Source organism: Marmota flaviventris, chromosome 3 (assembly GCF_047511675.1).
Source record: "Marmota flaviventris isolate mMarFla1 chromosome 3, mMarFla1.hap1, whole genome shotgun sequence".
NCBI classification, from domain to species: domain Eukaryota; kingdom Metazoa; phylum Chordata; class Mammalia; order Rodentia; family Sciuridae; genus Marmota; species Marmota flaviventris.
In genome coordinates, this window is record NC_092500.1 from 143,822,570 (window position 1) to 143,966,748 (window position 144,179).

Here is a 144,179-nt window from a genome sequence, read left to right on the forward strand (position 1 = left end):
GAGGGCCAGAACGGAATATAAAGACAAAGAAGGGTAAATTCCTTTTCTCTGCCCAATTTAGGACATTTATCTTTTCTTGCTCTGGGCATCAGTGATCCTAGTTCTTGAGCCTTTAGAATCAGACTAGGACTTACGTAATCATCTTGCCAATTTCTCAGGCCTTTAAATTTGGACTGATTTATACCATTGGCTTTCCTTGTAGACTTCAGATGGTGGGACTTCTTGGCCTCAATAATCACATGAGCTAATACCTGTAATAAATCTCTCTTTCTCTCTGTATATATGTGTGTATATATGTTTCTATATACACATATATAGTATTAGAGTATGAATATATACAATTGATTCATTTTTGTTGGGCCAAGTGAAATAGCTAAATTTTTTTCTATGGTTTTAAGTTTTAGCAAGATGTCAAAATCACTGAACTGATTGCTGCTCTGGAAACAGATTTAGTACCCCCGATCCACTGCCTTAGGTTTATTTGTACAAACAGCACAGAAATACACAACTCCAGGTAGAGGGCAGCCCAGGGGTCACACCAGACATTCTGTCCTCACATTGACAGACAGAAGCCTTTACTATGAAGCCATCATGGGGACCTTGGCACCTTTCAAAGCCTGAGCCAGAGCAGAACAGGAGCTGGGCTATAGGCACATACTACCAAGCATCTGGGTAAAATAGTGTTTTGGTACACAGGTGTTCTGCCTGCATGACCACAAGCTAAACATCTGGATATTTTCTTTAGTTTTCACCAAATATTTGCTATTATAGAATAGACACAGCCATGTTGTTAAAGCAATCTGTGAGGGAAATGTTGCATTAACAAATGACTTGAGGCTCTTTGGTTCATCCTGAATGTGACAATGACAGTCCACCACTGCCGTCATCTCAGCCTGTCTACTAAGAAATGCCCTAAGAGGGTCCAGGGAGTTCCTGTCTGCAGGCACTCATCTGCTGACTGTAAGGTTACTGTTTCATTCCTCAGGAATCAGTTCAAGTGTCACAAGAAACAGTTTTCAGTCTATAGTTTCAGAGTCTGAAGAACTGTTTTGAGAGCTGATTAAATGTGCGTATTTCTTCCACATGTTGGTTCTAGCATTTCCCAGTCACAACCTCAATTTTTAGTTGAAAAAACTAGCTTTATAACTCAACCAATACCTGGAATGTATAATTTAACAAAATCCCTTTGATCTACACAGAACTGGATTAGACTATAGGACAAGTGAATTCATCAGATTGGTGCTTTCTGTGGGATGAGTGGATGTTTAAGTCTGAAAGCTTCTATGGAGGCTTTTAAAGACTAAATATTAATAATTGATAATCTACACATATAAATCTATTTTTAATCCCTCTATTTATTTTTAACCTATTCCTAAAAGCAGAGCTCAAATCCTACTACCTCCTAGAAGCCTTCTAAGATTTTTCCTTTAGCAGTCTTTGGTATGTGTCATGTTTTTTTGTTTATTTGTTCTCATTTTATTAGTGCATTTATCTCTAATATATTTTGAGGTTTGGTATTGTGATGTGTGTCATTGTTTACTATCTGTATTAATATGTTTTTTTGATATTGTTAACAGAATACCTGATACTAGGTACTTTATAAAGAAAACAGGTCTATTTAGCTCACAGTTTGGGACATTCAAAGCATGACACCAGCATCTGCTTGGTTTTGGTGAGGGCCTTTTGGCTATATAACAATATGGTAGACGGCATCATGATGGGAACACATGTAAGAGGGAGAGATCACATGGCAAGAGAGGAAACCAGATGGATTCAGGAACCAGACTTATGATTTTTTAAATGACAACCCCCTCCTTGCTTTTTTTATTTTTTAACAACAACCTTGTTTTGTTGTGGGGAACTAACCAGGGTCCCAAGAAACTATAGGAACCCCTTCTGAAGGTGGCACGCCCAAGGACCTAGTCACCTTCTACAAGACTCCACCACCTCAAAACTGCCACACTGGAGACCATGAACCCTTGGGGGCCACAAACCAGAACACTATCTGGAATTGTCTAGTTTTGTGTGTGACTGACGAGTGCCATGTTGATGCAATGTATGTCCATCCTGGTGAATAACTGTTCGGGAGAGGTGTAGAGGAAACTGGATGAAAGCATCCACTTTCCCCAGTGCCTCCAAACCAGTGCTGTGGATTTACAAGTAGTGTTGGGAAGAGATACACTCAGCACTTTGTGGTCAAAGTGGGCTCATGGACTGGACCCCATCAACAGCTTGCTTCCTTCCAGTGAGTACATCAGGGTGCCCAGAAGGAAGCCATGATGGTCCTTCAAGGCCATGTAGGAGAGCTCATTAGTACTGGAAGAGAACCTTTAGAGTGGGGACAGGACTCAGGCTGGCATGAAGGGAATAAGCTTTAACCCTCATTGTTTTTAGTTTAGGAAACTCGTATCCCTTGGGCTGGGGAGATATGAGCAAAGGGCTAAGATGGGCCCTTCCCCAGGGACAGCAGGCAGCTCTCATATGGAACTGAAATAGCTGCCTATTTAAAAGTGGCCAGGTGAGTTTCTTGGGTGACTTTGGGTTGAAGGACTCCTGCCAGAAGGTCCCGGAAGTGATATAAATGTATTGGGTAATCAAGAAATACGTATTTATAATGAATTACCCAGAGGAAGCTCACACACACACACACACACACACACACACACACACACACAGATTTCCTAATACAATAAAACAGAAATCAGAAATGAAAGTGGTTCTTATTTTTCTTTTTAATTCTTTGCCTTTCCATATCCTCATTTTGTTTTAAAATCATCATTCTTTTCTCAAAACACACAGGTAAATCAATGTTAACAGCTTGGTATGCATACTCTTATCCTTTTAAATTCAAACTTTTTTGGGCAAGTCACTGTTGTGTTTGCATAAAAGATCATGATATGAAAATGTCTTTGTATCTTGATTTTCATTTTTTATCATACATCCTGTGTGTGCACCATCCTTTCCAGATGAACAAATACTTTCATTTGTTCTTTTTTTTTGACAGCTATTAATATCCCACAGAATACATCAACCACAGTTTATTCACTCCTTCAGTACTGATAGAAATTTGGGTTGTTTTGAGTAATTTTGTTTCTATGGATAAGTCTGTAGTGTTCTAATGTTCTGCTGTAATCATGCATTATTAATTTTAGAAAAATATCATCTAAATTATACAAAACAGAATAAAAAACACAGACAAGAGACAGACAAATGAGCAGATGAATACATGAAAGTATTACCTGGGAGTGGGGCTCCACACCATTTCTCTCTTGCGGTAACCATCTTTCATGATGGATTCTGTCTCCCAATGTACTCTTGTAAGTGCCTTGAGATTAGGAATCAGAAGACGTCCCCCCCTTTCTTTTCTCCAAAATTATGAGCATAGCCCTGCTAGGGGCAGCAGCCTCATGCCCATGCTTTCAGTTTCTTCTGAAAATAACTGTTTAGATGGGGAATGAAAATTTACCATGTACACAATGTAATAAAATGGTGTATTTCCAGTTCAGCCCACAAGTTTTTATTTTTGATCCAGAATGAAAAACTATATACTGTTGAGAGCCACAGCCGAAGGGGCCCCAGCAAACTTCCAGCTGCCAGCAATCCAGCTGCCGGCTGATGATTGGCTCACAGCGGCCCCAGCAACATCTAGCTGATTGGCTCCTCGGCCCCAGCAACATCTAGCTGATTGGCTCCTCTGCGGTGATGCTCATTGGACTGTTTCCCTGCCCTTTCAGACCACGGAGCTGCTCATTGGGGGACTTTTTGGCTCTGCCCACGTGACCCAGCCAATCGGCCTCAAGAGCAGGAGGATTGTGGGAGGTGGAGAGAAGCTTGTGGGGGGAGAGACAGGCTTGTGAAAAGCCGGTGGTGGCAGTTGAGGCTCTGAGGGGTTTTTCCTGAGAGGCTGTTTGTTTGGCGTGTTTGGTTCTAAAAATAAAGTTAGTTTCTTTTGACAAGTGGCTCCTGATTGTGCCCAGCCAGACTGCGGCATTTGGTGGCCCGTACGGGGAGCGACTGAGGGTAAGTGAAACTGCTCGCCCCTGAGGGCAGGGCGAGAGGATGGGTAGCCATTTTAAGATTCTTCTTTTGTTATTTTGTTTCACTTTTGTTTTAAGTTGCCTGTCCCTGGAGATGAGTGAGACGGAAGAAAAACCGCTCACATCTGAGGAAAAACTGTTTACGTCTGAGGAACAGATAGGGAGAAAGGACGGATGCACATGTCAGGAGGATAGAAAGGCTATAATGACTTTTTGTTGTTCCCTTTTTATTTCATTCTGTCTCGGTTTTGTTTGGTGTCATCTTGTTGGGTTGTATTATAGTAGAAATATGGGATCAGAAATTAGTAAAAAACAAACTGAAAGAGTGTTAAGTAAATTGTTAGAGGAAGGAGGCATCCCAGTAAAATCAATAGCAGTCAGGGCATACGTTGATACAATACAAAAATGTAGCCCATGGCTTTTTAAGGAGGAGTTGTTAAATATATCACAATGGAACCATCATGGTGAAGATTTAAAAAGAATAGAAAAGAAAAGCCCAGGGACTCTGCCAGTTGGCACATTGCCATTGTGGACGTTCGTATCTTGTTTGCTTAGTCCAAAGCCTTCAGTTCAGACAATGGTAGAGGAAGGAGAAGACATAATGATTCAAGTAAAAGAGAAGGTCTCTCAAGTTAGTCAGACAGAGGAAAAGATTCAAGTAAAAAAGAAGGTCTCTCAAGTTAGTCAGACAGAGGAAAAGATTCAAGTAAAAGAGAAGGCCTCTCAAGTTAGTCAGACAGAGAAAGAAAGTGTAAAACAGAAAAAGCCATCAGGGGGAAAGTTACAACAGGAGATTGCTACTAACACCTTTCTATCACCAGAGGGTGTAAGTGTCCAACCAACAGCACCACCTCTACAGGAGACTGCTACTAACACCTTTCTATCACCAGAGGACGTAAGTGTCCAACTAACAAGGCCACCTCCATATGCTGGGAGGTCCCCAACCCCCGCAGTTGATAGTTGGGATCCTGAGACAAGATCTCAAATATTAACATGCCCTGTATTTGAGGCAGGAGGGCAGCGATTTTACCAAGTTTTAAATTTCAAAACAGTGAAGCAGCTAAAAGAGGCTGTAACAACCTATGGTCCTCAAGCACCCTTCACTGTAAGCAATATACTTATTCTTAGTGTTTCTTATTATTTCTGTAAAACAAAAAATGTCCTGAATTTCAAATGAGGATCTGGGTACAGGAAACCCTCCTCTAGGGTATATGTGTGTTTGCATTGTATTTGTATGAGTGTACATGTGGGGGAGGGAAAGGGGGGGAAAGGGAGAGAGGGAAAGAGGGAGGGAGAAAGAGAGATAAGAGACAAACAGAGGAAGGGAGGGAAACCCTTGTCCTAATTGCCCTCAAGTGAGATGTTATTCTCTTTCTTTCTACTAATCTGGTCATATATGGAAACTGAATGTGCAATATGATGATTAACTATGAAAATTCCAGAAAGAAAGCAAAAATAATGAGTTTAACATAAAGGTTTATATTTTTTTCTGAGTCCTCATTCATGTTTGATGTCTAAGAACTTGAATTTGTCATTAATAATATGGGCACTGAAATTTGCATATAAGCAAGATGAAATTTACAATTAGAAAAGATTCATAGTTGTTCCAGATTTCTTTGATTTCTTAATCTTTTTCGACTATTTTGGAGCTCTGAATGACAGAAATCTCATTCTTGTATGTTATATGTCCTTTTGGAGAGATTATATTTGAACTGTTATGATAAGACCAAATCCTTTGGAAAAATAAGTGTTTTGATAAAAGACTAGGAGAAACTGTGTAGCATTTATAAGGAAAAATTATCTTCTATGTAACTTGAAGATATAGAAATTTTAAATTCTTCAGACTATGGTTTAAAATATCTTGGATATGGAATTCAGTGCTTTCTTTTTTGAAACACTGTGGAAAAACCAGGTAAAAGTTCCAATCAGTTTACATAAAAATCATAAGGTAAGTATGTTTCTGAGCCCACCTATAAAATTATCTAAAATTTCACACTGATAAAAATAAAAGCCATTCTCAAAACTGTTAATTTTTCAATAGGGGGAAAAAACAACAACAAACAAACAAAAACCCATCATCATAGTCCTATCACTCAAAGACAACCACTGTTTTTATTTTGATGTACTTCCTTTTAGTTTTATGTGTGATCATCTTTGCGGTGCGCACACTGTACATAGTAAATTTTATTTTTTGCTGGGCATCGTGGCACATGCCTGTAATTCCAGTAGCTAGGGAGGCCGAGACAGGAGGATGGCTCAGCAATGGTGAGGTCCTAAGTAACTCAGTGAGACCCTGTCTCTAAATATGGGGAAGTGGCTCAGTGGTTGAGTGCCCCTGAGTTTAATCCCCAGTACAAAAAAAAAAAAATTATTTTTCTTTTATCCTCTAAGCATAAGTGTTTCCCACTCTCATATTTAGGTTCATAATAAGCAAAAATACCCACAAATATGAAGTATAGATGTGATCAGTTATAAACATAAACAAGCATTGTGAGAGGTAACAGGATTAGAGATAGTGTTTCTCCAGCTTCTCAATCAGGGAAAAAAGTTTGTCAGAAAGGGTCAAAAGGGCTGAACATTAACTGCATACATTATGAAATGCATAGCCACAGCTCTGGTTTTACATCACCGAAAAGATGAAAAGTTCTCAAGATAGGAAGTAAAAATGAGAAACATGGAGACAATTTGTGCATTGATGATGGGCCCAAAAGGCAGGCATCTCTGATGCGGCTGATTGGGCTGCCTAGCTCACCCAATGTGAACTTGTTCACCTGCAGATGCTTGCATAACCTGGGGTTGCCTGATCTACACATTTTCTTCTCTGAATTGTTATTATTATTATTTTGGTACCGGGGATTGAACCCAGGGGCTCTCAGTCACGAGCTACATCCTCAGCCCTTCTTTGGATTTTATTTAGAGACAGGGTCTCACTGAGTTGCTAAATGCCTGGCTTTTTCTGAGGCTGGCTTTGAACTCATGATCCTCCTGTCTCAGCCTCTCCAGCCTCTGGGATTACAGGTGTGCGCCACTCAGCCCAGCCCTCTGAGTTCTTATGATGTTTGAAGCATGGCCGTTTGTGTTTTCTTTGTCTCCAATGATCTGAAATTAAAGTAAAACTAATGGTATTAGTGGCTTTGATCTTTTTTTCTGTTTTTTTATTTTAATTTTTAAGTAACGGATTATTTTCTCCCAAATGACATCTCTTACTCAGAACTTCACTATTTAAAAGAGAAAAAAGTGGATCGTCTTTGTTTGGAAAGGAGCAAAGCCTGAAGCCAAGCCAGAGTTTGAAGTTGAAAAAGTACGTGACAGGCTATTTAAACTAATATTTACTTTCAAATTACAGAACATTTAGGCACATCGCGAAATTTTACTTTTACTTATTGGCCAACAAAAAGTCAGTTTTAGAGAACTATCACATAAGAAGTTTCTTCCAGTGAAAAATAATCTGAAAATTTTAGAAGCAAAAAAGTGACGGCGCTGGGTTTTGGCTCAGTGGTAGAGCGCTCGTCTTGCATGTGCAAGGCCCTGGGTTTGACCCTCAGCACCACATAAAAAAATAAATAAATAAAATAAAGGTATAAAAAAACTTAAAAAAACAAAAAGTGAAATGTATTTGAAATTATAATTTTGGAACAAATGTTGGTTTTGTGGTTATACAATTTCTGAAAATCATCACTGTTCACCCAAAACAGTGTGAAGAAAATAGTGTGTGTCTGAAATTCACAGCTGAATATATCTTCTTTCTTTTAAAGGGTAAGTGTCTTTTCTTTTAAAGGGATATAAAAAGACATTAATTAAATCGATTAACTTGATGTATTTGTAGAGACAGAAATCAGAGATAAAGGAGAATGAATATTTTGACTTAAGAATTCAAAAATAGAATAAAAAAGACTGAATGTAAAAACTGCTCTGTTTCTTGGCAAATTCATAATATAATGAATGGAGAGAAAGTGAATAAACAGTTACAAATTCCTCTAAAAAAGTCAACAAACTATGAAATACTTGCATTTCGTTGATGTTGAGGAGACAGCTGGGGAAATTTATAGTGTGATCATTTAAAACCACAGGTGGGTCCTGTTAGAACCCTTCACAATCTTCCCACTCCTTGTAGAACAAAATTCAAACTCTTTGCTTTAACCCCTGCCCACCTGTCCCCCACATTCCATGTCTTCCTTACCCTCACACTCAGTTCTGAAGTCACACTTGCTTTCTGTCAGTTCCCAGATTACGCCCAGACACTTTTGCTTTTTAGGGTATCCGTTCCCACTCTTTCCTCTCTTGGATATTGCATTGTATACTGGGTACTGATTATGGGTTAAACTGTATTCCCCTCCCCAAAATTCATATGTTGAAGCCCTAACTTCCAAGACCTTAGAATGTGACCTTATTGGGGAAACAAAAAGTCAGTGTAGATGTGCTGAGTTAAGATGAGGTCATACCATACGGGAGTTGGGTGAGCTCCTAATTCAAGGTGACCATTATAGTACCTGTTCTTAAAAATGGGAGGGGATATTTGGACAGGCACAACATATAGGGAGAACACTCTGTGGACATCAAGGCAAGATAGAAAGTGATGGATGTGGAAGCCAGAGAACACCCAAGCAAATCAGCAGAAGTCAGGAGGCACAAAACAGATTCTCCCCTTCAGCTTGCTGGACAACTTGGGCCTCTACTTCTACCCTCTGATAACTGTGAGATAGTACATTTCTGCTAATTTAAGCCACTCAGTTTGTGGAACTTTGTGATAGCAGCCTTGGAAACTAATTCCAAACTTCTCTTCCTCAAGTTGTGGCTTAAAACACTTCTTTAGAGGAACCCTCGATTGCCCAGTATCAGAACTCAAATACAAATCTGTAATTATTTTATTGGTTTGCTTGTTATCACCCCCACTAGATAAAAGCTGCAGGAGAATCGGAGGTCCTGTCTTGTTTTTGCCTCTGGTCTCATAGCTGCTCTCAGGGTATCTGCATGCATCATGGTGGGAAAGGATGTGCAAAGAGACATCAAGGATGAATGGCAGCTCTGAGCACAGTGTGTAAATTGTCATGCACATTTGGGATTTAGTTGGAGACACTTTGAGGATGCAAGAGAACTTAAAAATATTCTCAGTCCTTTGTTTTATGCCACATCTGCCTTGCTGACTGGCAAATTTTTTTAATATTTGTAAAGAGAATAAAGATGTACTATTCAAAATGCTACAAAGTTTGGGGAAGAAGAAAACAGCAAAAGCCTCAAGCTTCCTAAGCTGTGGCTGGAAAGCTCACAAATTCTTCAAATATATGGCGACCAGTGAATCAAGTGGTTTGCTTGAATTTAGGTTTATATATTTGAAATTTGTATCTCTAATAGTTGAAAGCATTTTCTCAAGTCCTATAAGTCCTTACTCAAGAACTTCAAGAGAAAGTGATAGACACTTTCTCCATTTATCTTTAAAGGTAAAAGCAATACTTTATAGTTTGTCACTACAGAGAAAAGGACTGTTTTATAGCCACTTGGGAAATTACGCCAAAAAACAATTCATGAAGCTTTCCAAGTAGAAAGTCTTCCCCTCGGACCGGAAAAAACGATCATATCCCCCCTTCCCCCTGCCCACCACCACAACCACATGCAGACATACCACAGATAAATAATGAAATCTTGGCAATTTTAGAGTGTGTGTTTTTCTTTCCTGCAGGAGAACAGGACAAAATGAATATTTATTACTAAGGATTGAGTAATATATTACTCAATTTTAAAGTCATGATTTTCAGAGAATAATTGCATCAAAATAATCCTCATTTCAAGTTCCTAGTAAAATGGAAGGAACCATTAAATGAAGTAGTGGTCAAACATGCTCAAGAATTTCTGCAACTTGATGCCAGTGATCCTTGAACTTTGACTAAAGGCTTTTTCAACTTCACAATTCTACTGCCTCAATTAGAATTTAACTTGGCTCTATTTTTTATTCAAATTTGGATTTCACAATAATGTTCCTTGCAATGCAGGACTATTACCTGTGATTCTCTATTGGTCAACTGCTCTGATACAGTGTGAAAAACACATTTTCCATGATCTTATGGTCCTGAGAAATATAGCACCATGGAGTAGAGCCCCAGTGGCAAGGACAGTGGCGAGGTACCAGTGGTATCACAGGGAAAATTGGAGCAGCAGCTGACAGACTAATATGGGTCCCTGATTTAATCACAGCTGTAAATACTGGCACTTCAGTATTGTGCCATCATATTACACCTTCTTGACTTTAATGTACAGTTCCAAAGGCTATGATTTTAAGTGGAGGTGATGTCTGGGCCACTCCTGGGATGATACAATGGAGGTTAACATGTCAATTGACTAGACTGTAAAAAAAACCTCTTGGAAGGCAGCAATTTTTCATGGGCACACAGCAAATGTTTGCTACTTGAATGATTCTTTTATTTAACTATTATTATTAGAAAAATAAAAATTTTAAAGCCCATTTTTAAAGTTCACTGAGTTTATCTTTACATTTCTTCATTTTAAGATCCACTCATGAGAGAGATATCACTACCCTGTTCAAGTGATCATAGTTCTTACCCAACTTCCCTGAAAAGAAATTAGTCTTAACATATCCAGGTAGGTCTCTTAGAATGTTCCATTTCACAGGTGAGATATAACATGCTGTACTCTTGAGAGCATTCTAATTTCACTATATAAGACTGCTCAAATGACAGTGTTTATATTATAAGGACTAAGGTGCTTGTTAATACATTCTTGAGGGACAAATGTGCTTTCCCCCCTATACTTCAGAAGTTTATATTTTGAACTTTTTACCATAGACATTTAGGACTCTGTGCATCTCATCAAAGAGCTAAGAAATACTTCTTTATTATATATATCAATACCATGTGGATGTTTGGGGTCATATTTACACCTTTGGTTTGCGGTGACATGTCATCAAGGGTATAAGAACAGAATGAAATTCATTTTATTTTTATGAGTTTAGGGGCCTAGGAAATTGCAAGCAATACCCATACCTCAGGGAGCTCCAGGGGCTTGGGAAGCAAGGAGTCTGTGAAATCTCCCAGTTTCCTGGCTAGTTAGCGAAGTGACAAAAATAAGGTTATGGGGAAAGATGTTATGAATTTAGTTTTAGACATGTATAATTTTTTGCACCTGAGAAATGTCTAGGGAGTACTGTGTGTCCAGAACTCAGAACTCAGAACAAGATTTTAGCCAGGCAAAGTGGCACATGGCTTGTAATCCCAGGTAGTTGGGAGGCTGAGGCAGGAGGATTTTCAGCTCAAGGCCAGCCTGGACAATTTAGCGAGAACCTCTCTCAAAATAAAAAACAAGAAAAGGACTTGGGGATAAAACTTGGTGATACAACACTGCTGGGTTCAATTGCTAGTATCGCAAAACAAAAAATCCACCAGATTTTGGAGTCATCTCCAAATACTCCATACTCCATACTCCTTGACTTATGATGGGGTTATGTCCTGATAAACTTATGGGTTGAAAATACTGTATATTGAAAATGCTTTTGATACACCTAACCTATGGAAACTTAGTAGCTTAACAATCAGTACACTGAAGGGAATTGACCCTTTCCCTTTGTGACTTTGTGGTTGACTGGGATTTCGGGCTGGCTGACAGCAGCATACCACATATTGCTAGTCCGGGAAAAGATCAACATTCAGCATTTGAAGCTTGGTTTTCCTGAATGCTTATCATTTTCTTGCCATCATATGGTTGAAAAATCGTAAGTAGAATGATTTTAAGTTGGGGACAGTTGGTAGTTACATTTGAAGCTTTGGGCGTGTATGAGAGTGCCCAAAGAGAAAGCATGTGGAATGAGAAAATAAGAGGGTTGGGGATAGAATGCTTGGAAACACCATAATTTAGGGGGCTGGCAGCAAAAGAGGAGCCAGCCAAGAAACAGGACAGAAGGATGTCACATAAGCATTGCGGAGAATAAGAAGCACAATCAGCATTATTAAATGATGCTGAGAGACTGAGCAGATGAGAATAGGAAATGGCCCTTTAGAAAAATTACTAGTAGGAAATGTGTACAAATATCAATAGATTTATTCCCAATTGGCGAGATCTTAGATGGCTTATCTTCTTCTTACAATTTCTCTAAAATTTTCTGAATTCTATACAATAAATACCAGTTCCATTCCTGTTAAAAAGTTATTAAAATATAAAACAAATTCTCAGATAAAGCCTAAAATATTTAATGAAAACGTGAAGAAAAGAGCAAGTAATTATTTACTCTCTAGAATTTGAGTGCCTATGTGCCGGGTCCCAAGCTAAAGACAAAACAAAGAATGGAGAATGGCTCTGCTCTTTCACAAACAGGAAAGCAGCTGGTTTGGCAAGTGAGGGGTTTGCACAGGGTTCAATGGCAGGGGATGAGACTGCAGAAGTCGTCTGCCACCAGATTACAATGGACTTTATGTGTCTTATCAAATAATACTGCTTTATTCTGAGAGCTGCTGAGAGGTTTTTAAGGGGCAAAGAGAAGGCTGGAATTGGGCTTTACCTAAGTTTATCTTCCTTTCTTTCTCCTTCTCTTCCTTCCTTCCTCCTCATTTTTTTTTTTTCAACAGTCAAAGAGGTAGGATTTATTCAAGTGTGAAGAACAGAAACAGAACTCTTGCAGGGGCAAGAGGGTACCCCGTTAAGGGGTGCCCACTGAAGTTGACTTTCTACTTAACTTGGGAAACAGAATGGCTGCAGGCCAGGAGGAGTCCAAGGAGAAAGACAGGAGGCATGGTTCCCAGGAACTGCAACAACTCATGGCAGTTCCTCAGGGGCAGGCCGGGCGTAGAAAAGTGGGCATAGCATCAACAGGTCAATAGGATATGACTGATTGGATGTATATTACGAATACAACTGATTGGATGTATATTATGGGAAGGAAAACATCAAGAACATCTGGTGTGTGTTTGGGGAGTCTGTGAGCAACTTCTTTGTGCTTATCAAGGACCATAAGTAGGGGAGTGCCCTTTACTGAAACAAGGAAAAGATTGTGTTTACAACAGGCACATCTTCTCTTCTTCTCCACTGCCCTTTTCCTCCGGGGAAAACAGGCAATAATTTTGGTACAGAAGAAAAGAAAGAAAAAGAATGACTAATGACTACTAAATGGGTAGTGTTAAGGGTCCTACAGATTACACATAGTTATGGTGATTGATGCATGAACTATGAGAGCAAGTGTTATTATAGAAGGAATAAAGAATAAGTGCCTATGTGAGATCTATTTTTGAGACCATGGCCATAAGATAGACTTTGAAACCTTCAGCTATTTCCTTGCCACACATGCATATTTGGAAACTTTCCTTTTTCCAGTTAGTAGAATTCAGTATTTCTGTGACAAAGAGTGATGGTGGAGTTATTTTTTTTTAGGAAATGTTTACATAGATGGCTGTGACCTCCCAGGAAGGGGCTTTTATAACTAAATGTAAATCCTTTAAAGTAAGTCACTAAAAAGGGTCCCAAGTGAACTGTACTAGTTTGAGCTAACAGGTGACAGCTGCTGCACCTGTCACAGGCACGTATCTGTATTCTTGCTTTCTGTCTTTTATCTCTAATTGTACAGTATGGAAAGCAGGCGGAAGATGCCCAACTAGTTAAGTTTAGGAAGCCAAATCGGAACTTGGAAGGAAGTGCTACAGTATAAAACTTCCTTCCCGGACCAAAACCAATAAATCAAGGCATCTTGAAGTAAAAGTAAGTCACCCGGGGCCGGACTCATCCAGCACTAATGGAACTTCTGTGGCATAGGGGACCACTCGCCTGCCTGCACAGATGTCACTTACTAGTACAAGGCCTTCAGGATCGTCCTACCTCCCAAACAGAGGTGGTGGCAGAGAGGGCTGGTCCTTAAACCACTTACTCTCTCAATCACTGAAAAAGTTTCCTAAAAGGTAAAGACGCAAGAAACACTCTCTTCAGGGAGGTTCTTCCTTTCATTCCTTTGGGGAGAAACTCAAGATGAGTTTTCATTCACTCCGGACAGCGGTTCTAAACAGCAGTTAAGTACTAACAGGATGGTTAGAGACCCTTGGCTTCCCCAGGTGCCCTCCTCCCCTACCTTCAGGTAACTCTTTAGATGGAGAGCCTGGCACCTCCCTTCCTTCTCTAGTGCCACTGGCTTCTGGCCCGAACCCAAGCCTGCGCCCGCCACCCGGAGCCCTCGCTCGCGGGGTAGTGCGCCCCAGTGCGCGAGCAACAGACTCACGCGCCGCCGCTTGTTGCTCCGGCTGCCGCGCCGTGGGGAAGTGAAAATGAAATTGACTTTTCTGAGAAATGATGAAAGCGGCTCTGCCTGCCAATGAACAGCGGCGGCGAACTTCCGCACCTCGCGGCCAGGCCGCTCGCGCCCTCCCTCTGCCTCCACCTCCCGGTTGCACAAGCTTGAAACAAACACTGGGGAGGAAGGGCGGAGGGAGGAGGGCGGAGGGGGAGGCGAGGCGAGGGAGGGAGCGAGGCAGGGAGGAGGGCGGGGGGTGGGGGGATTTCCAGCCTCAGCTCTTCGCAGTTTCCTCTCCTTGTTTTGCTTTCGATCTGGACTGTTCTCAGGCAAGCCGGGGAGTAACTTTTAGTTTTGCTCCTGCGATTATTCAACTGACGGGCTTTCATTTCCATTTCACACACCCTAGCAACACTTATACCTTGCGGAATTGTATTGGTAGCGTGAAAAAGCACACTGAGAGGTAACATTTTTCAAATAATAGTTGTGACTGTGCGTGTGTTTCTCTCGAGGGCATGTTTATGGGGACTGGAAAGAGCTGTGTGTGTATGCGTGACCTGATGCTTTGACACGATGTTTTGCAGACGGAAAATGCCGAGGTTCATAAATATTAATACCGATTTTTGGAGGAACAGTCGGCGCAATTATGGATCATCTGATTTTAGGGGAAGCAGGTTCTGCTGCTGTTGCTGCTGCTACTGGGGCTGCTGAGGCTGCAAGGAGAAGGAGAAGGAGGAGGAGGTAGAGAGGGAGGAGGAGGAGGAGGAGGAGGTTGGTGGAGGTTTAATTTCACTTTTGGATTTGCAGATGCGGAGAGGTGGCTCCATGGACACAGACCTGCTCTGTGTGATTCTGCGCCCCAGGTGTCATGTGTGTGGGTACATGTCCGCAGGAGTCGGGCCTCATTTAAAACAAAATTGTGTGTGTTTACAGCCACCGCCGCCACCAGATCCCAAGAAGGAGAGCGGGTCCCTCCCGGTGCCCGGCCGCGGCGCCTCTCTCCAGGCAGTCCCCAGCGTCAATAAGCAGGCACCCGCCGCCGCCTGCTGCCCGCGCCGGGGCCGGGAGGAGCGCCTCCCGCCGCGGCCAAAGGAAACTTAATGGGTCGCCTCGAGGCGGTCCCAGGGCTCGCACGCTCGTGGGGCTCAGGGTAGGGTCGCTGGCGTCCGGTGGCAGCTGCTGGAGCCGGCGGGCGGGCTCCGCGCAGGGCTGGGCGCCGGGCCTGGCCGAGGCGCCCGGCTTCCTGGGGGCTGGGCCGCCGCCACTCGGGAGGGACGTCGCGTCCTCCTTCCCGCCGGCCGGCGTCCGGCCTGGCTCTAGGGCTTTGTCATTGCACTTGTCCCGGGGCGCGAGGGGTTCGGGCGGCGCGTCCCGGGAGCGCGCCGCGCCGAGGGGTCATCTGCCCCGGCCGCGGCCTAGCGCCGGGCGCCTCCGGGTCCCCGCAGGCGCCCCCGGGCCGGCCTCGCGCGCTGGGCCTGACCCGCCTCGGCTACGGAGCGGGTGAGGTGGGGGCGGGGAGCCTCGGGGGACCAAGTGGCGCCCTGCGGGCAGGCACGGGGCCAGCGTCCCCTCGGGGTCCTGGGGCGCGGGCGGCGGCGGGGTGGGGACGTGAGTGCCCGCCCCGTGCCCTCCGACCCCCTCTGGGCGCCGGGTGACATTCGCCCGCCGGCCGAACATGGTTGGTCCAAAGCCGCGGCCGCCACTTCCTTTCCGCCTCGCCGGCCGGGCTCGCCCACCGAGCGATGCCGGCCGCGGCCAATCGCGGCGCCCGCCCGCTCCCAGCTGCACGGCCTGGGGGCCGGCACCGGAGAGCCGCTCCGAGAGCCTTTCCAAGTGCGAAGGGTTTGGGTGTAACTCATCCCCTCCCCGGGACGCGGCTGCGTCTCCCGTTGGCCCCAGGTCTTGGTGCGTTTGCCACCCTCACCCTCTCGCCCCTTAGAAGGAGGAAAGGGAAGGAAGGAGGGCTGGCAGCCCGAACCGGGAGCGAGGACTGTGTTCAGGCACCAGGTGAGACGCCCGGGTCAGCCGGTGGAGGCTGGACCCTTGGTGATGGGCTGTAAATTTGACTCCTGGGACTGGCAGTCGAGGTTGCTATATATTAGCCGGGTGGATTTCACTCCTTTCAAACCCAGTAGTGTTTGAAACTTGGGGACATAGTACCCGCTCCCTCCGCCTTCAGCCTCGTTCCAGTGTGGGCACTGGGTAGTGCTCCTTGTCTTTGGTTATGGAATAAAAAAATGCAGCCTCTGTCTAGATGAGGAAAAGTGCTGCTGGCCCTTGGCTTCTGCCACTGGCCTCCCCGTGGCTGTGACTTGGTCTGCTTTTGATGAATGGCTCGTGAGGGTGGAGGATAGTTATATTTCCTGTTGTGAATTTTCAGGAATCACCAAGGTTGCTGTCAAGCCTGCAGTCATTTATTAGTTTCCAAATCGTCTGCAAGTAACATTTGAACGAAGCTGCCTGCACTTTCTGGTGGTTCAGGACAGGTGCAGACAGGGGTCTGGTAACAGATTGCCTGTGAAAGGTGGATGGTCTTCGTGTTACACAGACGCACATTTCCCTGCCTGGGATTCGAGGGTGACCCTGTTTAACTTTCTCTGTTTTTCCTCAACTCCCATTCTTTCTTTTTTAGGGGAAGGGGGTGTGGGTGTGGGGAGAAAGGGAAAAAATAAAAACCTAAAATATCCTGGAAAAACTTGTTTTTTCTAAGGCAACTTCTGCAGATGGAATATTTAGGACTTAAACAGGCATCTCTAGGTGTAACCTTGGAACATCTATTGATTGATGTAGCAAAGTCCAGAATTTCACTGTAATTAGTGAATGATTATAATTTATAACTTTGCCTGTTGTGTAAGAAGTTAGATTTTGGCTTCTTCCATCCAAGAGTTCCTGTCATGATTTGTAACTGCTTCTTAAAATTAAACATCTACATATTTCATTCTCAATGAGTTTTTTTTGTTGACCTTCAAAAGTTAGAAATTCACATATTCCAGACTTACTTACCTGTAAAAATGTCATCATAATAAAAGTAAGGTTTTGTAGTCAAATCTGAAGCAAACTATGGTCAACTAAGAGTTGTAAGTCCTGACAGTTCTATGAACTATAGCCCTATTTTTCTCTTGCCTGCCTTCTGAAATACTCTATTAGGCAAATATTTAACATCCCAGAGCTAGTTAAAGTGATTTGAACTTAGTAGTGGAAAATTTGAAACTTTGGATGTTCGACATTTGATATGTATTGATTTTCTTGTGCTATGAAGGACATTTCATTTTTATTCTCAGCATTATCTAGTAGTATAAGTTATGATGTTTTTAGAGCATTTTCACATAATTGCCTTTTGATAGTGAACGGACCACTAAACTATAAATGTGATATCTGGGTCATGTTCTCTTATCTGCCTTCTACCAAAAAGAGCTTAAAGTAGTCAAGGGATTATTTATACATTTAATAAATATTCATAGAATATTCACTGTGTGCCAGACACAGTACTAGGCTATGCAGATTCAACCGAAAACAAGAAAGCCAGCCACTACACTCTATAGAGATTTCATTCTAGTTGGTGAGCTATCAATCATCAACAGCAACAAAAATAAATACAGTAATTACCTTTTGGAGTTAGTTTTATGAAAGGTAATAATAATACTTAACTGTGTATTTATAGGGTGGCTTTTATAAGCAGTTGAGCTACTGTGTATAAAACAATAGTGCCTAAAGTTATAGCAATCTACAAGTGTGAAGGCATTAACTTTGAGAATTATTAAGGAAAAAAAAAAAAGCCAGGAAATTGTGACTAGATCAGATGTTAACTTTTTCATATAGCATTTCCTACAAAAAGGCATTTTACTTCTTCTGAGAGTATGTAAGTAATGGTAAAGAATTAAACAATAAGATAAATATTATATGTAAAGTACCAGGAAATTATTATAGTGACAAAATATCAGTGAATTTTTTTCCTGGTAGAAGAAAAGTTAGGCTTTATCCCTGGAGATCAGGGAAAAATAACGGTGGTTGGATCTGTACATTTTCCCTCTTTATATCAGGTAAAACATCTTCTCAAGCATCATTGTGCTTTAGTTTGAATTTTCTTCACCATGTTTCTGACTCTTGAATTCATTGTCTGTTAACTACAGTTTCGCACTTAGCTGATTTCAGTAGTTTGCTATACCATATTTAAAGTGACTTGGTTAACTTGCATTTATTGACTTTTTACTTCTGTGCCCAATACCATAATATGTGAAAATAACGTGATAACATGTGAAAAAATATAATAGTGTATTCTTAAAACATGTAATATAAAACACAAAATAATTATAAAAGTAAAAAGCTGTGAAATCTCAATTATTATTAATAATAAAAACCAACTCTTTTCATGTGTATTGGACAATACACATGAGTAGGAGGTCAGGACTTTCCATCTCTCTCTGCCCCATCTCCGCCCTTCTTTTGGCCTGGGTGGATCAATCTTTGGTATAGAATGTCAGCTTAATGCACAGTGGCAGTGTTGAGGAGTTGGCTCTCACATTGGGAGTGGCTGGTGGAAAAGAGGTAAGGAAGTTTGGTTAAACTTTGATTTTTTTTTTTCACAAAGGATGGTGAATTATTGACAGGGTTCAGAGTTAATCTGAAGCCAATATTTTTTATAAAATGCTAAGGGAAATACATAACCCTGAAATCCATCCCTTGGACTGCTAATGCTGGGTAGTAACCTTGTCCTGAGGACTCCTGGCCCTCTCTGGATTCAGGACAGCAGCAGGCCTGTAGGCTCCAGCTTTTTACCTTCTCAAGTCCCTTTAAATTGATTAACCTCTTATGAACTCCGTGTTTTGACAGACTATCCCTGAAAGAAGTTGTGTTTATGTAGGAAGCCTTCATGTGCCCATTTTTGTGACTCAAGAGACACAAATGACTTCTGGTCAGAACTCCTGTTTTGACTTGAGAAAACTAGTATCACAAGTCTCCTTTATCCCATTCCAGCCAAATGTAAAGAGTTGGCATGTCAGATAGTCTGGGCAGATCTGTGCTGGGTAAATTCTGTCCGGTTAGCCTTCCTGAGGTACTGAAACCAGTGGAGGACCTACCTTCAGAATTTTTGAGTTCTGCTGTGGATCCAGGGACACCATGGATTATTTTAAATGAATAATTAACTTGCTAAATGTAGTAATTTAAGCAATCATTTTGTTAAATGAACACATCCATCATGCTGTTATTTCATTTATTTATTAAATATTTGTTGACAGACAGCTGAGTACAAGGCTCTGTACTGGAAGATGCATGAACTTAGAAGCCTGGAGTTGACTTTTTAGCTCTTTTATTAACTACCTAGTCACTTCCTCCTTTGGGACCTTCATTTTTACATTGCAAAATGTGGCCAGAGTCCTGTCATCCTTACAGGACAGTGCCTAATCAAAGTGATTTAGGGGAGGGAGCTTTTAGAAACCACGCAGAACCATAGGGATGTGAGACTGAGTAGAGCCCCTTCCACTCCTTAGGGGCCTTACTTGCCCCCACTATGGACCTTTTCTTCCCCAGTTTATGCCAGATCCCTAAGCACAGTCTCCCTCAGGTTTGTGACCAGAGCAAGGCTGGAGAACCATGGAATCTTTTCCCAGGGCCAAATCTTTGGTCTTTGCATTGATTCAGAGGCCATGCCATGCAGAAAACATGTTTTCGTATTTGAATTAATGTTTTAAACAGGGGACCTGTGGTCACTTTGTATAGGCTCTGCCTATGTTGACCTTGCTTGTACTACAAAAACAGTATTTGTTTTATGGTTGTGATACTTCATGTTTTCCATTTTGAAAAGGCAAGGACTTTGTTTTACAGGTTTGTCTCTTTGTCCAGAAGGCCATAGAGAATTATGTTTGTTTTGATCCTATTCTGGCTTATAGCCCCTTTTAACAGCTTAGTATTCTATTCCATTAGCAAGAAAGAACTAGAGTTGAGCAAAGAATGTCTTCATAGGAGAAACAGGACTTCTGATGGTATGTTCTAAACATTTTTATCTCAAGGACAAGAGCAAATTAGTTCAATGAAAATCTTAATTTAGGATTTTGTGTGATAAAAGCCGGTCCAGTAGTTTTCATTAAACAAACATTTTTGAGAGTTAACTACTTGCTATGTAATTTTCATAAATAATTTCTTTCAAGCATACTTAGCAATCTGTTGCTCTGTGTAACAGCATTTGATACTTGCACACTTAATGTGATCAAAGGAAAATGAGCTTATATTTTAATTTGTCCTTATTGAGCTTATGATTATCAGGTTTTTTTTGGAGGATCCAAAGAAGTGCTTTGTAGATGGAAAATGCTGTCCTGGCCCCATCAGCTCAGAAGCCTATTGACTTTTCCATTTCATGAGGTTGACATTTTGAGTGAGACAAAACTGCATACAAATTGCTTTATTTCAAGCGATATCTAACATATTATTTTTGAAAAGAGTATTTTTCTTCTCTTTACCCTAGATTTATTGAAGAAGATGAGAAAAATTACAGCAGGGAAAAGTGAGTGTCTTAACACCTGGAAATGGTGTTAGTGAGGTGATGGAATAGGATGGGGAGGGTACTGAGAGTTGGGGGATGGGCGATGAAAAAGAAAAGCAGGTTGAGAGCAGAATAAGTAGTAGCTCTGGCTCCTTGAGTGGAAGAGAAGAGGCCACCAGGCAGGTAGATCAGGTAGATTGGCTGTCTCTTCAGGAATGTCATTGAAAGTTTTGGAGGTGAGGAAAGCCAAATTAGTAGTTAATTAATAATAATTCAGGGACTGGTGGAAATACTGGCGGACCCTCTGTTTTTGATTTTGGAGTTGGATCTTCTTTATCCCAAGAATGGGAAAAACATGGGAAAATTGGGAGCAGACTTTATACAAGTAAACACAGAGTTGTGAGTGGTTGTCACTTGGGCATGGTTTAAGTCACCTTAGAGGTACTGGGGGGTGAAGTATTGTTTGGAGATGGAAGAATTGCTACCCATGATGTGAGGCTCCAAACTCCATCTAAAATTGCCCTTGAAGGCAACAATAGGCCCCCAGGGGAAGATCCATGTGAATAAAATTAATCAGAAATATCGTAATAACTCTCTTAGGCCCTCCACCCTTCCCCTTGTTGCTTTTCCTTAGTGCTGTTTTACTTTTGTCAATGGCAGGAGCTATGTAGGAAATTAGGAAAATAAAATGCACTGTGCTTTCCTAATAGATGGCACAGGTTAAGGTTGAACTATGGGTACTGTAATAGGGTACTGCGGGTCACTATCTGGAAGCTTGGTATTCTATACTTGAGATTATACATTGAATTTAACTTAGTGTTATGCATTTAAAGTTTTAATAACATTAAACTCAGTTGCAGTAATTCTGCTTTTAGGACCTTACTTAGTAATTGGAGGTGGGAATAAAAAAATTATACATGAGGATATTTATTGAATGAGGTTTTGTTATATGAAAACTTGGAAACAACCTGAATATCCAACAGTAGGGACTCATGTAATATGGCCCATCCAGAATATAGGGAGTTTATAAAATTAAAAAAAAAATTTTAAATGTTTTCCAACAGCATTTAAAATATGAGGAAATATGTCTGATCTGTGTTGGTGGATGAGGGAAAAAGGATATTAAATTGTGCCTCTAGTTCTGTTTTAAAATCCTATGTGTGTATTGGTGTATACAACATTTTTTAAAATCCTGAAAGAAAACATATCATTTTGATGGTGGGATTGTGGGTGTTTGCCTTTTTTGCGCCTTGTATTTTCCAAATTTAAAACAAACACAGTTAATCTTGTAACCAGAAAAATGTTCTCAAGACAATGCTGAAATATTCTCTCTGACCCCACCTCTGGTAAATGTGAAGAGTAGGAAAAGCAGCTTGGGTGTTGCCTTGCCTTGGACTTAGCCCCTTTCCAGTTCTGTCTGCCTGTGTTCAGATCCAGGCTCTAGGATTCCGACTAGCCAGTGCAGAAGGTACTGCTGTCCCGATGCAGCTCTTGCTACTTGAAGGGTTGGGACAAGCCAAGAACTGTGAAGGTTCCGACTTGTTGCCCCATTTCACAGTAATTATGAATGCTTCAGAAATCCAGAACACCTGGAGGCGGGGAGAAATGAATTCCTTACTGATATTTACAACAAGGTCAACAATCACAGTGACACTGCAGTGTTGATGCCCCACACCTAGATTCTCAGTCAGTGCTGTGAAAACTGATAGACCTTTGGTGTCATTTTCACTGCATAGACTGGGACAAAGCAACTGTCCTTCTCAAGAGGAGAAAGAGATCCTGTACTTTAGCTCTTGAGACAGGTTGGAAAGGATCCAGAGTTCTTTCCCTAACCTTTCAGGATGTATGCCTTTAAAACTCTGGAGAGGTCTCCTAGCTCTAGCCTTCTTCTCTTTTGAAGTATAAATACCTAGGGAGATTGGGATATTCCTAACACCCTGGGACCTTAACCAAGGGACCTAGTCTAGGTTGTAAGTATTTGATCCTTTTGAGGAGATAAGAAATTGTATTATCCTTTTGGATGAAAGCAATTAATTTAGACAAAGGGCTACAGATCTAATTCTCCTGGTATGTGAAGAGCAAAATATTCCTAGCCAGTGTTCACTGTTTCTGCATCCTCTACCTTCTCTGTTTTATATTGTGTCTGTTCCCATGTTGCAGGAGGCTAGGGCATTTCCCCCCACACACCCACCTTTACAGGTCCTCTTAGGAAGACTTAATCAGATTGTGAACTCTGACTTCCCACAACTGAAGAAGAGTCAAATGCCTCATTGTGATCTGAAAAAAAAATATTAGAACACTTTCACTCCCTTTATGAATATGAGATATTTTTGGATTGTTGTGAAACTAAGGTTGGGTGGAACCATTATGAGTTCAGAGACTGAATGCAGAAAGCACAGCCAAAAGAAAAAAAAAAGTATTGATCAGGGTAACACTGACCAATAAGAATACAACGCAAGCCACACAAATATCTAGAAGAGTGAGAAGGCAGGCAAAATTAATTTTAATAGTAATCCCATTGTATCCAAATATTGTCATTTCAATGTCATTAATGTAAAAATGCAAATGAGATATTTTACATTCTTTTTTTCATAATGAATCTTTAATATCCAATGTGTCTTTCACCTGCCACATGTCTTAATTCAGCTTAGCTTCTTTTCAAGTGTTCAGTAGACACATGTGGCCAGTGGCTGCCTTCAGTAGACACATGTGGCCAGTGGCTGCCTAGTGAATGGTGTAGGATTAGCAAATGAAGTAAGATGTGGTGAGAAATCTAGGGGATTCAGTTAGTGGTTGTTCTAGTTATAACTGCATGGGTCTGCTTTGCCCCTCCCTACAAAATCTTACCTGATGTTTTTAGCCTAAAACAATAAAATGCTTGGAATTCCTATAGAAGCAGCACATTGTATAATCTATTCATGTTTCCTAGCCTCTTGGTCTGTTGTGGAAACCTTTGATTTCTTGGAGATTTCCATTTCTGCCACCTACATGGCCAGTGATTTGAGAGCCTGGAGCTGAGTCATCTTTCTTTGCATCCCACACCAGTGCTTGATACCCAGTAAGAACTGGATAAATATTTGTTGCTTTACAATTTTCAGTTGTAAAGCAAAGGTTTGTTTGGAAGGCAGAATTCCAACTCAGGAGGGGTGACACAGATCTGCTTTGTGTTAGAAACCTAATGGAATATGTATTAAGCACATGAACATTGAGATTTGTTGCTTTGCATTAGGATTTGTCATTTTATAAGGGTTCAGCACCCAGAAGGGGAAAAATTGTTTGACTTTTCTCCTGTGTACCCAGGTTTTTAAAATAATTTTACTAGTCCATTCCTCTGACTTTTTAGTCCCAGTGGTGATACTGATGCCTCAGGTACAAATAAATAAGCCATATTTGGTGACAGACTGGAAATACATATTTGAGAGCTGCTAGTTTCTTCATGGCTTCTTTATTAACAGTGGTTTTGTTATTGTTATTAGCAAACACTTTAAGCCCATAATCTATATGCAGTGCAATTCCTTTGAAATCAAACGCCGTATTTTACAGTTCCCTTCATTTGTTCTCCTTGACTATAATGGTTGGGTTGAAGCAACAGACTTATCCATAGAGCCAAGGTAATTTATTTTTACTGAAGCCTACCTAAGAACTGCTTAGGTAGCTTTCCTCTGCAAGATTAAATGCGACCTTCACGGAATCATGTTAGCAGGGCCAGCAGCTAGAAAAATAAAGTCTAAACCAAACCTGCAGCAACGAAATTCCCAGCTGCTCAGTGGGTCAGAGCTTTCCTGATTGCTTTCTTCCAATAAAAACACAGTAGATTAGTTTTAAGTGAATTCTAGTAGGTTTAGGGATTTGCAACTGACAGAAGAACAGAAAAGTATAATCTCACTTTAAAATAATAATCCTAAAGGCAAGTCCTTGTTGATTCTTTCTTAGGATCCTGGGATTTTGTTCATATGGGAAAATTTTAACTCTCATGGAGTGTTTAGCTTACCTTTAAAGGTAAGGAACTTAGGAGGAAGGAGGAACAGGGATAGAGGAGTCAAACATGAGACTCAAGAAGATGTGCTTGGGATGTGGTGGGTTCTGGTACTCCCAGGGACCTGCAATAGTGCTAATGAAGGTGGGAACTTGGTGAGCCTGCAAGGGAGGCCCCCCGGAGTGAACAAAGATGAACCTCTCCCTGTTTTTGGGCATGGGGTCGTACTGCTAATGTGTGAATTCAGGGTAAGTTGACAATATCATAGGAGAGGATTTGCTTCTCTTACAGGTGCTTTGAATGTATCATGGCTTTGTCATTCTTGAAGGTCAGGTGACAATTTGGGAGGTGGGTAGAAGAGGGTGCTCCACTGAAAAATCTATTCTGATTGCGTAGTCACTCGTTCAGTGGGTCTTTCTTCATTGCTAACTGTATGGAGAGGAAGGTAGACAAGAAGAAAAGTAATCAGTGTGGAGTTGAGTTAGCCCGTGGACGATCTCCATTCCTCACAGTTAAGGACCTACATTATTCAGATAGAGAAAACAGAATCAAGCCACTAGGCAACTAAGAGAGAGCTCAAGCAGGGACCGTTGATTTTCTGTGAATCCCCTTCAGAGTCCCTCTCCATGGGCTGCACCAAGTTGTCTCAGACTGTGGGGGAAGAAGCCACAGTGCAAATATGACAGGTTTTTGACCTAGGTTAATAATATATTTTATTTTTGAAAACACAGATTCTTGGTACATTGTAAAATAGGTATAAAACAACATATTTCATTTGTGTTTTCCCACAGTTCTTCCACATTCAGTTTGGTACACAGAAATGCAGAACTGATGTGTCTTTTGTCATTGAGGAAAACTGGTGTGGCTAAGTCTGGATAGTTATCTTCATTACCAAGTTCCCTCTCCCATCCGGTAGACACTGTCACTAGCCCTGCTGCTTAATAAATACTTCTGCCCTAAATTCCTCCCTGGAGGAGGGAGCTGGGAAGTCCTGGTTTTTTTGCATGATTAGTGGAAGCTGAGAAGACACCACCATGAAGGGCAAACTGGCCCTTAGTTAGTTTTAAAAACATATCCTCACTGTGGCAGGTACCTGCGTGTCTCTGTAGCTATATACTTCAAGTCACCTGAATTAAACAATAGAGGACTGAAAGAAGCAGTGACAGCAAGCAGTGAATTCATAAATGCATGTGGGGTCCTTCTTTTTTTTTTATTATGGTAACATTTACATAACATAAAACTTACATAATAATCATCTTTAAGTGTACAATTCAGTGTGTTAAGTACATTTGCAGTGTTCTGAAACTGTCACCACCATCTGTTTCCAGACCTTTGTCATCATCTTAACCAAAATCTCTCTTCACATTGTATAGTAGCTCAGCTTCATTCAGCCCTTGGCAACCCCCTTTCTATTTCTGGCTGAGTGAATTTGACTATTGTAGGTACCTCACAGAAGTGGATCATACAGCATGTGTCCTTTTGTGTCTGACTTATTTCACTTAGCAGAATGTTTTCCAGGTTCATCTGTGTCCTAGCATGTGTCACAACTTCATTCCTTTTTAAGACTGAATAATGTCCCCGTAATCATGTCCCTGTATTTTGTTCATCTATTCATCCAGGGTTGCTATTACCTCTGGCTGTTGTGAATAATTTTACTATGAACATTGGTGTGGAATGTTGGAGTCCCTGCTTGCAATTCTTTCAACTCAGTGAAATTGCTGGGTCCTGTGAGTAATTCTGTTTAACATTTTGAAAAACCACCACAAGTGTTTTCCCTCGTGGCTGTACCATTTTACATCTCCATCAGCAATGACATGGATTTCAGTTTCTTCATCTTTACCAAACATTTGTTATTTTCTTTTTTTTATAAGAGCAATCCTAATGGCTCTGAAGGGTTTCTCATTATGGTTTGATTGGCATTTCCCTAGTAACTAATGAAGTACAGCATCTTTTCATGAGGAGAAATATCTATTTGAGTCCTTCAGCTATTTTTGAATTGTTTGTTTTTTGGTTGTTGAACTTTTTTGGATCGAGTCATTCTTTTTGTGGTTTCCAAAATAACATTTTAGCATGGCCTGAAAAACTAACCAAGATTCTCCCTCGTTATAGTATGTGTAGAATGTGTCACAGTTTCATCATTTTCAAAATTTGAATTTCGACGTTGTGAGGCTGATAAAACACAGGTTGAGGAATTAAGTTATGCTGGAATGAGGTGAATCAGAGTGCACTGGTAAATGGAAAATCAGATAAGAGCACCCAGCCTTCTCATAGAATGCTAAAATTGAAGTTCCCTTAGCGATTACAGTTTGCCCTGCTGAAATCAAGTGCACTGCCTGGGGTTTTGTGGCCAGATTAAGTTCTTAGTACTGTTGAACTAACTTATTTACTAAGTGTCGTAAATAATTTTTATTTTGAATCCTGATATTTCTGGTGAGAGGAAGAACAGCAGAGCTTTGAATATGGAAGAGAATTAATTATAGCAGCTACTTGTAGGGGAAGCTCTGTGTCTAGGGACTCCTGAGAAAGACCCTCAGGGGCTCCTTGCTTCTGTGGTGTCTCAGGGTAAAGGTGAGCAGGGCAGCCTCAGAATAACAATGAGGGGCTTAGGAATTTCAATACAATCCTCTCAGTAATGTTTCAGTACTACTTGAATGGATGGGAGACATTATTACTGTAATAACAGATATGTTAAGTAAAATTATTAAGCATTTGTGTATTTATTGTGAATTATCAGCAGAACGTGAATTCTTTATTCTGACAAGAAATACAGTAGATGAAGAAATTGAGGGAAACATAATTTGTATGGTAGGAAATTTATTGTTGGCTTACTTTGATGTGCTGCTCAAAAGTTTTCATTTCATGCAGTCCTTCTGAAAAGTTGGTCTTTATTGAACAACACAGCCTGGCAAGGTAATATCTGGAATTCGACAGTGAGTTGTTAATATTTGGGAAAAAGATATAATATCTATATGACATAAGGCAGTGTACTAAGAGGAGTTGCAAAATTTTTATTCCCTTAACGTTTGGGACAGAGGTTTAAAAAAGTCCTTAGAATTGTCTGTAAGTACTGTGAAAACAAATGATAGCGAGGAAATTAAATTGAAGACTCTTCTGCAAACAAATACTTTAAATAAAACCCTCAGATGAATTAATTCCTCAACAGACGTTTTTGAACAGCTGTGTGTGAAGCACTGGTCTGTGAAGATGTGAAGTTGAAAATTTCCAATCCTCATTCTCAAAGAGCTTGAAGTTTATTTAGTGAGGCAAGCAGGTAAACAACCAGCTGCAGTAACAAAAATAAGGAAATCCAGGCTTCAGAGAAACACAGCCAGCAAAAGGCTGAGGGAGGGAGGGAAGAGGAGAGCCCATCTCATGGACCAGGGGAAATTGGGGTGCGCTTCACCACTGACTTCTGGATGGAGGGAGGCAGTGGCAGCTGGTGTCTTTTGGGAGAACAAGCCATTTTTGGTTGAAAGAACAGCAAAAAGCAAAAAGGTCGAAAATTCCTTAAACTGCTAGTTCCTGGAGAGCTCCCTGGTGTAGCTGGAACAAATAGATCAGTGGGAAGTGTCAGGGCCCACCTCTGGTGGCTTCCTGTATCTGATTGAGGGCTTGTGTTCCTGTTTCCCAGTAAGGAAAGGTTTTGTTCTGGGGATAAAGCAAGGTGTTTTGGGGGAAGGTTACTGAGCATTTGGAACATTTTCCCCCTTTACATTTCAGAAAATGATAGATAATGACTGTTAGCAGCTGTGTTTGTCACAGCTGTGCACCTGCAGTGTGTAAGAGGATGTGTAAGGGGGTGTGCATTTGGTGTCCATTGACAGGATGGGCATTGCTGAAAGGATCGGATTGTGCTTTTGATAATAACCAGGCCTGGCCTGGCTTGGCTCAGCTTGGCCTCCGCCCTGTCCTCCCCTTCCCTCCCTCCCTCCCACTGGGATGGAACCCAGAGCCTCACACTGCTAGGTAAGCTTTCTACCACCTGGGAAGGTTTCAAACAGGAAGTCATTCCCAGGTACAAAAGCATTTTTTTGGATTTTCTTTGTTTTGATTTGATTTATAAAGGGGATGAAGTAATTATGGATAGGTTTATAGTAAGTGAAGAGGGGAAAGATCAGTAATTTGGATAAAAAACCCAAGTTAGAGAACCAAGAGAATGTAGCAGGGTGGAGGATTTTAGGATTCTCCAGCAAAGGTGCTCTTTTCGATTTTCAGCACTATGGAAGGCTGTGGAAGGGCCTGGTGAATATTTTCTTCTCCTCTCCTTTTTAAAGATAACCGCTGGGAAACTCTGTATCTTTTATTTATTTTGAGGTGCTGACAATCCACCCAGGGCCTGAGGCAGGTTAGATCTACCAATGAGCCATAACCCTGCCCCACCCCCAGCCCACACAGTTTAATTCCAAGCCTAAACCAGAGGGACCTGGAAGACTGGAGGAAGTCCAGGTGTTGGCTGGGCCACGTTGAGGCTTCTTGAGGTCTGCTTCCCCAAGTAAGACCGAGATGGAGATGGTGCTGCCATGGGTGTGGAGCCCTCCCCACAACCTGGGGTTGACTGGCTGCAATGAGAACCATGTATTAGATGTTTTCTGGACTCTTCACATTCCTTTAGGAATCAGGTGTGAAGGTCTTATTCAAAAGTCCCAGATACTTCTGGGGTTTGTTTCAATGTACCACACTCTACACTCCATTGTAAGTAACTGCCTTTTTGAACCAACGATGAGTTTGAGAGTGCAGTGTAGCATTTGGCCCCACAGAGTGACCTCTGTGTGTGCAGTGCTCCATAAATGTTGGTTGCATTCAATTGTAATGGTTGCTTTAGTTCTCCATTTGTTATTTTCCATCCAGAGGCAGACCTGGCTATTAACATCACAAACATCCTGAGCTGTTTTCTAATGAGGGCTGAGGACCAGACAGCATGTGGGAGGCGGGAGGCATATCAGTCATGTTAGGATCCACTCTGTGATGTATTGGGTATCTACCCAGTCAATCAACAGGGACCTTTCCCAGGACAGTTGACTCTCTGTTAATTAGCCAGACTCACTCAAGCCTTCCAGCTGTTTCTCTACCACATCCCTCCATTTTCCCTGTAGCACAGTTTCTCAGTATTAATAATGGTTCAAAGTCTCCTTTAACCCCCCCCCCCCCTTTTATTCTTGTTGTTTCTCTTCCTTTTGTTCAGAATGTTGCTCCTGAGGATCCCTCATCTTCCAGGTTCAGTTCAGATGCCCCTTCTTCTTTGAAGCCTTCCAGAGACTTTCCTTTCTCTAGGGCTTTTACATAATAGAGTAAACTTCCACACGCCTTCCAAACATTTCACCTCTCTAAAATGCAGGGTCACATGACTGCGAGGTGAACCAAATGAGGTGAACCAAATGATGGAGGTGAGTCAGATATAGAGATTGAACCAAAGACCAGCTGTGTTAAATGCCCATGTTTGCTTATCAGGAGATGCATCAGCACCACCTTGGTCATCCTGCCAGCAGCTCTAGAATCACCTTCGTGACATCACGTCTTGTCTTTGTGTTGCCATGCCTGCCTCCATCATTGCAGTGTAAGCTCTTTGAGAGCCGAGATCATGTCTTCATTCCCTGTGTTCTCCACAGAGCTCTTCTTAATGCTTGGCACATGATGCTTTTTACAGTGCTTGGCTTGGTAAGGTTTTTTGAATGAAATGTTGAATAAATCTAAGTCAAAAGTTTGTTAACATACTTAGCTTGATTTCCCTGGAAAATGTCTCAAATATGGTAAAATGATTCTCTTTCAGCTTGCATGCTTTTTTCAGTAATTTTGTTTCCCTCATTTATCTCTTGTTCATAATAAGTTTATCCATTTCAACTTGTAGTTAATGTCCTCTGTCTTTTCTTCCTGTCTCCTGTCCCAAGTGAGATCTCCAGAGATGTGCAAGGTGTTGTGCTTGACAATTTGGAAGGTTCAAAGATGTGCAAGATGGGATTCTTGCTTTAAGAACTTTATACAGAGGGCTGGGGGTATAGATCAGTTGGTAGAGTGCTTGTCTCTCAAGCACAAGGCCCTGGGTTCAATCCCCAGCACCAAAAACAAAAAACTTTGTATAAGCTAGTTTTCAAGTATGTGAGGTTATGAACTTTGGTTTGCATCAGAAGGTGGAAGGAATCAGTGGGAGAAGGGGTTGGAAAGGTGGGATGAAGGTGCATTATGGTGGCCAGGACTCCAGATTGTATTTAATGGGCGTTGTGGAGTCATTGAAGGATTTTGACCAAGTTAATAAGACGTTTGGGAAAATTTATCTGGATACTATTGTTTCAGCTGGGGAATATACTTCTACTCCAGAAAATGGACCATGGATACCCTGTTGCTCTTTGTGGAATATTCTGGCTTTGTCTTCTCTGCTATTAGGCAGAGCCTGGGCCCTCCATATGAAGTTTCTTAGGGGATACCAATGCAATCTCATCTTGTTATTGTCCTTTTAATATAAACTACCTTCTATTTATTTTCTCATAGTAGCTCTGCCAAGTTGCTATTAAGGTCTTTGTTTATAGACCAGGAGACTATGGTTTAGAGAAATTATGGATTGTAAGGGGTAAGATTACCACACCTGAGTTCGAAAATGCCTACCACATATACTCCAACAAGGAGAGGAAAGAAAACTGTTGTGGTTCTGAAAGGGATGGCAGAGAGAAGGAAAGAGAGGACAATGTGACTTCTGACAACCATTTGGAAGTTGTTGTGAGGCAGTAAATATCTTCGAAAAATAATTAGCGACAATCTTATATCTTACAGAGGAGAAATGTATCCCTGCTTCAGAGGTAATTTTTTAAAAATATTTTTTAGTTGTTGATGGACCTTTATTTTATTTATTTGTATGTGGTGCTGAGAATCGAACCCAGTGCCTCATGTTCATGAGGTTCATGAGAATCGAACCCTTGCATGCTGGCAAGCACGTTACCACTGAGCCACAACCCCAGTCCCACAAGTTGTGATTTTGGCTCCCTTTTCCAGTTGGATTCAGTGGTAATCAGGGTGGTTTATCCCAAGAACAGATAGAACTGTTGGTGAAAACTATAGTGCATAAGCTTGTAGTTTGTATATTGGATCCTAACTTGATTGGAACATTACAAGTTGCATTGTATGGAATAATAATAATAATGTAACTTTTATTGCAAGTTTACTGGAAGAAGGACAACTCAAAGGAAATCCTCATAGTAAAACTGGCAGCAAGAAGGAAATGGTCAGGGACAGACTGTGGATGTGGAGTGAGGGAGGCAATTGTTATTCTTTTTCAGAGCAAGTTGTTTTTTGTTTTTTTTTTTCTCCCAGCCAACACTTTGGGGGAAGGCACTGGTTTTTAAAGTGGTGTGCCAGTGACAGGCTTGAATTCAGATGACAGAAAACAATTTTATCATTTCATGCAAATACTTTCCTTTGTTAATCTGCTGGCTCATTGAAGAATCCCTGCTATTTGGCTTTTCAAGCTTAAATCCTGAAAGTATTTCCATCTTCCTTCTCCTTGTGTTCCCTCATCTTTTCTGTATTCTTAGTGAGGTAAAACGTCTCTTGTAGTCTGTCATACGGGAAGTGGAACATAGCTGGGTACATGTACCACTGGCATGATTCAGGTCCTGCCCATTTCCCAACACGCCCCTCCTCTAGCTCTATCTAAATTATCCACTTTGTGTCTACCCTTTTCCCACATGCTCCATCTTATTAAACTTTTCCCACATACAGACTGTCCCTGACTTAGAATGGTTTGACAAGATGATTTTTCAACTTTCTGATGATCTTTTTTGGGGGCTTGAGATCTGCTGCAGGATACTCTGGTGACGCTGAGCAGTGTCAGGAGACACATCCTAGTCAGCCATAGACCAATGTGCTATGTTGCTAGGTCATGAGATACAGTGGATTAGCTGTACTAAATGCATTTTCTTTCTTTTCCTTTTTTTTTTTTTGGTACCAGAGATTGAACCCAAGGGCGAGCCACATCCTCAGCCCATTTTTATATTTTATTTAGAGACAGGGTCTCACTCGGTTGCTTAGGGCCTTGCTAAGTTGCTGAGGCAGGCTTTGAACTTGCAATCCTCCTGCCTCAGTCTCCCAAGCCACTGGGATTACAGTCATGTGCCACCTGCCTGGCCTTAAATACATTTTAAACTTAACATCTTTTCAACTTATTATGGTTTAATCAGGATGTAACTTTGTCACAAATTGAGGAGTACTTTATTGCTATTAACCCAATGTACATGAGGACAAGGAAGTATCTTGTGGGCTTGTGAAGTTTCTGTCTTAGAAGGATGTCTCCTGGACACCAACCTTTCATAAAGAAAAAGGAGGACAATCTTCAAGAGTTCTTAATGAACTCTTTTCTTAACCCCCAAAAGGAGAATCTGTGCCCAGAGGACATGCTGACTAGCGGTGGAAATTGGGTTGCTTCTTTTCCTATTTTCCAAATGGAAAGAAGGTCTGAAAATTCAGAATGAACTTGAGTCCCTATGTTTGGAAATCCTTCTGTGATTCTTGCTTTGATGAATTGCAGAAGATGGTGCCATCTAGATTGAGGGCCAAACACACCCGGTGGCCCTGATGTAATTTTAAATTTTAAATTCCTAAAGGTAACCCACCCTTTTAGGTAGTAAATGTTTTATATGAATTTTTCTAGAAAATACTCTAAAAAGATGATGGATTAAGAAATACTCCTAGATTTTCATAATTTAGATGTATCTGGAGAATAGTCTATCTGTGCGACTTTACATAGCTTTTTTATCATTTTTTTGCAAAAACAGATTATGTTTGTATCTGTCACAGATCATGGTAGATTTATTTATTCATATTTTAAAGAAAGCATGTTTCACACATGAATAAATTACTTGGGAAACATTTCTGGAAGCACGGCTGAATGCAAGGGTGCCATGTAAAATATTTCATACCTATGGCCAAGCTGCTGTCATCCTTCTCTGAGCCCCAGGTATGGATTTGACTTCTTTAACTCTTGTTCTCCATTCATCAGGTAGGATAGGTGTGCCTGGGACAAAATCTGTGCTATTTTCATACTTTACGAAACTATAATTTGGATTTTTTTTTTTTTAAGGAGAAAACAGTGGACACTTTGGAGAGTGAGCCCCTCTGCTCTGTTCTCACCTGCTCCCCCTGCTTTCTTATGCCCCTGGCTTCTGCTGGCTGTACAGAAAGGCAGGAGACTGTGTGAAATATTGTACCCTTAGGACCCGTCTTCCTGTCTCATTCTCCATCACCCAGATGTTGGTGGGACTTGGCTGTGTGCAAGGATGCATGTTGGGGGTCTCGTTGATTCCCTGTGTCACAAAAGAAGGAAAGGCAAATAGAGGTGCCAAGGTTTTCCAGAATGTGCTTAGGTTTAAACCCTGGATTGTCTGCTGCTGGATTTGTTGAGATGGACTGCAAAACAAAAAAAAGTTGTTTTAAAAAATGTGTTTGTTTTTATCAGCATAGCCCTGGGGTCATATAGAGTCAAAAGACTTCCTCTTTTTTAGGAAAAGTCCCAGGCAGCTCACTTATCTTCTTGTTCCATCTTTCTTTGTGGGTGATTTGTATTTTTAATTGTCCTTCACTCGGAACAAAGATTGAATCAAGCAGAAAGTGTTGGGGAATGGCACAATGAACATTCCGGTTTTGTGTTTTCTTTCTGATGTGTGTGGGGGGGAGGGGGACTTTAATGTTTCATGTTCCTGATGTGAGGAAACAACTGCCAAAAAGGTGAGGTGTCCAAGCACACCAGTTTTTTAGGCACATGTAGAAAAAGACTTATTTCCCAGGGGTTTTCTATTACCAAGAAAACCCCTAAAAATTGAAGCTCCATTTTAAATCCTTAGTTCTCATGATAATGGAGCTCAGTGACCAAGAATCAGCTTTGGCATGTGGACATGTGGACACGTGACATTTGGCAGTGTCCTATTTAAGTGAGGGTAGTAATGATACCCATCTCATAGGTACCAATACAAGACCTTCATAGTGGTTACTGTGAAGTCAAATGAGAAAATGTATATAGTTTAATGCCAAGTGCATCTAGATGCTCAGCAGTCATTGTAGTCATGATCACCACTACCACCATCATCCCGTGAGGAATCAGGACTGTTTATTTTGTTCTGTTTTTTTTCTTGGAGGCAAGTTTTGACTTTTGCATGTATATGTTTATAAACAGTTCTATTAAGTATCTGTAAATGTAAGAACCGGTTGAGTATTTTGGCCTTTATAGTAAGAAGTTCTCTGGGAACTCCTTCACCTTGACCCTCTTTAGCCTTTGTAATTTTTTTCGTTATATTGCCAGGAGAAAGTGTGTGTTAAGATCTCTCAACTGAATTTCTATCCAAGTGTCATAGAACCTAAGCGGTTCAGTGCATATCATTCTTCTCATGTTGCAATGATGTATTTGTCCTTTCATTCAAAATTCAATGATAAAAGAAATGGAGGAGGTAAACTTTTCAATTTTTTTGTGTAAATTTGCACTTGAACCACTCGACATATTTAGTCTTATTTCCTGCCATGGCTTTCACAGAGGAGTAGGGACATGGCAATGGTCAGTAGCTTGTGTCCAAAACTCAACAAATGATGTGGATCTCATTCATAGTATGTATGTAAACAAAAAATAAACCTGATTTAATACTTATAATGGTATTCTTTATAATAAATTTAATTTTTGAAATCAAATATTTAAAATGTCAAAGGAGAAAGAACCAATGACATTAAAAATGTCATTGTAAAGGAAACTTAGAGAAGGTATGTTAAAAACATGTTAAATCTTATTTAAATCTTTTCTTGTTTTATTAATACGTATTTTATGTATTAGGTTGGTATAATAGAACACTTAACTCATATTGCTAGGTAGACCTGATTTAAAGGAAATAATAATTTTAAATGGCTACTTAGGATTTCAAATTTTATTAAAAACATTCAGGAAACATATTTTCCCATTTCAGCTTTTCCATTTCAGAACTAAAAAGTGGTATTATTCATTAAATTAAGTGTAGTGTGTGCCAGATTAATTTGTAATGTCACTGCAGTTTAAGGAACAAGATGTTGATTTTCCTGTATGGCATGATAACAATAATATATTCCAAAGATAGAAATAACTTGAAATCTACAGTGGGACCAAAAGCCTTTATATGCAATCCAAAAAGCTCTGAAAACTGAAAGTAATTATCATGACTCATTTGGCCGTATAGTCTGCCCTGAATTGACATGAAGCTGTTCATAGTTTTTATTTATCCCAATCAGTATGCTGTGGAATTATACTGTGTTAGATTAAGAGGTTCTGCCCTAGATACTGCTGGGGCTGTTATATATCATATCTTCTCTCTTAAAATCCAAACACTTTTAAATGCTGAAAAATCCCCTGGTCTAAAGATTTTGAATAAAAGATGGTGGGCCTATTCTGGAGTAGTATCTCCTACAACCAGAGGTCTCTCACCTCTTGGAGGACAGTTTCTCTTTATATCTGTTTCCAAGATAACTATTATAACAAGGCCCTGTTCACACTCATAAGTGTTCCATTTTGGTCAATAAATTATATGGTAGCCATACTAACCAACCTGTGAGTTCTTGATAATAGGCAACAAGGTACTAGTGAACACTGGTAAGTTTCTCATGAATTCCTAAATATGAAACTTTGGATTAAATAAGATTCCATATTATATTTTGCAAACCGAAAATAATTTAAAGCATTTTTTTATAAGAAATAATTTAAAAATATATACATCTCTGTCATTCTAGGCAGAATTAGACACAGCAACATTTATTTTATAGCAATACATCATTTTTTCTCATTACCATCGCATATGTGTGAACCTTTTCTTACTAGGCTGCAAGATTTCTTTCTGTTCTCCCTTTGCTTCTCATGATGACTGATGTATATACAGTAGTCTCCACTTATCCACAGAGGATACTTTCCAAGACTCCCAGTGGATACTTGAAACTGTGGGTAATTGAATTATGTGGATAGCATAATATATTTGTATTTTTTATATACTTTTTTCTTATACATACATACCTATGATAAGTTTAATTAGGCACAATAAGAGATTAACAACAACTATAATAAAATGGGATAATTATAACAATATACTATAGTGAGTTATTTAAACCTTATAAATTGTTTATTTCTGGAACTTCTCATATAATATTTTCAAAACACAATTGATCTTGGATAACTGAAACCATGGAGAGCAAAACTATGGCTAGGGAGATTGCTGGAATGTTGTTATTTAAAATATTTATTGAGCACTGGACTCGGCTGTACTCTAAGCCCTGGGGACAAAGTGATGAACAAAGCAGAATTGACTGTGGTCCTCATGAAGAGTCTCATGCAGTGGGGCGATCAGCTTTGTGGATCTGCCTGGCCAGGCCAGGGGAGACTATGAAGGCTTGTTGAGGAAGTAATTTTGAAGCTAGATCTGGAAAAGGAGGGGAGAATCCCCAGTGAAAGGGGACGCACTTGAGGTTGAGGGACAACAGGTGCAGGGCCTTGGGCAGACCCTCTGGTGGAGGTTTGGGGAGGAAGGAAGCAGAGCTATAAGAATGGGATCCTGTGCATGCGACATCAGTGGGCTTTCAGCCGTCCACTGGTCCACTGTTGAGGTCTTATTTGTACTTTTGAAAGAACACTCTGCTGCAGGACCAGTGCTTGATTCAGGCCTGGAGGTGGTGAGGAGCCTTCAGAATGGCTGCTTGGTACAGCCTTTGTAGGAGGAAGCAGTTGTTCTTGGTCCCCTGGTTTCACTTTCCATTCATACAGTGTCTTAGCTGTTCTCTTGGACAATAGTTCTATGTGCTCCGCTTGGTACTCTGAGGCCAGAGGAGTGACTGCAATGTGCAGCCAGGCTGCAGCAAGTAGAACTGAAGGTTTGTTCAGGCTCCCTCCCATCTTCTGCAAATGGGAAAAGTTGTAAATGAGAAACAAAGAGCAAAACCCTTACTCATGGTGGGCCCTTTTTGAGCCAAGTGCTGAAAGGCCATGGGACTGGGAACTATTGTCATGCTAGAAAGTGAAACTATGCTGAGAATGCCAGTTTTGGGGACTCTGGTGAAAACTTGGAACTGTTCAGAAATGTCCTGCTGAGTATTCAGTGGTGTGGGGGCCTCTGAAGGACAAATATCTAAAATATGCAGCCAGTGTGTGTGTGTGTGGGGTGTTTGTGGTGTTTTCCTCTGTTGCCACTTTAACCTGTGAGGTGGGGCAGTGCTTCTGGGAAACCAGCTTTGTGTTTTAAAATCTAAATAACCTCACTTAAATATTAGTGCAGGGCTGGGACTGTGGCTCAGCCGTAGTGCACTTGCCTGGCATGTGTGAGGCACTGGGTTCAATTTTCAGCACCACGTATAAATAAATAAAATAAAAGATCTATCAACAACTAAGAAAAAAAATTAAAAAATATTAGTGCAGAAGTTTGACTAGAGGTAAATCTTTGATGCCTAAATTTGAGAAACTTCAAAAAAGAATGCAGGCAAGCTGTTTGGTCATCTTATTTTTAGTTTTTTATGTAACCAAACAATTTTAATGAATCATGGACCATCTCTGCCCCTCTTCCCCAGGAAATGAAACTCAGAGGCTCCTTGTTCAGATAATTGTTCCTTGAACGAGTTGCCCCTTATGGATGGGTGGATAAGTGATTGATGTATGTGTTTAATGGAGTCCCGGTGCTGGGATTAAGAATAAACTGCCAGCAGTTTAATTTAAGCACCACAGAGGGACTTTTCTGGAGTTTGTTGTATTTGCAGAAATGCTATCATTTTCATCCCTGTACTGTAAATCACTTACATACTTTGCTGTTGTATTTCTTGCCAAGTCTTTTTCTTTTGAACTAATTTCAGACTTACACTAAGTTACATGAATAGTACAGAGAATTTTTTTTTTTTCTTTTCTGAACCATTGGAGAGTAACTTGCCAACAGTGACATCCTGTCTCTCCTGAATGCTTGGGTGTGACTTTCCTACAGCAAGGATACTCTCCAACACAACCACAGCATGACCATCAGAATCAGGAAATTAACAATGGTGTGTTGGTATTATTAATCCATAGACCCCCATTCAGGTTTGCCAAATGTTTCTATAATGCCCCTCCTGCCAGATATCAATTTAACTGCTATGTCCTTTTGATATATTCTATCATCCTTTGAGGACTTCCTTGCTCTCTGGCCCAAAATTAATAAGCAAGCATTCTTTTTTTTTTATATTTATTTTTTAGTTTTCGGTGAACACAACATCTTCATTTTATTTTTATGTGGTGCTGAGGATCGAACCCAGCGCCCCGCACATGCCAAGGGAGCTTGCTACCGCTTGAGCCACATCCCCTGCCCCAAGCGAGCATTCTTGTTCTGGTTTGTCTTTTGCTTTCCCTGGCCCAGCTTTGGGAACATCCATTTCTTCTAAGACTTTCAAGTTCGTTTTAGTGGAGATGTGTGTTTAGAAATGAAGATTTGGGCACTACATGTTCTTGTTCTATCGTTGTGTTGCTGTTACCAGACCCTCTTAGTGGACAGAGTTAGAGAATCTATTATTATTTATATTTATACTTAATATTTTTACATCTATATTTACTTCTGTATTTATTGAAATAGATGAAAAATCATGAGTTCACACCTGTTCCTACCATCCAATCCAATACCTTGGATTATTCTAGTTTTCTTTCTTTCTATATTTGTTTCTTCCTTCCCCAACAGAGAGAAGCCTGGCTCCCATTACCCCTACTGTGCACATGTTCAATGGCATGTCCCCATCACTGCTCCACCACAATGAGGACACCCTCTGCACTTCACTCCTCTTGTTCTTACTTCCCACACAGGGCGGCTGCCGCCTGCTTAAAGCCCATCACCCTCCTCTGGGTTGCTGTCTCCTTCCTGCATCTGTCCTTGCTGCCCCAGGTGGGTCTCCTTACTCTACACACCAAGATGTTGCCGCCTCCTCCCAGCCTGGTGGATGCCCTCTTTATGCCAATCCCTGGCACTCACTGCTTCTCTGCCTTCTCTCCCACACTGCCTACTGTATTAGTTTCCTATAGCTTCCATGACAAGTGCCCATAGACTAGGTAGCTGCAAACAACACAGATTTATTTGCTCACAGTTCTGGAGGCCAGAAGACTAAAATCCAGGTGTCAGCAGAGTTGGTTCCTTCCTGGAGCTCTGAGGGAGAATCTGGTGCCCTTCTTCCGGCTTCTGGTGGTTGCTGGCATTCCTTGGCACGTAGATGGATCACTCCAAGCCCTATCTCCAGATGTCTTCCTCCTTTCTGTGTGTGTCAGTGTCCAGATTTCTCTCTTTTTTCTTTAATATTTATTTTTTAGTTTTAGGAGGACACAGTATCTCTAATTTTACTTCTATGTGGTGTTGAGGATCGAACTCAGTGCCTCATGCGTGCCAGGTGAGCACTCTACCACTTGAGCCCCAGCCCCAGCCCCCCCAAATTTCCCTCTTAAAAGGATGTAAGTCGTATTGGATTTGGGGCCTGTTGAGGCTAAGGATACACCATTCAAAATCTGAATATAGAAGCTCGAACATGTCACCCTAAAGTACACTTCTTTGGTGTATTTAGAGCAGATCATCTTGAGAAACTGCAGACATAGGAATAGCTCTGGAAAGCTGTGGTTTTGTTAAAAAGAAAAATTTTATTTTTTCATCTATAAAGAAAATCTTCATTAGTAAGAGTATTTGTATCTGGAAGAAGTTTGCTCCAGACAGCTTTTGTTTCCTTAGAGACTTTATCTGCATTATAAGATAAACTTCTCTCGCCATGCATTTCTCACACTTCCATAACTTCTGTGGCCCCCAGCCCCCAGGAGCACCAACCCTTGTTCCTTTTGTAGTTCAGGATGCTGTACAAACTTCAGTCACCAGACTCTTGTAGTCTTGCACTCTGTGGGACTCCCAAGCATATATATGTAATTAAATAGGGGTTTTCTCCTGTCGATCTGTCTTATTATTATTAATATTATTAATTTGTAGCCCAGCCAAAGAACTCAGGGAAACCATTTTTCCTTTCCCTGTAGCTCCATTTAAATCTGGTCTGACCTCATTTTAACTTGATTATATCTGCAGAGACCCTGTTTCTAAATAAGGTCACATTCCAAGGTTCTGGGTAGACATGAATGTTGATGGGGACACTGCTGGACCCAGAACATGTACTTTGGTCTGCCAGATGAGGTCATAAAGGAAGGGCAGGAGGGAGGCAGGGTAGAAGGAAGCTCTGTCTGTTGTTCTGAAAAGAATGTTCTCTATTGCCATATTGTTCTTATTTTCCCATCTAAAATTAGGGCACTGTGCTGACTTCCCGACTCCGGACTTAGTGTGAGCTCAGGCTCATGTTCATTGTGAGGACTTTGGACTTTACCCCTTAGGACACCCCCTGATGTAAAGCATTCCAGCCCCTGATCAATAGCTGATAGTTAATAAAAACTCTAACTATTTTGGAAATATCTACACCTTCTGCACAGATGCTGTAGGGTTAGAGCACACCCCATCCCCATCTCCCTGCTACCAGTTTCCAGGCTAAACAACTGTCCTGGTGCATGTTGGCAGCCAGGTGGGTGCCCTGATGGATAAATGCCACTCTTCTTGAGCACTTGTGGATGGAAGAACTTTCACCAGCACTGCAAAGGAGACAGCTGTGTCACTGTAGGACTCCACTGTCCATGGGGAAGTGGAGGCAAGTGCTAGGCAAGTGATCCCCCCAGCTTGTGCATGGCTCTTTATTATCCTGATTGTTTAAAAACCAATCTTGGCACTTTTATTTTTATTTTTTGCTTTATGTTCTAAGCATTCCCTTATGAATTAAATTTGCTTCTATAATCCTAATATTCTCTTATTTGACTCTACCACATTTTATTTAAACATCATCTTACTGAGTATTTGGGTCAACTTCAATTTTCTTTTAAATCTTTTATTTGTTTTAATTAGTTTACATGACAGTAGAATGCATTTATGTACTTTGATATATCATACATAGAAGGGATATCATTTCTCATTTTTCTGAGTGTACATGTTGCAGAATCATATTAGTCATGCAGTCACATATATAAATAATGCTCTTTAAACATCCTTGACCGTGAATTTTGTGTCTGCAGAAACTGATTATTAACTATCAGCTATTGATCAGATAGTGGGCTAACCACCTATACATGATCTTATTTAAATTTTACCATAAACTCTGAGGAAATCACCCTTATCTTGGGTTCTGCTGCCCTCTGCTTTTGGCCACTGATGCAGTGCCATGGGAAGTGGGTCTGGTTGTTCAGTGAAGTCCCCACAATCCCTGCCAGACCTCAGCTGCTTCTAGGGTTGTAGAGAGGGTGGAGGAAACAAGGGGATCTCTTAAATCTTTAGGGAAGTGACAGGTTGATTTCTCATTTAATGTAACAAGTCCCCAAACCTCATCTCATATAAAGTACAGTGGTAAAAGATGCAGCACTGTCCACAGGCCCATGCTCTGCCCACTTGGGATGGACACAAGCACCTAGGAGGTCTTCCATACCACCCTGCCAAGGGTGCTGTGCTGTCTTGCAGGCATGGTGGCTGTCAGACCTGGAATGCCATCCTGCATCGTGGCTACTATCCTACTCCACAATAAATAAGGACAGTGCTAGACCCCATGGTCATGACATTAAGAAGTTCCACATTGTCAAGTTAATAAAAGAGCCAGACAAGACTGGTTGCAATTAACATCCAAATATTTCTTAGGACTGTCATATAATTAAGAGTCCTATAAGTAGCAGATGAATCTACATTGGTCAGGGAAAGCGTCCGTTTATTTATTTATTTATTTGCTGTAGTTGGACACAATATACCCTTATTTATTTATTTATTTTTATGTGGTGCCGAGGATCGAACCCAGGGCCTCACACATGCTAGGCAAGTGCTCTATCCTTGAGCCACAATCCCAGCCCCAGGGAAAGCGTTCTTGTAAAGGTAGTATTAAAACTGTTCCTTGAAGTACAGGACAGACATTGCTGAAAGATTTAAGTAGGTTGGGGTATAATTTTGGGCCACGGGAGTTTGACACTCCTAAGAGGTCCTGATAATAAAACAGATCCCCTTTGGAGTGGGAAGCAAAATGGCGTCATAGCTCCATGTTTGCTCTTCCTATACACTGAAATAGCAGGAGGTGGGACTGGACAAATACTAAAAGTGCTTAGTCCTTCAGTGGTTTTCAGCACCTTAAATAAATGTTAATGTGAAAGCAACATTAAGGCAGTGGAACATTAGCTTTCAAAGGGATTTATTTGTGCTCCTAAAATAGTTCTGCAGGTTAATTAGTAACAGCCTAGGCAGGGCGCACTTTCTTCCTCCTCTGCTTCAAAAGACCCCTCAAGGACCTGGTAGCCTATGTGTTGGGGCAGGTGACTCTGCTTTTTTGGCAGAAGCAGAAACTAAAATGAAACAACTGGAGAATACACTCAAAGTGATGCAAGAGGAAAAAGTCCCTGCCGGTTCTTTCATGTTGCTTTCTTAAAAGGGGGGAGGGAGGTGGAGGGTGGAGAGCAGGAACATACTTTTATTTGGAGTATGGGTGTGGGGAAATATTGTTTTCTTAGCGCAAGCTACAAAAATAAGACTGTGGTTGGTCAGGATATGCAGTATGTTCTGTTGATTCCCACTTGCCAGGAAGGCACTGAAAGGGGCAGGAAGTGTGGGTGAACAGGGGGGCTGGGTAGGGGGGGTTGGGAAACTGCTTATCAGGCACAGTGCCTGCTGGCCTGTGGCTCTCTGGGCCCTGGCTGGGGGCCCTTCATCACAGGTCTCAGTGCAGATGCCTGAGGAGACCGAGGCATTGGGCCCTCTGTGCCTCTTAATAGAGAGCCCAGTTTGGCTTGCCCATGCGTGCTTCATCCAGAGGCTAAAAAGAGCCACTGATGCCTGCTCAAATCTGAGCTCTGCCACTTGGTAGCTCTGTGAGCATGGACAGGTTATTTAATCTTAAGTACCATGGCTTCTTCATCCATAAAATGGTAGCTTAACAGAACCTACCTTATAGCATTGTGGTGGGTCAGGTGAGCTATTATTCCTGATGTGCTTAGAACTCGCCTCACAAGCACCTAATACTTGTTAGCTAAGGTAAACTCATCATGGTGTAGTGTGGGCACTCTCTTTTCCCACCGCCTTCATGTCTGGTAAAGCCACTCCCCAATCTCCACCTCCTCCAGCCACACCCTACCAGGCATTTATCCCCACAGAAGGTCCCCACTTACCAACAGGTTGTGTTCCAAAGGTGATTAAGCTTGCAGACTGTGAATCAGGCCTTTTAAAACTAAGATTTTCTCAATAGAGTACAGTTTTAATGTCAGGTGGTACCTGGCTCTTTGGCAACTCCACAGGAGTGTTCTCTGCTGATATTTTGTTTCTGCCGGACACCAGACTGTTAACTGAGATTTGGAAAGATTAGAACCGACCTTGAAACTGTGTTTCCATTTTTGGTGACAAGGGTTTCCTCATTCATGCCAGCTACATATGAGGTGTTCAGTGGCCATGTGCAGCCAGCATCTCCCTTGTTGGACTGTGCAGGTAAAGAATAACTCCATTATTGGAGGTGTCTGCTGCATAGAGCTGGTCTGTACTTCCTGAGGGCCTGCCTAGGTTAAAGCACATAAAAATGAAATGAAGACTGGAAGGGGATGTAAGATACATGTTAAATAACTGTTCTAGGTAGTGTGAATTCAAGAGAAAGGGGACTGTACATATCTTGAGTTGGCCAGAATGGGCAATTTTTTTAGTCACCTGTTTCACTGCTGTGACTAAAAGGACCCAACCAGAACAGTTATAGAGAAGGAAAAGTTTTATTTAGGGGCTCACTGTTTCAGAGGTCTTAGTCTATAGAAGGCTGGCTCCATTCCTTGGGGCTCAAGGTGAGGCTTAACATCAAGGCAGGGGAGTATGGCTGACAGGAGCAGCTTACATGATGATCGGGAAGCAGAGAGAGACTCTACTTGCCAGATACAAATATATACTCCAAAGCCATGCCCCAATTCCCACCTCCTCCAGCCACACCCTACCACTTCAGTTACCACTCAGTTAATCCCTATCATGGGATTAAACCGCTGATTTTATTAAGATTTCTACAACCCCATCGTTTCTCCTCTAAACCTTCTTGCATTGTTTCACATGTGAGCTTTTGGGGTATACCACATATAAACCATAATAGGCATTGTAGAAGAAATGGCCTTTGAACAATCTTCAGAGGGATGGTTAGACATTTCCTGTCTGGATCTTTCTCCTGAGCTCTAGCCTCACATATCTAATTGTTTATCTGGTATCTCTTTTTGGATATCTCCAAGATCTAAAACCTACTAGGCCTGAAAGCAATCTCAGTGTCTCCCCTGTTAAGCCTTCTGCATTACCTCCTGCAAAGTGACATGACCTAGTCTGAAAAGAGAAGAAAGGAGGTCACAGACGTCCAGATAAGTTTGAAGAGGAAGGAGAGTTGGAAATTCAGAACGAAGAGCCTCAAGGCTTCTTTCTTTCTTTTTTTGTGTGAAATTAGAGCCAAGATTGTTTGTTGTGATTGATGAAGGTTAAAGTGAGTCAGGGAGTGGGGAGATAGAAAGATCTGATTCTGTGGAGAATGGGAATGGGAGCTGAGGAGGGACAAGCAAGGAGATCTCCAGAGACTTTGAAAACCTCAATGGGGTGGTAGATCATAAATCTGTCATGAGGTTATTTGGCCTATTATGAGCTTTTGCAGCATAATTAATAAAAGAAGAAGGAGATGATGAGACCCATTTGGGTGAAGCGCTAGAGCTATGTTGGGAGGCAGTTTAGGCCAGAGAGCAATGTTCTAGGAGAGGGGACAAAGTCAGGTCCTAAGACACAGAAAGGCAAGTTGGGGAGGTGGCACTTTTTGGGCAGTGATGTAGCGTTCTAGGAGCGCAGAGGTAAGCAAAGGGTATAGAAGAGTATAGGAAGGGCCCTGGAAGGCCATGGTAAGGAGCCAGGGCTTTTCCCTAAGACCACCAGATGGAAAACCTTGAAAGGCTTCTAAGCATGTGAGTTAATGGCACAAATTTGTTTCTGAGATTGCCAAGCAGAACGTGGACATAGACTGCAGGCAGAAGGGTTGAATAAAGGGATGGTGTGGCAAGCAGCACAAGTGAGCAGGGAGGCGCCTGAGACCAGGCTGCACTGGGAGGATGGAGAGAGGTTGTGGGCAATCGGGACAGCAGAGTGGAAGGCAGGCTGCACTGCTTAGTGACCAAAGAAGCAACAGGTGAGAGGGCCAGGGAAATGAGTGAATGTCAAGAAAAGTCCAGAAACAGGTCTGCTGCTTTCCCATCAGTGTACTTTAACCAGATGTCCTAAATTTGCTTAGAGAACTGCCCTAAGCTTGCTGAGGCCTCTCAGGAATGCATACGTCAGCAAGGACACGGCATGTTGCATATATTTTCAAGGCTTTCTCTTAACTCCTGTTCTCATTCAGCTGCACCGAGAACTGTTTTCTGGAATGACCACTGGGTCAACCATGTGGTATGGGTCAACCACCATACCAAGAACCAGAGATAGATTGGTGTTTTCTGAGCACACAGTGCCCTAAGTCAGTTTTTCTGCCTGTTTATGGTTGTGATGAAGCAGTGCATGTTCTTACTGGAGGCTAATTCACACAACATTAGGTATGGTCAGAGGCAAGGTAATTTTTGTGAAGTAGTTACGGACTGTCTTCCAAAAGGATGCACACGCAAAAAACTCTCCTAAGAAGAAATTTATGATAGCATGGCAAATATGCAAAATTATGATCTGAATGATTCTCAGCATGTGAAATTTGTTTTGTAGTAAAGCCATTTAAGAATTTTAATTTCATATGAATTTATTTTGAAATTCACCACTGGCTTCCCCCATTTCCCATGGCTCAGTGGGAGATGCTTGTTAAACATTGAGATCTGGAAGCCCGCTGTGCCGATGGGCACTGAATGGCAGTGATCCCACACTTAGTGGCTTGTCAGAATTATTCTAGGATATTCCTGTTCTTTAACCCTGGAGATTCTTATTAAGGTGGGACAGGGGATTTTTTTTTTTAAAGTTCTCCAGGTAATAATATTGCATAGCACTTTTTTTTTTATTATCTACCCATGACATTACAGTGATCTTGGCAATTTATACATTTGTATCATTGGGGTATAATTTCTCATTTTTCTAATTACACAGATTGCAGAATCACACTGGTCATAGAGTCACCTATATACCTACATCAATCAGAATATCTATTCTATTCTGCTGCCCTTCCTATCCCCGCTAGGGAGGAGTAGGGGGGATAGGAAGGGCAGCATAGCACTTTTGAGATACCATCATAACTAGGGGTTATAATGTATTTTGGGTAGCCATCTGCAGCAATCCTGTCACATCATTCATCTTAAAAAATCCACCTATTAGAATTCATGATTCAATTGCTTAAAACCTTGGTTGGGGGAAAAAAAGACTGGGCTGGAGATTCAAATTCAATGGATCTCTGACATGTATCTTTTAAAAGTTCAATAAAATCCAATAAATGCACAAAATAAGGATTATTTCAGTGATGTAATGAATATGATAGAGCTGATTTCCACTGCTCATTAGCCTTCCTGAAGTTTAACAAAAGTTTAAAAAATCATTTTGTATTGGTGCAGATAATATGTCTAGTAAGGGGCATTCCCCTTGCCTCCCTCCGCCTGTGTGGGGAACTCTGTCCAGGTGTTAAAATATCTTTGATTTCGTGACTGGCAGTGGTGGTTGACTTCATCCTCTAGGGTTCCACCATGGTATGTATGTAGAGTGTTATATACAAATCAAATTATTAAGTGTAGCCAAATAGGAAGGTTTCGTACCTCCTTCCTAATATAGGGGGTCATATTGTCTTAGCTCTGAACATGATATTCTCACGTCAAGTAAATGCTATAGGTTTCTCTCATACATATTATTTCTACTTCCCAGTAGACAGTATGGTACAAAGGGTGGGTTTGCTTCTCCTTTTCTTCCTGTGTCCTGTTCTGCTTTCCATTTTCTACTGTTACCATCTTCTACGTGCCACACATGTATACACACACACACACACACACACACCCCTGTACACACACATATACCTGCACACCCTGGGAGGCAGTTCAACCTAGTGTGATGCTTTTAAAACTCTTTTGACCACAGTCTGAGTGTGATGTGATATAATATAAAACTGTTTCATAAAACAATGCTTACTCTGTGCTGTTCTCATATTTTCTATTCTATATTCCAGTACATTAAATTTAGAAGTGTTGTTTCTAATCCAGTAATGCTTTATCTTAATCCAATAAACTGATTTCATGACACTCTAATGGGTTGTTACTAGAGGTTTGAAAAACACTGGTTTCTGGGCATACCCGTCGGAGGCAGGCAGACTGGATTTGAGTTTTAGCTTTGCCATTTAATAGAGGTTGAACTTGCTAAGTAGCTTCATTTCCTCATCTGCAAAACGGAGATAAGATACTATAGCTCAAGTAGTTTGTTAGAAGGTAAATGAAATAATGCGTGAGAAACCCTTGGCTTAGCATCTGGCTCCTTGTAAGCACTGGAGTGAAAGTTGTAGTGGAAAAAAATGATGATGATGATTTTTAGTATTCATCTCCAGCTTTGTCTTGGTTCATATATTTTGCAAGGAAATTCTTATTTTTGCTGTGAAGGTACATAATACTCAGTATGAGGAGTGTAGAGTATCATCTAAGAAGAGCTTGTATTTTCGGAAGGATTATTGTGTGTTCTGGAAAACTTACAATGAAAAATTGCTGTTATATTCCTGTAAGTATATTGTTTCGTGTGTTTGTACACATGTGTGTGATGGGGAAGGAGTCCCCTGAACATTTTCATAGACACCATCCTGAACCAGAACGGTGATTTCTGTCTTATCTCCTCACCTCTCTCACCCTATATAGAGTGCTGGCTGGTTGATCATGTGGAAATGGTGAAGTCACTCTGAATTTTTTTGTAGCTTAGGTAGACAAGCTCAGACTTTGGCTGGGTATTTGAAATCCTCCAGGAAGACCTGGGTTCAAATGCTGGCTTTTTATTTAGAGGTTTTAGGTGACTTATACATCCTTTTTTTTCCCCTTTATTGTTCTTTCTTATTTCTTCTTTTTATTATTCTTTGGGATGGGTTACCCTTTTAGCTATACTTTTCTAGCTCTCTGAAGTGGAAATAATAGTATTTAACCGATGAAGGCTGTAGTGTAGGTTAGAGATGATTAATGTAAAACACCCAGTACTTGCGCGTCTCACATGCTAGGTGGCTCTTCTGAAGCTCCTCCCAGGTTGGTGCCTGAATCAGTTGGTTTGCGCACATCAGTAAACACGTCTCTCAGCCCTGCTTTGGCCACTGATCCCACCCTTTTACCTTGTTTAGCTTGCCAACAACCTTTTCTCTGTGTAGGCAACTCCTCCCTGTCCAATAGACTCTTCTTCCTTTTGCCATAAAGCTTTCCCTTACAAACTGATTTAATAATGATTTATACATTCCTTATGAACTAGTTAACTTAGTTGGCAATTAATCATGTATTCCTTCTGAACTCTATTGCGTGATTTTATTACCATAATTGTACTATCATTAGTTAGCTTTATGTGATTTATGTCTCCTATCCCCAGCTGACTTCATAGTTCCCTGAGGGTAGTGATCACATCTTAAACATCTTTGAATCCTCCACAGCACTTAGGAATATTGTTACTGGGTGACTGGATCCTGAGACAGCACTTGTCCTAAGACAGGAGTGTCCACTGGAGAATGTTTAAAGGATGAAAATAGATTTGAGTTAGATTTTGTTGAGAGGCAACATTTCTGGAGGTTGATAAGAGGAGTGGGCACACGGCTGTGTAGGAATGAGTGTTAGATGACAAGGACCATGCAGCTACCACAAAACTGCTGCAGAACACTGCTGGGTTCAGCTTCTGCAATACAGACTCACACTTAAGCCCTCTATTACTTATTTCCCATCCCTTTTCCTTCTTTGCCCAATTTTCATCCATCTGCTGACTCTTACTATGAACTGATGAACTGCAGCTCTGTAGGCAGATCATTCTCCGCCCTGTAGAAAAACTCGGCTTTTCTCTGAGTGAAAATGCCTCGAAGGAAATATTCTCTGGACATAAAATAGCCAGTTATTTTCTCTCAATGCTTTAAAGACTCCTTTCCATTGCTTTATATCTTTCATTGTTTCTGTTAAGTAGTCATTGAAAGGCTCATGAATTTGGGGTGTTTTGAGTTTGTTTTGTCTTTGTGTTTTGAAGGTAACGATTTCCAGGATCCCCTTTTCCTGGCTGGGTACTGATCTGTAATTTTTGTCCCCTTGTCACCTGGATATGTCAAAAGCTATGCTCAGCTTCAGGAGTCAGCAGATGCCCCAGGCCTGAAGAGCCTCCTCAGATATCAGGCTTACCTTTCTGCATTTCTTTCTTCTCCTAGAACTTACCCTTCTAATTTCTGTACTACCTTGTTAGCTTTCTGATGCTTTTAAGCAGATTTAAAAAAAATATATTTTGTTCATGTGTCTCAGTTATTCAATGTGGGAGTCAGGGCTGCATCACTTACCTTGCCATTACTAGAAGCAGTGCCCACATCCCCACCAAGGATTTTATTACCTGAAATCCAGCAGGGATGTTCATACATTTCTAGAACAGAGAAATAACATGATTAAAGTGGTACTTCAGGAAGATGAACGTGTCAGAGGTATGCGGGACAGAGAGGGGTTGGGAAAAACTCAGTAAGTAGAACAATGAAGAGGCCGTTGGAACAGAGAGCCTCCTAAAGTAAGATTGTATTAGTCAGGGTTCTCTAGAGGAACAGAATCCCTAGGAAGTATAATTATAAAAAGGGGACTTATTAGGTTGATTTACACAACCAGAAGCTGGATAGTCCATAATGGCGGTCTGTAGGCTGGAGAGCTGCAAGAACCAGTAGCTGCACACTCCAAGAGGCTAAAGCCCCAGAATAAGAGGGATAAACGGTGCTACCCTACTTGGAGACCAAAGGCTTCTAGATAATCAATCACTGGCAGAGTCCACTTTGGAAGGATGGAGAAGCCAGAGTCTGGTATTCTCAGAGGACCGCAGCAACAATCAAGAATCCATTCAAGAAGAATTGAGCTTGCATCTGCTGCTGTTTCCTTGTTCTAACAAATTTTATTCCATCCAAGCCATCATCTTATTGGATGGTGCTTCCCAAATGTCTCCATTTCAGTTGGCTATCCCACATGCCAGTCATTCCTAGACACACCCTAATTGACACACCCATAATCCTCTTATTCTCCTGCATCCTTTTAATCCAATCAGATTGACAATTCAAGTTGACCATTACAAAGATGAAAGCAAAGTAGAGGATGAGTCTGGGTTTTTTACATTGGATGGGCCAAAATGAGTCTTGGCTCCCAGACTTACTAGCAGATTACTTTTCAGCATTTCCCCAAGCTATCTCCCCTTGTCTGTCGTAAGGATAATCAAGTCCCTACCTCCTGGTATTGAAAAAGTTAACAGAGCTCATATAAAACCTTAGTGTTAGTACCTGGCACATAGATAGTGTTCAATAAATAGTAGCCATTGCATTACTATTCCATGATCTAAGTCTCAGCTACATAGATGAAAATTCAAAATAGCTGTTAATGACAGTGATTAGGACCATGACATAGTCCACCTCATGGAAGACCATTCATGCTATATGAATCATAGTGAGTATCGTGCATGCCTTTATGCAGCAGCCCTAGCATTAGTGACATTCATCATAAGTAAGTTTTGCTTCCTGAAGTTAATTTAGCCCTGGGTTAACTGTGGTCTGAAAATAATAAAAGGAAAATTCCAGAAGTAAACCATTCATAAGTTTTAAATTGCACATTCTTTGGAATAGGATGATAAAATCTCTTACCTTGATGCTCTATCCTGCATGGGATGTAGACCATTTCTTTGTCCTGTGTATCCCAGTGGTATATCCACTCATTAGTCACTTAATCTCAGATGTCAGATCAGTTGTCATAGTATTGTAGTGCTTATGTTCAAGTGACCCTTATTTTACTTAAAATAGCCCCAGAGGGCAAGAATAGTTATGCTGGCTATTTGGATGCTCAGGAGAAGCCACCAGTTTCTTTAATTGAAAAGATGAAAGCTCATCATAGACATGTATAAAACGAAAAACCACAACATACACAGGATTTGATATCATTAGTGGTACAAGCATCTGGTGGGAGTATTGGAATGTAAATGCCATGGAAAAGCAGAGCTCTCAGGTACCCACAATGAGCTGAACTGATTTACAGATGGGTGTCATGGTTTTGAAGTTGAGCCCGATCCTAGATCTCAAAGGTACAATGATAGCTGATTGCACAAAATGCCTTTTGTCAGGCCCAGTGGTAGATATTTTAACTTTTTTTACTTCCTTTGAAGCAGAGGTTACTCACATTTTAGGTTCACAGAATATAAAATCAGCATTTGACTCTTAACCCAGTGTATAAGAATAGAAGTTCAACACAACAAAAACAAAGAATCAGATTATGAGGCTTCATATTACAAAAGCATTCATATAATCATAGTTAACCTTGGAACTCATCTCTCTGAAGTGTCTCTCTCTTCTAGATGATCAAAGAGTGGACCAGAAAGATGGAGTGGCAAGCCCAAGGACACACACCAGCCACAGTAGTCAGGACTAGAACACAAAGTCCTGATATCTGTGTACTTTGATTCTCTTAGGCAAAAAATAGCTCCTCAGTGTCTTCTCCACTTAGCTCCTGCCTTCCCCAGCTCAATTCAGGTTTCACGAGGCCTGGGTATTTGTGCCCAGAGAAGACTTACAGAAATAAGAACAGTGGTGTGTCACCCTGCATTTCAGTAATAAAAACTAAAAAAATATATGCCAAGTAGGCATCTTTGCTTTTCACTACTCAGCCCAGTCTTTTAATCTCTAGAAACAGATTTTGCTTTTAGTGACCACTAAACAATCAAGTTGTGGTAGTAGGCTTAAGGTAGAATTCCCCTTCTACTTTCCTTCTTAGAAAGCCACATAGTTATATGCTCATCCTCTGATAAATATCCAATGGAAAACTTTCTGTTCTGTTTAATGCAGCAAGACCACTAGTAATTTATTACATGTCCAGTGTGTGGGAGATGGGACTGGGTATACAATCAAGTGAAAAAGAGGATATGTCTTCATGTAAATGAGTTAGCTTTTCATTGTGCATCTCTGGGGATGTCCTAGCTATTTTAAAAAAAAATGAAATAAGTGAAGTTCTTTCTAAGGATTTCCCCTACTTTGATTAAATACCCACTCTGTTTACTTTTCTTAAAAAAAGCCCTCTTAAAATTAATAGCAGTCATGATTTAAGAGTTTTAAAATTTGGGTCAACCACCAATCCCTCTTGCTTAGGCATTGGCCTTGAGCACTCTTTTTGGTGGGGATGGGATTGTCCATTTTTTTCCTGGGGACTTAGGACATTGTTTATATTCAGGGGTCACAGTAAAGTGTGCACACTGTGACTTCTTATAAGGTTGACCCTCTGGTAGGGCTGGAGGTGGAGGGGACTTTATTTGGCTCTCTGTGTGTTAACAACCATGACGATGATGATTAACAAAAATGTGATCTTCATATACATTGTGCAATTGGAGAATTTTAACATTTTTCATAGATGATTTCACAATCACCTATGTTGAAACTGCTGAACAGTTTCATCAGTGTTTCTGTTGTAGCTGTTAGCACATAGGGCATATCTGTCAGGATGTAGGGTTAAATGACTCTTCAAGAAAAAGAGAAGAATAAACCCCAGATACTTTCTCCTTCAAGTCTAGTGTATACTTCAATATACATTTTGGGTAAAATGTGAAACGATATACATAAAAATAAATTTTATTAAAACTATTAATAATTTCTGGACATGTTTGATTTCCATATGTCTTAGTCCATTTTCTGTGGCTATCACGAAATACTGAGGTTGGGACTTCGTGAAGAAAAGGGGTTTATTTAGCTCACAGTTCTGAAGGTTCAGGGGTATAGCTCCAGCATCTGGTTGACTCTGTTGATGACACCAGGTCTGATGACAGCACAATAAAGCAGGAGTGTGTTTAGAAGAGGAATTCAGGGGAGCTGCCAGGCTCACTTTAACAATCCATTCCAACAGGAACTAATCTAATCCTATAGGACTCGACCCACTCCCAGAGCATGAATCCATTCATGAGGATGGAGTCACTTGGCCTAATTCCCTTATAGCAGGTCCTTTCTTAAAGGGTATGCCACCTCAATACCACCACACTGAGGACCAAGCTTCCAGCATATGAGCCTTTGGGGAACAAACCACAGCTTTATAGTATTTTGGCTAAGGAAGAGATTTATTTTGAGTTTTGGCTGGCTGTTAGAAAGGCATGCCATATAAATAGTGATGGCCCAACATATATATGGTACAGTAAAATATGACAGACCAATGGAGAAGATCTGTCAGCCAGAATGACGACTTGGTAGGAAGTCACAAAATATTCAAGAAATTCATGTGTAAATATTAAAGAGATTCTAGAGTGTGGTCCAGGGACCTGGGAGCTTGTTAGAAGTGTAGAATCACAGGTCACCTAGAATACCGAATTGAGATTCCTACCTGTATTAAAGTTTATGAAGTGCTGGTCTAGATTTCATAATCAGATCTTACCTTTACCACTAACAAGACTGACCATAACTTTCATTTCCTTAAATCCTTAAGTTTCTTCTTCAGTTCTGGGATGTTGAACAAAGTCCTAGGTTTTGTTTTTCCAGGACTTGGAAGGTCAGTCGTGTCTCAAGCATCTGCCCTGTTGCTGGACACCTACCTGAAGGCCTTTGCATTATCTTTGCCTATGTTGGTGTCTTAGAGACAACAGAAAACTACACTGTCAGAGTTCTGGAGGCTGAAAGTCTAAAATCAAGGTGTCAACAGGGCCTTGTTACCCCTGAAGGCTTGGGGAGGATCCGTCCTTCTTTCTTCAGCTTGTAGAAGCTCCAGGTATTCCTTGGCTGGTCATGGAGTCGCTCCAATCTCTGCTTCTTCCTTTACATAGCTATCTGCCCTCTGTGTCTTCACATGACATTCTTTGTATGTCAGTGTCTTCAATACCCTTTTCTTATAAGGACATCAGGACACTGTTATCCTCTGGTCACAACATTTTCATCAGCCAGTCAGGATATAACCTTGTTTTATGTATTTTCTGTTTAAACACAACTTAGTTAATGCACATTGTTGGTTGATTAATATTGAATTCACAGCCACTGTATGTAGCACTATAACTCATGCCCAAGTGAAGCTCATCTCATTACATGTATTTTCTCCAGAAGGAACATGACAGCCTTGTTTTGCTTAGGAGCAATACACAGTACTTCAGTACCACTCTTAGAGGCCATTTTAAATGGCAAAATGACCAACAAAAAACACAAGAGTGTGGAAAATGTCACACTAAATAGACCGTGAAAAGGACATTTGTTTCCAGTAGGAGAGCAGAAACAGGAAGGTAAAATGTGCCTTGTTCAAAATCAGCTGGGACTGTGCATACCAGGTGAATTGTGTCCATCCCCGCCCACTTTGCATGTGTATGCAACAGCCACAAAACACCATAAGTATTGATTTATTGGTAACCAATAAATTTTAGTAAGTAGGCAAATTCGCATTTACAGAATTTGGAAATAATGTAGATATCTGTATCTTCCCTCACAGACTGTAGTTTTAGTGACAGAAGCCTTTTTGAAATATCTCAGATGATCATTTTTTTTCAACAGGGTTATTTGTTTAAAAAAAAGAGAGAGAAGGGAAGAAATATAATATTATTATGACTATGAACTGGAATCAGGGCTATTTGCGTATGCCTCTTGTATTTCCACATTACTGAGGGTAGGCACAATGGCACCACTTATGCATGTTATGTTGGCCCCTCAGAAGAACTGGAGGCTGTTGCTGTCTCGTAGGACTACTGTAGCTGCCCCCCACTCCTGCTCTTCCTTCTTCCCCCACTCTGTGTCTTAAGATCTTCTCCTAAGGAAGGATCTGACTGGTTTAGTGGACACCAATTCATGGGACAGAGCCCTAGGTCCACTCAGACCACTGTCCCTTGGTATAATCTTCTATGTATAGCTTTGCCCAACACTCTCAGAGCTCTTCTGTAACTCCTTACCATCTTGTGTGTAAGACTCTTCATGTTGGTAATTCCCTTCTTTCCTATCACCTGTTAGACTGAGTTTCAAGATGGCGGGGATTGTCTTATCTTTTCTAGTTCCTGGAACTTCATTCTCAATCTGTGATCTTTGAATGAGTATATGAATGAATGGAATAACTTGGAATCCATGAAGAGCAGCTATACTGGGAACTCCCTGTAGCCATTTCATGTCTTTTATAATGTTTCAAAGGTTCCTGTTACTGTTTCCAAGAATGGAGACTTGGATCCTGCAGATGTTGAGGGGATGGGACCCACCATCAATGGCAGCCCTGACGGGGCTGAACTTCAGAATTGGTCCAGTCCTTATACTGAACATTTCCTGTGTAGAAGGCAGCATTTAGGCTTTGTAGGGTTATAAAATGAATATATAAGAAGTGAACTCCTATTCCCAAAGAGTTTACAATTTGCTTAGGTAGAGAGGGTACACACAGCTGAAAAGTTTATAGGTCAGGTAAGAGATAAGATTAAAGACTTGACTTACAACAGCTACCCTAAAGCAATGTTTGATTTTCAAATGAGTGGTGCAAGATCTGTGTGTATTGTGGGAGTTGGAGGAGGAGGAGGATTCCTTCGGGCTGGAGTGGTCTGGAAAGGCCTTGTGGAGAAGGAGAGTGGACTCTCCCTGAGGATTGGCAAGGCCAGGGAAAGAAGAGCAGAGTGCTTGGTATGAGCAAGGAGCAGAAGGTGTCTGCAACATGAATGGATTAGAAATATGAGAGGGGTACAAGGAAAAGGCAGGTAGCCTCTACTAGTACAGGTGAGGCCCTTCATGGTGCACGTCATGACGCTTGCACTCTGGCACTAGTTGGGGTAGGGCAAGCTGGAAAAGAGATATTGATCACCTCATTCCACGTTCAACTGGATATAATTTTAAGAACTTATTTTAAGGAGAAATGAGTTCCACAAACAAGAGACAGTTAAGGGTTGAAAAGAGGGCTGGGGTATAGCTCAGTTGGTAGAGTGCTTGCCTTGCATGCACAAGGCCCTGGGTTCAATCCCCAGCACCACCACCAAAAAAAAGGGGGGGGGGAGTTGAAAAGAGGATTATAATGTCACATTGTTCACAATGTCCTATAGTGAGGAGACTTGAATTAGCATCAACTTTGCTTTCAGATCCTAGATTAAATATAAATTTAGACATAAATAGGGTGAAGAAGAGTAGACTGTGTGGAAGATGCTTTATTAGTGATTCCACTCAGCTATATTTTGATGGATGAGGGAAAGTTTTAGAAAGGAATTTGGAAGGAGTGGGGAGAGGCATTGTGTGGGCTGATGAGGAAAGATGTTCAGACCAGGGAGTGATTTGCGAAAGGAAAGTTAAGTTGAAGGAAAAGGGGATGCTTTCAGGTCAGAGGAGAGGACTGTACTGAGGACAAATGCTTGAGGAAGCAAATAAGAGATTAATCAGAGTAAGAGCAGAGTTGAAGCAAGGATAAATGCTGGTGATCTCTGAAAACAGATATAGTCAGGAGGAAATGGCTGGTAGTGAAAAACCTTGGGGGTAACCAAATTAATTGATTCCTTTAGAACTCTCAAGTTCCAGTATTGGGGATTCAAGGCATTTCTATAGCCCATATCCCCAAAAGGAACCAACTGGTTATCATAACTCTTTATAACAAATATTTTGTTCCGGCATCCTTGGATTTTGGAAGAATAATACTTTAAAAGTATTGTAAAATACTGGTCCTCTGAATGCCTGGTATGTTGAAGATTTCTGCTATAAACATAGCCAGAATGGGAGGGGGTAAAATAACATGAAGCAGTCACTGAGGGGGGTCTGAATCTCCTGGCTAGCTGGGTGTCTGCAAGACCAGGTCTACCATGTCCATAGGTCCCTTCAACTAAAAGCCAGCTCAGAGAATGGCAGGAACTGGGCCATTCCACCACCCCAACCAAGATAGGATGAACAGGATAGATAAGTAGGAGCAGGTGGCCAGAGGGCAATACCCCTGAATACACTCACCTAGAGCCCCAACCCTGAGGAAGGGGAAAAAAAGCAGGGATGATACAGACAAGACAGTAACAGAAATACCTAATGTTATCTTTCTTTTGCTTTTGCAGAAGGGTACCATGCCAGTGGAAAGGATGCGGATGCGCCCATGGCTGGAAGAACAGATAAATTCAAACACAATACCAGGGCTAAAGTGGCTTAATAAGGTAAGTGTGTGCATATGCATGTGCATGTGAGAGATTGAGATTGAGAGGTCCTGGCTGAGAACATGCCCCCATGGACCACCAAAAGTAAAAATTGTTATTTGTGTTCAAAATCTCAGACTCAATTCATTACAAAAACCAACCAACAAACTATGGTCATAGAACATCAAGTTATCATATCAAAAAAGTTTTTATCATTAGCTCAGAAAGTTACCTCAATCCTGAGTTCCCAGTCGCAGCTCACCTTGGGATTCTGGATACCTTTTTGGGAAGCTCTCTGCTATGGTTTTCTTTAGTGACTGTTTAGTCAGCTTTTTCCATCACTGTGACCAGAAGTTCTGATAAGAACCATGCAGAGGAGGAAAAGTTTATTTGGGGGCTCATGGTTTCAGAAGTCTCAGTCCATAGATGGCAGACTTCATTGTTTTGGTCTGAGATTGAGGCAGAGCATCATGGCGGAAGGGCAGAGGAAGGCTGCTTGGGACCAGGAAAACAGGAAGTAGAGTGTGAGAGAGGGACAGAAACCTCTGCTTACCGGGGACATAAGATAAACCTAAAGACATGCCCCCAGTGGCCTACCTTCTCCAGCCATCTCTTATTTGCTTCCTCTGAATTGGTCCAGTCCTTACACTGAACATTTCCTGTGTAGAAGGCAGCCTACCTGCCTATAACCACCACCAAGTCAATCCATATCAGTGGACTAATTCACTGATGAGGTTAAGGCTCTCATTTCACCTCTGAACTGCTGGGAGCCATCCATGAACTGTGCATGAACCAAATGGGCATGGAAGCCATTGGGTAGGAAAGTCTGGTATCTGGGAACTCCCAGTGGCAGTCCTGCTGGTTTGAGACCACCACATGTGATATCCTGCCTAGCTCTGTCAGAGTCCTCAGTGCACTGGAGCCACATAGCCACACAGCCTCTCAGAGATGAGTGTGGCTTGCCAAAATGCCAATCAACCTGTTGACTGCAAGACACCATGAAGCAAGATTCCACCTGCTGAAACCTTATCCCTGACTTTGATGTACTCTCCCTTAAATAAAGGACTGGAGCCATTTTCTAGTTGTTTGGTTCTAACTCCTATGTGGACTAGAGGACCTATTAGGAGCTCCTCTTTTTTGAACCTAATTTCTGGCTCTGTCTCTTATTTCTTTATTAAATATTTCAAACTTCCTCCAGTTGGCTCATCACCATCTAAGCAGGAAACTGCCCTGGTAGGGTGCGGGCCGCCCCTTGATACTGAACTTTCACGCATAGTCTCACACATGAGCTTTTGAGGGAGACTCATATCTAACTCATAACAGTGCCCTTGCCCTTTTCTTTAGTCTCTAGAGTTCTTTCTTGCTTCTCCTATCTTTCTAGGATAAAAGGACATGGAAACGCTGCCATTTTATATTGGGAATGGAGCATACTGATTTTTTTCCCAAATGCTCTCAATGTAAAGAACTTTCATTTTTGTCTTTTAAAAATACTCATTTTTATCTTTACATGAAACCTTGTTGGTATTCCCACTTGTCTTAAAAAAAGAAGTTGCTTATCATTTACAACTCCCTCAACGCACACATGTACACACAAATACTCCTTTATTTTGTTAACCTCAGAACTATCAGTCTAATCAATCTTAGCTATTGAGGGTGCATCATGAAGAGATAATGCATGCAAAAATAACAAACATCTAAAAATATGTAGTTATAATTTAGAAAAGTGACTCAATGTAATATGTCATGCCTGTTTTAAGGAGGCCCAAGGGAGAAGTTTCTCTCCTGCTACCAGGAACAATTGCAATTCTTCTGAGCAAATGTCTTTTTCCTAGTCACCATCCCCCAACCCTTTTCTTTTTTAATCTTAAGGACATGATGAATAATTTAGCTGGTCAGGCTTTATCTTTGTTCCAGGTGCAAGAGCTTAGAGCCAGATTGCAGATTGTGTCCTGCTTCTAACAAGGGAAGAAGGTGCTGCAGCAATTTTTCTTTAATATCACTCCTGGATTTATTTTATCTTTTTAGATATCTCAAATCTTATTTCTTTTTGTTCTTTTTCCCTTGTCCATTTATTTTGAACTCAATGTTCCTGTATTTGAATACGGCAAGTGAGTCCTTTCTGAAACAAGGTGCTCGTTTTGTGCGTTCTATTGTGGCACCTTGAGGCCTCAGACAATATATTTTTCTATGCTTGTTCTATCTATTGTGTTTTTAGATTTAGATACATAATTATCCTTTTCCAAAGAAACAAATAAGAAACCAGGTTGTTTCTTCTACAGCTCAGTTAGCAGCGGTATATGAAGGTAGAAGGAAAGGGAGTTGGAGACATATAGGGTAACAAATAAAAAGAGCAAAAGCTAACATTTGTTAAGTGCCCCATTCCCAGGTACTCTTCTAAGCAGGGCCTATGTGTTAATTCACATGATCCCCACTGTGGAAGGCATGGGGAGGGTAAGTAGGATTCTATTTTGAATAACAAGAAAACATTTTCTGTCTTGATTTAGTGTAAGATTGAAGTAGATGTTCCTGAATTTGAAGAAAGTTGTCTGTTTTCTCTTTTTTCTTATTCTAAAACGTGCCTCTGTATGTGGAGAACATGCAATGCCATCAGGCCTCCTGTGTCAAGTAGGCACCTGATAGGCTGTAGTTGGTCGTGCTCTATAGGAAGTTGAATGATGCCCCCACCCCCAGGGTATGTCCCCATTCTAACCTCCAGAACCTGCAGCCTTATTTGGAAAAAGGGTGTTTGCAGATGCAGCGAAAGACTTCAAGTTGAGACAGTTGTCTTTATAAGACGCACTCATGCACACACACGCATACACACACACACACACACACACACACACACACACAGGAGAACCCATGTGAAAACACTGAGACTGTTGTGACACAGCCACAAGCCAAAGAACTCCTGGAGCCACCACAACCTGGAGGAGGCAAGGATTCTTCCCTAGAGTTTTTGAAAGGAATGCAGGCCTGCTGACACCTTAATTTCAGATTTCTGGCTTCCCAGTCTGGGATAGAATAAGTTTCTGTTACTATAAGCTGTCCTGGTTGTAGTCTTTTGTTATAGCCTTAGGAAATCAAGGCACCCTCCAAGGATCGTCCTCTGCAGGACTGTCCATGGAGGCCTCTCTTTTTCCATCCACTCTGTCCATGTTTTTCTGATCTAGAACCAAAAGGCAAATGGATATCTTTTTGCATAACTGAACACTTAGTCCCTCACAGATGGTCCTTCTCTGCTGGTCTTCATTCATTTGCTCTTGGCATGAGAGTTCTCTTTCTAAGTAGGAGTAGGGAAGGGGACTTCTTTAGCATCTTGTGGGCTCTTCTGCTAGAGCTGTACATGAGCCCAGCTGGTGGAAGGGCTGCTGACCACTGCTGCCCCTCAGGACAGTGCTGGCACAGTATGGCCTGGTGTTCCCTGTCAGGTAGGGGTCCCACTGGGACCTAGCCACAGCAGGCATGTGGCTGTGTTTGTGCCCACAGGCAGTGCCATCATGGTCACTGCAGACCTTGGATGGGGTCAGGGTATCATCTCTCCAAAGCTACATTCCCATGGGCATTTAAAAAAAATTATTTTTAAAATTTGTTCTAATTAAGTACACATGACAGTAGAATGCACTTTGACACATCATACACAAATGGAGTATAATTTCTCTTTCTTCTGGTTGTACATGATGTAGAATCACACCAGTTGTGTAATCATATATGTACATAGTGTAATAATGTCAGATTCATTCTACTATCCTTCCTACTCCTATACCCCTTCTCTCCCTGCACTTTCCTCTACCCAATCCAAAGTACCTCTGTTCTTCCCAACTCTCCACCCTTATTGTGAATTAGCATCTGCATATCAGAGAAAACATTTGGCCTTTGTTTTGGGGACTGGCTTATTCTGCCTAGCATATTCTCCAGCTCCATCCATTTACTGGCAAATGCCATAATTTCATTCTTCTTTAAAGCTGAATAATACTCCATTGTGCAATACACCACATTATCTTTATCCATTCATCTTTTGAAGGGCACTTATGTTGGTTCATAGTTTAGCTGTTGTGAGGTGAGCTGCTATAAACATTAATTACATTAATGAGGCTGCATCACTGTAGTATGCTGATCTTTTTTTAGGTTTCTTGTTGATTTAGACTTGTTGGGATTCATCTGTCCACATAAATATTTCATCCAGAGCCTAATATTTCCTTTCCATTCACAAGCATCCCTGCCCAAGAATCCCTGTTTTTAGTTTGAGTAGTTTAATCTCTTTCTCACTAAGACTGCAGGGACTAAGAAAGCAGAGTCTGCCCCTGGGTCTTTGACTTACTTATGCCTTAGTTAGTGTTGCAGTCCACTTTGTGTTGCTGTAACAAAATACCTGAGCTTGGGTAACTTATCAAGTTTATTTGGCTTACAGTATTATAGCTAGAATGTCCAAACAGCAGGGTGCCCATGTCCTGGCGAGGGCTTCCTTAACTGCTTTACAACATGGCAAAGAAGTAGAAGGGGCCAAGTGTGTAAACAAGAAAGAAAGGCATCTAGAAGGACCCTGACTTGCTCTTACAATTGCCACTCTTAAGGGAACTATTCCACTCTTACCAGATCTGATCCTCTCCTGTGAGACAGCAGTGGTGCATTCAGTAGTCCTCTTTAACTAATTATCCACTATTAGACTCCATCTCTTAAAGGTTCTACCACCTCAATACCTCCACACTCGGGACCAAGGAAACTTTGGAGGATGCTCTCTAACCACATCCAAATCATAGCCGTTGAATTCAGAATGTGTCCTATTTATGGTGCAATCTCCAGGCTCAGAAACCCCACAAACAGTGCATGGCGATCTTGTCACAGCTGTCCAGGCCTCCCGCCTGCTGAGCAGGAGGCACTCCATAAGCATTGTTCTGCGAATGCATGGATGCAGGTTGTGTTCTCGAGGAGGAGCAACGTTGGTGGCTGTGTTTTTGTTCTGTTAGGATTATCAGACTTATCAATAGTGAGTTAGCCATTGTCACAGGATTATCAGAGTTATCAATAGTGGATTGGCCATTGCCACATCTCTCTCTTCAGTGAAGCCTTTCCAACTCAGTACATTCTTAGTAAAAAACAAACAGGTGATTAATTACTGGCTAAATTTGTTTCCATTTCCTCCTCCTAATAAATTTGAAGGAGGGAAGAAATGGATTAGGTCATTTGCATTCCTTCAAAGGAACAGGAAGTTTGTCAAAGCAGTATTATATGTGGCTTATGAATGGGGCTGGGGCTTGAACAACTTCTTTTTATTATGAGTAGGTTTGGATAGTCTAATGATTAGGATGAATAGAATAGCAAATTCCCATATGCCCACATCTTAGATCTATTAATTTTTGTTGTATTTTTGTGTGTGCATGCATGTGCATGCGTGTGTGTGTGTGTGTGTGTGTGTGTGTGTGTGGTATTATAAAGCCACTCTCTGACAATGTATGTTTATAAGATTTAAGGACATATCAGCAATGCTGTTATCAATTAGGTAAAGTTAATAATTTTCAATGTCATCATTATCCCATTCATATTCAAATGACTTTAGTTTTCCCAGAATATCTTTTTACAGCTGATTCACCTGATTCATTCAATCAGACTCTTAAAAGAAAGCTCACAGGTTGTGTTTGGTTTTATGACTCGAAGCCTCTTCTGATCGTGAACAGCATCCTGTGTTCTTTTTGTTTTCCTTCTTGCCCTTGACTGTTGAAAGGGTCTAGGGTAGTTCTGGAATTGTCCAAATTCGTGGTGTCTCTGGGCCGTTTATTTAGGAAGAAGGAGGCAGACACTGCCAGGCTCATTGTTTCCCATCCTGGTTATTGATGTTCTTAGTGCATGTGGGAGATCCCCTGGGATGCAGGCACTGAGGCCACTGCCCAGGCACAGAGACCATTCGGCACTGCCAGTCTTTTCCTTTTCTTTACTTGAAAACAGGCTTGTGTTTGTGTCAACATCAGGCTGTCTCTGCCCCAAGTAAGAAGTCCAAAACAAAACAAAAAAGCAAACTGATCAGAATATCTTAAAAATATTGGAAGAAAGAAGAGAGAGATAACTGGACTAGTTTTTGCAGGAGCCAAAGTGTGTGTTCTGCACTGTGCAAGAGAATCACAGATGCTTTTCAGAGCTCAGGCAGTGCTCGTGTCTTCTGCCCTCTGATGGGCTGGTCACGGAGTCTACAAAGACACATAGCAGCACTGTCACTGTCCCTCAGAACACAGGGATCTATGACTCGAACATTCACTCAGTAGAATCTCTTTTGATTTAAAAATGAATCTCACCTTTTACCTTTCAACATGGTCTTTTTAAAAACGGTATCTGTGATATGCTTATTTTAGTAGTTTCTTCTTTATTTTTTTTTTGCAATAATTTTTTTAAAAAACCCATGTAACTAGTCAAAAGTTACATGGAAGTTTTTTTTTTTTTTAAATCTACCATTTTAACTATTTTAAGTGTGCAGTTCAGTGAGAATAAGTCCATTCATGCTCTTGTGCAAACCATCCTCATGTAGTTCCAGAACTTTTTTATCCTGTCAAAAGGAAACACTGTACCCTATAAGCCGTCAGAGGCCATTTCTTCCTCTCTTAGCCCAGGGCAACCACTAAGCTACTTTTCTGTCTATAAAACTTTGCCTTCTCTGGATATTTCATATAAATGGAATCATTCAATATTTGTCCTTTGGATCCGGCTTCTTTTAGCACAACTTTTAAAAGTTCATCCTCAGCTGGGCATGGTGGCACACGCCTGTAATCCCAGGGGCACAGGAGGCTGAGGCAGAAAGCCAGCCTCAGCAAAAGTAAGGTGCTAAACAACTCAGAGAGACCCTGTCTCTAAATAAAATACATAATAGAGCTGGGGATGTGGCTCAGTGGTGAGTGCCACTGAGTTTAATCTGCGGCACCAAAAAAAAAAAAAAAAGTTCATCCTGGGTGGTAGCATTTTTAATTCTTTTTTGTGGCTAAATATGCAATATTTTGTATATACATTCATCAGCTGATGGAAAGGTGAGTTGTTTGCATCTTGAGGCTTTTGTGAGTAGAGCTACCATGCACATTTATATATCAGTTTTTGTTTGGACACCTGTTGCAGTCTTAGGCTATGTAACCAGGGGTAGAATTACTAGATCAACTGGTAATTGTGTTTTACCTTTTTGAGGAATGGCTAAGCTGTTTTTTCAAAGTGGCTGCATTATTTTATATTCCTTCCAGCAGCATAGAAGAGTTCTAGTTTCTCTGCATCCTCATCAACACTTTTTATTTTCTTTTTGTCATTGTAAATTTTTAAAATTCCAGCCATTCTGGTAGGTGTGAGGTATTTGTTGCTTTGATTTGCAGTTCCTTAATGACTTAATGAGGTTCAGCATCTTTTCATGTGCTGTTTATTTGTTTATTGAGAGAGGTATATTTGGGTCTTTTGCCAATTTCAAGAAGAGCCATTGTGGATTATCTATCTATCTATCTATTTATTTATTCGCAGTGCTGGGGATGGAACTCAGTGCTGCATGCATGCTAGGCAAGTGCTGTACCACTGAGCCACACCTCCTGCCCCTCCTTGGTGGATATTGCAGGGTTTGGTAGCTGTTTTTTTTCTTTAATTTTTTTATTCTAATTTATTACCTATGACAGCAGAATGCATTACAATTCATATTACACATATAGAACACAATTTTTCATATCTCTGGTTGTATACAAAGTATATTCACACCATTCATGTCTTCATACATGTACTTTGGATAATGATGGCCATCCCCTTCCACCATCATTTCTAACCCCATGCCCCCTCCCTTCCCCTCCTACCCCTTTTATTTAATTTCATGATTTTTACATGGTTTCTGTGAGACTAGATTTGATTGTGTGTGTGTGTGTGTGTGTGTGTGTGCATGTGCACAAATGCTTTTAAGGATCTGCCTTACCTTTATCAGCTTTGTGCCTTGCAAGGTAGACTTTACATGGTGTTGTTCCAGAACTCTCTTGGTCTACCAAAAAAAGTACAACAGCAAACTTTTCAGGATCTGTGTCTTTCAGCAGAAAGTTTTAGATTGTGTGTGTGTGCATTTCAGGAAAATTATTTCATTGGAAATCAGTTCTTTTTCATTTATATTCATGTTCATGTGAACATAAAAAAAAAGCTGCATTGAAGGATTTTGTTTTCAGATTTTTCATGTACAGTAACAACAACAACAAAAAAACCCTTTTCTTTGCACTTTGGCCTACCTGAGATGAGACTCTGCAATGGCTACAAATGACACAGAATGAATAATGAAGAGTTTATGAAAAGGTCTCTCACTTTCAGTTCTTCTTTATTAACAACTTTTAAAAATATGGTAGAATTTTCCCTTGTAACAGTTTTTGGGAAACTCTTCAACATTCTGAAATATTTTCAGCTTAGTGAAGAGGTTCTGAGTCCCTGTAGGGATCGCTGGGACGCTTTCTGGATTTCACCATGTAAGACCAAAGTGGTGGAAAATCCCTCCTGATGTTCCCTTTCCTTCCCAGTGCATGCACCCTGAACTTAGCAGTAATCAGGACTGCCTGAGAGCTCTTTAAAAAGTGCAGTTCCTGGGCCCTACTTTTCACAGAGTCCAGGTCTATCACAGGACAGGGAATCCTCTAACGCCAGGAGATAATATGTAGTGTGAATATGGAATCACTTGACCTTGGTTTGGAACATAGACATTTTTAGTCATAAGTTCCTTGATTTAATATTTTGGTTCTGTTTCTCAGTTTTCTCAACTGAAAAATGAAAATTATATACTTAGTTTGGTAGCTAGTAACTGTGAGATATAAAACTGAGCCCCTTGTGGACATGGGTAGACAAATGTACAGTGCTGCGGGGACCTTCGTCTTTCTGGCTGGATATGCCTTTGTTTCTGAAGCTTTAGTTTCTAATCATGTTTTTGCCTGGGTTGTTTTATTAAACAGTTTGGGGTTATCTCTGATTGTAAGAAAGAGAGAGAGAATCTGACAGGATTGTACTCAGGAACTTTTCACCAGAAACTTTATGAGTGTCCTCTCAGAGTCTCTACATTTTTGTTCGTACTTCTTGCTATTTCATGCAGGGCTATAGACCTCTAGGGATTAGAACAGGAGACAAAATTCTCTATTTTTGTCAAACACACAAGCAGATGGAGATACTTGGTTTCTGTGACAGTGACCTCAGATACACTCAACTTCCCTTTAGCAGCATAAAGGGTGTGTGTTATTTTTAACTTACCTAAGGCAGCTGGAGTTACTGTTTACCAAATGATGAGAAGAAACTGTAAGGATATGCATTAGAAGTTTCAGTCGGTGACCAGTTATCTATGGTACTGTTAAAAAAAAAAAGACAGGCACAAATTGTAGGACTCTTTGGCACATCCACATCTTCCCTTTGACCCTGGAATACATTCCTACTCTTCCAGGCTCCAAGAGAGTCTCACTGTCCTCTAGGGTAGATTGTCAAGATTTGGGACCCTGTGGGGAAGTGGATTTGCTTTATGGTTGATTGTACCATAGACACTCAGAAACTCAGTGGTACTTAGTGGGAAATCTTATTAGCTAGAACTTAAGAACCCTTCGTCATGTTTAGCCAAACCCCATGACTGCAGTTCTTTTTTACCTTCATTAACTCCAGGAAAAGAAGATTTTCCAGATCCCCTGGATGCATGCGGCTAGACATGGGTGGGATGTGGAAAAAGACGCACCACTATTTAGAAACTGGGCCATCCACACAGGTAATCAACCCCCTGTATTGTGTAGCGTCAGGTGCTATCATTTGTTTTCATTACACATATAATATATCCTGACTTATGGTCACATCACAGAGAAGTGGTGTTCCACCCATCTTCCAGGACCTCAGTCTTAAAATGGCCCCCAATGTAGTATTCTGATAAATTCCCCAGTGTTACCAGGGCAATACTCATTCATTTGTTCTGGAGCTATAAACTTGGGTTGAATTTGTTTTCCCTAAAGGTAGTCAGGCATATATTTATTCATTACAAAATTCAAGTAGGGAGCTATTTACAGGGATGAAATTTTTACTCAGTGTTTGAAAATCACAAATTATTTCTGCCTGTTGGGCTTTTACCCTTGCGTAGAGTTCACATTGATTCTCCATTCTACCAGTTGATTTTTTTCTCTCAAGCAGTTTGGTAGAAACCATCCCTGCTTGTCTCAGTTTGCCCCAAAGTGTCTAGGTTTTAAAAATAAAATTCTAACATCCTAAGAACCTTCCCCTTTAGTCCCAGACAAAACAGAATGGCTGGTCACTGTGGGCAAAGGCTCGAATGAAAAGGTCTCTCTATAGTACCTGGTCAGCAAGACTTTGTTTCCAGAACTTTTTTACTCTGTGTCTAATTTTTCCTTTTTTTCCCCCCGCCTCTGGCTATTTTGTTAGGAAAGCATCAGCCAGGAATAGATAAACCTGATCCCAAAACATGGAAGGCGAATTTTCGATGTGCCATGAATTCTTTGCCTGATATCGAAGAAGTTAAGGATAAAAGTATAAAGAAAGGAAACAATGCCTTCAGAGTATACCGGATGTTGCCCTTATCTGAACGACCTTCTAAGAAAGGTATAGATATTTACTGACTAAAATAACAATTGCTCAATACATACCACGGTGCCTTTGTGATTTCTTTTATTTCTACAACCATGGTTGCTACAAGGGCAGAGTGCCTGTTAATGCCGTAGGTGATAATTCTGCCCTTACCTCACTTGGAAAAATGTCTTTCAAGGCACCAAAGGCATAAAAGATTCATTTGGAATTTTGATCATGTGTAGATTAAAGTAACAAGTTCACTGAGAGTTTTAGAATTCAATGTAGGGGAAATGTTTCTCTCTCTGTCCACAAATTAATCCCAAACTATTGTTTGTTGCCACAGGAAAGAAACCAAAGACAGAAAAAGAAGACAGAGTTAAGCACATCAAGGTAATCTTCGGTTGTCTAAAGAGAGAGCCAAAATTGGGCCCATATTAATGATTCATGTTCTGTTTCATACAAACAAATAATATGATCTCTGTGGAGTGTTCAGTCTCTCTCAGGTGCTTTATGTGTCTCCTCTTTGGCATGTACTCACCTGCAGAAACAGGTACACATATTCCCCACTTAATCCAATAACACTGAGAAATTTATGAATGAAGTCACAAATTGACACTGTGCTCGACAGTCCAAAGCCTGCATCTGGTCACTACAACTGTTGTCTGCCAGTTAGTTCCAACTGCGCTGTAGCAGCCAGCTTACATCTTATATTATGAAATTTATTTTCAGGCTATTAAAGATATTTTAATGTATCCTAAATATCATGTATTTCTATTAAAATGTATTAACTATATTTTACATATATTCCATCATAGGCCATTAGGAGGGGGATGCAGTGCTGAGCTCAAGCACTCTGTTGGTGTAGTTCTCATGGTTGCTTTCTTCTCCACTGTAGAACTATCTCTCATGACTTTCAAGGGTTGGGGTTGTGTGTATGTGCATGAGCTTTTCAGTAGGCTGTCTGATATGTTTGAGGATCTTTGTGCATGGATCGTATGGCCCTTGTTAAACAGTGAGAAAAGAGCCAAGTATCCCATGCACAGCTGGGGAACAGCTTCTGTGGCTAAGAAAGAGCAGATGGTACAGTCACAGACCCATAGGCCACCTGAGAGACCATCAAGTTCACGGGCTTCCATTTGCAGAGGAAGAAACCGAGGTGCAAAAGTTGACCGGCATATGTCCAAGATTGTGTGGTCATAACTATTCTGATTTGTAATCTAGAAGCACTGTTGAAAAAAAGACCCATACTGTCCAGACAGCATGATGTTTAAAAATAAGCCGGTAAATTGAGATCATCAGAAGAAAAGTGCAATATAATTTATTTCAGATATATAATGAAGCTTGTGAGAGGGTCACATCCCTTGTTATCCATGGAGGATTGACTTTAGGATGCCCGCTTAAAATCCATAGATGCTCAAGTGCCTTATATAAAGTAGTGTGGTATTTGCATAGAATCAATGTATATCCTCCAGTTCACTTTAAATCATCTCTAGATTACTTATGATACCTAGCAAAATATAAAGGCTATGTAAGTAGCTGTCTATTGTCTAGGGGGTAGTGACAAAGTAAAAAAGCTTGCGTGTGTTCAGTGCAGACACAATTGCTTTTTCTAGTATGTTCAGTCTGTAGTTGAATCCATAGATGCAGAACATGTTGATACAAAGTTAGACTTTGAAAAACCTGGAAAAACTTTTAAAGTTTTGGAGAGATTTACCTCTGCAATGGAAAATAAATATTGTAGACATAGTATTTTAGCAGGGGTACTTCCAGTTGCATTTTCGATATTTTTAGTTACTGGCTCATTTATAATGTAGCACAATATTAAGAACTAATTTACTTAAGTTTTTATTGTGGAAATATTTTATACACATAGAAAGGAGACAAATGAGTAAACTTCACTGCAGAGACGATCACTCTAATATCAACATTAATCAGCTTCTTGCCAATTTTGTTTCATTAGTATTTTCTAATGACTTCTAACTTTCAACATAAAATCATAGATATTCAACTTATTTTGACTTACAAAAACAATTTCTTATGCTTTAGTTCAATATTTGGAAGCAAATTCCAAACACTGTTATTTCTTCCACAAATATTTCATTTTGTATATTTGAAAGATAAATGCTCTTTAAAATACCATAGTATCAGTATTTTACATGAAAACATTAATAGTAATTAATTGATATCATCAAATATTCAGCCAGTGTTCAGATTTCCAGTTGTCTTAAATATTATTATACCTTTTATACAATTTGTTTACCTGAATTAAGGTCCATATAAGACCCGCATGTGATTTTTTTATATGTCTCAAGTTTTTTTTTAATCTATAGGTGTTTCCTACATCACTTTTTTTAAAAAAATTTTTTTCTTGCAATTGTAAAAAACCAGTTGTTAGCCATCTCTCACGACAGTGTGGATTTTTTTTAAGTCTTGCAGTTTGATTATTTTATCAAATGTATTTTTTCCACAAATATGTGATTTTGAAAAATTTGATAGAATCTTAAGTGTGAATGTATCATATTTACTCTTTTCACAGCATCTAGCTTACTGCCTGGCATGGAACAAATAATTAATATATTTTTTGACAATTTAATGGATGCATAAACATTTTTGAATAAATAGATGCATAAGTAAATATGTGGTGAAGTGAGGGATTTTATATTAGGATGCAGATTTAATTTCACAACTGCAGGTAGGAGAGAAATAAGAATAGAGTAACATGTTTATTTTAACACATTTTGTGTTAAATCTGCCCACTATTTTCCATTGAATGTCAGATGCCAATGATTATAAGATGTACCATTATTTTATGTATTTCTCGGAAAATCAGCTTCCAATGAAGCATTGACACCCAATTGATTATAAGGCATCTCTGTTTCAGGGGTATGGAAATGTGAAGAAATGTGCTTCCTAGAATTGATGACATGAGGTGTTCTCATAAGTAAGGGATCCTTGCATTGACATTACCCTTGCAGTGACTTCCACATGTCCATTAAAATGAGCAAGTTGAGGAGATCATGGCTGTGAGTGGGACTTGGTCTTATTGGCTCAGGAAGTAAGTGAGAGGTTCCCCTTGGGTGCAACATGTGGGTCAAGTTCCCCCTCAGCAAAGTGCGTATTATGAAATTCTCTGTAATGAAGATATGGTCAGTCCCTGAAATGTGTCCCTTGGGGGACACCATTCCTTCAGCAGAAGGCAGATGATTCATCAGATATAAGTGCAGCCTAACTTTTGAGTTTAAATCTACTTGCACATGTCTTATAACACAGCAGTGGAAAATGGGTAAGGCCAGTGTGCTGCCCACGGTTTGTGGTTCCTGGCTGCCAAAGTCAGCGAGTTGACTTGGGGTATCTGTAGACAGTTAATTCCCCAGGTGGTCTGGAATGGTGCAGGTAGAGGACCTTATCCTTTCTGAGCTATGAATACATGACTTTATTTTTGTATATTAGAACACCTGAGCTCCGAGTTTATATGTTCTGTGCAAACTTGTAACAGGATAAACTAGGTAGCTTTCTTCTATTCAGAAGTTTGTCAGTGTGTGCCTAGTGTTATGAATACGTGCTGTCGAGGCAAGCTCTTCCCAATTTTCAAATCCAGTTGAGGCTTTAATTAGCAAACAATGTTTAGGACATGCCAGCCAATTACCTGAAGTTTTTCAGGGTCACTCAGATGATTTATGCTGTCACAGCACCCACTTTGGTCCCCCAAGACTCACAGCCATATGGTTGGTTTGGAAATGATGCCTCAATCTCCTCGGGTATTCTTTTTGTGAATGCATTCTATGTACTTAGTGAACCACATTTTACCTGACCTCAGTCCCACCTGTGTGAAGGTGGCCATCTAACTAAATTTGAAAGGAAAAAACAGTAGTGAATTATGTTAGACTGTATGTCATAAGTGCATATATGTGTTTCAAAAATATCATGGTGTAGTGTTCTGTGAGAATTCAGACAAGACAGAGAACATAGGATAAAAGTAGATAAAACGGAGGGTAGACAGTTGGCTTTTTTTAACCCCTTTAAATGGCAATTATTACCTCATTTGATCTCCCTGTGATAAATAGGTCATCTCCCTTTTACATATTGAGGAAGTAGAGGCACAGAGAGATTGAGTTATTTTGCCAAGGTTGCACTGCCTTATGGAACTCTGGGACTTGGATTCCAGTCAGTCATCTCCGGGACCTGTGCTCTGTTACTTCATCCAGTGCCTCTCTGTCTCTTGGAATCTGCAGTGAGAACTTTGGGTTGGGTAGGATAAAATGGAAGCATTTCTCAGAACTAGAAGCTTCATGAATGAAGCTCTAGAGATGATAGTTGTTGTTTAGTCTTCCTTGGATGAGTCAGGAAACTGGCTTAAGAGCAGGAATTTTTGTGAGGGAACAGTGGAAAATGAAGATGTGCAGGTAGAGCAGTTATAAATGAATACTTCCTGCCTTAGAGGGTGGTTTGCAGGTGTAATGTGTGCTTTGAAACTGTGAAATGCTTCCAGATCAAAGTATTTGTGTCATGATGGAAATATAATTGAAAGGGGCCTAAAGCCACTGGTGAAGAGTAGGACAGGCTTGTGTGAGTTCTCAACACAGACCCATGGGCAGAACTTGCAAAACACAGCAGATTCCAGTCCACAGAACTTTCCAACAGAGCTGATGGCTCTAACAGCTACATGAGTGACATGAGCTCTCAGTCATTCAGGGACAGGCCAGGTGACCACCTGTTTTAGCTGTTGCTACAATAGTCCCTTCACAAATTGGAAGAGGTCTTTCAGTTTTTAAGCTTAATCAGATGAAAACACGAGAGACCCACTTGAAAAGCACATAAAATCCTACCTTGGGTGAAACAGGTATCAATCAGGCTTATCCCACCTACTCTGATTGCCTCCTTCCTCTATAGGTGGCTTTTAAGGGGACTACTTAGAGCATGTATGGGTGATTTTTGTGAAATAAGTTACAGTTGAAATCCTTAGAGCAGATTTTTGGAGCATGATAGAGTTGGTATTTATGGTTTTTTTTTGTTGTTGTTGTTTGTTTGTTTCGTTTTTTTTTTTTTTTTTTTGGTTCTGGGGATTGAACCCAAGGGCTTGTGCATGCAAGGCAGGCACTCTACCACTCTACTGACTGAGCTATATCCCCAGCCCTTTAGAGTTGGTATTTAAGGCAGGTCTTTCTTGAGGTGATCAGAAGGGATGGTGGGGAGGAGATACCATCATAGCAAATACAGACAAAGATGGCAGCCACAAGAATGGAGCAGAGGAGACATTTCTCCAGAGCATGGAAGGAGGTTCAGAAGATAAAAACAGGAGTAATTAAAGAGGAGGCCCAGAGAAAGGATGCTGGGAAGGGTGCTCATTATGGAAAAGAGGGCAGGTTTAATTTTGAGTGCCAAATGGCAGAGAGCCCTGTAAAGCAAATGTTCTTTAGCAGATTGGGTCACAGGCATAGAACTCTGGTACGTGTTGGGGGATATAAGTGGATGGTCATTTGCTCCAGAATGACATTAGACAGATGCCTTCTCCAAGACAACAGCTCTGTGAGATGCAGACAGACCCCAGGAAGAAGGGAGAGAGAGGAAGAGAAGTCAAAAGGGAAGCTGCAGTGAAGGAAAGGGAGAGAGTGAAGATGACCTCGTTCTAGAAAGGGAACGTATTTCTGGGACTAGGCAAGAGGTTGCAGGCTGTTTTGTACTAGAGCTATTCTTTGTGGACTGTGGCTGCTGTGATATGATGTGTGCACCCTTCTAGGTCCAATTCCCTAGCCCACTCTGTGGAGCTCAGCTGCCAGCCTGAAATTTTTGTTACCTGATAGACCTAGAGATACCCTTATATTTGATGTCCTTAAATTGGTTTAAAGGAGACAAGCTTTGCACGGATGAATTAGGGCATTTTGGGGTATGGAATGGTGGAAATTCACCTTATTGCTGTTACTTGAGGGGAAGGGAGGTCAAGAAAAGGAACTTTTGACACGTATGAGACAGAATGGGCTTGGAGCAGAGGGATTCGAACCTTGGCCCAGTAGAGGCCCTCTACTCCTCTAACTTAGGATCACTCCAAGTCCATCCAGCAAGCCTAACTGTAAATAATCCAAATGTGGATTATTTACAGGTCTAAAGATAGCTGCTCCTACCTTTAAACTCTCTGTTGCTAGTTTGTTTTTGCTTAAAATCTCTTAAACTGTAGACCAAACCTTAGGTTCTGTAATTCTAGAAAATACTCTTAAACCTAAATATTTGGCAGAGTTAATGCATGAACTTTTATGGTTTTCTTTGGAGCAAGGCAAGAGGATCAGAAACCAAGAATGCTACAGGCTACTTGATTTACAGGAGAGTCTTTATCTAATATGAAAAAGAGAACTGAGAGGAATCTGTTAATATGAGCCATGCTAGGTTATGGTGCAGTGTGAGGCCTGGTTGAGTCTGGTCAGGAGTGAGGCATCAGAAAGGACCTGCTAGACCTGCACTATGTCTAGGCACATGGTACATAAAGAACTTTCCGCTTCTTTTCTCAGCTTGAATCCTTGAGTTATTTAATATATTGTAGGTTTAGATGTACTTACTTCTAATCATTTCATCATTTTGACTGAGTTTAGTGAAGACCCTTTTCCCATGGGCCTATTGTTCTGGGTGGAGTCCTTTCCATTTTATTGTACAGCTTACCATCTTGTCCTTCCACAGTGACAATACTAATGAGATGGTTCCCACTGAAGACTGAAATTGCCAGGATTTTTTTTTTTTTTTTTTTTGGTGGGGGATGGAGGTGGGAGGAGTAAAACAAAATTCAAAATAGTTTCTCATCTCCATTGGTAAAATGTATTGCTCCATTGCAGAACAGGTAGGGATGGTGGTGTAAAACAAGGTCCAAATAATTCTCTCTCAATCTCCATTGGAATGAGTCTAGGATACAGGGGTTTATTAAGACAGAAAGATCCTGGGATTGAACCATTGTGCATGAAAGACTGAATTCAGTTTCTGTATCTCCTCAGACTAAAAGGAGTGTGATCTTGCAGAGTTAATTTAGTCTCTGAGTAATGATTTTCTCAAGTGGAAAGTGAAAAAAGTATCACTTGCCACTAAATAAACTGTAGATCATATGAAGCACAGAGATTTTTGATTAAGAAGTCCGAATAATTTAGGTTTGTGAATATATGCAAGTCTGACTGCCTTGTTACTTTGGTAAGAAATTTAGAAACAGAATGAGTTTTTAAAATTCTAAAATAGCAAAAGAAACTTCTAAAAAAAAAAAAAAAAAAAAGCAGTTCTTTGCACAATTTCCTCAAATCCCTACACTGAGTTCCTTTGGAGGCAACTGAGGAGATGGAAGTGGAATAATGAAGTGCGAGGGATGATTGGGGAGGGAGAGACTCAAAGGGGACCATAGAGGATGCCATCAAGAAAGGAAAGTCTGGAGTTGTGGCTCAGTGGTAGAGCGCTTGCCTACCACATGTGAGGCACTGGGTTTGATCCTCGGCACCACATAAAAATAAAATAAAGGTATTGTGTCCATCAGCAAATAATTTTTTTTTTTTTAAGAAAAAAGGAAGGTACTATTGGAATGAAGGGAATGAAGCAGTATCCAATTTAATTCAGTCTGTCAAGGGAGTTTAGTACAGAACTCCCTACTAGGTATAAGAATATGGATCTAGGGAAAGAGAAGTGGGAGAGGGCCACTGGGTTTGGGAGAACCAAGATTCTTCAGTAACCTTTGATTGTGGTGAGGAATTTACTTAATAGTAAGTCTGGTACTTATTTGTCTCATTTAATCCTCACACCAGCCCTGTGACATGGATCTTGTTTCCATGGATTTCAGTTTACAACTATCCGAGTGCCCTAAGAAAGGCTTAACGGGGTTAAATAAAGTCCTGCAACCAGTGAAAAGTGGAGGAGTCCGTCTTTGTCCCCTGGTTTGTCTGATTCTAAAACCCATGACCTTACCAACCTCTGGGAGCTGGATTCTGCACATGGGGTGGAAGCGAGACCATAGGTACCTACTGACAGTGTGCGTGGGACGGGGAGGAGACAGAGTTAGGAAAGGCAGACATTAATTCAGTGGTTTGGCTTTAGAAAGGAGGGGAAAAAAATTGTGACTCAGGTCACAGAAAGTGAAGTATTTTCCCAGGAATGTCAGGCTTCTTATTTGAAACTTATAAAAGAGATGTTGGAGGAAACAGGGAAGAAAAAAAAAAATCTGTCCAGGAGTGCTGTTCTGGGATCTTCCTTTATTTATGTTTGACCTTTAGTATGTCTTGCAGCGTATGATTTCTTTTTCTTTCTTCCTGTCTTCTCTCTCTTTTTTCCTCTTCTTTTCTTTTAATTTTAACCCAATTGCACAGTGAAATAATACCTTAACATTGGATCATGGGATCATGAAGAAGGAGACTATCTCCCTTCCTCTGTGATTGCTCTAAGATTTTGGGAGGGGGTTAGCATTGATTCCAAGTAGGATATAAGTAGACCATAATGGTAATGATAAGAACACCCAGCATGCCTTAGGTTGTGACTGCTCTTGAGCTTCCAAAGCACAGTTCTATCTCTACCTCTGTGCTCCTCTGTGCCCAGTCTTGTGCTCCTTCCTCTGCTACCCTCTCTTCCAATTTGGATTCCTCAGGAATCATCCCGTGTGGCTTTTGTCTGATTTTTATTGTTATCATCAAAGCAAATGCAATCTTACCTTGAGGAAATACTCTCATCAAACTGCTTACCTCAGGACTAGCTTTCTTGGAGTTGATCAGTACTCTCAGGGAATGGAGGGCTTGAATGCACTTGAAGAAAGTTGAAATTCAGAAAGTACGATAAGCAAAAGAATTTGTTCTTATTTCATTAATATGCATTTATTTGTTCTTATTTCATTAATATGCATGTGTTGGCACTCAAAGGACATTTATGTGAATCCATGGGTATGGGGTTGCCTAACTGGACTTGGGCCAAAGAAACAGAGGCTTCTGATGTGACTGTAGCACAAATTGCCAGCCACCACCCAGTATGGGATGCTCACGTAGCTGCAGTCCACCGCTAACCATGTCCAAGGAGAATTCACTCACAGCTTGTGCTGAGTCCCTGTTCTTGCGCCAATTGTTGAGGTAGAGCCTTTCCTAAGAAATTATTATAAAAGTGGTGGGTTGACTCCTCTCTAAAAGAGAAAGCCAAGGAGTTGCCTCTTTGGAGCACATCCCGCCAAGGAGGAGGACTTGGAATCTCTGTCCTGTGGTACTTCACACGGACAGTTCTACATCTCTACTGAACCCCAGAGCCATTTGTCCACAGCTGTAAGCATTTCCTAAAGGCAAACCAGATGTGCTGGTACCATTTCCTTGAATGAAAATGAAAGAAACCAAATACCCAGCAGCATGCCGTGTGCAGAAACGATCTGCTTTAACTCGAGGTTAATTGAAAGAGGTAGGGGATGCATCCGGTAGATGAACACAAATGATTCTAGCATTAAAGAACTTAGACAGAGGGTAGAGTTTAAGCTAAGAAAAGGGAGGGGAAGGAAGTGTTCTCAATTCTTTTTTCTTTTCTTCTTCCTAGCAAGAACCAGTTGAGTCATCTTTGGGGCTTAGTAATGGAGTAAGTGATCTTTCTCCTGAGCTCGCGGTCCTGACTTCAGCTATAAAAAATGAAGTGGATAGTACGGTGAACATCATAGGTAAACCGTTTTGACATCTTATTTTTTATACGCACAAGCAGCCCTCTGAGGTCTAAAATTTGTAAACCAGTGATCTTGAAATAACATCATCAGTAGGAGGAGGTCTTGGAACCATCTCAGAATCCAACTTCCATTCCCCAGATTTCAGGGCTGAAAAGCAAAGGCCTTTAAGGATGAAATAAAGGAACTTAGATGGGTCTGCCCCAGAAAAGAAGGCCCTGAGCGACTTCTAGGAAAATGCTTCTTCTCCCATGGCTGATGGTGACTGGTTCTTACTCTTTCACTATTTAGTCACATGGATGAGTCTGATTTTTTTTTTTTTTTTTTTTTAAATTTGGGAAACAAGGAAGGGGAAGATGGCCCTTGCGCCTTCTCTCAGCAGCTGCTCCTTGGCTTGCTTGCCTCCAAGGTGGTGCTCATTTTACAGGTGAAGAAACTGAGGCACAGAGACCTGTTGCCAAAGATGCACCGTGTGATTTTTGTAGGTACTTCTGAACACACACCAGACTCAGTGCTCTTAGCAGGAAGTGGATGGGGGGACAAGGCAGGCCCGATTCCTGTTTTCATGGAGGGACACAAATAGTAAGCAAGTAAATCCACAGGTAGCGACTGCATTCCCATTTGTAGTATATAACCTCATAGGAAGAGAACAAAGAGATGGGAGAGAATAGCCTTGAGTCAGATTTAGATTGGGAGGTCCCAGGAGTGATGTTTCCCTGCAGACTGGTGTGAAGAACAGCATGGGACATGGGGCAGGCAGGATGCCCTCAGTGTCTGGGGGAACAGAAAGAAGCAAGTGTGACATAGTGTAGGGAGCACAGTTGTGTCCCCTCAGAGGGGGGCGGGAAGTGTCAAGGGGGCCTTTGGATGCTCCAGGGAAGGAGGTTGGGGTTTATCTTAAATTTGCTGGAGGATGTTTTCTAAAACTTCTTCTTTTTTTTTTTTTAATTTGAAGTATGACCCAGAACGTGAAGTGCCCAGGTGTTTTACATACTCACATAATGGAAACACCCTCCCTTGGAGGATTTTAGGGAAGGAGGTGACAAGCCATGAACTCATCTTAGCAGTGTCCGGGATGCTGTGGTGAATGGGTGGTGGGGACCTCATGCAAGAGTAGAGGCCAGTAGTCAATGTGACTTTTTCCTAGAATTCGGAGCTGGGGCTTTGTGGCCCTCGGGTACCTTTTGGTCCATTTAACTTTGTTCCAACAGGGCTCCTGATGTTTAATAAGAACCAGAGAGATCAAACACAGCTTTAAAAGCCAACTTCCTGCCTGGGCACCTTCATTTCTAGATACTCAGTTTGACAGTGACAGGAGGCCACACAGGGTATAAATAACATCTCCTTGTTCCCCTTGGTTTTGGGGTTTGGGGAGTAGACTTGCATATGCAGAGACTGCCTTAAACATTGAGGTCTTTGACAGATGCAGTGTGAGGCAAACAGAAAGCCTGGCCTAACATGGGTGATGGCCAGAGTCTCATTTGGGTCTTCTTCCTGCCCAGGAGAATGTAAGCCACCCTAAAACTTGAAGTCTCAAATGACTAGTGAATGACGAAACACAGATATTTAGAAGTATATTTACAAGAGTGAAGCCCCTGATAGATCTAGTCTACATGGGTGGGCTCTGGAACTAGGCAGCAAAAAGATGGCTCGGTGGTTTATTTAAGGGGCTACATCAAAGGCAGGGTGTACATCATGGGCGGAGTCTTGCTTCATGATGTCTTACAGTCAGCAGATTGGTTGACATCTTGTCAGGTCAAACCCATCTCAGGTGCTGTGTGGGACATAGCAGAGCTTGAGGGGAAAGTTCACCTGCATCAAACGATCAATCCCTGTGGGGGTCCCACGGGATGTTCCCAGTGCCACACTTATCCCCTCGGTAGGCTACGATGTGCAACATAGTCCACACACAGCTCACGACACTGGCCTTTCCCCCAGTGCCAGCACCCAGACTTGACACTGGGATGGAGGCAGTAAGTCCCACAGTAGGGTTTGAGCCCAGAGGGATCCCGGAGACTAAACATTTTTCTTGCTTCCCAGGGAAGAAGCTCAGGCCCCGTGAGTAAAGCCACTTGCCCACCAGAAGCCCAGCTTTCCTCCCTCCTGGACCCCTTCATTTGATGTCCCACCCTTTACCTCCTTCTGCCCCTGTGGCTGCGTCTCCCCACCCCCTGGTTCTGCACTGCTTGCCTTTCTCAGCAAGATTCCCTGAAAGGTGCATGCTGCCCCTTGAGCCCTTTAGAAACAGGAAGATGTTTGCCCAACTCCAGGCACATTTTCTTAATATTCAGCTTATTTTGAGTGAAATGGTTGGTGTTTGGGGAAGTCCTCCTTTATTTATGAGGTGAGGTCAGCCTCAGATGATATGCCAAAACAAAGCCAGAGTTGTATCAGGGTTTTCTTTATTTTTTAAAACCTTACTATTACATTTATTTTTAGTTGACAGATAATACTTGCATGTATTTATGGGATACAGGATAATGTTTTGATTTATACATGTATTGTAGAAAGATTCATAAAAGCTAATTAACACATCGGTTACTTCAACCACTTATTCTCTTTTTTTTTTTGAGGTTTAAAAATGTTTTCAAAAATCTATTCTTTTAGACATTTTGAAATATACAGAACATTATTATTATTTTTTATTTCTTTTTAGATATGCATGACAGCAGAGTGTATTTGGACATATTATACATACATGGAGTATAACTATTCTAATTAGGATTCCATTCTTGTGGTTGTACAGAACATTATTATTAACTGTGGTCACTATGCAGTGCATTTGGACACTAAAGCTTATTCCTCCAGTGCACATGGGACCCTGTATTCTTAGATCAAACATCTTCCCTTTCCTTCTCCCCTCCACCCTAGCCTCCATTCTCCTGTAACCACCTGTCTTCTCTCTGTTCCTATGCGATTGACTTTTTTAGATTCCACATATAAGTGAAATTATGCAGTATTTGTCTGGCTTATTTCTCTTGGCATTAATGTCCTCCAGATCCACTTTTTAAAAATCATTTTGGTTGAGTGTTCAGGGTGTAAGTTCTGTGTAGGTTGTTTTCGCCCTCTTGTGTGATTGGTGCGGCCTGGGGCTGTTGTGAGGGGAAAGGGGCTGTACTCTCTCCTGGTACTAAGATAGTGGCCAGTTCTGGTTAGAGACTCACCTACTGGATTAAGTGACTTCCTGGTGTTAATAACAAGTTCATAACAACAAGCAGCAAAATGAGTTTGAGGATATTTTTCTCATTAATTGATGGCCCTTAGGAAGGTATGTAATTATATATAAGTTGATTCATGAAGTATTTAAACAGAAGGGTAATTTGCAATCGTTGCTCACTGTGGTACCATCTCAGACAATGAGCACTTAACAGTGCTCTTTCCCCACAGCCTCCCATGTGATTATTAATGAGCCATCTTTGGCATCGTGATTTGTTGTGAGAGAGGAGGAACATGGGGATTTGCATCCCAAGGCCACTCTGGCATTTGAGATATTGTTGCTCTGTCTCTCTTTACCTTGCAAAATGCTCTATTTAAAAATGACAGTTTCTTGCTTTCAGGTCCTGGGTTTCTGAACCCAGACATCATTTCAGTTTTCTGTTCAGGCCCCTGGGTGAAAGCTATAAGGTGTTTTTCATCCTACTTTATTGAACTACATTTATAAGATTAAAATCAGAAGCTGAAATGAGTACTTAATATGACAGTATGTATGTTGTCTCAGAGCTCTTTAGGAAAATGGATTGAAAATCAACAACTGAATTCAGTGGAAGGCCAGCCACTAGTACATTCTTCTTTTCTTTTTTTGAATATATATTTTTTAGTTGTTGATGATCCTTTATTTTATTCATTTATTTATATGTGATGCTGAGGATCGAACCCAGTGTCTCACACATGCTAGGTAAGCGCTCTACCACTGAGCCACAACCCCAGCCCGACTAGTACATTCTTATTCTGGACAGACTTGGCTGTTTTCCTTTCTATGTGAATAACTGTGTAAAATGTGAAAGGTACTGTTGCCCTGACAAATGAACTCTTGCTTCATTGCTGCAATGTTTTGCTTTTATTCTTGCCACAAAGCATCGCAGAAACACACACCCAGGAATTGTCAGAGGGCTGTATCCTGCTCTTGCCACTCTCTCCATAACAGCTGGATGTATTTTCAGAATTAGCCAGCTGTGCACACCAGAGGGGAGTGTGATGTCTCCATACCGAAACTAGTCTCCAAAGGTCCCTTCACTACTGTCTGGTTAAGTGCCCAAGCTTAGCACCCAAAAGACCTATCCCTGATTTCCCTTTAAGAGGAGGGAAGAAAAAAAGAAAACTCCTTATTTTTTATTTTTAAATTTCTTTAGCATTGAATTTTGTTGTGTGTGTGTGTGTGTGTGTGTGTGTGTTGACTTCTGGTTTAGGAAATGGAAGAAGCCAGCAACATGTGGAATTGTTCTGACAGTGCGTGCTGGCCTCTTGCCAAGGTTAGCAGTGCTTTTGCTGAGCTGTATGGAAATGCTCTCCAGGCCAGCCTAAGAAGTTTGCAGGTGCAGAGGACATTCCGTCTGACTTGCCTGGGCAGTACTTTACAGTCCCATTGTGTTGCTTGATAAAAGGTGACCCCACCCTTCCATAAAGCAAAGATCACTGGAAACAAAAGATGCTATTCATCACTCTGAAGTTCATAAAGCAAAACCAGAGTGACTAGACATAACAGCAATTAGGAAGTGATGTATTTTGAATTTTGTCTTAATTTTGGATGCCCAGAGTGCACCTTTGAGTGCACACTCCTGGCAGTTGCTTTCAATTTGACTAACTTTATCTAAAGCAAAGTTTAAGTAGCTTTTTTAGCCCCAACCTAGAAACCCAGCTGTCAATAGAGGGGGGCAGAAGGAGGGGAGAACAGATTCACAATGTAGAGACCCACTTTGGTGTCCCCCATGAAGGCCTCCCAGTTAGAACTCCAGGGTGGCAGCCTCTGGCACCAGAATTATGAGATTTTGAGGATGAACAAAGGTGATAATGAGACCCCGCTTCAAGGTGTGGTTCCATTTTTTCCATTTCTATTGTCTCCTGTTGTTGTTCCTGGTGCTTAAGGTGTGAAATTGCATCTCTAGAATAGGAAGTAGCTTTGGGGTGGTTCTTTAGAAGGAGGGCACCCCTTTTAAGGGATCTTCTGTGCTTGTTTTCACAGGGTTAGCAGCTGTGCCCTGGGACTTCCCCTGGGAGGGCCGAGCTATTAGGGATAGGGGCCAGAGACAGGGCATCCACTTTTTATCAGGACCCATGGAAAACTCTTGGCAATATGAAGCTGCATGTGAAGAGTGAATCAAGACCTCAGTACCCTCTGACACAGAGGGGACAGCATATTTCTTCTTCCAGGGCAGAATGGGCCTGGGACAGCCTGGCACACGGATAGGACAGTCTCTGTGTGCTAACCGGGAGCCCTGCTGCTGGAGTTTGGCAACTGTTTTTTCAACCTTACGAAGTTTTAATTTATCAAGGAACCTGTTGTCTTTTTTTGAGGGTTTTTTCTTTAATATTTTTTATTTTTTGGAAGTAGTTGGAAACAATACCTTTATTTTATTTATTTATTTATTTTTATGTGGTGCTGAGTCGAACCCAGGGCTTCGCATGTGCTAGACGAGTGCCTCTACCGCTGAGCCACAATCCCAAGCCCCGAGGCTTGATGTTTTTTTCTCCTTCTCCCTATTCCTTGCTGTCTCCACGTTATTGATAATTCACGGGTCTTTCCTTCTTGTGTTTCTCAAATTCACCTCCTTTCAGTTCTGACGGTTGCTAGTTGTACTGTGGCTCTCACCTGGGCTTCGCTTGCTCTCTCTCTTTCATTCCTTAAACAGAGTGATTTGTTTCAAATGCCAGTAGTACCCTGTCACCATTGCTCCCAAGGCAAAGGCCCAAGTTCTCCCCAAGGCTGGCATCACCTGGTCTCTTCCTGTGACTTTTATGCCTATTTTTAAACTTGAATTATTCTGAACAGTGCAATCCACATGTGGCCATTAGGAAAAATGAGGTTGGTGGTGGCTTTCATTAGTGTGGAGCAGCCACTATGGCTCTTGCGATTCCGTTGCTAAGTGAAGCTGCCACCTGAACATGTCTCATACTCAAATTTTTGCTCCCAGATCATTGACCCCTGAGATACTGATTCACTCTCTGCTGGGTTTTTTTGTTTGTTTGTTTGTTTTGATTTTGGTACCAGGGATTGAATTCAGGGGTACTCGACCACTGAGCCACATCCTCAGCCCTAGTAAAGACAGGGTCTCCTGGAGTTGCTTAGTGCCTTGCTGTTGCTGAGGCTGGCTTTGAACTTGTGATTCTCCTTCCTCAGCCTCCTGAGCTGCTGGGATTACAGGCATGCACCACCATGCCCAGCTTCTGCTGAGTTTTTACTGGGAAGCAGTGTTTGGCCCCTATTGTATAGTAGCAAGTGATGTGTTTTCTCACAGGGTGAAGCTGCCTGCCCCACCAGTCACAGGTGCCTGTGCCTGTCCCTACCTGTTGAGGTGGGGATAGCAGGCAGCCCAGGCAGCCGGGGCAGAGAACCCACACAAGGTCTGACCCCTGTGTCTAAAGTTGCTAACTCTCCCACCATTGTTCTTCAACCAGTAGTGGTTATGTTTTACAAAATATAGATATGGCTGTATTTTATAAAGACAAGAGCACTAGATTAGAAGTTAAAGGACTTGGTTTCTCGTGCTACTTCTGAAGTTTTTTATTTACCGTGAGATCTCGGGCAAATGCCCTAACCTCTCTGACACCCAATTTACATATAAATTGATAATAACACATTTATTATTATTTATAAAATTGAAATAAAGACATATAAACAGAAATTTAAATATATATTTAAACAGAAATAATAATATTGATCCTGTCTACCTTACAGCGATTTAGTGAGGAAGAAAGGAGACATGGATGAATCATTCTCTGGGTAGAAGGTGGTAAATATGATTATGATATTATCAAAATCAAATTAAAGTGTGTTGAGTAGGAAAAGTAGCCTCCATAAGCTGCGTCATCAGGGCTGGTATTAATGGTTCCAACACTCACATTCTCAAGTAAGGTCCAGGGGAAATTTCACCCTGTGGTTGATGCTGATGGTCTGATTTCATAAGCTTTGCTGGCCAGTTTAATTCTCGACTCTGTGGCCACCTGGGTGACCTTGGCAATTTACCTGGCCTCCAGTTTCAGATTTTTCAAATGTAAAACGATAGGACAAACCCACCTCCAAGGGCCTTTCTGTTTTTAATAGTCTCAGCTTTTAAGCCTGGGAGTGAGCTGCTTTTTCAGGTGGAGCCCTACACTAAGTCAACAATTGTTAATAAAATAAGAATGACCTTTCAAGCTATCAAACCGGTTCATCAATAACCAGCCATGAATAATGTTGTTGTAATTCTCCGCAACTAGATTGAGATAAAATTACCCTCCTGTGGCTGAATTTGCATGATATGCTGATCTTACAAAGCTGGAGGAGTTTGGTGGATTTCTAGCTCCTCCAGCCATTAGAGAACTGTTGAAAAGAAATGTCACTGGTGGTTAGGGGCTCAAAGATTCATTAAGGCGAAACTGCAGTTTTTCCCCTCAGAGGGGTTTAGAAAGCTGGAGAAGAGCTCAGGTTGAACTTCATTAATGCTTTGTGTTAGGGAGACCCTGTCACAGAGGAGTAGAAACTTGGGGGTCAGGTTAAGCTGACCTTGAATCCTGGTTCTGCCACTTCCTGGCTGTCTGACCTTGAATTAGGTATTTAGTTCTCATGCTGTTATTTCATTATGTCTAAAATGAGGATCATGACTGTGCCTTCCCTGTAGGACTGAGAGATGTGGGGGGGCAGACAGGCAGGAGAGGCTAAGGCATGAGCTCAGAAAGCTAGGTTTCCTGTTCATATTTTCAGTCAGGTCACTGACCAGTGCCCAGAGGACGGCCACAGAGAGAGACAGATTAGTGATGGCAGTGAAGCGCATCTAGAGAGAATCTCAAATGTTTTGATTTCCCTGCTTGTCCTGGGCTTTGTCTCAAGCTGGAAATTTCCTAAAGTGCCCTCAGTGAGGTTGGGATGGAGAGGAGTGCTCATCCCTTACTGAGGCATGCAGCAGCGAATTCCCACGGGGGAAGCGTGGCCTCGGAGATAATGTACTTATGAAAACGGGCTTTCTAGATCTTGGCCCAGAAAACCAAAGCTTACTACTATTCTGTCCTAGTCACCAGCATTCGGGATATTCTCAAAATTTGAGCAGGCACTGATCTGCTTTTTTCATCTGAGATCATATATGTTAAGTGAAATATAGGGCCCTGATCCCTTTTGGGGGTACAGTTCTTTATGTTTTGACAGATACACTCAGTTGTGTGACCACCATATTCCAGTCAGAACATTTTTGACACCCCAAAACATGTTCTCCCCTAGCCCCCCCACAGCAGCATAGCCTGCTATGTCTTCATTGCTGCATTTAGGTTGAAAAGAGTCCATTGGCTGTGAATCTTGAAACGTTCTAGAAAGCATTGTCACAGTCCACATTTGCAAGTTGTGAATTTCTGCACGATCCCATCTCTAGCCTGTGAGCCTCCACCTTCCATTCATGTATTTTTTGGGCAGAGATTCGTCGCTCCTCCCTGGTGCCACCTGTGAGTATGTGTCCTGACAGAACGCAAAAGTTCTAATGCTGGTTCTCAGCTCTCAGGAGCCATGATTGGGTTGAAGAGATATGGTATATACAGCTAAAAAGTTAGGTGAAAATTTACAGAATTAACAAGAAATATGAAACAGAAAGTCAAGGAATGCCACAAGGTCCTGTCATGGTGTAGTTTGGGCTGAGTTCCAAGGACAGAGAGTGAGAGGTGTGCAGAGCAGACACAGGTCTGTAGGTGCTGGAGTGATCAAGAAGGCTCCAGAAAATGGGCATTCTGGATAACTCCTGCCACAGTCTGGCTGGGCTCAAATCACGAGCCACTGAAGCAGGAACAAACTTTATTTCTGAACTCCACCAGCACACTCCACACACGCTCCCCGGGAACTCTCCCAAACGCCACCCACACCGCTCCTCCAGGAACTACCAACCGGAAATCCCTCCTCTGGCACTTCCCCAACCAATGTGAACTCTCCAGGAATCCCCGAGAGAACTCCGAAGTAGCAGGCTGAGGGGAACAGTAAAGGTCTAATATACAATTGAATCAATCCAGCATCATCTTTTTTTTTTTTTTTAATTTTTTATTGTTGGCTGTTCAAAACATTACATAGTTCTTGATATATCATATTTCACACTTTGATTCAAGTGGGTTATGAGCTCCCATTTTTACCCCATATACAGATTGCAGAATCACATCAGTTACACATCCATTGATTTACATATTGCCATACTAGTGTCTGTTGTGTTCTGCTGCCTTTCCTATCCTCTACTATCCCCCCTCCCCTCCCCTCCCCTCCCCTCTTCTCTCTCTGCCCCCTCTACTGACATTCATTTGTCCCCCTTGTATTATTTTTCCCTTTCCCCTCACTTCCTCTTGTATGTACTTTTGTATAACTCTGAGGGTCTCCTTCCATTTCCATGCAATTTCCCTTCTCTCTCCCTTTCCCTCCCACCTCTCATCCCTGTTTAATGTTAATCTTCTTCTCATGCTCTTCGACCCTACTCTGTTCTTAGTTACTCTCCTTATATCAAAGAAGACATTTGGCATTTGTTTTTTAGGGATTGGCTAGCTTCACTTAGCATAATCTGCTCTAATGCCATCCATTTCCCTGTAAATTCTATGATTTTTTCATTTTTTAATGCAGAGTAATACTCCATTGTGTATAAATGCCACATTTTTTTTATCCATTCATCTATTGAAGGGCATCTAGGTTGGTTCCACAGTCTTGCTATTGTGAATTGTCCAGCATCATCTTAATGGCTCACCTCTCAACCAATACTATTGGCAAAATGCCAGGGGCCAACAAACTCCCATTGCTCTACCTCCCATTCTCACTGAATTCCTTGAACTGGAAAGAAATACTTCAGCTCCTCAGGTTTCATCACGTGTTCTCCCTCTTGCCTTCTCCTCCTTCTACATATTCACTGCTGTAAGCTTTAGCTCACTCGGTGCTGCCCAATCGCTTACTAGACTCCTTAGCAACCCTCTTGTCGCTGGGGCTCTCTTGCCGCCCCTCCTGGATAACAAGGACCTTGGATAACAAGGTACTGGATAACAAGGACCTTGCAAGCAGGAGCTCCATGAGACCTTTGTTGCCTTGGTGCGCTCGACTTTGCATGGTGCCCTCCCTCTTCAAACACACACACACACACACAGTGCTTGCTTGGTTTCTGTCTCCACCCACCAAGTGCCTCTTAGGACGCGGGACTGGATAGGACTTTGTTTTCTTTTCCTGCCACTATATTGACTAGGGAGAAATGGCAAAGGAAACCTTGGGAGGGGTCCTTGTGGGCACTCAGTCGGAGCCTGGTGACCTGCATAATCCATGCCCTCACACTCAAATGGGATAGTCTGAAGGGTGTAAGCAGAATTTGGGAGTCTGCTTGCCATAAATAGCCTGCTTTCCTCTTCTTTAATTATATCCCTTCCAGGAAAACCTAACAGAATCCCATTTCCCTTCCATTCTGTTTGCTGTGGCTTTGTGAACTCCTATCACATCCCCAGCCCCTTTCCCAGCCTCTTCGGTGCCTTCTTTTCTTTGTTACAAAACCTAGGAATTCCCACTGTACTCTGAAACCTTCCCTGAGTAGAAATCAGATAAGGTTCTCATCACCCCCAAAGTAATTGCAACAGGGACTTAAAACAACTTTGCGCCAATAAGAAACTTTGAGTGACTGAAACAAGAGCCAGTTCCCAATTCCAGGAGATGGCAATGGGGCTCCTTCCTGCCTAACCTGAATATTGTATAGTTGCAGAAGTGGGAAGAAAAGGACAGGAACAAAGGGCACCACATAGAATCCAAGCTGTGTGAGTTTGAACAGGACACTCTCCCTCTCTGTGTTGGAGTGTTTTCATGTTTAACAGGATAATGATGGTTTCCCTGTCATTCTCATGGGTTTAAATGTTAAAAGAACTTACACACATTGTTAGTATAACATCGATTATGGTGGCGAATGCTTTTGAGGACCTTGGGAAAATATTGCTCTACCTCCCAATTACTATGCTATTATCTTCTCCTTTATTAATTGGAGCCAATTTTCAGGGACATTTCATCTAATCAACTGCCAACAGGAGTATAAGGTCAATTCTCTGTAAAATTAGGACAGGGCGTTTGGGACATTTAAATTAAAAACACAATAGAATATCATTACTTACCTATCAGAATGGCTAAAATAAAAAATAATGACGATGCTAAATGCTGGTAAGGACACAGAGATATTAGATGACTCAGTCATTGCTGGTGAGAATATAAATGTACAGCCACTCTGGGAAACAGTTTGGCCGTTTCTTGTAAAACTCAACATGCAATCCCATATGAGCTGGCAGTTGCACTCTTGGGCATTTATCCCAGAGAAATGGAAACTTATGTTCCTGCAGAACTTGAACACCAACGTTCATAGCACCCTTATTTGTAATCGCTAAAGACTGGTATCAACTCAGACATCCTTCAGTGGGTGAATAGTTAAACAGACGAAGTACACCATACCATGGAATACCACTCGGCCAATAAAGAAGAACCAACTATTGACATACATAAGACCTTGGGTGACTCTCCAGGGAATTATGCTGAGTGAAAAATGCCAATCCCAAAGGATTACTGTATGAGTCCATTTATGTAACATCCTTGAAATAACAAAAATATAGAAATGGAACAGATGAATGGTTGCCAGGGGCTAGGGAGAAGACAGTGGACAGGGAGGTCCTGAAGGAAAGTGGGTATGGTAACATGAGAAATACGTTCACGAAACTTGTTAGTATTTTGACTGTAGTAGTAGGTATTTGAAACTACCTATGTGTTAAAAATTGTATAGAACTAAGTATACACACATGCACACGCACACACAGGAGCACAAGTAAAATTGAGGAGATCCCAACAAGATGGTGGACTTTCACCAATGTCAGTATCTGATTGTGATATCAAATTCTAGTTTTTATAAGATGGTACCATTGGAGGAAATAGACTAAAGGGCACACACGATCTCTGTATTTTTTCTTTCTTTCTTTCTTTAAACTTAAAAAAAAAAATTTGTTGTTGTTGTTGTAGATGGACAGCATGCCTTTATTTTATTTATTTTTATGTGGTGCTGAGGATCAAACCCAGTGCCTCACACGTGCTGGGCAAGTGCTCTGCCACTGAGCTACAGCTCCTTACCCTCTCTGTATTATTTCTTACAACTAATGTTAGTTTTTAATTGTTTCAAAATTTAAAATTTAATAAAAAAATATTGAGGCAGTTTCAAAGCTAGCGATGGTCAGAATTCATCTTAGCATTTTGTTTTGGAGATGCAATTAATATTTGTTAGAATTGGAGAGCCAACTTTTAACATTGTTTTGGTATTTTGGCCAATTGGTCATTTTCAGAGAAGGAAGAAGCTGAGAGTATGAATAGAGCCCCCTCTCTCATACCATAACTTTAAAATAACACAATGGGGTGGATTTTCATGGTTTTTCTTCTCATTGAGGTTTGATAACGTCTCTCTGGACCAAAGTTCTTAGAAAGTAAGTACAGGATATTCCTTGAGCAAAAGCAGAGAGCAGGAATAGGTCAAGTTCAAAGCGCTTTTACATCTGGCCTGGGGTTAGGTCTGGATCCAGACTGACTGGATTGAGTTTGAAACTCTTGATGATCTAGGTGGGACACCGCCACCTTGCATTGGGAGCCAGGTGACGGTAGGAGGCTTCTCTAGTAATATTAACCCAGCTCTCAGGTCTGTTCTCCAGCTTCATGGCAGGCGACATGTGGTGACCAGGAATCTGACTCCTGGCTGCCAAGCTGTCTCTGTAGGGGAAGATTTTCTTTCTTGAGCGTGTGTGTTAGAATTGTGAGGGCAGGAGACAGTGGTGCATGATGGTTCTCTTTCCTTTGAAGTTGTAGGACAGTCCCATCTGGACAGCACCATCGAGGATCAAGAGATTGTTACTAATCCGCCAGACATTTGCCAAGTTGTGGAGGTGACCACCGAGAGTGATGAGCAGCCAGTCAGCATGAGTGAGCTGTACCCTCTGCAGATTTCCCCCGTGTCTTCCTACGCAGGTGAGTGGGCAGGAGGGAAAACTGGGGACTGAAGGGGGAAGAGGAAAGAGCCATCCTTTAGTCTAGCTCCACCCCATCTCACCACTCAACAGAGCATCTCCCCTCTGTCCTAGGAATTCTTCTTGTTGGAGTTATTTTATTTTCTTGACCAGCATCATCTTGGACACTTTTTTGTTTTCAGCTAGATAACGTGTTCACAGCATTCTCTGCATGATTGCCCATGACATGTTCATCCAGGACTAACAAATAAGATTTCTTGGTGGACTTAGAAATCATCTTTTCCAATTCCTTTATTTTCAGATGCTAAGGGCCCCACACAGCCATTAAATGTATGGGCCAGGATTTCAAGTCAGCTTTCAGACCTCAAAGTCATTGTTAAAGCCATTCCATTCCACCAGGTTTATCAGTCACTTCCATTGGTTTCTCCTTTTTTTTCCTATCTATTTCAGCTTCCAACAGGGCCAAACAACAGAACCCATTTCTAATTCCCCACAGAACTGGTCCCATAATTTCAGGAATCTGTCCAGACAGAGTCAGAGGATTAGAAACAGTTTCAGAAAAATGATGGCTCCTTTACCAACATGACTTCATCTTGTATTTTCCTAATGATCTCCATTTAATTTTTTGGAACTCAATTATAATTAGGAAATTTAAATTCTGAGCAGTGTTATTGCTTGCATATATTAAAAATAAAAAGCAGAGGCCCTCTCCTGGGAAACTACAGTTAGCTCTAGGAAATGGTTGGGGATTCTTCCTGGTGTTCTTTGCAGACTGCCAGGGAGAGTGTCTTCCAGCTAGGGTGCCACCCCAGTGACTGGCACAGAAACAGCATGACAATTGAGAGTGGATTCAAATGCCTGGTTGTTTGTATATTAACAGACACTAAATTAACCTCATCTTCCATGAGTGCCTACTTTCTTTTTTAACTTATTTTTTAAATTGTGGTAAAATACATATAGCACAAATTTGCTATTTTTCCATGTATAACTCAGTGGCATTAAGTGCATTCATGGTACTGGGCAACCCCCAACCACCACTGTCTCCAGAACTCTTTTCATCTTGTAGAACTGAAACTCTGTACCCATTATACACTCCCCCTCCACCCACCCCTGGCAACCACCAATCTACTTTCTGTCTCTATGAATTCGGCTACTCTAGGTAGCTCTTATGAGTGGAATCATATAGTATTTAACCTTTGGCAATTGGCTTATTTCACTTAGCCTATGTCCTAAATTGCTTTTGTGTTAGGAACATAAAAGCAATGTGGGAACAAACCTTGGCTAAAGGAATAATCTGTCAAATGTGATAAGCTTTTCATCAGTTGTTCATTCATCAAACCTATTTTGAACTCTTCTATGTGCCAGGCCGGATTTGGTCTTAGCCAGTTTCCAATAACTGTATTATTTGTTGCATGTCTATTGTGCCATGGGAATATGCTAGATGCTTGGTGTTGACTGACTTGCTTAATTATCAAGAAATTAACCCTGTTAGCTGGAATATCATCATTATTCTCTCTTTAAAAAGGAGGAATCTAGGGCTAGGATGTAGCTCACTAGCAAAGCGTCTGCCTTGCATTAGCAAAGCCCTAGGTTTGAAGAACAAAAGAAAGAACCCCACCAAAATAATAACAACAACAACAATAAGATTTTTTTTTTAAATGAGGAATCTAAGCCTAAGCAGGTTAAGCAGTCTGTCCAGGGATGAAAAACTGGTGGCACAGACAGCATCTGTGTGTAGCTGATGCCAATGGCCTGGGCTTGACCCCTCACACTGCAGTGCTGCCCTGGACACATCCACTTCCTCTGAGCTCCCTTGATACTTACAGGAAGCCACTGTAGGAGGTGGAGACGAGTGTTTAGGTCTTAACCATGGAGTAGAGGTACCTGAAATGTGAAGGACTAAGACATTTTGCTCATATTTTTATAACTATGGCTAAAAATCCCATGGCTTTCTTCTATGTCATGTTGCTGCTGGCATTGTTACCATGTGGATGAGTGGGTTTTTTTTTTTTTTTTTTTTTGGCAGGTGGAAGGGTATTTGAGCTTGAGAGTTGACTTTCATGTTTACCTGTGGAGCAGGTCTTTTCTGAAGTCTTCCTTGGGGATTCTGGAAAGATCTCTCCTTGCAGGGGTTCCAGCAGTGGCATTTTGCTTTAGCAGGAGAATCCCAAGAACAGCTAGCTGATCCCTGCAGAGAGAAATGAAAATTTCATTACCCTTTTCAGGATATTTGCATAGATTTCAAAACAAGGATTCCAGTACCAGGATGACCGGCAGCGGGAGGTTTTGTTGGAGCCTGGCTTTTCAGACTGGCCTCTGGATCTTTCCATTGTTTTCATTGTCTGAATTCTCCAGAATCTTTTAGAGGGAAGTTTATTAGATGGAGCCAAAATGTTCCATTGCTGCTGCTTTTCTAGAGCTTACAGACATTCATCAGTTACTGACCATGGCTAGTAGAGGTCTTTTAGTCTTATGTTCCTCAGTAGAATGGGCTGTTTGCCTGTTTTTCATGACAGAATTCCTTTGTTCAGGCTATTCAAACCCAACTCAACCTCCTAACCACTTGCATTCATTTACCTGTTAAGGAAATTGCTAGTTGGAGGTCACTTGCTATATTTTCCCCCTACTGGTCATGAAATATAATCCAGTAGTATTACAAAACCACATTCAGTTTTGCAGATCTGCCTTCTCAGTCTAAAATATCACAGTGAGAAAGAGAAGAGACAGAATGCAGTTACATACTCAGAGAAGTACTTGCATTGGATGTTTTAAGACAACATAAAATTCTAGTTTGATTTGTAATATTTTCATACTGGGAAGGAATGTTCCAAAGCCCAACCTAGGGAAGCTCAGGGATAGTCATTTTGTTTGTTTGTTTGTGGTGCTAGGAATTGAGCCCAGGGCCTCATGCATGCTAGACAAATGCTTTAAGCCACATCTCTTGCCCTCGTTTTTGTTTTAATTTTTTTTCTTTTTCTTTTAAACTTCATGTCTACCATGAAGTTCCTCTTGCCTGATCTGTGACACCAGGATTAGATTAGGTTATTGATGGCTTTGTAAAAGAGTACCACAGTAGAATTTGGGGGGTGGTGTGTGTGGGGGGGGGGGGTGGAGAATAGCCTTGAAAAGGAAGCAATATACAAAGAATTAACTGGTTGTAATCCAGAGAATAGAGATTATACTGACCAATAACCATCAGCGAGGACTTTGGGTCCTTAAGGAAACCACATCAGGCTTTCAAGCTGTTGGTGGAACAGAGATCCATTAGCTTTGACACTAAGGGGATTCTAATTTGAACCATTCAGCTGAGTCTTCTAGTGAAAGTAATTGAGGAAATGATTGATGGAAAGAAATCTTTGTCAGTTTTATTTTGTTGAACAAGAGCCTTGCAGAAAATGTGCTAGGTATCATATAGTGCAAAAATGCATTACATAATCATTCTTCTCTCCATAATGTTCCTGAAATGGCTTAGCAATGTATATTCTCAGGGAGGTGTTAAAAACTGGGCTGTGGCTCAGTGGTAGAGCGCTTGCCTAGCATGTGTGAGGCACTGGATTCAATCCTCAGCACCACATACAAATAAATAAAGGTAAAAAATATATATATAACATTATTAAAAAATATATTTTTTTAAAAATGGGCTAAAGGAGAATGTGAACCCAGACAGTACATCCTAGAACTGATGCTCTGGAAGAATCTTTGAAGTCATCTGATCTATACTGCTTCCTGACCTTTCACTTTAGCTGCTTTCAGGGATATAAACCAGAAAGTTAAGTGAATTACTCACATACCTATTAACTATTGTGTCAGCACTTCCTGCTTATTCGGATTATGCTTATAAAGCAACTCTAATTGTTTTTATTCTGTTGTTTTTGAAATTAGTTTTTACAAGATCCAGACTAATCAAAAGGCAAAATGAAGTAATGCATGTTGGTATTTCAGAGTGACATGAATCTGGAAGCAGCAGCAGCCGCAGTGAACTCATTTATCATGTAAGAAGTCACCGTGGAAACGGCAGTGGCAGAGTAGAACCGATAGACAGAGGAAGTGAGCACTTTGAGCAGCCATTTGGGAGTAGCCCTGAGAACCACTGTTGGTCTGGAGAGAAGACTCTGGGGTCCTTAGGTGGGAACCTCAGGTGTCTCCATCAAGGCCACTTTTTTCAAACAATAAAAGCTGGAGACATCAGTGTGGTAGTCAGCCTTTTTTCACTGACAAAATACCTGAGAGAAACAACTGAAGGGCTGGAGGTATAGCTCAGTGGTAGAGCGTGGGAGAAGAGGAGCTGGGGAGTGCCCCCAGTGACCTCACTTCCTTCTGCGAAGGCCCCCGTCCTACAGGTTCCACTAGTTCCCAATACTGCCGTTGTCTGGGGTCCACGTCTTCAACACGTGATCCTTTAAAGACATTTAAGATCCAAACCACAACACTTAGTTTCTAATTTAGAATCTTCATAACTACTTCAGAAGCAGTCTGTCTTCATTTAGAAATGAAGGTCTTCAACCAGCTTCTGTGTTCGTTGAAACCAAAAGTCCAGAACATGAGAAATAAACATCAGTGTGTTCATTTTCTCATCCACAGCTTTCCCCCTGAAGTTGAAAACTGGGTATTTAGTGAAAATGGACATTCTGATCATATTCATGGTCCGTGCAAGGAGACCAAAGAGTCTTTTTTTTTTTTTTGCTACCAGAACATGAACCTAGAATCACTTTGCCATTGAGCTACATCCCCAGCCCTTTTTAAAATTTTTTTTTTTTTTTTTTGAGACAGGGTCTCATTAAGTTGCATAGGGCCTTACCAAGTTGCTGAAGACGGCATTGAACTTGCAATCCTCCTGCCTCAGCCTCCCAAGCCTCTGGAATTACAGGGATGTACCCCAGCACCTGGCTTACCAAGGACACTTAACCCAGGATCTGATTTCCAAACCCTCCAGTAACTGCAGCTTGGGCTTGATAGAGTCCCAGAACCTTGGTGTCAATTGCTCATTTTCCTGAGGCTCCAGCCCCCAAAGTATGCCGGGTGGCATTTGTTTACATTTTTATTTGAAGGGAAAGGAACGGAAGATCATGGTATTTATGGAGGGTCGTTAAGAATGAAGGGGGCTTGGCATGCTTGGAAGGAAGGGAAACTTGAGCTTCAGAGCACAAACAAAGCTAAGCATAAAAATGGAAAGGGGATCTTGAACTTTCGCCAGAGCCAGAGCCAATAGGGAAGCAGAGTTGCTGTGTTTGATGGTGTCCCTGGAATCAGAAGTGCAGTTTTGTTTTCTGTCCTCTGTGCTGACTCAGTCCGTGACTTTGGCAAGTTTCTCAACATCTCTGTTCCTCCTTTTCCTTCTTGGGAGCGGCAGCCCAGCCTCTTGCCTCCTCTGGAGACTGGGCTTGTGTGGGGTTATGTTTGGAGGGAGGTTTCCTTTTCTATTGCTCTTCATTTGCTTCTGTCTGGAATATTTCATGTGCTTCTTGTTGTCCTTTGGTCTTCGGAGCTGGGATCATTGTCAGCTAAGCCTCGACCCTTCTTTTGGCATCTGATGCTCCAGCTGTGCTTTGGGGAAATATGCTCCATTCACGCAGTGCAGACGCCTGTCCTTTGGCTGCTCATGTCTCAGCCCTAGCTATGACCCAGGCCTTTGCAGAGCTCCTGGAGAACAATGGCTGAGAAACATGCCGAATGCGCCCTGTGGGATCTGTGGGGTCCACAGGCTTGCTGTTGGGCCAAGGAATGCCACTGTGGCATGAGTTGTCTGTTCTTTAGCCTTTAATGATGTATAGGGAGTTTGATCTGTAGCTCATGCTCTGGGTGGTGGAAAGGACTCAAGTCTGGGCTGCAGCCATCTTGTCCCACAAGGAAGATGTGAGATTGGAAGCCAGTTCCTCATCAGGGATACGGTAGAAGAGTGTGGAAGGCTCTAGAACACACTAGCATTTCTACATATAGAGGGACGATAGTAACCTGCTGTCCAACTTGGAATCCTTATAAGGTCTAAACAAAGCCTACATGCAAAGGCTGTGGCCCCGCCTGGCCCTAGCACTCCACAAATATCCATTATTACAGTTTCTCTTCAGGCCTCCACTAAAATATAAATGTCCCAAATGGAAAGATTCCTAAGAGCCTATGGTTTGGAAGTTCCACCTTCAGTGCATTCATTTTGACTCTGTTCAACAGGCCTATCACGCAAATTTGATGTTGAATAACTCCAGTTCCTTGTCTGTGCTGTGCAAGGTCCAATGGTAGGCCTTTCCTTAACACCTTCTCACTCACTCATCACACAGTCCTCCTTGGAAGGTGGAAGGGAAGGACACCCTGTATTTTTTCAGATGAGAAAAATATATGTAGCTCCCAGGAATTAAGAAATTGGCTCCGTGTCTCACAACTGGCAAGTGGAATCAGGATAGTAACTGGTTAGTTATCTGTTGCTTCATGACAGTGTGACCACAGACTTAATGGCTTAACACAATACACAGTTCTTATCCCACAGTTTCTGTGGATCATGAATCCAGGTGTGGCTCAGGTGGGTGCTCTGCAGCAGAATCTCACTGACCTGCCGTCAGGGTGTTGGCTGGGGCTGCTATCTCATCTGAGGTTCAGCTGGGAAGAGGTTCAGTTCCAAGCTCAGGTGGTTTTTGACAGAGTTTAGTTCCTCACCGGTTGTTGAACCAGACTTGGCCCTTGGTCCTTTTCCTTGTGAGCTTCCCCAATGGGACCAGCAAGCAGGAGTCTTCTCAAAAGGACAGGTTCCATCTTATGTGACATGGTCATGGAGATGTAAAACCTGGATCCTTTGCTGTATTCTGTTGGTTAAAAGCAAGTCATAGGTCCCACCCACACTCAAGAGGAGGAGGTTCCAAAAAATTGAATACCAGATGACGATCTGAGGCCACCTAAAAATCTGTCACCCAGGTGGAAGAGGCAACTCTTAAGAATCTAAGATAGTGACTAACCAGATGTGGGGTAAAGGCGGGTCTGAGTAGAATGGGAATGATGTAGGAAGACTTCTTGGAAAATGTTCACTCTGAGTTGGGACTTCCTCATGATGACTGACATGGACTGGAAGAGGACCAGCATGGGGCATCATGGCCAGAGCTATAGGGAGAAAAGGGCGTCACAGGGACAGCACCCCATGCTGGCTGGCTCTTGGAAAGTGTGCCTCCCCTTCATTCTCCACCTGCTTTCTCTTGGGGGCCCAAGTCATTCAAACTTACTCCAGCTTGTCCACATAGAAGTGTTTGATCTTATAAAGGGGGGAGTTGATGAATTTGGTTACCCATTTCTCTTTTGGAAAAGAAGTGCTGATATATCTTTTATCAACACTGCCTGAGCTTCAAAACAGCTTGAGCAACAGGAACAAATAATGGTCCTATGTTTTTCTCTCTTTGAACAGAAAGCGAAACTACCGATAGCGTGCCCAGCGATGAGGAGAGCGCTGAGGTAAGCCTGCTTCCTGCTCCGACCCACGTGCCTGTGCTTGTGATCATGTTTTACTTTTGGATGTTTTTGTGTGTCTGTTAAAATATGCATAGCCTAAAATTCACCACCCTTCTAGATTTCAAATTATAAAATTGTTGGGCACCAAATGGGAGGAAAAGGGATAAAATGTCATCCTCAGAAAGAGAGGCTATGACAGCAGGAAAAGGAAACTGAAATTGAGGCCAGGAAATGTTGATATTCTTATCACTGTCAACATCCTAATTCACCAGCAGAAATAGAATGTCCTGCCCGGCCAAAAGCAATGACCAGAAATACAAGCCAGGAAGAGCTTAGCAAGGTTACCTCCACATATCCATGGGTTCCCTCCCTCCGTGATCCTGCGCAGAGGCGAGCGATGTCCAATCTTGATTCCCAGTCTGACTGCTTCTGACTTCCCTCCTATAGCTGGGCCCACACAATGGCTGTAAATGATGATGGAAAGAGAAAAGGGGGTGACAGGAAGAAAGCAGAGAGTGAGGGAGAGGAAGAGAGAAGCTAATGGTGTGTTGAATTAATGATTTCACAATTAATGATTTCAATACATTATAATAAAGTGTGGGAATTCTGAGAAGACAGTGGCTACATTCACATATATTCCTGACTTGCTTCTTCAAGGTCAGAAAATTACCTTTTACTCTGAATGAAGCCATCCTATGTACAGGGCCCCTGTTTGTTGAACACCCTGCATCTCTAAGCTGGCACATTTGAAAACAATCAAAGGCACTTGCTATCTATTCGCGAGTTCCTCATTTCCCTTCCTCTGAAAAATGCAAGTTGACTCAAAGATCTAATTGGGCCAACAGTGAGGACTAAGTTGCCCTGACCGACTGTCCATCATGGCCGGAAGCATATTGAATGGTCTGTGTGGGTGCCTAGAGCATAGAGGAGTCGAAAAGCAAGCTTCCCCTTTCTTTTCCTGCCTTCATAGAATATCCTTAGCCATATTTATTGGAGTTAGCAAGTGGGAACTGATAAAAAGAGAAGAGAAACCATTGCTTGGGGTATGAAGAACTGGGTATAGATTTCAGTTGAAGGATGTACAGTTGCTAAGCCTTTGTTCATTGCATTAACTTAAAAAAAATGTGGTTCTAACACCCGCACATGAGAACTGGAGATTGAACCCAGGGCCTTGCACATGCTGGGCAAGCACTGTACTGCAGGCCTTTTGTGAATTTTTTTTTTTTTTTGAGGCAGGGTCTCCCTAAGTTGACCAGGCTGGCCTGGAATTTGTGATCCTCCTGCTGCAGTCTCCTAAATTACTGGGATTACAGGTTGTGCCCACCCTTGGTGGCACATTTTTAAAAAGGCATTCAGAGGAAGGAAAAGAATATACATATCTGGATTATTTTCTTTGAAAGGGGAGACCACACTGGCGGAAGAGGAACATTGAAGGTAAACAGTACCTCAGCAACATGGGGACACGGAGCACCTACCTGCTGCCCAGCATGGCGACCTTCGTCACTTCCAACAAGCCGGATCTCCAGGTCACCATCAAGGAGGAGAGCTGTCCGGTGCCTTACAACAGCTCTTGGCCCACGTTTCCTGATCTCCCCCTCACTCCCTCCGTGACCCCTGCATCCAGCAGCAGTCGGGACCGAGAGACTCGGGCCAGTGTCATCAAGAAGACGTCAGACATCGCCCAGGCCCGTGTCAAGAGCTGCTAAGCCCTTGAGTCTCCCCGGTGGTTGTTGGGATTTCTTGGCTTTGTGTTGTTGTTTGTTTGTGTTTTATTTTTCTCTCTGACACCTATTTTAGACAAATCTAAGGGAAAAAGCCTTGACAATAGAACATTGATTGCTGTGTTCAACTCCAGCCCTGGAGCTTCTTTTTAACTCAGGACTCCAGCCCCTTGGTAGACGCGTGTCTCTAGAGCCTGCTGGATCTCCCAGGGCGACTCCCTCAAGTTCAAGGACCAACAGCCACACGGGCAGTGGAGGTGCTGCGTTGCCTATGGTCAAGGCCAGCGTGGAGGAGTGGATGCTTCAGAATGGACGAGAAAATGTGAACTAGCTGGAATTTTTTAATCTTTGTGAATATGTACATAGGGCAGTACTAGCGACGCTGCAGTCTGCTTCTGCACCTTATCTTAAAGCACTTATGATAGGCCTTCTTATGATCTTGCTCTATTCCACAGCACATTCATCGTCCCCTTCTCTGCCCTTTACCCTCCACCCATCCCTTCCCATCCCCTCCCACACGGTTCCTTTCCTCCTTTTCCTCCCCTCAGAGGCTGTGATCCACATCCTGGAGGAGGAGGAGAAGGAGAAAATGAACCTCTCCACAGATGTCCCATTTTTAAGACTGCTTGGAGGAAAAAAAAAAATCTTTCTAATCTGCTATGCTTGAATGCCACGCGGTACAAAGGAAAACTATCATGGAAATATTATGCAAATTCCCAGATTTGAAGACGAAAATACTCTAATTCTAACCAGAGCAAGCTTTTTTATTTTTTATACAGGGGAATATTTTATTCAAGGTAAAATTCTAAATAAAATATAATTGTTTTTTATCTTTTCTACAGCAAATTTATAATTTTAAGATTCCTTTTCTTGTTTATCAGCAGTTGTTATTACATCCTTGTGGCACATTTTTTTTTTAATTTTGTAAAGGTGAAAAAAAGCTTTTATGAGCTCATGTAGCAATCAGATTATCCTGTGGATTGATAATAAATGAATATGATATATAGTTAAATTTTTAACGGGCATCACTCCTGGCTTTGTCTGTGTCTGCTTAGAGCACAATCCTGGGACAGGACCAACAAAATGTTTCTTCTTTGGGGCCAAAACTTTTCCCCTTGTTAACCACAAGAGACCCTGGAAGTTCCTACTGTGAAGCTAAAATTGGCTTCCTCTGCTGAATGCCTACCCTGTACTGGGCCCTGTGCTGATTGTCTTACGTGAGTTACCTTCTTGCTCATCCTAGTTGTGCTCAGAATAGGGGTTTATCTCCATTGCCTGTGGAGGAGATGGGAGACATGAAATAAAATGCTTTTCTGTCGGTCACCTGGGCAGGAAGGGGTCATGGGCATGGGAGGACCCCAAGTCTGGAATGACTGTGGAGGGAGCCTGTTAATCCACTCCACTGTTCTCTACTGTGAGCAGATTCTAGCCACCTAGGTTTTTCCTTTTCTCACCCACAGTATCATATTCGTGATCAAAGTTTTGTGTTTGTCACACACTGGGTGCACGGATAGAAAGTTTTCAATAGTGGGGTATCGTCATTGGGTTCTTGCTCCTTGCTCCGTGTTAGTCACTCTTCTTTCTAAGACCAGGAAGTTGGATGCAGGCCCTGACCTCAAAACTTAAGGTTGGTCCTCCGGAGAGAGCAGTGTGACTTCAAGGACACCAGTCCCCATCACCTGTTTGGTATTTCTAGGTGTAGGCCTGACCTTGAGAAAGCCACCACCCTAACCTCTCATGCTTCCTTAGAACACAAAAACTTACTTGCCTACCCTACCACCTCTGGGAGGTTGTAAGGAGATTGCCGAGTTAATATTTGAAAATTTCCTTAGATTTGTAAAAGGACAAAGGGCTATTTTTATGTCTATCTCTCCATATGTGGCTGCAGATATAATTAGCAGTCGTAAAATTATCCACCCTGAACAGAAATCAACTGAAGTCTATTGCTGGTTGGTGTGCTGCAGGAAGAGGGCGGCACGTGGGTGGCTGACTGCTTCTGGGAGGAGCACCTTCATGGAAGGTGTTTATGTCAATTTCTTAGTGAAAGGAGGAGTCATAAGTCCTAAGTAAATGAGTTCTGTTCTTTATATCAAAATCCTGTTGTTTAGTCCTCCTGTTTTTAAGTGAATTTAAAAGAAGGCAGTAACAGAAGCTGTCCCTGCAGAGGGTTTAGGGCAGCTCTGGTTCTCTGCCCCCTTCCCTCTTCCTGCTCCAGAAAGAGCATCCAGTGCACATCCTACCTCGGTCAGCAGCTCTGCAGGCCCCAGGCCGTTGCCTTCCTCTTCTGTGGCGGTCACCACGCTGGCTGAACCTCACCAGGTGGACAAAAAAACAGGATTCAGAGACATCGATTTAAGTGCTAAAGATGAGGCCGGGGAAAAATAGAATCATGCTTAAAATATTTCTGAGAAGCTCTACTGTTTCTGAGTAATACTTGCCAGTAGCATAGAAGAAGCCAGTTATCCAATGCTTAGGTAGACACAAGGACGGAAACCAGGTGAGTTGGGACATCTTGGGGACTCAAGCCCAGACCCTGTTGTTGTTATTTAGAGGAAGTTCAAGAGACAGGCACTTCATTTGCTTTGCATCTGCGTGAGCTGATACGGTTTTATGATGGGTCTGACTGTGCATGCGTACGTGTGTGTGCTTAAGTAGCAATTTCAGTGTAACCACCCCTAGAACAGTATTTTCCATTTTCTGCAGCCAGTACTTGGGTCCCTCCCTTGATAGCAAAGCTCGTTGACAACTATGGACTATAAATCCAGTCACAGGTACTTCCTGCCCAGCGTTAAATTGGGAGAAGCCAGTGCACCAAACACACCTTGGTGAAAAGGCTTCCAGGGAGGCTGTTTAAAAGTCTAAATAAATCCATACCCATCTGTAGCATTTTTTCCATGTTTAAATGAAGCAACCGCCAAAGACCGTGTTTAATCTATTGAAATGAATTTACAGAGAAGAAGAAATATATGAGCATAAGAAATACAAATTCAATGGACATATTCTTTATTCCCCCCAAATTCAAAGTGTAGTACACTATTGTGTAACCACTACAGAGACAGAAATTTTAAAAATGAGGAACATCAGTGATTTGGTTTCAGGATTCTGTGTTTCGGAGAAACTGTGTTTTGGGGTGCTATTTTGCATATGAATGAAAAAAATGTTAAGTCCCAAGCAGCCCCCTGCCCTGAGTGTGTGAGATAGAACACACTTCTTCCTGGTCATTCTTGGAGCATCAAATTCATTCGGCTTTAGGAGTCCCCTGTTATTCTAGCTTTGAACAAACAGACCCAGAGAAAAGGTGAAAATAAGGATCCCACTTCTCTGCCAAATTTCTGTAAAGAAAGACAAAAAGTTAGGAAAAATTTAACAAAGATGGGTTAGATAGCCAAGATGAGTTCCTGGCATGTAGGGGTCAGATATCAAGACTCAATACTAGTTTGGGCTTGGAAAGAGAATGCAGGCAGAAACTGGCTTAGCTGATGAGGTTTAGCCATAGATCTCATCCTGAAACTCCATCCTATGGCAAACCCATGGCCAGGATGATCGGAGCCAGGGACAGGAACCTGAATGCCAGGGGATCTGGAGTAGCTCCTGCTTTCTGTCCCAGGCTGCAGTAGACTTCCCCTAAAGGTATGAGGGTGGATGCCCATCTCCCCTGGGACTGTAAGCTTCTTGAGGTAGTGGGGTCTCGATCACGTATTCACATCCCAACAAGTGGAACAAGGTCAGGTATCTGGTAGGCAATTGCTCACATGAGCTTCTCTTCCCCTTTGCCCCATCATTCCCAGTGTCAAGACAATAGGGCTGTGTTCCTCAGCTGTGCTCCTTAGCAATGAGGCCAGCCACAGACCTGAAGCAGGGAGCTCTGGCTGTGCAAAGCTGCAAGTCAAAAGATACATACAGGAAGATGGTAGGTGAGATGCTCCCTCGTGAAGCTGCCTGGCCTCTGAGCCCCTGGCCAACTCCACAGGTATTATCCCTTGCCTGGACTTGGGCACTGCTGACCCTGCTGGGAGAACAAATGAAGTTTTCGTGGAGGTTTTCTTTTGTAGTTACACTAACAACAGGTGCAGAGGCACTGTTTCTCTGCTTCTGAAAATAGCCCTGGAAGGAAGGAAGTGGTCAGGCCCAATAGCCGGTTTTAACAAAAATGTTAAATCTGTCCAAGAACCTGGGTCAGGCTATGGAAAGATCAAGACGTAGAACATTTATTTCAGAGTTCACAAAGTCTGGCAAGAGCGTGTTCTGCAATCCTTTGACCAAGTTTTTTCAGATGAGAAGCAGTATGTGTGCTTCGTCCCTCTAAGCAAGCTGCCCTTTGGAGGTTTGGTCAGTTTCTCCGTATCTGCTTTATACACATGTTCAGACAGAGACTGCTAGCTCTGCAGAAAGTATTGTGTTGGGATTGTGCAACTGCTGCTCATTTAACCACTTACATTCACTGCTGGAGAAACAGAACTGTCATATGTAACTGCTTGTACCATGAAAATGGTCCATTTAGTTACACAATTGTTTTTGCAGGTGCAAAAAAAAAAAAAAAAAAAAAGGCAATAATAGCACATCTAAGTTTCAGTTTTGGTTCAAACGAACATTTTAAAATCTAAATACCCATCCACATGAGTCACCAGAGAAAGAGAATACCTAAGATGTTACATCTGCCAGAAGCTTGAGTCTTACTGAGAATGCTCTTATTTTCCAAATTGTCTGTAATGTACCAGTTTAGTGTCCTTGACATTTCAAATCCACATGATTACACTGGAACACATTGCCTAAAGTTTTAGGATAAGATAGCAGCTAGACGGGAATGATTTTTTTTTTTATGATTAGTGATAAAAAAAAAAGTCTTTATTCACTCCTAGAATTAACATTCCTAAATATTCCACAGTACTTCTCCAATGCTATGAACCTTTACAGCATCTTTTCTGTGGGAAGGCCAGGTATGGCTTTTTAATGTGACTATGAAGTACAGAAGAGATTTCATAGGCTTGGCTGTAAAATACTCAGCATATAGCCAAATGAGAGTTGTAGTGGGAAAAAAAAAATGCAAAATGCAGCCTAAGCCATTGCTCAAATTTTAAAAACCTAGTGGTTTCAGGATCATAGGCAACTGAACTGATACTGGATGGAAACTTCAGGCTGGTTTAATAGATTCATGTTTTCAAGCTTTCATTTGCAAGATTGATTTAAGGTAATACAATGCCAAGTGCCTTTCTTTACCAGCTCATGAATTTAATTGGGGTAACAGATCATCTTGGTTTTTGCAGGACTGAGAGGTCTTCAAACATTGGACTTTCGGGGCTAAAACATCTCAGGTAAACCGGAAGGAATAGGTCACACTGAATATAATGCTGAGGATGCATGTCATTTGTGTTCTTTTGAGGCTGTTAAAAATCCAGGTGAAAGCTTCATGAGGAGGCATCATTGTTGATGAATCTATTACTAATACGTTCTTAGGAATGTTGAGTGAAGAAAAGCTGATTTCATCCATTCACCACCATTGAGTTCCCACTATTTGCTGGTTCTGTTCTAAGCGTTAAAGAGCGGTACAGAAGTGAATAGAGCCTTTCTTCTAATGGAGTTTAAATTTGAGGGGGACATTCAACAATTAAATAAAAATATTCATTGGGAGATAATAAATGCTATGGAGAAAAATGAAGGCAAATAAGAGAGATGGGGCAGATATTCAAAGCTTTCATCTTGGTGTTTACAGGATCAATTGCTGGGTAGGCAGCTGCAAAGGCCAGTAGTTAAAGGGAAAGCAGGAAAATGGCGTGTATCAGCAGTGCTCAGTTGCAGGAAACAAAAACCACAGGAGCTATTTTAAGTAGAAAGGCATTGAATAGAGAGAAGCAGGTGTTTACAGCCTTGCTGGGAAGGCTGGAGGAGCAGCTTCAGGGTTGCTTCCACCTCTGCCACCACTGAGAAGGCCGGCAATCAGGCTGTTGCAGGGAGCGGGGACTCTAAGAACATGTTGCTTTTGCTGAAATCTGCTCATCAGAGTCCCTATCACCTCCACCTTAACTCTCTCTCAACACCATGACAGAGTGACTCGATATTGAGACAGTGCTGCAAAAACTTCCTACATCTCCATAAACTACCTGTACCTGTGGTTACAGCCAAATTGGTGGAAAGGTGGCTTCTGCCTCAATTCTGACTTCCAAATCTCTTGCAAGTGCCTATCATTGGTTGAAACTAATTCCAAGGTAGAAGCCCAACTGCAAGTAAGAGTGGGAAATATGATTCTGGATGCCCAACCTTTGCAGTGGAGAAGGGCACGTGAGAAGGAGGTGAGAATGGGGGCTGAGTGCTGTTTGGGGCATTTGTCACACCTTGAGAAAACCACTGTGTCAAGAATACCACAGGAAGTAAAAGAAAACAAAAACAAACAAACAAACAAAACCCAAGGTAAGAATATCCAGAAAGTGGCATCTTCATCCCAGACACCTCAGTGCATATAAGAAAGCAATATCGTGTAATGCTAAGAAGATAGTTTTCTGAAATCAGATCAGACTGTTTGATTCTCACTTACTTTCAGGGACTTTAAGCCAACCCCTTTATGTTTGAAAAGAAGTTTATATATAAAATAGGACTATTAACACCACCAAGATAATGCTATTAAAGTAGGGAACACATTGTAGTTACTTTGTTATATCAACCAAACAATCTGCATGTAAAATAGCTAAGAAGGGCACCATCTCCAGTTTACTAGTTAGAATACTGATCTCAAGCACGTGAGCCCAAACTCTATGAGCAAATCCTATGTTCCCCTACATCCCTAACTATCCTTCAATGAAGAAAAAAAAAAAAGCCTAATTCTGTTATTGACTTGGCTTAAAAGGAACAGAGAATTGATTCTTTTCTAATAGAAACTGAAGTGATCCAAACCTGCTAATAGTTTTAAACAACATCGATTCAAACAGATTTTTTAAATGCCTTCTAAAACCACCAGATAGAACTGAATTAACATTTGGTGATTGAAGTGATTAATGTGCTTCCTTCTGGGCCAGCAAATACAGTTTCCATTGTATAATTTCTACCAGATTCACAGAATGCATGATATTTTGACTCAGCATGTTGAAATAAGGAATATTCCAACATAATTATGAAGCAGAAGACTAAACTTGTAAGCTTTTGTGCATTTTCAATATCTTCCTACCTTATTATAGGATCTTATCCTAGCTGATAGGCAGGATGAGGGGGTTTGTGTGGCAGGTGCATTATCAGAGCCTAAGTAAACATATACCAGGTGTAGGGCAAGATGGTTCCTTACTATGGCCTCTGTTTACATGAATTGATTAACATAAAAACAGGGGAGCCTCTTGGGAAAAGAGCTAGAAGAGTGTGTCAGAGGCGGATCCCAGTGAGAGACTCTAGCCTGAGGATGTGAGCAGATGGGGCCAATTAGATCCTGAAGGTGGAAGGAGCTGTTCATGGTACAGTGTTGAAACCATTGCTAACACCCATAAAAACATCTGCTCCCTTTGAGGGATTTGCATGCCTTGAGAGAATGGCTGAGGCTATGGAAAACTTCACCTTTTTAGGTGAAGGTTGCTTGGTAGCCTGAGCCTGGGTGTCAGATCAAGTAGAATGATGAGACTGTACCCTGGAGTGGGCAGGGCAATTGGACAATAGAAGTTTCCAGACATTATATTGTTATGATGTTATGATGTTAGAGTTTGAATGACTGTATCTCCTGCCCAGCCTCCTACCCTAAAATTCTTAGGTTAAAGCCTAATCCCCAATGAAGCCCTCAGGAATGAGATTAGTGCCCTTCTAAAAGAGGCCCAAGGAATTTGTTTGCCTCTTACACCATGTGAGGAAACATAGAAGCTACAATCTCTAAGGAACAGGCCCCCACCAGACACTGAATCTGCTGGCGTCCTAATATTGGACCTCATAGCTTCCAGAACTGTGAGCACTAAATTTCTATTGGTTATAAATTACCCAGTCTAAGGTATTTTGCCATAGCAGCCCAAACTGACTAAGGCAGAGAAGCAGGCAGAAGCCTTAGCTAAAGAATGAGAATTTGACTCAAAGCAACAGATCAGTAGGGCAGGCAGCCAGTCCTGTGCAGTAGCAACTCGGAAGCCAGGGACGGAAGTGTATGTAGTGGATTGATATGCAGAGGCAGAGAACCTGAGGTGTGAGAGGTAGAGGGAACCTCAAAATGGGTGGCAATTGTGGCAAGGATAGTGCTATTGAATTCCTGAGGTGGCATAGGTTGGCTTTCAGGTTTAGGGACAGCCCGTTTATGAATTAATACTTTATCTCATGTGCACCTACAAATGGGAAACTCCTGAGACATTCAAATTCCAACTGGGTAATAAAAACAGGAGTTTTTCCTTGTAACATGACTACTGAGATCTAAAAAATCAGACCTCTTTAGTTTCTTCAAGAAAGTCTCAAAATTTCTTTTTTCACTTCCATGTTTCTCTTCACTGCCAGTTCTGCAAGGAGCACCAGTCCTTTTCTGTGTGTTAATCAAGATCTAACACACATACAATGAAAGTTCCTAAAGAAGAAAAGTAATTAGTGAAACAGAGCTATAATCCTAGAGAACTCTCCAGAAGTAAGAGAAATATAACTGTTCATATTGAAAAACCTGTGTGGGGCTGGGGTTGTAGCTCAGTGGTACAGCACTTGCCTAGCATGCATGAGGCACTTGGTTTGATCCTCAGCACCTCACAAAAATAAATAAAAATAAAGATATTGTGTTCATCTACAGCTAAAAATAAAATTAAAAAACAAAACTGTGTGTATCTAGGAAAGCTGACCTAGAAAGAGTAATTTTGAGAACTTTTATAAATCTGAGTTTCCAAATTTAAAACACACACACACACACACACACACACACACATACACACACACTTCAGACCTATATTAGTTTCCCAGGTCTGCTAAAAAAATTAACCACAAATTTGGTGCTTTAAACAGAAATTTATTCACTGGCAGTTCTGGAGGTTAGAGTCCAAAGCCAAGGTGTTGATAGGGTCATGCTCCCTCTGAAGGCTCTCAGTAGCATTCTTTTTTTTTTTTTCTTTGTTTCCTCTTCCAGCTTCTGATGATGCCAGTGTTCCTTGGCTTGTGGCTGCATCATTCCGAATCTCTGCCTCTATCTTCTCATGGTTTCTTCCCTTTATCCTGGAGTGACTTCATATCGCTTCTCCTCTTCATCCTGGAGTCCTTCTTCTACTCTCTCAAATCTATTTCCCTGAGCCTTTCTCTTATAAGAATATTTGTCATTGAAAGTAGGACCCACCTGAATTATCCAGGATGATGTCATCTCAAGCTCCTCTCCAATAAGATAACAATCACATGTTCCAGGGACTTGGATGTGGATGTGTCTTTTAGAAGTTATTATTCAACTTACTATAGGATCTCCAGTCACAAATGTCAAATGATTTATAAGGGTAAGAATATGAAATGATGTCAGACTTCTCATGAGCAGCACACAAAGCAAGTCAATAAAAACACAGGCTTTTTTTTTTTTTTTATGCTGAGGATCAAACCCAGGGCCTGGTGCATAGTCGGTGAGTGCTGTACCACAGAACCATACCCACAGTCCCTGGGTAGAGTTCTTAGGAGACTTAAAGGCAAAAGGTATGAGCCAATGATTTTTTATCCAGCCAAGCTGTCCTCCAAGTACTAAGATTAGAGGAAAAAACTTTCAACATGCAATAACTCAGTGAACACTGCACACATGTGCAGTAAGATTCCCCTATAGGCTAAGCTTTCACTGTCCAAGAGATATTAGGAAAACTTTAGCTGAAGGACTGGTAGTGGAAAGGTGTTTTATGATGTAACTTTATTGCATAGTGAAAATTTAATATATTTAATTGTATAGCTCAGACGAATACACGGATGGGCCCTGGATTGAAGAGTAATGTGTATATGTTGTGTGTTCTGGAAAAATAAGAATTACATGACCAAAAGTGGGAGTGGGAGAGAGAAGAAGGAAAATAGATCAGTAAAACTGACAGTTATATAGATAATGGATGAGAGAGAAGAGTACAGTTGGACATACCAGACCATAAAATGTTGAGTAAGAAGAAAGGGAAATTATGCATACAATAAATGGAAGAAATAAAAAGGTAACTCCTGGAACAAACATACAAATATCCTGAAATGCCAAAATAAATGAATAAAAAAAGAAAGAAAAGAAAATATGCCAATTAAAGAAATTCAGTAAACATGATACATGAAGTAATATTTATCAAGTAATGTAACACTTGAGACTAAAGATGTGAGTCATATCAATATAATGAATAGACTTTACTGGTTTCTCCTCTTTTCTTGTTAGAGTGACAAATGAGCCAGTTCTCAAATTGGCATTTAATAGACATGCCTCCAAGACACACAAAAGAGTTAAATTAAAAATTAGCTTTGCTAATTTTTAAGCCTATGTATCAGAAAAATAAAAATAATAAGGTGGGATTGTGATTCTTGTAACAGACAAGTGAAATCACCCAAAAATCTTTCAATGAGATGATATGGATACATTGTAATACTGCAAATCTTGATTTACAGTAAGGCTACAACAATTATGAATATCCATGCACCAAATAACTTAATTATCACTAATATGAAGTAGAAACTATGAGAAGAGAAATAGAAACACAATATCAATGGGACATATCACACTCATTTCATGATAGTTTGAATGGAAAGAAAATAAATATATGGGCAGAAACAATCTAATCAATAATAAGATAGATATTATTATACACATTCAACATGACAGCCTAATAATAAAGAATATATCTTCTAAAATGTTCATGGATCATTTTGACAAATTGATCATATTTTCATATTTATGCTTGCATTAAATTAACCTGAATGGATTTGGGAGACCTCTGCTTTTATTCTGTCTTCTGCTATGGTCTTGTTGGCAAAACAATTAATTAACATGATACTGTCCTCTTTTCTGACCTTTTTCGGACACAATAGTGTTATCTCCCATTTAAGCACAGTATGTGGGATTATTATAAATGAAATGTGCTTTTTAATGCAAGTATCTAGGGATAGGAGTTATCTATCAGGTCCCTGGGCCTGGTTAGAGGTCATTGATACCTCTGTTCATGCTGGACATCCAATATACCAATTGGTTGTGTTGGTGCTCTGTGCTGTGGCCTGTGGGTTGTGCAGTGTCATCACAGTGCCATTTAGGAGAGTTAGTGGAAAATATGGGGGATGATCAGTTAGTTGCATATAACATACATGCAAGAAATAAAAGCTGCAAATCCTTCCTTTATCTTTTTTTTTGTTTGTTTGTTTTTTGTACCAAGGATTGAACCAAGAGTGCTTAACCACTGACCCACATCCCCAACCCTCTTTTAAAATATTTTATTTAGAGACAGGTGCTCACTAAATTGCTTAAGGCCTTGCTAAATTGCTGAAGCTGGCTTTGAACTCGTGATCCTCCTGCCTCAGCCTCCTGAGCTGCTGGAATTCAGGTATGCACCACTGCACTGGGCAAGTCCTTCCTTAGAATACATACAGAGCATAGAATGCTGATGCTACAGTTGGTTTTGTCGTTTATTGTAAAGCTTATATCCACAACTATTTATTTTGTTATTTGGTAATTCTTTTTTTTTTTCTTCCTTTTACAATAATCAATTTTGGCAACAGCGGGCTCTTTTACAAAAGTTGATTCTCAAGGAGGCTGATGATAAATATGTAGTTTGCATAACACGTTTGCAGACATTTGTGATACCAGAAAGAACTATGATGTTTTTACTGACCACAAGGCAACCTGTGGGCAGAATCTGCTAAAGAAGTATCAGCGTCTGTATCAAAGTTAGTAATTAGTTTTAAAAGGTTGTGAGGAATGACTACTGAACACAAGCAGGTGCAGAGGTGAATTTACATATCCCTTTGAAGTAGCGATGACGTTTTATTTAGACCAAACGTCTGTTCTTCTAAATGCCTTTTTATTTCCATTTTCAGTCGTGGCTTACTAGTGCAGGGCTATCGGTGCTAATGGGACTGACAGCACATGGAAAAGTCCAGGTTCTCACCTGCCACACAGAGATATTCAGTAATGTTGAAAATAAGCGTTTTCCCTATAAAAGGAACCAGCTGTATTCAGAAGATATATTTGAAAGCCTGAATGATGTGAACATGGGGGATAAACATGAAGGACTTCACGGCCAGAAATGAACGCCTTTCTAGCTGTCCCCATAGAGCTGTTGTTCTTTACTGTCCAGCGATAAAGTGCAGTTAAGGCAGTACAGCTGGGGTGAGTGTTGAGGAGAAGCCTGGGGTCCTGTTTGCTGTGTCTTGTGATTCCTGTGAATTTGCAGGACTCCAGATACTAGCTGGGGCAACCAGACACACAGGACAGATTGACTCTCACTCCAGGGCAGGCTCTTGGTGACAGAAGCACCAAGCTGCCACCAGGGGTTTCTTCCGGAGCTTTGTAAAATTCCTTCCAGAGACACCTGCATATTGGCCTAGTTTGGTGTTGCCCTCCTGTGTAGGATCTTACCACTTATTTCCACATTGGAGGATCTATTCTTTCTTGTGGAGGAGTAGCTAGGAATTGTTTCAGAGGCTGCAAAGCAAAGCTCTTCCTGGTAAAACAGGAAGGGAGGGGCTTTTGTGTGGGAGCTTTTAACCACCATGAAAAGGTTGTTTGCTTTACAACTTCATCACAAAGAGGGAACAAAATCCACCAAAAGCAAAAAAATAACCACATACATGAATGTACAAAACTGAAAAATACTTTCATGGGATTAACTCCTAATTCCCTTCTTAGATTCAGGTTGGTGTTTCACGACAGCTATATGTCACCACTAATCCAGATGAGGGTCAAGGTCCTAGAAAAGAGAGTGTGCTTCTCCTAGCACAGCCATGAAAATGTGCCTTTGTCGTGAGCCTTCCAGAAATGAAGTCTTAATCTAGAAGAAATTAGCTTAATGGCAGTTTAGATAGGAAGCTTAAAATAAGTTTAACTATTGTCTTCTTTCCTTCCCTTTTAGATTGGTTTTCCCTCTAAACAGTGATTTGAACTCTTTTATCTCCAGGATTGGAGATGGAGGGGGAGTTGTAAGGACACAAAGAGAAGAGATGGACACAAATTTCTTTTTGGGGGGGAAAGGGGTACTGGAACTCAGGGGCACTCAACCACTGAGCCACATCCCCAGCCCTATTTTGTATTTTATTTAGAGACAGGATCTCACTGAGTTGCTCAGCATCTCACTTTGCTGAGGCTGGCTTGGAACTCACCATCCTCCTGCCTCAGCCTCCGGAGCTGTTGGCATTACCGGCCTGCGCCACGGTGCCTGGCTGAGATAGACACACGTTTTGAGTCAACAGACACAGCTCCAGCTTTGTAGGCTAAATGGAACTCTCAAGGCTTTGTGATTTTTTTAAGACTGTATGTCACCTCCAGTTTAAGTCTCACTTTATTTTTTCACGTTAACATGTAGGAAATCGGGACTGCATACAGGAGTGAGGTGCCCGTGTGGTTGGCACTGCTTGTGGCTACATAATCTTAGCCACTGCTTAGAAGTATCTGTTCAGTGACATCACATACTGTTAACTTAGATTCATGACCCTCACTGTCACTGAAAACATCTTCACAAAGTTTATTCTGCTTTACTGTAACAAGGCCACGACTTGTGCCTAAGATCTCCTGCTGCGTGCTGGGCACGATACATTGCTCGGTGGCATCAAGTAAATGACAGTTTCAAGCTAGAAGAAACTGGTGTGACTACTTCATGCACCATAAAAAGAACTGTTATTCAGGCTCTGAAGACTATCAAAAGCATCTAGTGATTTTCAAAAGAAGCTGCTTCATGTTTATCTTGAAAAAAGGGAAAACAAAATTATAAGTCTAACCAAAGAGGAAATGGCAGTAAACTGCCAGGATTCTCCATGATGCCCTGAAATTACCTTGTCAATCTTGAGGGTGCTAAAGAGGCCAAGCTCATGATCTTGGCTGAAAAGTGGAGTGTCTCCAAAGGCGGTGAGTAACCGGGGATGTCCAAAATGATTTGGAAGATTATTTAGCCTCTGATGAGAATATAGTCCCCCACTCCATTCCCCCCTCTCTTTGCCTTCTTTCTCCTTCCTTCCTTCCTTTCTTCCTTCTTTCCTTTTTTCCTTCCCCTGAAAGGTTGCTATTAAATTGATAGATTGATAGTACATCTTACAATTGATGACATCTTAGAATTGGGAATATATAGTATTTGTCAGGCTGCTGGAGTTAGCCATTGAGGAATGAAGGGATGGGGATGACTTGCAATTAAGCAAAACTGCTGAATCTCTTTTTAAAGAAGATGATAATGAAGTGGAATTACCATAAAAGATTCCACAGCAGAGGGGCTGAGGTTGTGGCTCAGCAGTAGAGCGCTTGCCTAGTACGTGTGGGGCCCTGGGTTTGATCCTCAGCACCACATAAAAATAAATAAACAAAATAAAGGCCTTTGTCCATCTACAACTAAAAAAAAAAATTAAAAAAAAAGATTCAACAACAGATAAAAACAATCCAAGCCTAGGTTCCTCCAACCTACTTGGGGCAGATAGAGAAAGAGTGAGTCTTGGGCTTGGGAGCAGGACAAGTGGGTTATATAGGCAGAAAAGCAAGTAGCAATCTCAAAAGAAGATAAGGCGGTGAAGTTTGAACATCTGGAATCTAAGGTTCGAGCTGGAAGAGATCCGAATGCCTTTATTTAGTAGATGAAGAAAATGGGCTTATATACAGAAAGATCTGTAGAGCTGGGGCTAGATCCCAGGTGTCCAGCCTGCTATTCCAGTTCTCCTTAGGCATATACCTGCCTCAGGGCTTCTGCACCAGCTGTTCTCTTTGCCCAGAGTAGATAGCCTGTAGATAGCCAAAGGGCTTTCTTCTTTATCTCCTTCACTTTTTTTTTCTTGTTACATTTCAATTTCTCAGTGAGGTCTTCTCTGATCACTGTGGGATACTAGGATATGTCACTCCAAACCATGCTTCTTTGGCATAAAGATTATTTTGAGCTGATTATTGTGAGAAAATGCATGCACAGGAGAAGCTCTGAAAACAGATGAGAAGTTACCCTTTGGTGGGGGAAGTATCCATAAGGAGAATCTCCATGTGCAAGAGTGTCTGCATCTGAGTATCCATACGAGAAGGACTTTAAATAATCAGAAATTCGTATCAGTGGAAGAGGCCCTGGTAAAAATGTGCATAACAAACCTCTCCCTTGTTCACCATGATTTTCCTAGTTGACCATCATGGTTTTCAAAGCTACCCCCTCACCCTCCTTCTTTCTTTTTTCAGCTGAAGATGGTATTAAACCTAAATTAAAAATCACCTTTTTGAGATTTATTCAATTTGTCTGGGTACCTCCCATGTATATATGAGATATAGATGTTAATTAATTTCTGTTTTCCTCTTGTGAATCTGTCTTTTGTTACAGGGGTCCTTCCCAAATAAGAGCTCAAAGAGGTAAAAGAAAATTATTTTTTCTCCCCTACTCCACGTATTAATAATTTCAAATTCTTACTAGTACATTCCTTGATCCCTGCACTTTCTCCCACACCATTTATTACTGTCCAGGATACCATGTAAATTTACTTTTTTTTTAATGTTTTCTGTATTCACTAACTCTTCCAATGTTAATACCACTTGGGGAGGCTTTCTTTTTCTTGTTTACCACTGTTGACTGTTAGGAGAATTAATTAAAAACAAAAAATATTACCCCAACCCAGAAAACCTCTCTTCAAATATATAAGAGAAAGTGATTTTGTCATTTAGTAAGCATTGATTTAGGTCAGCAGGCTCATCACAGGCAATCTACCGTACAGAAGTTCAGATTGTCCCTCTGAAGATTCAGTAATTGAGTCTGCTCAAATTGACAACAGGCAGATTAATAAGAGAAAAAAACATACAAGTTTATTAATGTGCACATGTGCACAAAAGCTATACAAAATACAAAACTCAAAGAGGAGACAGATGGTTGAGGCTTTAATACACTCTTCAGAGGGGAGAAGGGGCTGGGTGAAAAGACTGTAGGCAAGTTTAGAAGGCAAGTAAATGATTTTTAATGGATCCCAGGACAACATCCCTCTGGGCTCTAGTTGTGATGTCTGAGTCTAATCTCTGAGGTTAATAAATTTTTGTAAGGTTTGAAGACATTTGTGCTCCTCTTTAGCAGATAAAGTCTGTAGGCAGATAAGGGAACCGCAGCAAAAACCCTCTCCTACATTGGCTGCCCCCTCTTCCCCTGGGACTCTCATTTATAGTTCAAAGCAAGATATGTTGGGGTATTGTTTTTTTAAGCTCTGGCACCACTGAAGAGATTGCAAGGACAGAAAGAAACCCCATCCTTTTATATAGCCAAGTAAACACACACCATTCATTTCCTGGGTAATTTTTGTAATTTGGAATCAAGTGACAGCTGAAGTTAGCCCTATTTTCTCCCAGGAAACTGGGAGATAGAGCATTACCTTCCTTGGTGATTACATTTCATCAAGATGGCTCTCAGGTCCAAGAGAAACATTCTTGAGTTATGAGACTGGCAAGAGGCTTATTTAGCCATTAAAAAGATTTAAGTACATTTTATAAGGACGGAGAAAGAAATTCTGGAAGAAAAGAGAGGGGAAAGTCTCTTATTTTCAACACCGAGAATTAAGCCACTTATTTTCATTATTTATTTGCCTTTAAATGTCCCAGCATCTAGAACAATGCATGTGGTAGAGATGAATGAATAAATGGTAGATCCTTGTGTAATAGAATGAATGCCAAATCTATGATGCCAAACCCTATTTACAAACTAAATAGTTCCATAGGATTGAACTCAGGGGCACTTGACCACTGAGCCACATCCCCAGCCCTATTTTGCATTTTATTTTGAGACAGAGTCTCACTGAGTTGCTTTAGCGCCTTGCCATTGCTGAGGCTGGCTTTGAACTCGTGATTCTTCTGTCTCAGCCTCTCGAGCCACTGGGATTACAGGCATACACCACCATGCCTGTCTCTGTGTGATTTTTTAAAAATCTTTTTTTTTAAATGATTGAGATATAATTTATATACAGTAAAAATAACTTTATAAACATTAATTTTATATATTTTGACAAAAGCACAGCCATGTAAAAATCACCTCAATCATGATTTAGAACATTTCCCTCCTTCCACAGATTCCTCTTATGTCTCTTTGTCCCTTCCCCTAGTCCCAGATTCTGGCATTCACTTATCAGCTTTCTGTTTTTGTAAGTTTTGCTTAATCCAAGATATCACACAAATGGAATTATATAATATATAGCCTTTTTTGGTCTGGCTTCTTTTCCTTCACCTAATGTATTGGATATTTATCTGCGTGGTTGCATGTATCTTCAGGTCATTTTTAATTACCGTATTATCCATTATATGGATGTGTTCATTCATCCATTGAAGGAAATTCGACTTGTTTTCAGATTGGGGTGATGATGAATAAGCCATGGAAACATTTGCATTCTAGTTTTGTGTAAACATAGCTTTTATTTAATTTGGGTAAATATATAGGCGTGAGATTGCTGGGCATATGGTAAATGAATCTTAAGGACTCAATATGAGGACACAGCAAGAAGGTGGCCATCTGCCACCCAGGAAGAGAGCCCTCATCGGAAACCACCCTGATCAGAACTCCAGTTTCCAGAATTGTGAGAAATACGTGCCTGATATTTAAGCCAATCCGTGTGTGGTACTTTATTATAGCAGCTTTAACTTACTGAGAGGGTGTTTAACTTTATCTAAAAAGACCTTCAAACTATTTCCCAAAGTATGGCACCCTTTCACACTCCACCCAGTGTGCTTGGGTTCCCAGCATCCTCATTAACACTTGGTGTTGCCTGTTTATTTTTCTTTTTCAAGTTATCCACTCTAATAGGTATGTTCTATTTTTAATTTGCACTTCCCTAATTACTAGTGATGTTGATCTTTTTATGTTTAATAGAGCTTTAAACCAATCTAAACAGATTTCTTTACCACAGAACTATTCAGAGTCTTTATTAATAACACAGTGTGAATCCCTGAGGGACAGATCCTGGGAACTATTTTCCCATGGTCAAATAAAGATTATAAGACTAGAATTCCAGTGACTTAATTTTGGCAAATGATGACATCCATGATTGAAAGGGTCCAGAATATGCCAACCCCAAATCTGCCACTTTAGCATGAAGATTATTTTGGGCTGAAAGCAATTGAAAATTGGCAGATGCAGGAAGAGTTCTTTGTTCTCTTTTTCTGATTTCTGACAGCAGAGCATAAATGTTCTATCCCCAGTCACTGGACATACAGGGGAGAGGAAAAATTTTTCCTCCCTGCGTGATGAAAAACTTAACTCTTCCGGAGAGCTTTTCATCTGTTCTCAATTAACGCACTCAATATTATTCCTTCCTGTGTTTATTCATAACAGAAACATTTTTGGACTACCTCTAAGCCTTTGTTCATGTCATTCCACCTGTGTCGAATACCCTTCCGTTCCCTTTCTTGTCCCTTACCCTACTCAGCTTCTCCAGTCTAGCTCATGCCTCTTCTGACCCACAGTGCTCTCATTTCTCTCATCTCCCTGTGACTAGGCCACTCCTGGACACTCGTGGTCAGACCCTGCCTAGCTTTTCTTCTGTATTTTTCCAAAGTGGCTTTGCTCTATTTTCTAATTAGATAGTGGAAGGGCCTACCACCCTGGACTTTTTGTAAAATCCCTCAATGCATTGAGCTTTGTGCATAGCTACAGCTTATACACACTTGTTGAATTCATATCAAGTAAATCAACAGGCATTTACATTCAGCTGGCTTAAATGTTAGCTCTCCATTTAGCCAGAAACCAAAAACAAATGTCAAAAAGAGAGCTTTGTTTGTGGTTCTTGGCTAATTGGGAAGAAGACATTTCATTGAAAATATAGAGCCCAAAGCTAGGTCTCCTGGAATTTGTAAGTGAAACTGTAAACTTATGGTCAAGCCTACCATCAAAACCCTCAAACCACTTCTCCTTTGACATGTGGTTCATGAAATCCATAAGAAATGAGATCATCCAGCCAACGACATTGGATGGCACCTGTGATTGGAAGGAAGTGATGCACTTGGCATTCAGACTTCAGACTTCCCTCCTCTCCCTGGCTCTCTCATCTGCCTCAGCAAACTTCCCATGCTGAGCTCCTTAACCAAAGGGACTAGCTGGGCCAGGCAAATGTTGAGTCAAGAGTGCTCAGGTGCCAGGCGCGGTGTCGCATACCTGTAATCCCAGCAGCTCAGGAGGCTGAGGAAGGAGGATCACAAATTCAAAGCCAGCCTCAGCAATAGCAAGACACTGAACAACTCAGTGAGGCCCTGTCTCTAAATAAAATACAAAAAGGGCTGGAGATGTGACTCAGCGGTTGAGAGCCTCTGAGTTCAATCCCCAGTATACCCTACTCCCCGAAAAAAAGAGTGCTTAGGTGTCCCAAGGTGACTGTCAAGGGTCGTAACAGCTGCTCTCCACATCTTGGACTTTTTGGAGCACCTCAGCCCTGCAGCAGCATTGGACCAGGTAGAACAAAATAGATGGTAGCTAGAAATCAGTCAGTGGGAACATGATGTACACAGTTTCACAGTCTCTAAAGCTTCCTGTCATTTATTTGTTCAAAATACAGAAGGAGCATCTACTGTGTGTCGGGCACTAGAGGAATTCCTGGGAAATACAGATAAGAATATAACACAGTTTGGATTCTAGGAACTTATATACTTGATGGGAGGCAGGTATGTAAATAAAACTTGTAGCAGAACTCTAGATTATATGCCATGTTTCCTGGGGTATAGCTTGGTGGTGTGAAGGATAGGTCAAAAAAACAGCTACTCATCATCACAGATTTGTACTGCTCTGACTCCCTCTGCTAGAGCTTAAATGTCCCCTAAAAACCTATGTGTTAAGGGGTTGGTTCCCAAGATTGTACTATTGAGAGGTGAGGGAACCTTTAGAATGTGGGCCCTTTATGTTATTGGGGGTACCCCCCAAAAAAGATTGTAGGGTCCTGTTTTTTTCCCACTCTCTTTCTTGCTTTCTGATCATGAGGTGAGCAGTTTTGCTCTGCTATGTGTTACCACCATGATTACTGCCCAAAAGCAGTGGGCTAATCAATCATGGACTATCTCCTTTTAAGGCACATGCCCCAGTGACCTAAGGACCTCTCACTGGGTCCCACCTCTCAAAGGTTCTACCACCCTGGGGACCGAGCCTTTAACACATGGGCCTTTGGGGTATATTCAATATCCAAACTGTAGCATTGACCTACAGAATCTTGGAGCATGATAAAATAGTTGTTGCTTCATACCACTAAGTATTAGAACAGTTTATTATGCAAAAATAGATAAATGAAACTGCAATCTCTTTTCAGTTAATCACCTTGAATTCAGTGTTATATTCTGTATTCTTCTATGGGTGATGTGTTAGGCTTGGGGTTCCGGAAGGGGAGATTCATTTAGTGCCTAGCAGTGATGACAGAGGTATAGTACCTACAGCCATTCTCTGTCTTCTCTGGCATTTCAGGAGTGCTTACCATGAAGCTATGGATGCTTAAACTACTACAAGCCCTTGACTTGCTTGGGTTTCTTCTAAGACCCTAGGAACGTCTTTCAAGTGTGTTCAAATGGTCATAACATGCATAAAATTTGCAAAAGTAAGATATTTAAACAACAATGAAGACTGCTGCCTTTTTCTGCTCCGACTTCCTCTCTGTTTCTATTTTCCTTTTGTTGGTGTTGGGAGTGGTCCTCTTTTTTTTTTATTTTCTTTCATGGAGTATGGTTGGAAATAGATTTTAAATGGGATATATTTATGTGGTTTTCAGACAATTTGATGGAGTTATGAATAGCCATCGTGATGAGGAACAACTTGCAGGAATACTCCCTGAGACCACAGAACTGATTTACCCAGTGTCAAGACATAAATGTGCAGGGCCAGAGAACACATGGCAGTTTGCACTGGCCCTGGAAGAAATGGAGAGCGGGGGAGAAATAGTGTTTGAAATGTGTGCAGCCAGAAGCCAGTCTGTGGGAAATTCTTCCCTTCATCAAAGTAAATAGAGAATTTAGTTCTCAATGATGCCTATTCAAAAGTGTAGTTCTATCCCATTAAGAATAACCTTGGCAATGAGGAATATGCTATTTTAAGCCCATCATGTTTATTTTTTAGCTTTAAATAGAGTTTTTATGAAACAGAATTTGTCAGACTAACTGTTTTTTGGAGACAACCTGTAACAGTTCTGTGAAGGATGAATGTGTCTATAACAAGCCCTGTATGAAAGAAAGACCATAAAGGTTTTCCCAAACAAGAAAGCAATTTACATATTTATATGACACTATCCATAACGAACTTGTGAAATTGAAAGAAACTTTCCCAAACTTCTCAATAATAAAAAAAAATTTTTGATCAACTATATAGAGAAAAGTCAGCATTATAATTCTATTATTTCCATTAAAAATGTCATAAAACAGATAGCTAATAAATGTATGGAAATTCATGAAAAGAAGTGTTTTAAGCAGTTAATGAAAAATCGTAAGTTTCTGGATTTTATAATGTTTGTGTTACTTGTTTAAAAAAGATATATATATATATATATATATATATATATATATATATATAGTCTTATGTTCTTTGAAATTCATACCTACTTTTTTAAAAAATATTTATTTAGTTGTAGATGAACACACAGTATCTTTATTTATTTTTATGTGGTGCTGAGAATTGAACCCAGTGCCTCACATATGCGAGGCAAGAGTTTGACCACTGAGCTACAGCCCCAACCCTCATACCTACTTTTATATTTATAATCTTCTATCCTTTTCCTTAGTGGTCCCACAAATCTTAAATCCAGTTCTGTCTCTTTCTCTCTTGAATTTCTTTCTTTCTTTCTTTTTTTTCCAATACCAGGAATTGAACTCAGGAGCACTTAACCACTGAGCCACATCCCCAACACATTTTATTTTTTTCTTATGAGACAGTGTCTCACTAAGTTGCTTTGGGCCTTGCTAATTTGCTGAGGCTGGCTTTGAACTTGTGATCCTCTTCTATTTCTTCATCCCAAAGATTTGACTTGGTAAGAAAGAGCTTCTTACTTAGGCTCTTTGCAAGCTATTACCCACAGCAGGTTTGTTCCAGGCTTTCTCTGGATTTGGTCTTTTGAAGCTCAGAACATGAATGAGTTTTAATGTAGAGGGAAGCCATGCTGTTGGAAAAGGACTCTTGCCTGTCAGTTCTTTAGTAGAGAAGTGGGCAACACATAGGTCTGGAAAGACTTTAAAGAAGCCAATTAAGACAACTATTTCCTTGTGTTTTGGAACAAAAGGGATAACCATCTTTGTATCTCATCTTCAAATCATTCCATGCACTCCTGACAAAGAAATTCTGACAATGTGATCTCTTGAGAATAGGGAACAAATTGGCTTTCTTTAACAGAAAGAAATAGGGAATAGGATTATTTGATGAATTTTCCAAGCCTATAGTGTCATCAATATCTTTCAGGAACTGAAGGATGATGTTAAATTATAGGAAGATTTTTTTTCAAGATCCTGAAAACAGGAAGAACATGCTGGATTACCTCAGCTCCAGCTGCAATGAAGTTAGGTGAATGAGGAAGAGGTCAAGAAGCTCAGAGCTTACAGCTAACATCCATTTTTTTTTTTTTGTGATTCTCATTACACCCCATGGCCTGCACTGGTAGGGATCAAATCCTGTGGATATCATTGGGAAGGATAAAGGAAATTGAAAAGTGGTAGCATTTCCCACATGAAGTCAATAGCACATAAAATCCCTACTCCTGAATGCTGCCAGAATGGCCCCAATGATTTTAGGGAAGAGGAAGAAATTCCTGTGATCAAATGGCTGGAAGATCTTCCAAGGGAGGGCAGATGATTTTATAGCTCCAAATTGTTAATGGTGTGAAGGGACTGAATAATAAAAGCGAAGAATTTTATGATATATGGAAAATTGTCAGCAAATTCTTGAAGCTTAAAGAAAGGGAGTTTTGTGATCAGTGGTAGACACAGAGATGGGTAGACTTTGGGCCTGGACACAGTGTGGAATAATAAATGGCTATGGGTGAAAATAAAGAAGGAAATTGTACATAATTTTTTTTTTCTCTCTTCTCAAAGAGAAGATGCCTCAGAGGAACAGAAAGTTCAAAGGGATGCTGAAATTTTGCTGCGTCTCAGGTGGTAATTGTACATTTGGGCTAGATGTGTTATTCAGAAAAGTGAGAGAGCCTGTCTTGGGATATAGAGAGACCTCAGCCACTGATAACCCGTGTGGACTTAACCTTTCTGGATTTCAGGTTCCCAATCTGTATCATAGACACGAGAATTCTTTTCTTCACAAATGGACAAGGTGTTGTCGGGATTAAATGAGATAATACCTGTAGAACCTGACAAGTTGCAAACACTAACGAATTCGTGGCATATCTTATGAATTCATTTGTGTCTATAAATTATTAAACCCTTGGTTACATATAAAATAACATTTGTAGTTTTGCAGATGAGCATGTTCATCTGAAATAAATGAAACATTTTCAGAGAGTTTGTTATTTTGACTTATATATTGTGTTTGAAAGGCCCTTCATGTAATTCCATCTCTCTGCTTCCTCTGGAAGTGGTTGAAAATCTGAAATAGATGGCATTGAGATCCACTTCGAAGGACCGAGATCGCTCTATCATATTTGTAAAATTACTTTTTGCCAACAAATGTCAGCCGTGGAATTTTCCTTATAAAAGCTCATTCCAGGCTTCCTTGGAATTCTTAAATAGCTCAGCAAGTATTTGAGACCTAATATAAGCAAGGAAACCATTTGTTTAGGAAGAGATAAACCACCTTAAATGCGTACACTCACAAAACAGCCATTGATTGCTCTTGCCACTTTAGAATTTTGGAGGTCATCCTTGTTAATCAAATGCTACACAAAAAGGCCTTTTTCTGAAATCAACCTCCAGGAACGGATTAACACCAATTCTGAGAGATTCCATTTGTTCTGTTTATAGTCCTTGAGCAATGTCAGAACACTGCGTTCCCTTTCCTGTAACTGCGTAACAGCGACACTGCCACGGTTTCAGTACCCCATGCCAGGGTTTCCTTCTGGCTGACATTGTTTGCAAACAACTCTGAGATCTCCAGGTAGGGCTGGTACAGAGACAAGAGCAAACCTGAAAACAAGTTTTTCTGCTGTCGTTTGCTCTGTGCTGACTTAATCTGACTCTTTGTTTGTTATTGCTTTGTTCTGTAAAATGGAAATAATAGTATTATGGTCTTTGTAGAATCATTGCATGGATTGAATAAGACCATGTGTGTAAAGCATTCAGCACAATGCCTGGCAATATTAGGTACCACAATAAGTGAGGTCATTATTTTAATAAGTGCAATAAAGGAACATGCATTGAACTTTTCTTTGCTATAGTCTTCAACACTGAAAATCTTTATTTGTGCCTAAAGTCTTTAAAAGACACACACACAAATGTTTCACTGGATAATATGCTCCTCTGTGGTGGATTCTTGGCTTTAGAAACTTTCTGAAAATCTATGGTTTGGCAAAAGGACTATTAGAGTGACAAGTTGGTCACTCTCTGAGTCAATGCTGCTTTTATAACATCTTTGGAGAAATAAAAGGGATACATACATTATTGATTTATTTTTTATTTTTTAAAATATTCATTTTTTAGGTGTAGTTGGACACAATACCTTTATTTAATTTATTTATTTTTATGTGGTGCTGAGGATTGAACCCAAGGCCTCGCACGTGCTAAGCGAGCGCTTTACTGCTGAGCTACAACAACAGCCCCACATTATTGATTTATTGACTATGAAGGAGCAGATATGGGAGATGAAGATGAGTGGCTTCTGTATTGATGATGACGTGAACACTTACAAGAATCCAAAACATCATTCGTGTCTTTGCAACTTATCCTAAACATGGCTGAAGAGGAGTAGGAGTAGTATTTGTTCCTATGCAGTTATATATGATGAACACTTACTCTTCAACAATGTATCTTCTTCAAATTTTCTGCACAAGTTTCATGATGGCACAGAGTATTCTTAGAGGGCTTACTTGGGTAGGTCTTTTTAAGAAGGGATTGATGGGTAGATTGTTGCCTTGTGTTGAGCTGAGGAACTGGTGGTACTCATGTAGCATGGAGAAAGGAGAATACATTTGAGAGTTACACGAGCCTGGACTCAGGTTCTCAGCCCAGACATTCATCATTCACCTTGAAGGAGCTTACCAACCTTGCTGAGGTACCTCATTTAAAAATGATAATGTCTACCTTGCAGAGCTGATGTTGCTATTAAAATTTTTTTTAATTATACTGTACTTCACACAGTGCCTAGCATAATAGGATAACAATAAATGGTGGTTTATATTACCATTACTTAAAAAATAATCTAAATTTGCATGAAAGGAGGATGACGGGTCCATAGAGCAGGCCAATTCATTGTGTAAATGAACATTCTCTAAACACACTTGCTTTTCCTCCACATTAAGTACACCCATTATATCATAACTAGCTGTCCACAGGGGGAAAAGGACAAGTTGAATTTATTACTAAGTGAAATTATAGCTAGGACCTAGTCCATAGCAAATGTTCTTGATGCCTGGTGCCAGTGTCCCAGAGCTGCCCAAGGGGTACTGCTAATATTAATGGGTTCATCTATCATTGAGAACTAAGGAACACAATTCTCTTACATAAAGTCCTCTGGCGTTTGGTGGACCTCTTTGGGTAAATGAGCCCTGGGAACACAAAGGGTGATAATGTTCCTGTACTGAGTGTGAGCCAGGCAGGCATAACCTCATTCATCTTTTCCATGTATGCATGGAAGGCACCATCTCTTAATTCCGTAGAACTCCTCCAATCTAACTGTAATACAGACTAAGACAGATATGCAAGGTCTTGTGGATCTGGTGGGAGTAGACTTGATTTAATAATTTATGGCATCTATCCCAAAGCTTGGGTGGGCAGAATTCAGTGTAAATGATAAGTGTGGCCACAAGGGTTTATTATTCACCAAAGAACACTGCTCCCTTTCTGTGTTGCTGGAAAGTGGCTGCTCAGCCTGGGATGGCAGTGTCCAGAACCACTCTCTTCTAATTTGAGCCAGATGGCTTGGTTCTAGCTATTGGAAGGTGGGCAGAAGCAATGTACAACTCTTTTGGGCCTGTCCCATAAAACTTGGCCCTTGTTGACCTGTGATCATTTGCGTTCACCATCCCGTGCTTTTGCTGGGTATCAGTGCCGTTGGTGGCATTGGGAGTCACACTTTAGGGTGGCATCACCTCTCTCAGCTGGGGTCTTCACAGGATTTTGTGGAGTGGAGCTTTTCTTCATCTTGTACTGTTTGGACATGACACGAATGAAAAATATATTTGGATAGTGTTTTGTCTCTGGGGTTTGAGAGTTTATGTGCAATAGCAGTTAATACTACCTTAATACAAGATTTTTGTAATGGACTTTTTCCAGCATGTCAGCCCAGGTATGATAGAGATCTGGCTATGTAGTGACCAAATAATTGAGGGTGTCTGGTAGGTGATTACACTAAGTAAGACCAAGCACCCTCAAACCAAGACCCAGTACCTGTTTACACATTTCAGGATATAAAGGGAGCTTGATATTTTAAATATAAGGGTGGGTCCTTGGAATGTGTAGTAGATTTTTAATGAAGAATAAATTCTACTCCTCAGAAGGAAAATCTACCTATCTATTTTTTTGGTACCAGGGATTTAAATCAGGGGCACTTGACCACTGAGCCACATCCCCAGCCGTATTTTGTATTTTATTTAGAGACAGAGTCTCACTGAGTTGCTTAGTGCCTCGCTTTTGCTGAGGCTGGCTTTGAACTTGCAATCCTCCCATCTCAGCCTTCCCAGCTGCTGGGATTACAGGCGTGTGCCACTGCACCTGGCAGAAAATCCACTTATTACATATTTTAAAAGTTTTTTTTTCCCCTTGGGGGTGTCTTTATCCCAATGAATATTTTTGATGTTAACTGCTCAGTAGTAAATAATAAATATTCAATAAATAATTATTGCTGAATTAATTTAATCAGAGAAGAAACATCAAGGACTCTATTTTGTCATTACAGTTTAGATAAAATTCTTTGGACAGTTTAAGCAAAGGAAAAAATTAGTCCCCAAAACAGTGATTAATTGGGTTCCCAAAGGTCTTGTACAGTGACCCAGAGACTGCGTCACTGACAGATAATATGACAAAATTGACCTAGCTTTTTTTTTTTTCATTCTAACTCCTCCCATACAAGGAAAGATCCTTGAATGATCTCTTACTTGAGCAGCTTTGGTGGGGATTATTTCCCTTTCCTTCATCAGTCTTTCTTATAGATTTGGGTAGTTTGCCAAGTTCCTCACATTTTAGCCACATAAGGCAGAACTCACCGGAAGTGTGCACTTCCCTTTTTTTCCCAGCAAGAATTACTACACCCAGGCACCAGGAAGTCCTGTCTCACTGTCAGCTGTGCAGTCGGGGTGTGTGTGTGTGTGTGTGTGCACGCGTGCACTACACTGTGACATAAAAGACAAATGCATAAAACCACAGAGAAGGCTTTTCACAGGGCTGCCCCTCACCTCCTTGATAAGTGTTCGACGGAGGCCACTCTTGCCAGAATTGGTGGTGGTCTGCCCTAGGCTAGGGGCAGTTCACTCTGGGGGATGTGGCAAGGAGATAAGTGCCTTTTCTCAGTGATCTCTAGGCATCAAAATTCGGCTCACTTTTCTCTTGTAGAAACGTGGTTTGTTCCCAGAGAATATTTTTTCTTGCTTATAGTAAAATAATGCTCTTAGAATTGATTTTGTCATATTTTCTCTCATTTATTACTGTGTCTGAGACTCTGGAGAAGCCACTAATGGTCTTCTAGTCATCCCAGATGCTCATTTATCTGTTAACATAATGGCTGTAGTCATAACTCTGATTTAAAAAAAAAAAAAAAAAAACAACTTCCCAGACAATAAATTCAGTGAAAATATGTCTGCTGCTTATAAATAGAAATCAGAGGAGGCCATTGTTTGGAGGCTAAGCTCCAGTACTAGACCCCAACAGACCAGGCTAAAAGTCAAAATGGAGTCACACACACTATATTTCATATCACCAATTGAAACTAACCTGTTTATTTGACCTTCCAAGGAATCAAGATTTACAGAGATAACTGACAAATTTCCGGAACAGTACAGTTTCAATTGGCATGATAACAGAATTACCTCTGCCCTAATCCTCACACGCACAAAAAGATAACCTAAAGTAACCTGATATTAACCAACCAGTGGTTTAATTTATTTTTTATTGTCTAATCTCCCATTCCCCACCTTACAAGGGAGTAACTTGGAATGACAAATCCTAGTCCATAAATTGTTTACTTTTCACAGGGCTGCCTGTACAATTGTTTTATGTCAATTTAAAAAAATGAAAAAGAGAGAAATGACCCATCTACTTTTTTCTTTGTTTTTTTGTTTTTATTTTCTTCAGCCCTTTTCTCAGTATAAAACCAATCCCCTGTGCTCTGCATGTTGGAACTCTATTTTATGAATGACATTTTGCCAGATTCTACAATAAAAAAATAAAGCCAATTAAGATGATTAAACCAAACTGTTGTTGTTTTGTACTTTGATATTGCTCCTACCTGGTGCCTCAGTTACTATTGCTGCATGAGAAGTGACTTCTAAATTTAGAGGATTAAAGCAACAATCTTATTTATGCTCATGGAATTTGTGGGTTTAATAATTGGACAGTAGGAAAGACTTGTTTTGTTCCATATTTGTGACCTTGATAGCTGGGAGTAACACAGCGGTTGGGGTATATTAAAGACTCCTTCTCTCAGTTATCTGGTGCCTGACTGGACCATTGGAAGATGAGGGCTGATGACTGGAGCACCTACCCAGAGTCTTTCCATGTGGTGTGATTTCCTCACAGCATGGCGGCCTCAGGGCACCTGGACTTTTAACATGGAAGCTCAGGGATCCAAGTGCAAGTGCTCCAGCAAACAGACAGAAAGTCGATGTTCTTTTATGACCTAGAAGATATGAAACATCATTTCTAGGTTCTTTCAATTATGTTACCTTGTATCACAAAAGGAATATTGCAGATGTGATTAAGTTAAAAATTGGAGATCAAGAGATGATTCTAGATGAACCAGGTGGTTTTGGTGTAACCTAAGGGTCCATTAAGTGAAAAAGGCAGGAGAGCTCAAATGATATAATGTAAAAAGATCTGGCCAACTGTTGTTGGATTTGAAAGATGGAAGGGAACCAAGGAACTAAAGCAGTCACTAGAAGCTGGAAAATATAAGAAGGAAAATAACCTGCCTATGCCTTGGTTTTAGTCCAGTAAAAACGATCACAGGTTTCTGACATTGGGACTAAGGTAACACATTTGTGTTGTTTTAAGCCACCAACTTTATGGTAATTTGTTACAACAACATTAGAAAACTAATGCAAAGAGTGAAGTTAAATGATACAAGAAACCAGAAAAAGTGTCAGAGGTCAATATAAGGCAGAAATTGCCAAATACTGGAGTTTCTATTGTCCCTCCATCTGTTCATCCATTCCATCCCCCACACCCTAAGTTTCACTTCTGCAAAATCAAGTATGAAAAATGATTAAGATGAATGGAAAATTAAGACTGAAGAATAGTACTCAAAATTTAAGAAATTTATAACCAGAGCACTAACAAAAACAAAAATGCTAATAAAAAAAAATATCAGTACGGTTAACTTTCCACTGGCATTTCATCTACGTCAGTTGGTCCATTCTTTGAAGTTTGATACTCTGGCTCATTCTGTCTCCTTGATAATGGAATGTTCTTTGGGATAATTTTTTTTTAATAGTGACCTACTTCATTAAAATTAAAAATGTAATCCCTAAAGCAGCCTGCTTGGTCATTCATTTCTTTTTATGTACCAGGAGATGCATCTTTGCATATTCTTCATTTTCACTAACAACTTCTGCAGATGTAGTGGAAAGTCCATCTTGTTGAAGTCATGAAACCAGCTCCTATTTGCATTAATAGATGATACTTTGGCTGGCTGGCCAGACTTTTTTATTATTATTTAAAGATTTAAATGCAATGCCAAAGCTTTCAATTTAATTTTGAAAAGTCTAATTTTTCCTTATTTCAAAATATTAGTGTGCTTGGAAAACTTGAGTAAGAGCAAACTATAATTGGTAGAAGTAATGAGAACTGTGAGTTCTTTTTCAAGAATGAAAAAGAAAAAAAAAAAAAAGAATGAATAAAGCTGTGGAGGATTACCTTCAAGGTAAGAGAAGAAAACATGGAAGCCCATCCAACATGGTGGACTGTGGTGTTAGGTGGGCTGGTGAGATGTGTTTGGCCTGGATACCACTGGCTGGTGCAATCATGATGGCCTGAGGTAGTAATTCACACACAAGCCTGGCTGCTGTTCTCATGGTTTTGGACTGTGGGCATTTGAAACCTTCTCCCCAAAAGGCAGTAATGCCCCTAGGCTCAACTTACACAAACTGCTGCTTCTTGACTTAGCCTTCCAGCTGCCTCATCCCTATAATTTCCCCTGTAAAGCATCCTCCTGCTTTTTTGTGGCATTGGGACTCCTGGATGAAATAAAAGCAGAAGAGGTAGTTCCAGAGATGCATCCTTCAATAACTTTAATGCTCTGCCTCTCACAGGACATAGATGGGGAAAAGGCCTCATTAACATAGCACCCATTAGATAGGTGGATTTTCAAATCCATACCCTGGCCCCATAGATACAGGGCCTTCTCTATATTAATGTGTGCAATGAATTTCTACCTGTTTTTCAACCTCAGATTTACTCTTTTTTTTTAAAAAAAGAATATTTTTTAGATGTAGATGGACACAATACCTTTATTTGATGTATTTATTTTTATGTGGTGCCAAGGATCGAACCCAGGGCCTCACACATACTAGGCAAGTGCTCTACTACTAAGTTACAACACGAGCCTTCAGATTTGCTTTTATTTTTTTTTTTAATATTTATTTTTTACTTGTAGTTGGCCACAACACCTTTATTTTATTCATTTATTTTTATGAGATGCTGAGGATTGAACCCAGGGCTTCAGATTTACTCTAAAACCATCTCTTGTCCTCATCATTCATCCCCAATTAGATTTTTTTCCCTGTCTGCTTCCCTCTCCTTCTCTTCCCCCTGTTTGTTTCTGAGTCTCTTTCTTTCCTCTCCTTTCAAATTTACCCTCTACATATGGAGGTGACACTCCTGGAGGGAAGGAACTTGTGTGTGCACTCTGTGGCTCCCCAGCTCCTCCCAGCTGTGCACATTGAAGACACTTTGTGCTGTGCTTCTGTCCTTGCCATTTGCTGCACCTGTCCTCACACTCTTGCTCCTGGACTCAGGGATGACCTTGGACCCTTGTTGAAGACCTTGGACCCTTGTTCCAGAAGCACCATGTAGAAATCACTTTATTTTCAGGTTTTCTCCTGCTGCCTGCTGTTCACTTAGAAATAAACTCTGTGATCAGTTGTGCCCAGGCTAGACCACACCCAGCACTGCATGCCATGTTGTTGGAAAAAACAAATCCTCCTGAGGGTGAAAGGATAGCCAGAGAGACAATCAGGGAAACTGAGGCCCCATAATGTGGAAAAAAAAAGGGTGGGATGCTGGAAGACCTGTAAATGCTGTTTTTCCGCAGACAATGGGGAGCCCTTTCATTTCTGCATAAATGAAGGATATTGACAGTGTGTCAGTGTTCATTGAAATTTCCCCGAGAAGAGAGAGCTATGGGAAGGTGGGACTAAAAAGGAAATAAAAGCTGCAGCGTGCTCTATCGCTGTTACAAAAAGATTCAGAAAGAGATTTGGGAATCAGGTAGGCATGTGCAATTTTTTCCACTCACTCATTTAAGAAATAATTATGAAAAATGAGTTACATGCTATGGATTAGTAAGTGCTGATCAAATTCAATATATAAGTGAATTGGATTTAAATTACTCATTAAGGAGCTCTACCAAGGGCAATTATGAGTTCTTTGAAAGGCTTTACAAAAGAGGAGCAATTAAACTTGGTTTTAATGGGGGGTTTGTTCGAGGCACGAGGAGTAAGGAATTGAGAAGGTAACTTCTCTTTTCTCCCTCAGCTCTAGCTCCATGAAGCAGCTCTGGCAGGTGCAAATATTTACTTGCTAGTTGGTTTCAGCAAATCATTGTGCTGCCACACCCAACCTGCTTCCAAGGTATCAGATTTTATGCTGGGGTGGTGAGAATGATATCGGGCCTTTGTGTTTTAAAGGAGTGGCATGAATTACAGTGGACCTTGACCTTCAATTAACACCATAATCTTCATAATCCACTGAACTCCAGTCATGCCACTGGATTAGCAATCTTATAGGGCAGTGTTTCTCTGTGTGCCTTGTATTTAAGGACAATCCTTTAGAGAAAAACCTGGGAAGCTGACATAATATGATATAACATGGTAGGCAGGCAGTGGAGAGAAAAGAAAAGGACATATATATGTATTTTTAATTGCTGCCAAAAGATAAGGTTGTTTATGCAACTTTGCAACTTCTAACATGAAGGGAGGGAGGACTATGAAACCAGAATTATAGTCAGCAAACAAATACCCAGTTCATTGTGGCCAGGGGGTGGGGAGACTAACTAGGAAGGGATTGAGGACATGAGTGTGCATAAAGTAACAATGGGGGGTGCATTGCTTCTCTGAGACTAGATGTCTCATTTTATTTTTTGTATGGAGTGAATACTTATAGTCTATATTTAGAAAAATAGTTTATCAAGCAAAGCACAGGACTACCAATTGAAGTCTTTTAATAGACTTCCCAGCCCCTTGGTGTCAGATGGCTCCACTGCCAGCCTCACATTGATGTCTGGGTCACAGGGCCTTGTCTCTGGGTAAAAGGAAACAGTGAGGCCAGTTGCAGAATTATTTAAAAAGTCAGTCATCAGTACAATTCCTGACTGCTACCAGGAAATGACCTAAAAATATATAAATAAATATGTGTATCAGATGTTGAAACAAATCTCTTGCTGAAGAGTAGTCTGGAAAAGTTCATTCACTGAAGGTGTCAAAATGTGCTTTCTCTCTGTGAAGGACCTCCTCCCAGCTGCTCTGAGTTCTAAGTGTTACCAGGCCACACCCAGGGACTTCTATCAGGTGAGGCAGCCTCCAGAGAGGGAAGCTGTTGCTTTGATAATTTTGTGGAAGCAGAGACATTGGTGAGAGGTTCTTTTGTAATGCCAGATTCATGGGACCCCAATAGAACTCCAGGAGTCGAATCTGATGCAATCACACAAGAGTCTTTATTGCAAGCTCGAGCCTGGACTCACGACTGTTTCTGACACAGTGGTCCCAAGGAGTGAGTGCCGGTCCTTTGTTCAGTGAGATTTTATAGGATTTTTGGGGGGATACTCTATGTGTCACAACATCACACAGCAAATCATTTCACACCGCGGGAAAATCAAACAACAACTCATATCATTGCTTAGCACATTCATTGGTGGGAACAAGTTGGTTAGTATAAGAGGGGGATTCGTTTGAACTGATTGGTTTAAGCCATGAGGGGTGTACGTGCTGAACTACATGGTTTCCCAACATGTTATCAACCACCATAAACTACTGGGGGGTCATCTGTCATCCCAGGTATTTTTCCTGTTTCATGCTGATGGGTGGTGCTAGGGGGTTGCTATGGGTCCTCACCTAGCCTGACTGTGTCAGGGACACCTGGTGCTGCAGATCTCTCCTGTTCATTTCAGACAAACAACTCAGCAGGGTGGCTATGTGTCTAGGAAGCTCTGTGGGTTTTTCCAAGAACAGGCCTTGAGGTAGAAGCTGTTTTCTCAAAAATGGAGTCACATCAGTTTGTCACTTTGGCCCAGAGAGCAGTTCTTTTCCATATAACTCACGTCCAGGAGAAAGCAGCACATATAATTCATGTCCAGGAGCAAGATCCAAGGACAATAGCAACCCCACTGGGCTGTACTTTTCTTGAGGAACTTATCACTAGGTAAATGGACATAGCAGCAACATATAGGACTGGAGGTGATACCGCCGGTTACCAGTTACCTTGAGGAGTCCTGCTTCCTCAAATGTTGAAGTACAACACCAGAGAAGCACTCAGAGGCAAGCGGCAAGCATGAAGTAGAAAGTAAGAGGCTTTATTTGAAGGATAGTAGAACAGACTTCTCCATGGTGGAAGAAAGGGACCCAAAAGGTGGAAACCGTGGGATGAGGAAGTCCCATCCCATCTAAAGTTTTCTTTGTCCTTTTACATTCCTCTCCTTTATCTTGTTCATTTCCCCTCATCCTGCATATGTAATGGAGTGAGGGGGTACCAGTGGGAAGGTCAGGGAGGAGTGATGGGGCAGGAAGGGGGCCCAGGGAGAATTAATTAGCAATTCCCCTTCAGCTCCCTCCAGAGTTGCTTTATTGACAATTCAGGATGGGCAGTGGAGGCCAGGCTTTGGGGACATTAACATTTCAATCTCCCAGGGGCAGTTTCCGATTTCCTCTGTCTGACTCGATTGAACTCCATTTTCTCCATCAGACCTGAGTTAGCTAGCTACACTACCTGTCTTTAAATCTGGTTTCAGAGGTGTGAGACTCAAACCCAGTCTGAGGCAGCATATTTCCCAGCAGTGGAAGACACCACTGACTTTGGTGGGTTAGCTGCCCCAGGAAGACTCTAGCTCTGATGGTCTGAAGTGTCTGAATATTCACATAACTGTTAATGACATTGGGTAAAGTGCACCATAAGACACTGGTGTAAGGGTCAGGCGAAGCGTCGGAGAAAGAGACCACCAAGTGACCACTCATGCAATTGGCAGAAGGGGATTTATTGAACCAGCATGCTGGGGCTCCGTGCCCACTCAAGAAGGGAAAACAGCCCAGAGCCCCGAACAGGGGCTGAGCACTGCTTAAGTACACTTTTTGGGGAGGGCAGAGGGCTTTGTATACATCAGAACAAATCATCATGAGGCACGGGAAAATTGAACAACAACTTCTAAACATGATTAGTTCATTCATTGGCGGGAACAGGTCAGGCTGGAGTGATAGGTCATTTCTAAACGGGGTACACATTCAAACTGATTGGTTTTAGGGCCTAAAGGACTACGTGACCAGTTACACAGAGCCCTAGTTATTGGACAACCAGGGAGTCAGTGGGAATATTTACTGGGCAATTCCAGTATTGTCCTAACAGCTACAGGGATTTCAGGTTTTGCAGGTAACATAGAAACCTAACAATACCTAATCCTTTACATTTTAACTCAGACCTTGCAGCTTAGAAACTTTACAACACCCGGTCTTTTACCCTTTAACTTTTACGCTTTAACTTCAATTTCTTTTACCCTTACATTCCGCACTCCTCTTTCTGACTACTTTTAATCTTAAAAGTAATGCATCACGATTATTAAAGGGTTTCACATTTCATGAGTTGTTTTGCGTTCCCTGGAATCATTTTCAGCATGGCCTCCATTTTAGATTCCACTCGGTATTAGACCCCGATTTATCTAACTACACTGACTACCTAACTTTAAATCTGGCTTTATTCCCCCCTCTAATTTGGGAACTCCTTACTGCTGTAAGGAAGGGGGGGGGGCGAAGAGAATCTTTCCAGCTTCTTCAGGCTGAAAAGGGACGGTGTGGGGCAAGCAGTTTGGAGTCCCCCTTTAATAATCGGGTCTATCGAGTGGTCCATGAAAAAAGTCCAATTGAGAAGTATTAGGCTGGAGGGCCATTCGAGGGATAGGTGGTCTATAAGAGAAACAAGAATTCATTAGTTTACTGGAACCATATTAATGCAGCAATAAATGTCACAGCACAGGAATATGCCAATGAGTATAATGGCCAAGACAGAGAGTAACAATGTTTTTCACCAGGAAGTACCAAGAACCAGGAGCTAAGATATTGTTTCCAAGACAAAGTTGCTGAGGACATGGCTTCTATCTGAACATGTAAATCTTTAAGGATATTTGTCACCTTGTCAGAAATGTCAGGGATGTAAACACAACAATTAACATTTAGGTTTACAGATGTCCTTTTTCTTTAAGATATAGTCTAATAATTTAATGTCATCTGATCTTGCAAAATCCTTTTACTAGTATGACCTGTGTCTAATAGAGAAACCTTTAATTCTGCTACTTAAGGCTGGATAACCATACTAGCAAACACCAAGCCTACCTGTGTAGGTTAGGAATATCTGTGGGCCTTAAACTAAAAACTACTCTGGCAGTTCCTTTTAATAGTTATCAGGCATTCCTGTCTGAGAATCTCTTTTGTAGCCTCCAGTTTACTTATTTTTGGAAGTTACATTTAATTATTATTATCATTTAAAATGTCCAGGAACAACTGTGCTTTGGCTTTAACTGTCTTTGCTAAGTGTTTAAGATGAAGCAGGTCAAACTGACTTTTGTTCTTATCTATTGTCAACAGTCAGCTGAGTTTCCCTGGGAGTCCTCGGGGAACTTCATAGCAGCTTCTCAGTTCTGCTAGTGCCATTTACCTTAGGATGGGTCCAGGCCTTGCTTGACCATGTGGCTTCCCTCAGAAGCATCAGGGATGTCTCCCCTTTTCTGATGACCCTCCTCTTCACAGCAAATGCACCGATTGGCCTCCTGTCCTCCACTGGTCTCATTAATCTCCCTGATCGGGAAGTTATGTGGCCTAGAGTTGCAGAGCCCTTTGGAGAAGTCCCCTATTCCCTGATTCAGACTGACTCAGAGGGCAAGAGCCAAATTTTTAATTTTAAAACTTAAACATCCAGCAAATAAGTTAACAGCCTTCTATTAAGAGCTTTAATGTCTATCTCTCTATCCTGTAGGTGATAACTCCTTATCTTATGGTGACCCAGGTTGTGTTCTTAAAGCAATACCTTTTTAAAACATTAACAGGCAATCCTTAAACCATCTATAAGCAAACTACAAAACAAAACTAACTAGGGTAAAAACATATTTAGCTTATATAATAGCTACCTTGAATTTTGGCAGGGTTATACATCATAATTTCCTATTTGAGATCCTAGTAATCTTGGCAAAAACCTACTTTTGGACACAACTTTAACTGTACTGAAATCTGGCTTACTTTTTTTATAGCCACTTTCACATGTAGTGAGATGGTACAGAGCCTTATCTCAAGTAAGGCAGGGCTCTTTATAAATCTCAAGTACTATAGTTCTGAAGCTGATCATTTTACAAAGTTTACATAAATTGTTGTTCAAGTTTACATGAACATTAGCTAACACAACATAATATCACACCTAAAACATGAATTAAAGGCTGAAAGATTTTAACCTTTTGTAGAAAAGTAGCAAAGTACTTTTGTGTTTTACAATAAAACCTTTACACAGATTAGGCTCTCATTAACTTAAAAATACATTTAAATTGTATCTCAGTGTAAAAAGTAACATGGAACAGTACATATCTTATTGAATACAAGTCCAATTGTAGAACACAAATGATATGAATAAATCTTTAACATGTTTTTTTTATTATTTATTTTTTTTATTGCTGGTTGTTCAAAACATTACATAGTTCTTGATATATCATCTTTCACACTTTGCTTCAAGTGGGTTATGAACTCCCATTTTTAGCCCATATACAGATTGCAGAATCACATCAATTACACATCCATTGATTTACATATTGCCATACTAGTGACTGTCATGTTCTGCTACCTTTCCTATCCTCTACTATCCCCCCTCCCCTCCCCTCTTCTCTCTATACCCCCTCTACTGACCTTCATTTCTCCCCCTTGTATTATTTTTCCCTTTCCCCTCATTTCCTCTTGTATGTTCTTTTGTATAACCCTGAGGGTCTCCTTCCATTTCCATGCAATTTCCCTTTTCTCTCCCTTTCCCTCCCACCTCTCATCTCTGTTTAATGTTAATCTTCTTCTCATGCTCTTCGTCCCTACTCTGTTCTTAGTTACTCTCCTTATATCAAAGAAGACATTTGGCATTTGTTTTTTAGGGATTGGCTAGCTTCACTTAGCATAATCTGCTCTAGTGCCATCCATTTCCCTGCAAATTCTATGATTTTGTCATTTTTTAATGCAGAGTAATACTCCATTGTGTATAAATGCCACATTTTTTTTAATCCATTCGTCTATTGAAGGGCATCTGGGTTGGTTCCACAGTCATGCTATTGTGAATTGAGCTGCTATGAACATCGAAGTAGCAGTGTCCCTATAGCATGCTCTTTTTATGTCTTTAGGGAATAGACCAAGAAGGGGAATAGCTGGGTCAAATGGTGGCTCCATTCCCAGCTTTCCAAGAAATCTCCATACTGCTTTCCAAATTGGCTGCACCAATTTGCAGTCCCACCAGCAATGTACAAGTGTACCCTTTTCCCCACATCCTCGCCAGCACTTGTTGTTGTTTGACTTCATAATGGCTGCCAATCTTACTGGAGTGAGATGGTATCTTAGGGTGGTTTTGATTTGCATTTCTCTGACTGCTAGAGATGGTGAGCATTTTTTCATGTACTTGTTGATTGATTGTATGTCCTCCTCTGAGAAGTGTCTGTTCAGGTCCTTGGCCCATTTGTTGATTGGGTTGTTTGTTTTCTTATTGTCTAATTTTTGGAGTTCTTTGTATACTCTGGATATTAGGGCTCTATCTGAAGTGTGAGGAGTAAAGATTTGTTCCCAGGATGTAGGCTCTCTATTTACCTCTCTTATTGTTTCTTTAGCTGAGAAAAAACTTTTTAGTTTGAGTAAGTCCCATTTGTTGATTCTAGTTATTAACTTTTGTGCTATGGGTGTCCTATTGAGGAATTAGGAGCCCGACCCCACAGTATGTAGATCGTAGCCAACTTTTTCTTCTATCAGACGGCGTGTCTCTGATTTGATATCAAGCTCCTTGATCCATTTTGAATTAACTTTTGTGCATGGCGAGAGAAAGGGATTCAGTTTCATTTTGTTGCATATGGATTTCCAGTTTTCCCAGCACCATTTGTTGAAGATGCTATCCTTCCTCCATTGCATGCTTTTAGCCCCTTTATCAAATATAAGACAGTTGTAGTTTTGTGGATTGGTTTCTGTGTCTTCTATTCTGTACCATTGGTCCACTCGCCTGTTTTGGTACCAGTACCATGCTGTTTTTGTTACTATTGCTCTGTAGTATAGTTTGAAGTCTGGTATCGCTATACCGCCTGATTCACACTTCCTGCTTAGCATTGTTTTTGCTATTCTAGGTCTTTTATTTTTCCATATGAATTTCATGATTGCTTTCTCTATTTCTACAAGAAATGCCGTTGGGATTTTGATTGGCATTGCATTAAACCTATAGAGAACTTTTGGTAATATCGCCATTTTGATGATGTTAGTTCTGCCTATCCATGAACAGGGTATATTTTTCCATCTTCTAAGATCTTCTTCTATTTCTCTCTTTAGGGTTCTGTAGTTTTCATTGTATAAGTCTTTCACCTCTTTTGCTAGGTTGATTCCCAAGTATTTTATTTTTTTTGAAGATATTGTGAATGGAGTGGTTGTCCTCATTTCCATTTCAGAGGATTTGTCGCTGATATACAGGAATGCCTTTGATTTATGCGTGTTGATTTTATATCCTGCCACTTTGCTGAATTCATTTATTAGCTCTAATAGTTTCTTTGTAGAGCCTTTTGTGTCTGCTAGGTATAGAATCATATCATCTGCAAATAGTGATAATTTAAGTTCTTCTTTTCCTATTTTTATGCCTTTAATTTCTTTCGTCTGTCTAATTGCTCTGGCCAGTGTTTCGAGAACTATGTTGAACAGAAGTGGTGAGAGAGGGCATCCCTGTCTTGTTCCAGATTTTAGAGGGAATGCCTTCAATTTTTCTCCATTCAGAATGATGCTAGCCTGAGGCTTAGCATAGATTGCTTTTACAATATTGAGGTATGTTCCTGTTATCCCTAGTTTTTCTAGAGTTTTGAACATAAAGAGATGCTGTACTTTGTCGAATGCTTTTTCCGCATCTATCGAGATGATCATATGGTTCTTATTTTTAAGTCTATTGATGTGGTGAATAACATTTATTGATTTCCGTATATTGAACCAGCCTTGCATCCCAGGGATGAATCCTACTTGATCATGGTGCACAATTTTTTTGATATGTTTTTGTATCCGATTCACCAGAATTTTATTGAGGATTTTTGCATCTAGGTTCATTAGAGATATTGGTCTGAAGTTTTCTTTCTTTGAAGTGTCTTTGTCTGGTTTAGGTATCAGGGTGATGTTGGCCTCGTAGAATGAATTTGGAAGTTCTCCCTCTTTTTCCATTTCCTGAAGTAGCTTGAAAAGTATTGGTATTAGTTCCTCTTTAAAGGTTTTGTAAAATTCTGCTGTATACCCATCCGGTCCTGGGCTTTTCTTAGTTGGTAGTCTTTTGATGGTTTCTTCTATTTCCTCGATTGATATTGGTCTGTTTAGGTTGTCTATATCCTCCTGACTCAATCTGGGCAGATCATATGACTTCAGAAATTTATCGATGCCTTCACTATCTTCTAATTTATTGGAGTATAAGGATTCAAAATAATTTTTGATTATCTTCTGTATTTCTGAAGTGTCTGTTGTGATATTGCCTTTTTCATCCCGTATGCTAGTAATTTGAGTTCTCTCTCTTCTTCTCTTTGCTAGCATGGCTAAGGGTCTGTCGATTTTGTTTATTTTTTCAAAGAACCAACTTTTAGTTTTGTCAATTTTTTCAATTGTTTCTTTTGTTTCGATTTCATTAATTTCAGCTCTGATTTTAATTATTTCTTGCCTTCTACTTCTTTTGCTGTTGTTTTGCTCTTCTTTTTCTAGGATTTTGAGATGAAGCATGAGATCATTTATTTGTTGGTTTTTTTCTTTTTTTAAGGAATGAACTCCAAGCAATGAATTTTCCTCTTAGAACTGCTTTCAATGTGTCCCACAGATTCCGATATGTTGTGTCTGTGTTTTCATTAATCTCTAAGAATTTTTTAATTTCCTCCTTGATGTCTTCTATAACCCATTGATCATTCAGTAACCTATTGTTCATTCTCCAAGTGATGTATGCTTTTTCCTTCTTTCTTTTATCGTTGATTTTCAGTTTCATTCCATTATGATCAGATAGGATGCATGGTATTATCTCTACTCCTTTATATTGTCTAAGAGTTGCCCTGTGACATAATATATGATCTATTTTTGAGAAGGATCCATGTGCTGCTGAGAAAAAAGTGTAACTGCTTGATGTTGGGTGGTATATCTATATATGTCAATTAAGTCTAGGTTATTAATTGTGTTATTGAGTTCTATAGTTTCCTTATTCAACTTTTGTTTGGAAGATCTGTCCAGTGGCGAGAGAGGTGTGTTGAAGTCTCCCATGATTATTGTATGGTGGTCTATTAGACTCTTGAACTTGAGAAGAGTTTGTTTGATGAATATAGCTGCACCATTGTTTGGGGCATATATATTTATGATTGTTATGTCTTGTTGGTGTATGGTTCCCTTAAGCAGTATGTAGTGTCCCTCTTTATCCCTTTTGATTAACTTGGGCTTGAAATCTATTTTATTTGATATGAGTATGGACACTCCTGCTTGTTTCCGAAGTCCATATGAGTGATATGATTTTTCCCAACCTTTCACCTTCAGCCTATGTATGTCTTTTCCTATCAAATGCGTCTCCTGTAGGCAGCATATTGTTGGGTCTTGTTTTGAGATCCATTCTACTAGCCTGTGTCTCTTAATTGGTGAGTTTAAGCCATTAACATTTAGGGTTATTATTGAGATATGGGTTGTTCTTCCAGCCATATTTGTTTATTTATGTTACTAAACATGGTTTGTTTTCCTCTTTGATTATCCCCCCCCCCCCCTTTACTGTCCTACCTCCCACTGTTGGTTTTCATTGTTATTTTCCATTTCCTCTTCCTGTAATGTTTTGCCGAGGATGTTTTGAAGAGATGGTTTTCTAGCTGCATATTCTTTTAACTTTTGTTTGTCGTGGAAGGTTTTAATTTCATCTTCCATCCTGAAGCTTAATTTCGCTGGATACACAATTCTTGGTTGGAACCCATTTTCTTTCAGTGTTTGAAATATGTTATTCCAGGATCTTCTAGCTTTCAGAGTCTGTGTTGAAAGATCAGCTGTTATCCTGATTGGCTTGCCCCTAAATGTAATCTGCTTCCTTTCTCTTGTAGCTTTTAAAATTCTCTCCTTATTCTGTATGTTGGGCATCTTCATTATAATGTGTCTAGGTGTGGATCTCTTAAAATTTTGCACATTCGGTGTCCTGTAGGCTTCTAGAATTTGGGATTCTGTCTCATTCTTCAAGTCTGGGAAGTTTTCTCATATTATTTCATTGAATAAATTGCTCATTCCTTTGGTATGGAGTTCTATACCTTCCTGTATCCCAATGACTCTTAAGTTTGGTCTCTTAATGTTATCCCATATTTCTTGGATGTTCTGCTCATGGTTTCTTAACAGTCTTGCTGAGCTGTCTATGTTCTTTTCAAGTTGAAATACTTTGTCTTCATTGTCTGATGTTCTATCTTCTAAGTGTTCTACTCTGCTGGTAGTACTCTCAATTGAGTTTTTAAGTTGGTTTATTGCTTCCTGCATTTCTAGGATTTCTGTTTGTTTGTTTTTTATAACCTCTATCTCCCTGTATAGTTGATCCTTTGCTTCCTGGATTTGTTTGTGTAATTCCTTGTCGAAGTGATCTTTCATTGTCTGATTTTGCTGTCTAATTTCTTCCTTGATACTCCAGATCATCTGAAGCATATATATCCTGAATTCTTTATCTGACATTCCATCTGCTGCAGCTGTTACCTCTTCTAAAGTTGAGCTGACCTGCATTGCTTGTAGTCCTTTCTTTCCTTGTCTTTTCATACTGCTTGCGTTTCTTTCTTCTTGGTGAAACTGTTGTGTTTTTGAAATTTTTCCCCCCCTATATATTTATATTGCTCTTGTATAGTTGAAAAGTCTCCCTTGCAGGTGCGGGCGGGGGCTCTGCTCTGCCCCTCCTCCAATTGGTGTGAGGTGTCTACCACGCCCGCGGACCCCTGGGCCTGATCCGCCGTTCTGTCGCAGGTCTGCCTACCTTGCAGGTGAGGGCGAAGGCTCTGCCCTGCCCCTCCTACCACGCCCGGGGACCGCTAGGCCTGATCTGCAGGTTGGTCTCAGGTCTGCCCACCTTGCGGGCACGGGTGTCAGTTCCGCTCCGCCCCCACTCCAATTGGGGTCACTTGACCACCACACAGGCGGGCCGCTGGGCCTGATCTGGGCGCGGGCGAAGGCTCTGCTCTGCCCCTACTCCAGTTTGGGTGAAGTGTGTACCACGCTGGCAGGCCGCTGGGCCTGATCCACTGGTCTGTAGCAGGTCTGCTTACCTTGCCGGTGCGGGCGGTGGCTCTGCCCTGCCCCTCCTACCACGCCTGCAGACCGCTGGGCCTGATCTGCAGGTTGGTCGCAGGTCTGCCTACCTTGCGGGCGCGGGTGGCGGCCCCGCTCCTCCCCTCTGGCTCTACGACAAAGCGAGAGAGACTCGGGTATCTGTGACTCACCCTCCCTACCAGGGGACCAACTGTTTCCATCGCCGCTGGCACCGATGAAGTTTTCTCCTCGGCCGCTCTCCGATGACATCAGATCTCTGCCATGCTGGCATCCCCTGTTCTATGGCTGAATCCCATTTTCTTCTCTTCCAATAGGCGGAGCTGTGCCCTCTGAGCCGAGCTTCTGCCCTCTATGTGCTGACAGAAATCCCCGTACGGTGGCTCCTGGGAGTCTCTCAATCCTGTTAGTCCAGAGCCCTTTCACTTATCCGGCCCCTCCCCTTGTTCCTCCTCCCAGCCAGCCAGCCAGGTCCTGTTCA

General features: G+C 41.1%; 1 protein-coding gene, 1 long non-coding RNA gene and 1 other non-coding gene across 8 annotated transcripts; 2 read left to right on the plus strand and 1 right to left on the minus strand.

Moving 5' to 3' along the window:
* The first annotated feature begins 14,539 nt into the window (after positions 1-14,539).
* Irf2 (interferon regulatory factor 2) lies at positions 14,540-101,448 on the plus strand. Of its 5 annotated transcripts, XM_071610504.1 has the most exons (10): positions 14,540-14,716; positions 14,838-14,994; positions 57,890-57,985; positions 67,583-67,682; positions 68,345-68,521; positions 68,832-68,878; positions 78,005-78,122; positions 91,120-91,284; positions 98,665-98,711; positions 100,109-101,448. In XM_071610504.1, the coding sequence occupies exons 3-10, from the start codon at positions 57,899-57,901 to the stop codon at positions 100,412-100,414; spliced, it is 1,047 nt and encodes a 348-aa protein (XP_071466605.1). In that variant the 5' UTR covers positions 14,540-14,716; positions 14,838-14,994; positions 57,890-57,898; the 3' UTR covers positions 100,415-101,448. The 5 variants fall into 5 exon arrangements, with proteins under 5 accessions (XP_071466605.1, XP_027782643.1, XP_027782645.1 ...); XM_027926842.3 differs by lacking the exon at positions 14,838-14,994; XM_027926844.3 differs by lacking the exons at positions 14,540-14,716; positions 14,838-14,994 and adding an exon at positions 15,075-15,116.
* Positions 56,767-56,838, plus strand: Trnaa-ugc (transfer RNA alanine (anticodon UGC)). The gene has a single exon. It is a non-coding gene; the product is annotated as a tRNA-Ala (tRNA).
* Positions 89,845-99,193, minus strand: LOC114085666 (uncharacterized). 2 transcript variants are annotated; one of them, XR_003581523.3, is made up of 3 exons: positions 99,054-99,193; positions 93,352-93,471; positions 89,845-91,312 (listed from the first exon to the last, which is right to left on the minus strand). It is a non-coding gene; the product is annotated as an uncharacterized lncRNA (long non-coding RNA). The 2 variants fall into 2 exon arrangements; XR_003581522.3 differs by having other exon boundaries at positions 89,845-91,803.
* Positions 101,449-144,179: the final 42,731 nt, after the last annotated feature.

Excerpts from the sequence above, each read along its gene's own strand:
- Irf2 (XM_071610503.1), top strand. Across the intron at positions 68,522-68,831 it reads TGAACGACCTTCTAAGAAAG|GAAAGAAACCAAAGACAGAA; the intron begins GTATAGATATTT and ends TTGTTGCCACAG. Across the intron at positions 68,879-78,004 it reads ACAGAGTTAAGCACATCAAG|CAAGAACCAGTTGAGTCATC; the intron begins GTAATCTTCGGT and ends TCTTCTTCCTAG.